This window comes from Styela clava, chromosome 1, assembly GCF_964204865.1.
Source record: "Styela clava chromosome 1, kaStyClav1.hap1.2, whole genome shotgun sequence".
Taxonomy (NCBI): domain Eukaryota; kingdom Metazoa; phylum Chordata; class Ascidiacea; order Stolidobranchia; family Styelidae; genus Styela; species Styela clava.
Window position 1 is genome coordinate 20,490,393 of NC_135250.1, and position 123,751 is coordinate 20,614,143.

The window sequence follows — 123,751 nt, forward strand, 5'->3', positions numbered from 1 at the left end:
TATTTTATTACTCGCATCTTCTTATACTGATTCTCTATAAATTCATGATGTTATTCTCTTAACGTAAATGTCCAACAATTTTAACATTGTCTGCAACAATATTGAAGTTTCGAAATTGAATTCTATTCGTATGTCTTCTGATCTTATTATTTTTCATACTAATATTCGCTCTCTCCATAAAAACCTTGACCAACTAACTTTCTTATTATCCTGTTTCTCATTACCGCCACACATAATAGCTATAAGTGAAACCAAACTAGTTGATAATTATTCTTCAAATATTAACATAGATGGGTATACTTTCATCCATGCACCATCTCTTACTAAAGCAGGAGGCGTAGGTGCGTATATTAGAAATGATGTTACCTATACTGTAACCATAGAAAATAGCATTCGGTACTCTAATTGTGAAAATTTATGGTTTGAAATTTCTTTAGAAAATTTTATAGATAACCTGGTAATCGGTATTATTTACAAATACCCACGCAATGACATCTACGACTTTACGAACTTACTCGAACAATCCCTGTCTAAATTGGCTAATAAAAAATTCCTCATTGTTGGTGATTTTAATATTAATTTATTTTCAGCAACTAACAGCACCCAAGTTGCAAATTACATTAATATGCTTGTGTCACACAATGATATTTCATTAATATCCGAAGCCACAAGAGTCACCCACACCTCAGCCACTCTTATTGACCACATGTACACCAATTTGACACATCTAGAAATTGACTCCTTTGTCGTGCATTCCGATATAACTGACCATTTCCCCATACTTTGTTGTTTAAGAGGCATTAGACCCACAAAAACGAATGAGTGTGTATTGTCAAGAGATATGTCACTGTTCTCAATTGATGCCTTTCGATCTGAGGTACATAACATTATGAATAATCGATTTTCCTCAATTAATATAACTGCTGAGAACTTTGACAACACATTTGACGAATTCATACAGTCATTCGTTAGTACCATCGACCGGCATGCCCCACTTCGACCTCTATCGCGTCGTCAAAAAAGGCTGAGGCTAAAGCCATGGCTAACCAAAGGGTTAATCACTTGTATGAAACACAGAAATAAGTTGTTTAAAACCCATTTTTTACGTGGAACCCCCTTGCAACGCTCATACTTCAAAAAGTATCGCAACACACTTACTTCCGTATTAGACAAAGCGAAGCAAATTCACTACCAAAATCTTATTTCCCAGACCAAGGGTAACCCCAGGTCTACGTGGCAAATCATTAATCAAATCACAACCACAAAAAATAATTCCAAGCATTCGATAGCTGAAGTATGTCTTGAAAATGGCAGTACAGTTAAAGACGGTTGCTTAATCGCAACCGAATTTAATAAGTACTTCTCAACTGCTGGATCTAGCTTGGCAGCCAAGTTTTCTAATGACATGTGTGAATTTAAGCCATTTCTTCGTAACCGTGTTAGTAAATCAGCTTTTATGACTTTGGTCACAGAATCCGAAATGATAGTGGAAATTCTAAACTTGAAGGAGAGAAAGGCAGTTGGGCCGGATAACATTCCTCCCCGCTTCCTGAAATTCGTTGCTGACCCGCTTGCGCCGCTTCTAGTTAAATTGTTCAACTGCTCGCTCTCGCTCGGAATTTTCCCCTCATCCCTCAAAGTTGCTCGTGTAATTCCTCTCTTTAAATCTGGCAATAAAAAACTTGTGTCAAATTACAGGCCAATTTCAATTCTTTCGTCAATTAATAAAATATTTGAACGTCTAATTCATAATAGGCTCAGTAATTTCTTTACAAAATATGACGTGATAAATAAACATCAATTTGGTTTCCAGAGTAATCACTCTACGTCTCATGCAATTTTAGACACCATCTCTTACATTTATGACAAATTAGAAAAAAAAGAATTTGTTAGTGCTATATTTTTAGATCTCAAAAAGGCATTTGATACCGTTAATCACAATATTCTAACCCAAAAGTTATGGCATTATGGTATCAGAGGTATACCAAATAAACTTCTCTACAGTTACTTGAGTGGCAGAACTCAATTCGTTCAAGTAGGAACCCACTGCTCCCCAGTCTTACCAGTGACTCACGGGGTCCCACAGGGTTCGACGTTGGGTCCATTATTATTCCTCGTCTATATAAATGACCTCACCCACTGTTCTTCTTTCTTCGCAAAACTATTCGCTGACGACACTATACTTCTAGATAGTGACAAATCTCTACCAGCTATACAGTCACGAGTGAACTCTGAAATTGTAAAAGTGGTTAATTGGATGAAGGCTAACAAATTGACATTAAATATCGATAAATCTAAGTCTATGCTTATTTCACCAAATAAACATAAAGCCAATCATAATTTATTAATCTGTATTGACAACATTACATTAGAAAAAGTCAATTCTTATAAATATCTGGGCATATATTTAGACAGTCAAATGAAATGGGATATTCATATAACTAACTTGGCTGCTAAGTTATCTAAGTCGGTGGGAATACTGTACAAACTCAGGCATTTTATACCAATTTCAACTTTACGTATGGTTTACCACTCGTTATTCCAAGCCCATATTCAATACGGTATTTCTGCATGGGGCTCCGCTGATAAAACTCTTTTACGCAAAATTGAAATAATGCAGAATAGGGCCATTCGTGCTGTGTCTGGCAGTGGACCTTATGCCCAACTTGATCCAATCTATTATAAACTTCGTATTATTAAAATGGTGGATATTTATAAATTAGAGATATTGAAATTGATGCACCAACATCACAACAAAAAACTCCCTGTTACATTCACTGATTATTTCTTGAAACAAAGCAGCGTGCATTCTTATAGAACACGATCCTCTGCCAGTAGTTCCTATTATGTAACTCATTTTTCAACCAAACGTACTCAAAATTCGATAAAATATACAGGCGTTAAATTATGGAATGCTTTATCCGATAAAATTCGAATTATGAATTACAATTCATTCAAACAAGCTTTGAAAAAATTTTACCTGGATTCCTATGTATCCTTTTAGTCTGCTTCAATAAGTGGTATAGATCCCTTATAAGTATAGTAGTGTACCGTATACAACCCATGTCCCCCACCTTTTGTGTGGCTCGATTTTTCTATAACTGGTCATTCGGTCCAGGATCTCTATTTTACCTAAACGATCGTGACTTTTTTCACCTCTTAATGCCATTGGCATTGTCACCATTTTTCTTTATTGTCCTCACAGAGCACGACCATTATCACTGAGTTTGCATCATTGGAATGAACTTTTCCCATCAAAACTGTTTTTCCTGTCTGAATTGTACTTATATATTTATTTATTTATATATTGCCGTATCAGTACCGATACTTAATCCAACCCGGCTTCCCCTGTTATGGTTGCTGGGAATTCCCCTTCAGTTGCTAAGTTTCTGCAGCGTCCTGCCAGTCAACAATTTCATATTGTGATTGCGATCACCCGAGCATGACGCTGCGAGACTGACATACTGATTTATCGTAAACGCGTTTTTTCTGACTTTTACTCGACACGATGGATATTTGTTCCCATTTAAACATTTCTCTCTCGATTCCCTTCACATTTCTTTTTAAACCATTCTCTTTTGACTTGCTCTCTCGATTCGATTTACGTTTTCTAAATTTCCCCTGAGCTAACTTAATTCTAGATTAATCATTTCTTCCCCGACTCTCTTGATTCCATTCATACTTTTTATTTAAACTTTTCTCATTTGGCTTACTCTCTCGATTCGATTTACGTTTTCCAAATTTTTGCCCTGATCATATATAACTCAACCTTAATCATTTGACGTTTTTTGACGTCATTCAGCTTTAATGGTGTCGCTGACACGATGACTTGATAGTCTTTCGCGGCTCCTCGTTAATTGCAGTCGAAACATTATGTGTCTGTTGTTTTCTTTTGCCTTGATTTACTATGCTTGTGTTGTTCATAATGTTTCTTGCACGACGAAAATAAATTATCTGAATCTGAAAAAAAAAAAAAAATCTCTGAATCACAACCTTTTGTTTAAAGAATATTATGAGATACGACTTAAGAGTCTAAACTTTTATTCGAGAGGGGTGTAACCCAAGCTAATGCAAATGGTATTCATGGTACCAAATGTATCACACACTTTACAGTAATTATAAATTATATTTGAAAATAAAGCACATCAAAAAATGTATTTTTAAAAAACAATTGGTTTTATCTGCAGATACTAGGTTGATATTGAGATTGACCATTTCAATGCTAAATTTTCTTTAGTCAAAAGGCACACTTGATTCGCAAAGATTTGTGAATGCGCACAGTACACCAATTTGTCTAATGTTTTGATTCCATAGGCAGGAGGTTGTGGATCGGTGCTGCTCAGGATGGGATATTTTTGCCTATAAATGCATATTACGTGTTTCACATGAATCTATCGTGCTCAGATTCGACTGTTTTCAAGGTCTGAAGGCTCCAACAGCCTAAATTTATCGGTACACAAGAGAATTTTCAGTGTGGTATGCATGGGTCAGTTGGAGTCACTGACCTCAAGATATCTATAAGCAAGGATAAGATAACCTGGAAGTAACATTCCATAATTTAGAGTAAAAAATGTATCTGCCTCCACAGCCCTTTCAATTGGAAGATATGATGCCTCGGGGGTAATTTCTATCAAATATTTTACAGTATTATGGTTCTAGTGAAAAGGGGTGTACGCGGCTTTTTTTAAAGTGTGGTAAGTCTAGTCGAAAGACACATTAAATGTTTATGCTAACAACTGCAAAGTAATATTGCAACGCATACAAATTAACAGAATTTGTTGAAATGGTCCTGCCTTTTGCCTTTCTTCAAAATCGCCCTTTTACCACCTATTCTCTTCCTCTCTGGAGATGGCGAAAATTCAAATATCGATGGGACATATAAGCAGCTGATAATGGGTTATCTTCCCTTTTTCTTGAAAATAAATTAAACACTAATCATCATTTGACAGTGCCAAGTTTAGTAATAAATTACCTGCTAACTAATAAAACAATCAGACAACACCTTCTGACCATTAATGAAGATTTCTTTCAATTTAAAACGCAACTATGCCTACCAATGGGAGTAGTTTTTAGGATAGAATTTATCTGTGGTTAGGGACAGATTGCAAGGTGCAACATGGTACGATTACCATTCTACGCGGGATTAGTTAGCCAGTTATTTGTTTTAGAAGCATGGACTTGATGGTGGGGGATGTCGTAATCGACCAGCGGTCGTGTGAATCATCCTCAGTGGGAGGAGAGCTGCAATCCCCTCGCACATAACTATCCCCGCATGGGATTGAAACCTGTGAAACTCCCAGGGGGATCAGAGATGCGGTGGCGAGCGTATTCTTAGATGGAGAATTCAAACTCTAGTTATCCATTCAACTTTTCACACTTACTAATAGATTACCTGCTAACTAGAGAAACAATACCTTATTGCAATTATTGATTACGGTAATACCTTACACGAGTCAAGTCTGCAAGTAGGCCTACCAATAACAGTAGTTTGTCATCTGCTTTCCATGGAAATGAGGGAGCTTATGAATATTTAAAAAAAATTGATAACGGCACATTATGACTCACCATCAACGAAGAGCTGTCCGCAAGCAGTGAAACACAAGTGAGATGGCTTCTGGACTTGACACCGAGCAGTCTTGCCAATAGATGATATCCACATTGCGCGACGTTCCGGATCTTTTGAAAACAGTGGAATATAACTGAAGATCCATTTCGTTGTCTATACTATACGTACAGCCAGCGGAACAATACGAAATAACCATTTTCAACAGCCAAACAAAACGGAAACGTATAATCCGACTTGCAACTGACAGGAGCCAAATGGACGTTTTTGTTTTATTGCCGTCCAGTAAACAAGGTCACGTGACCCGTGCAAGTCCTCTATAACAATATTGGTTATACCGTAAATATGTTATACCGGTGGTTCCGTTAGTCGTTGGGTGGTTTCCAACCTTTTATGGCTCGTGGCCCCCTTTCGATGGTTTTTTGCACTCGTGGCCCCTCTGTTCGCCATTCCAAAAAACTAGACATTTTGGATTGTAGTCTACTACAGACAAAAGAAAACCAAAGCTTTTTAGTGTAAAATCAATGGGAATATTGCGCTTGGGACTATCTGACGAGGTTTCCTCTATTAGGCATCGACTTTGATATAGCCTGACAAATTTCGCTGTCAACATCAAGACGGTTCCTAGATTTTCTTTCCTCCGACAGAAACCTGATCTCTGCCAATGTTGCTTACTTGTCAAATCTAACTCGCTTGGCAGCCAAGAAACCGATGTCAATGCCTTTTAACTGGGGATGATTTTTGTCGCGGTGGTTTTGGATTGAGATGGACGTAATCAGTGGTGGAATTCAGCCGTTTCGCACCGCTTCTATAGAACCTTCTCACAGAATTTTATGAGATCAGCGAACCGGTTAGTATTACATGTTAGTGTCAATGAGTTTTTGTAACAGAACCGACTGAAAAATATGACTTTTGTGATGGAACCGGCTGACAAAAAATTTGAATCCCACTACTGGACGTAATGATTCATTGCTCATTACATATATATATATATATATATATATACGAGCAATGCAAGCATTGAGCACATTCTTTCTAATCTCGATTTACTTTTTTAAAGTCAGCGTAACCGTCGTTCCATTTTTGTATTTTGGGCATTAGGACTTTACATATGGGTTTTTGCACCAATGCTACGATACTGGAGGTTGTCTCGCAGTCTAGCAAAACCGCCCCCTTGCAGTTTAGACGGCCTACCAGCGAACTATTTTGATCGGTAGATTTCAAATTCCATTATGATCAAACAATTTACGCATAGAATACACCCTGTGATTGCAAATAACCTATTCAGGTAATGAAACTGCGGTGAACGCCTAAACGGGGAATTTTTTTAAAAGTATGCAAACGAAGTCTCTTTATGATCAACTATTAGCCTTGGGTCGTGGCCTCCCTTGTACAGCTTCGTGGCCCCCTTGTGGTGCCCCCGGCCCCCGGTTGAGAACCACTGGACTGATATACTATTTTATTTATTCCCCTTGGGGTGCCCCCGGCCCCCGGTTGAGAACCACTGGACTGATATACCATTTTATTTATTACTTGTTTAAAAAAAAAACATTCACGCTTACAATTTTAGTCAGTCAAACTAAGTGGAATTACTGTGCAAAATTTTTCCCAAATTTTACCGGGGATTTTTTTTTTTGACCAGTAGAATTACCCTTATTGCCAACTTATTTAATCATCATTTGAACTCAAAATAGCATTCAGGATTCCTACAATGACTTTGCAGGGTTTTAAGTCATTATTTAATACGAAAACAATAAAACAGCCACAATAGAAAAGTAAAATCAAGAAGGTCAACTATCGTCTTCATAAATATCCGCATACCGGAATCAGAAATGATAATATTTTCAGCTTAAAATTGGGACAGTTAATTTTGAAACGGTGACAAGAAAGATCAAAGCCGAATTTAAAGATAAAAATCGGAATAAATCTCGATATTCGACAATTCGTTAAAATTTTTCGATTCGATGAACCCTTGCGATCTGTAACCACGCCAGTAATCTGGCGAAACGCGTGGTAGTCCAAACACTGATGGAATTTAATAAACCTTCATGAATTTAGTAAATAGCACTACTTCACGAAAGCGTGGTGGAATTGACGATTATTTTGAACACCAAACAGTTATCTTTTCCGGATAGTTTCTGCGGTCTGAAAAGTCGAATAAGCGTTTCGACATAGTAAATGCTATGATCTTTGCCATCAAATAATGCTCGGGACTTGCCTTGCACGAAATTCATAACGTGAAAAGATACGTCCAGCGGTGAAAATTGTTTATAACAATTTTAAACCTATTTAGTGTTTTAAGCGATAAGAATTATTTGTTGTAATGAAATACAGTTTGTTTGCCTCTTTCATTTCTTTCGCAAGTGCCGACAATAACACTATCGAATGATTTTGGCAATGGGAGAAACATATTAAATTGTAACAAAAATGAATTAGGTTGTGGAAAAGTGAGAATAATAATAAGGGCGTAACGTGGAACGGCAAACAAAACCGAAGCGCGTGATCCGCGGTGCGTTTGAAGACCACGTATTACCCGTGCGGCCGCACAACTTTTAAAATAATGTGAAGGCCTCCGAAGACGCTCTCCTTTACATTAATGTAAGAAAACAGTTGTAGTATCGGTGAATATTAACCATTTGTTCACGTTCGACTATCGCATTCTTTATGAGTAGAAAATGTTTGTGTTTTGTGAAAGGTTTGCCGCGAATATTTAAAGAGCTAAATAGTGTTCCGCGATATAAAAGTTTGGCAACCACTGCCCTAGATGCTCTAATATTTCTGCGTTGATATTACATAAAATAAATAGGCTACGTGATTTTATTGTCATGCAAGTTGTTTCAATTTTTTATAGAAGTTATACGCTTAGAAAATCCAAAATGAAACTTTTTCCAGATTGAATTAACTTCGTGGGAACAATTAATAGCAGCAGCTACGTTTAGCTTTCATTCTATATAGCGAGTGGTTCACATGCTGAAATATTTCAATTAAATTTGATGCTACGGTCCAGTACCAGTAGTAGGCTATACACCAATTGGTTTGCACCAGGGGTCGGAAACCTTTTGGCGCTCGCGGGCCAAAACTGAGGGGTCATTGGCGGGCCGCACATAATTTTAGAAAGATAAAACCCGAACAGATGATACTCCGAACAGATGATACTTTTCATAATAAAATCAAGCAGTGATACATCTCATAGAATTCCATTTGAATATTTTCAGTGCCATTGAACCCTTTGCACCGGTATGTTAGTCCAATGACATTAAACAACATGATAGGCAACTCTGACGTCACTCCATAAGACTACAGGCGAAACATTATATTTCATGATACGCTCCAATGCACATATTTCTCGTCGCCTTTCGCGTCCGTTTTCCGCTCGCTTTTGCTACTCGGCGTCTTTTTTACGTGTAGTACCTGCCTTTTTGCGCCTGTAACGAAACAAAATAATCTCTATATCTAAGAAGTTTTGCTTACTTGGAAAGCTGGAATAACAGGCAAGCTGTAAAGAGCAATTCTGGACATCATAGACGTTTTTTTTTATCAGAGAAGATTACAAACGCGATAGCGGAAAGATTTGTGTGGAACATTTTGCAGATAATGACAAAGTTCAAAGTTAGTAATTTTAATGTTTGCGCTTAATCATTGAAATTTCATTTAAAGAGGGTGTCATACAAAACTGTGCTGCGATACAATTCCATAACACAAAGTTTGCACCTATCGAACTTGCTTTTGTAGGTGAATTTATTAGACGTATTACATATTCAGTTAATCGTAGCTTACATTGCTGGTACATAATGCATCGTAGATAGGTTTGTTTAAATTTAGGAATTTAGCTCATAGCCCACTAATTAATATTATCTTCTATGCAGGAGGTTGCAGGGCTGAATTCAACTTGCAGCCTTACCGATCACCTGACGATGCTCATTTAGTTTGGCTCGAGCAAGTCTTCTTGAAATGCTTGTGTGGATGGAAACTACCTATATTTTTTGCCTTCCTCCGATTTTAGACAAATTTATTTTGAGGGATTTCGCATATAATTCTCACTGATTGTTGGCTGTTTATAATTCGTATTGATTGTGAATTCTGATTATAACAATGAGTTGAAAATTTTTTTACCTAATTTACTGGCACCTTTTTCTTGTCAATACTCCAAGCTGAGGTAATAAACATGACAATACATTTATGTCATCTGGAAGCAAAATATGCACACTAATTAATAGTTTGGCACATTGAGATAATACATCATGAAAGAAAATACAAGTTAAAGATATGTATGACCATCACATGGTAATTAAAATAAAAAAATTAATAGGGGCTGTGGAGTATGAAAAGTTCAAGACAAAGAAAAGAACAAATGTTCATAGCTCATGAACTCTCAATTTTGCCTCCATTGCTTTGTGAAGGCCAATATATTTCGAGTGGCTGAATTGGTTTACCTTTATGATAGCAACGATTTTGTATTTAATATAGCGAGATTATTTCAATTTAATTGAAGTGATATAATTTCCCAAAGCAATGCTTGAATCGTCTAGAATAGATCAGTGGTGTCAAACTCATGGGTTTTCGAGAGGCGCATTGCATTTTGAAAATTGTAAAAAGAGCCGCAAACAGTTTTTGATAATGTATACTTAAAAGATATTTTTAAGATAGTTTTAGTTTGTGACACATATTGTGATGCAACTAAACAGTTGGATTAAGTTTTATTATTTTCTTCAATTTCAAATGCAATTACATATTAATATTTGCATTCCACTATTATTGCAACATTTGCAAGTTACAGTATTTATTATAAAAAATCGTAAAATTCTATGTACAACCATCAAAATCATTTTTGAACAAGCTTTGATTAAGGAAAGAATAATACATACACTAAAAATAACTTAATCTAAATATATGAACCTAAAATTAACAAAAATACTACAGTATAAACTCAATGTTTTAATAATTACATTTGTCCTGGCGTTTGGCATCTTTTTTGTGTCACCAGCATACTAAGGCCAGTCTGAAATGATTTTATAGTACCAACTCTAACTAACGAGGCCACATGATCATGGGTTTATCTGGATCTGTACGAATGTTTAATTAATTCCAGTAATGCAAAAAAGTTACTTTTATCATTTCATGTATAGATCAGTAAAAAAACAAATGACAGATTTTTTCGACAAGACATTTCGCACTACATTGCGTGGCATAGGATTGCTTGAATTATTATTGATATTGATTTTTAGTAACTAAGTCGTTGTATAATTATATTAATATACAAACACATGGAAATTTTCTGTTCGAAGTTGGTCTTCGAATTTGTCATATTGACTGCTGGCTTATTGTGTTTTTTGATTGTATTGATGGAAATATGACAAATTAAACAATGTGCTTCAGAATTTTGTGAAGAGCAGAAATGTTACAACTCCAATTTTCTTCGAAAATGCCACCTTCTTCATGTACTTTGCGTTTAATTTAATTACTCAAGTGTTTTATTCAAGTATTCTTTTGCTAGCTTGATGTGTATTCTTAATTGGGCCAAAATGTGGACAAAAAAAATTAATATTCCAAAACTACTTTCAGTAAATTGTTTTCTGTGTGAATAATCAATTTCACTTTAGAAGGTTTGAAAAATCTATTACATTTAGATAAAAAAAAAACTTCCAAAATACTATTACAATTATTGTTAAGCGTTCGAGGGCCGCACTGGAAGTTCTCTGGGGCCGCGAGTTTGAGATCCCTGGTCTAGATTGAAGTTGTTCAAAAAATATATGATAGTATTTTATCATGAATGATGATTATACCCCTTCCGGAATTTCTTCTATAGTACTACCAAAAGTTGATGAACCAAATATAACACAGGTGCAGTGAGGTACCCGTAATCCTCATTTCCAAAGCTGTTTTAAGTATGTCTGGCGTGTTTTGTGCCTTTTTACAAATAAGACCGCTTATGCAATCTTACGCTTTGGAATTTTTAGTTATTTTCCTCAAGCCCTGCAGGATGTGGGGGCCATACACAACTCTACCGGAGGGTCAAATGTCTTTGCATGCCTCCATAGGTTGTTTTTCTATTGCAAACATTATATTTCTTGGAATCACACTGTCACTGATATGTCGCCAGACTTCTGATATCTCCCCGTCCGCTATAGTTGTCCTGTGAATAAATAATAGGAAATTGAGATTAGACGAATAGTTGAAAGTTTTGCTTTATGTCGGCTTAATTTCTTGATTGATATACTTACTATTTCTGCTATTGTCTCTTGTACTGCAAGAGTCTCACAATGCTTAGACAGGTTTGTCCACAACTTTCACATCTGAAGAAAGAGAGGAGATTTATTAATTTTCGTTAAGAATAAATAAAGCAGTCTATATGATTTAGAATGGAAAAGCTAATAAATCCAATATCTCATGTTTTATGTAAAAAATATTTTACTGAAGTTGGTATATAAACCAACTAATAAAAGGGTTTAGTCAGAAAATTACAAGCATTCGTGGCTCCAAATACTTGAGAAATCAGACTGTACAATATAGACCGGTATGAGTGAAATGTTAGGTGAACTTGTTAACACTTTGATTCAATACGCAAATAAAAGTGAATGCGCAATAGTATGTTACAATGAGCAGCAATCAACAATGAGTATATATTCTCACTGATTAAAAAAATCTAACTGGAGGTGCATGAACTATTTGAAACCATAAGGGGTAAGTAAATATGTAATTTCGGCAAATGGGCAACTACGTACCGTACTGAATTAATAACTTCGTAGTATTTGACAAAGGCTGGCTTTCCCACATGTACTTAACAGTGCGATGCCCGGGTGTGATATACAACAATAGTATTCACCTTACCTTCTACCGATTTCTTTTTACCCCAACTTTCAAAAATATCATTAAAATCGACAACAACTGTCAAAGCAGGCACCAACACCATTCGTGCTACGCCTTGAAAGCAGCACACATCCGCTCGTTTTCGTCTCGTCAAGTATGTGCATTGGAGCGTGCTATCGAATACGATCTTCGGACAAAAATGCCGGAGTTGCGCATCATGTTGTTTAATGTCATTGGTTAGTCGTTGCTTTGCACTTAGCATCAACTTTCCTGCGTTTTGTTGCCATTTGTCTAGTTATAATCTAAATATATGCTCCTTAAACGAGTAATTGTGAATTATATAGTCTACTTCTTAGGTTATAACACAATTTAGTCTAAAAATATAATCGTCAAAACGGCTGTTTTGTTACTATAATTCAGTGAAACGTCACGGGCCGGACTCCGTGGGCCGGATCCGGGTAGTGGGTTGCCGAATGCCGACCCCTGGTTTACACGATTGGTTTGTGTTGTCGATACGTGCAATAAAATTATATACCGGTACCGGTTCATGAAATATTGGACTACTGTCATTCGTGAATCGTGGATTAGTATAAAATGTTCTTTTACCATATTTTAGGCTATGTCTGTATGTAATACTGAAATATCTGAATATAATATGGGTCTCCTGTAGTTTCGTACCTAACGTACTTCTAGTACGGTAGGCGTAGCATAACAATTTTTTCGCGTGTCAATCCTGACCCCACCATCCAAAAATTACGTCACTACGACGTCACAGTGACGTAATAGAGCCCTTCAAATTATGCGAACTGTCATCCAAGACGCGCAGACGAGAACCCGAAATCGAACAGCCATTTCTCTCGTTTCCTCGTCGCAACGATCCCGATAGAAGAGAGATCGCTGACGTTAGTTACCGTAGTTCTTTATCGTCGGCGCCGATGCCATTTCGGGCGATCGTACGAGTATTTGGCAAGCTCTATGACGTGATTGTGACGTCGTAGTGACGTAATTTTTGGATGGCGTAGTCAGGTGAGGGTTGGGATTGGCATGTCAAAAAATTGTTATCGTATGCTACGCCTACTAGAAGTAAGGTAGGAAACTACACGAGACCCATATAATGTACCGGTACCGGTATAGGCTAGTCTGTTACCGGTACTGTATTATGATACCAAAGTTACCCCAGCCCACACTCGCTCAGCCCACACTCAGCCTGACGTCAAGGGGTTAACCAACTATTTTACCACTTTATAAACGTTAATACATAAAAACTTGGTGGCTATGACAATATAGAGACCATATTGGATATACACAGCGCAAATGCAATACCAAGCACGGACCAGTTACCCCTAGTATGGCCTGTCAAAAACGAGTGTGGGCTAGCGTCTCACGAGTGTGGGCTAGCGTCACACGAGTGTGGGCTGGCATCCTACGAGTGTGGGCTAGCGTCACACGAGTGTGGGCTGGCGTTCTGACAGTGTTATACGGTAAGTTAAGGCATCCTAAACGCTCACAGATTACTAAATTACATATATCCACGTTTACCTCAGCACCAGAACCTCTCAGAGTCCGGCAATTGATAGCACAAAATGGCCACAAATGCCGGGAAAATGATTCAAAATCAACTGAACAATAATATCTCTAACCAGTGTTACCAGATATGACGGTAAACAAGCCTGAAATTGACCGTCGAAACTCAAAAATAAGAAAATTGAAATTTAAGCTAAGTGTCTGTTCTTTTTATGAAAAAAAAATGTAGTTATGAATAAACCATAATTGATTTGCACAAATACATCTTGTATAATAAAAAATAAACATGATGAAAACATTTCACCAGCAGATACACATTGTCTCGAAGGCTTTTGATGTCGAAATTCAACAGTTCATCGAAAAGAAATCAACGAAATGTTTACCACGGAATTAAATTATCATAATATACAGTATATGATCTTACAAATTTCAAAAAATTTTACCGTAGAGAAAGACTTCAAATTTAAAATCAAAATTAGCACACTCGACCGTTATTAATATTTCGCGGTAATGGTGTTCAACGTCAAATTTCAATTGTAAATTGAAAATGATCCTATGGTTTGTTCCTTAAAAAATTGAATAGTCTCATTACATAGTATTTCATCTAAGATATATTGAAAAATAAAAAAATTTTACCGTCGGGAAAGACTTTAAAATTAAAGTCAAAATTAGCACACTCGACCGTTATCAATATTTCACGGTAATGGTGTTCTACGTCAAATTTCTATTGTAAATTGGAAATGATCCTATGGTTTGTTCCTCAAAAAATTGAATAGTCATATTACATTGTAATTCATCTCAAAAATATCAGAAAATAAAAAATTCTACCGTCGGGAAAGAATTTAAAATTAAAGTCAAAATTAGCACACTCAACCGTTATCAACATTCGCGGTAAAGGTGTTCCACGTCAAATTTTAATTGTAAATTGAAAATGATCCTATGGTTTGTTCCTCAAAAAATTTGATAGTCATATTACATAGTATTTCATTTAAAATATATTGAAAAATAAAAAAATTTTACCGTCGGGAAAGACTTTAAAATTAAAGTCAAAATTAGCATACTCGACCGTTATCAATATTTCACGGTAATGGTGTTCTACGTCAAATTCTAATTGTGAATTGAAAATGATCCTATTGTTTGTTCCTCAAAAAATTTAATAGTCATATTACATAGTATTTCATCTAAAAAATATTGAAAAATAAAAAAATTCTACCGTCGGGAAAGCCTTTCAAATTGAAGTCAAAATTAGCACACTCAACCATTATCAATATTTCGCGGTAATAGTGTTCCACGTTAAATTTTAATTGTAAATTGAAAAGGATCCTATGGTTTGTTCCTCAAAAAATTTAAGAGTCATATTACATAGTATTTCATCTAAAATATATTGAAAAATAAAAAAGTTTTACCGTCGGGAAAGACTTTAAAATTGAAGTCAAAATTAGCACACTCGACCGTTATAAATATTTCACGGTAATGGTGTTCTCCGTCAAATTTGAATTGTGAATTGAAAATGATCCTATGGTTTGTTCCTTAAAAAATTTATTAGTTATATTACATAGTATTTCATCTAAAAAATATTGAAAAATAAAAAAATTCTACCGTCGGGAAAGACTTTAAAATTAAAGTCAAAATTAGCACACTCAACCATTATCAATATTTCGCGGTAATAGTGTTCCACGTTAAATTTTGATTGTAAATTGATCCTATGGTTTGTTCCTCAAAAAATTTAATAGTCATATTACATTGTAATTCATCTCAAAAATATCAGAAAATAAAAAAATTTTACCGTCGGGAAAGAATTTAAAATTAAAGTCAAAATTAGCACACTCAACCGTTATCAACATTCGCGGTAAAGGTGTTCCACGTCAAATTTTAATTGTAAATTGAAAATGATCCTATGGTTTGTTCCTCAAAAAATTTGATAGTCATATTACATTGTAATTCATCTCAAAAATATCAGAAAATAAAAAAATTCTACCGTCGGGAAAGAATTTAAAATTAAAGTCAAAATTAGCATACTCGACCGTTATCAATATTTCACGGTAATGGTGTTCTCCGTCAAATTTGAATTGTGAATTGAAAATGATCCTATGGTTTGTTCCTTAAAAAATTTAATAGTTATATTACATAGTATTTCATCTAAAAAATATTGAAAAATAAGAAAATTCTACCGTTGGGAAAGACTTTAAAATTAAAGTCAAAATTAGCACACTCAACCATTATCAATATTTCGCGGTAATAGTGTTCCACGTTAAATTTTAATTGTAAATTGAAAATGATCCTATGATTTATTCCTCAAAAAATTTAAGAGTCATATTACATAGTATTTCATTTAAAATATATTGAAAAATAAAAAAGTTTTACCGTCGGGAAAGACTTTAAAATTAAAGTCAAAATTAGCACACTCGACCGTTATAAATATTTCACGGTAATGGTGTTCTCCGTCAAATTTGAATTGTGAATTGAAAATGATCCTATGGTTTGTTCCTTAAAAAATTTAATAGTTATATTACATAGTATTTCATCTAAAAAATATTGAAAAATAAGAATATTCTACCGTCGGGAAAGACTTTAAAATTAAAGTCAAAATTAGCACACTCAACCATTATCAATATTTCGCGGTAATAGTGTTCCACGTTAAATTTTATTTGTAAATTGAAAATGATGCTATGGTTTGTTCCTCAAAAAATTTAAGAGTCATATTACATAGTATTTCATCTAAAATATATTAAAAAATAAAAAAATTTTACCGTCGGGAAAGACTTTAAAATTAAAGTCAAAATTAGCACACTCGACCGTTATCAATATTTCACGGTAATGGTGTTTTACGTCAAATTTCAATTGTAAATTGGAAATGATCCTATGGTTTGTTCCTCAAAAAATTGAATAGTCATATTACATTGTAATTCATCTCAAAAATATCAGAAAATAAAAAAATTCTACCGTCGGGAAAGATTTAAAATTAAAGTCAAAATTAGCACACTCAACCGTTATCAACATTCGCGGTAAAGGTGTTCCACGTCAAATTTTAATTGTAAATTGAAAATGATCCTATGGTTTGTTCCTCAAAAAATTTGATAGTCATATTACATAGTATTTCATTTAAAATATATTGAAAAATAAAAAAATTTTACCGTCGGGAAAGACTTTAAAATTAAAGTCAAAATTAGCACACTCGACCGTTATCAATATTTCACGGTAATGGTGTTCTACGTCAAATTTTAATTGTAAATTAAAATTGATCCTATGGTTTGTTCCTCAAAAAATTTAATAGTCATATTACATAGTATTCCATCTAAAAAATATTGAAAAATAAAAAAATTCTACCGTCGGGAAAGCCTTTCAAATTAAAGTCAAAATTAGCACACTCAACCATTATCAATATTTCGCGGTAATAGTGTTCCACGTTAAATTTTAATTTTAAATCGATCCTATGGTTTGTTCCTCAAAGAATTTGAGAGTCATATTACATAGTATTCCATCTAAAATATATTGAAAAATAAAAAAGTTTTACCGTCGGGAAAGACTTTAAAATTAAAGTCAAAATTAGCACACTCGACCGTTATCAACATTTCACGGTAATGGTGTTCTACGTCAAATTTTAATTGTGAATTGAAAATGATCCTATGGTTTGTTCCTCAAAAAATTTAATAGTCATATTACATATTCTTTCATCTAAAAAATGTTGAAAAATAAAAAAATTTTACCGTCGGGAAAACCTTTAAAATTAAAGTCAAAATTAGCACACTCAACCATTATCAATATTTCGCGGTAATAGTGTTCCACGTCAAATTTTGATTGTAAATTGATCCTATGGTTTGTTCCTCAAAAAATTTAAGAGTCATATTACATAGTATTTCATTTAAAATATATTAAAAAATAAAAAAATTTTACCGTCGGGAAAGACTTTAAAATTAAAGTCAAAATTAGCACACTCGACCGTTATCAATATTTCACGGTAATGGTGTTCTACGTCAAATTTTAATTGTAAATTGAAATTGATCCTATGGTTTGTTCCTAAAAAAATTTAATAGTCATATTACATAGTATTCCATCTAAAAAATATTGAAAAATAAAAAAATTCTACCGTCGGGAAAGCCTTTCAAATTAAAGTCAAAATTAGCACACTCAACCATTATCAATATTTCGCGGTAATAGTGTTCCACGTTAAATTTTAATTTTAAATTGATCCTATGGTTTGTTCCTCAAAAAATTTGAGAGTCATATTACATAGTATTCCATCTAAAATATATTGAAAAATAAAAAAGTTTTACCGTCGGGAAAGACTTTAAAATTAAAGTCAAAATTAGCACACTCGACCGTTATCAACATTTCACGGTAATGGTGTTCTACGTCAAATTTTCATTGTGAATTGAAAATGATCCTATGGTTTGTTCCTCAAAAAATTTAAGAGTCATATTACATAGTATTTCATTTAAAATATATTAAAAAATAAAAAAAATTTACCGTCGGGAAAGACTTTAAAATTGAAGTCAAAATTAGCACACTCGACCGTTATCAATATTTCACGGTAATGGTGTTCTACGTCAAATTTCAATTGTAAATTGGAAATGATCCTATGGTTTGTTCCTCAAAAAATTGAATAGTCATATTACATTGTAAGTCATCTCAAAAATATCAGAAAATAAAAAAATTCTACCGTCGGGAAAGATTTAAAATTAAAGTTAAAATTAGCACACTCAACCGATATCAACATTCGCGGTAAAGGTGTTCCACGTCAAATTTTAATTGTAAATTGAAAATGATCCTATGGTTTGTTCCTCAAAAAATTTGATAGTCATATTACGTAGTATTTCATTTAAAATATATTAAAAAATAAAAAAATTTTACCGTCGGGAAAGACTTTAAAATTAAAGTCAAAATTAGCATACTCGACCGTTATCAATATTTCACGGTAATGGTGTTCTACGTCAAATTTTAATTGTGAATTGAAAATGATCCTATTGTTTGTTCCTCAAAAAATTTAATAGTCATATTACATAGTATTTCATGTAAAAAATATTGAAAAATAAAAAAAATTCTACCTTCGGGAAAGCCTTTCAAATCAAAGTCAAAATTAGCACACTCAACCATTATCAATATTTCGCGGTAATAGTGTTCCACGTTAAATTTTAATTGTAAATTGAAAATGATCCTATGGTTTGTTCCTCAAAAAATTTAAGAGTCATATTACATAGTATTTCATCTAAAATTTATTGAAAAATGAAAAAGTTTTACCGTCGGGAAAGACTTTAAAATTAAAGTCAAAATTAGCACACTCGACCGTTATAAATATTTCACGGTAATGGTGTACTCCGTCAAATTTGAATTGTGAATTGAAAATGATCCTATGGTTTGTTCCTCAAAAAATTTAATAATCATATTACATATTATTTCATCTAAAAAATGTTGAAAAATAAAAAAAATTTACCTTCGGGAAAACCTTTAAAATTAAAGTCAAAATTAGCACACTCAACCATTATCAATATTTCGCGGTAATAGTGTTCCACGTCAAATTTTGATTGTAAATTGATCCTATGGTTTGTTCCTCAAAAAATTTAAGAGTCATATCACATAGTATTTCATTTAAAATATATTAAAAAATAAAAAAATTTTGCTGTCGGGAAAGACTTTAAAATTAAAGTCAAAATTAGCACACTCGACCGTTATCAATATTTCACGGTAATGGTGTTCTACGTCAAATTTTAATTGTAAATTGAAATTGATCCTATGGTTTGTTCCTAAAAAAATTTAATAGTCATATTACATAGTATTCCATCTAAAAAATATTGAAAAATAAAAAAATTCTACCGTCGGGAAAGCCTTTCAAATTAAAGTCAAAATTAGCACACTCAACCATTATCAATATTTCGCGGTAATAGTGTTCCACGTTAAATTTTAATTTTAAATTGATCCTATGGTTTGTTCCTCAAAAAATTTGAGAGTCATATTACATAGTATTCCATCTAAAATATATTGAAAAATAAAAAAGTTTTACCGTCGGGAAAGACTTTAAAATTAAAGTCAAAATTAGCACACTCGACCGTTATCAACATTTCACGGTAATGGTGTTCTACGTCAAATTTTCATTGTGAATTGAAAATGATCCTATGGTTTGTTCCTCAAAAAATTTAAGAGTCATATTACATAGTATTTCATTTAAAATATAATAAAAAATAAAAAAATTTTACCGTCGGGAAAGACTTTAAAATTGAAGTCAAAATTAGCACACTCGACCGTTATCAATATTTCAGGGTAATGGTGTTCTACGTCAAATTTCAATTGTAAATTGGAAATGATCCTATGGTTTGTTCCTCAAAAAATTGAATAGTCATATTACATTGTAAGTCATCTCAAAAATATCAGAAAATAAAAAAATTCTACCGTCGGGAAAGATTTAAAATTAAAGTTAAAATTAGCACACTCAACCGATATCAACATTACCACGTCAAATTTTAATTGTAAATTGAAAATGATCCTATGGTTTGTTCCTCAAAAAATTTGATAGTCATATTACGTAGTATTTCATTTAAAATATATTAAAAAATAAAAAAAATTTACCGTCGGGAAAGACTTTAAAATTAAAGTCAAAATTAGCATACTCGACCGTTATCAATATTTCACGGTAATGGTGTTCTACGTCAAATTTTAATTGTGAATTGAAAATGATCCTATTGTTTGTTCCTCAAAAAATTTAATAGTCATATTACATAGTATTTCATGTAAAAAATATTGAAAAATAAAAAAATTTTACCGACCGTCGGGAAAGCCTTTCAAATCAAAGTCAAAATTAGCACACTCAACCATTATCAATATTTCGCGGTAATAGTGTTCCACGTTAAATTTTAATTGTAAATTGAAAATGATCCTATGGTTTGTTCCTCAAAAAATTTAAGAGTCATATTACATAGTATTTCATCTAAAATATATTGAAAAATAAAAAAGTTTTACCGTCGGGAAAGACTTCAAAATTAAAGTCAAAATTAGCACACTAGACCGTTATAAATATTTCACGGTAATGGTGTTCTCCGTCAAATTTGAATTGTGAATTGAAAATGATTTTATGGTTTGTTCCTTAAAAAATTTAATAGTTATATTACATAGTATTTCATCTAAAAAATATTGAAAAATGAAAAAATTCTACCGTCGGGAAGGACTTTAAAATTAAAGTCAAAATTAGCACACTCAACCATTATCAATATTTCGCGGTAATAGTGTTCCACGTTAAATTTTATTTGTAAATTGAAAATGATGCTATGGTTTGTTCCTCAAAAAATTTAAGAGTCATATTACATAGTATTTCATCTAAAATATATTAAAAAATAAAAAAATTTTACCGTCGGGAAAGACTTTAAAATTGAAGTCAAAATTAGCACACTCGACCGTTATCAATATTTCACGGTAATGGTGTTCTACGTCAAATTTCAATTGTAAATGATCCTATGGTTTGTTCCTCAAAAAATTGAATAGTCATATTACATTGTAATTCATCTCAAAAATATCAGAAAATAAAAAAATTCTACCGTCGGGAAAGATTTTAAAATTAAAGTCAAAATTAGCACACTCAACCGTTATCAACATTCACGGTAAAGGTGTTCCACGTCAAATTTTAATTATAAATTGAAAATGATCCTATGGTTTGTTCCTAAAAAAATTTGATAGTCATATTACATAGTATTTCATTTGAAATATATTGAAAAATAAAAAAATTTTACCGTTGGGAAAGACTTTAAAATTAAAGTCAAAATTAGCGTACTCGACCGTTATCAATATTTCACGGTAATGGTGTTCTACGTCAAATTTCAATTGTAAATTGGAAATGATCCTATGGTTTGTTCCTCAAAAAATTGAATAGTCATATTACGTACTAATTAATTTAAAAAATATTAAAAAATAAAAAAATTCTACCTTCAGAAAAGACTTTAAAATTAAAGTCAAAATGAGCACACTCGACCGTTATCAATATTTCACGGTAATAGTGTTCTACGTCAAATTTCAATTGTAAATTGGAAATGATCCTATGGTTTGTTCCTCAAAAAATTTAGGAGTCATATTACACAGTATTTCATCTAAAATATATCAGAAAATAAAAAAATTTTACCGTCGGGGAAAGACTTTAAAATTAAAGTCAAAATTAGCACACTCGGCCGTTATCAATATTCCGCGGTAATTGTGTTCCACGTCAAATTTCAATTGTAAATTGAAATTGATCCTATGGTTTGTTCCTCAAAAAATTACATACTCATATTACATAGTACCTCATCTAAAAATATCAAAAAATAAAAAAAAATTCTACCATCGGGAAAGACTCTAAAATAAAACCCGAAATTAGATCTCTCGAATGATATCAATATTTCACGAAAATGGTGTTTTACGTCGAATTGCAGTAGTCAATAAAATTATCTAATAAATTGTTTCCTATTAAATTAAATCCCAATAATATAGAATACTTTATTATCTAATTTTTATCAAATTTTTGTTGTAGTTTGATTCCTGGCAACCAGCTCGTCGTCAAACAATGCTGAAATGGCCTTATAATCTCTTTTTTTATAACGAATGCGGTACTGATATTGTTGTGGTGGGCTAGGTATTGAATATTTTGGCTGCTAGGTTTTATTGTCAAAGCTGATAATAATTATCGGTTAATCGTTATTATATGGATTATACGGACCCGTTTGACCTTTAGTGTGACTATTAGTGACTACTGATCTTATCCCGGCATGGCTACAAATTATTATTCACTGATCGAGATAGTTTCGTGGTCATTCATACTGCATGATATAGCGTGCTTCGGACTTACGGAGATATTTCAGTAAAACCGAGTTCCTTTAACCGTCTAAAATTTGTTAAAACCGGTTAACCATTTCTATGCCTAAATATTACTAAATGACTTACGTGAATAAATTACTCTGACTACTAGCAATGTAAATTAGTTACATATTTTTTATACTCATTGCCAAATATTCGATTAATTTTGCATGGCAGTGATGTGATAAAACGACCAGTTGATGGTTTTTAAGAAATGCAAATTCTGTGACAAGAATATTAGCAAACAAATATTTTCGACAATCAGTTTCGAACTCCTCGAATTTTTTCTCATAAGTTATATTCTATGTCCGGCTCGGTATCATAATACCTCCAAATATTCCATACGCTGTGGATCTATTGTTAGAATAGCGACTAGTTAACAGATCGTCAATTTCCAGTAACGCCAGGGCTATACCAAAAGTAATCAATTTGACTCTGAAAAAGTTCCTTCAAATAATGATAAGCTGACAGCTGCGGCCCGTCGCCGCATTATTGTGTCACTAAAACTCAATATCAGTCCGTTATATATCTCACACATTCCCCAGAATGAGAATGTCGAAATATTCGAAGCAATACGAGGACATATCATTGATATTAGAGCTAGCCTAGAGATATGAGTTTGGATGCTACATAACTACGATATGGGTAAGTGGGGGTAGTGAGGTATGGTCGACCAAACTAATTTATTTCAGCCTCCTCAGAACTCGAACAATCCTGGCAAAATTACTTACATTGGTCATGCAATTAAAAAATTAACATTTTCTCTCGTTCGTCGTTGGGATGGATGCTCATTTTATTTTTCATTATCCCAGCGTCAATTTGCCAGGCAATTGACAACCTCCCTTCGTGGTAAAATGCATTTTGATTGGTTGGCTGTTTCAATTTGAAACGAGAGTCTTGTACGAAATAAGAAAGAGTTCTAAGATCAAAGACATTTTCCGACATCAACTCATCTCTCAGCGCTTGGGTCGTTCCATTTGCACCTTGCCTGTTTCAGCGTATAGTTGCGGATACATTCGAACAGCTTTACGGAATACCTGACTTGACCAGTTAATCAATCTCGGATATATTTGAAGAAAACTTAACAATACCACGTATTCACTTACTACTTGACTTGTTGGAGAAATCGAGCTCAAATACTTTCGAAGACTCAGCAAATCACTGGTAACATAGGCGTAAAATTTTTAAATTGCTTTTAAGTTTTTAGGTCATCACTATGAGAGGATTTCGCACTCGGCCGATCACCTACAGGAGAGGAGTTTCTGGAAAGCAGACTGCGTACCTGAGAGCGGAACTTGATGGACGACCAAGACTCTTGCTGCTGTCTGACAGCAATTCACGAAATCTCGTGCTCCCCCGGGTAGGTCGTCTATAAATAAGTAGTAAATAAAATGGTATAACCTACCTACAAAAAATTGTAAACAATTAATGATAAAAGCCTAGTTCGATTGTCAGTCATTTACTTGTGTCTGTAACTTCACAGTATGGACAGCTGAAAAGATATATAAAGACGTTTAGCTTTCTAGCATCGCGTAATATTTCTCTATAAATGAAGCTAACGAAGCCATGTTGATCCGACTACTGGCCGTTTGGGGACATTGTTAGATCATAAACGACGTCAGTTGCATAGCACACTGCAAACGTATCCGTGTTCAGGTTTAAGATATGAAGCGCATTTGAAAATCCTCATTTGTTGCTTATTAATTTACAGGTAGTCGTTCCCTCTGTTTCCTGCCCGTTCTCATTTTCTGTCATCTGCTTGCCGGGTGGGACAATGAGACACGGTGTTGCGGAATTGAGGAATACTACGCCTTTCCCATCTGTTGATTACCTGGTAATCGCTCTTGGGACGAACGACGTCGCCAGCTACCAAGAAAGTGAGAAGAACTTTTCTTCTTACTTTCACGGGCGTGCCATAGAGATTATCGATGAGTGTAAACGTGTTTACCCGGGTTCCAAGGTAAGACGATTTTCATTATCAGCTATCAGCATTAGCCAAAATTGTTTTTAGTCTCGTTATAATTATTAAATTTGAAAGATTTTTGATTTCCTTCTCATAAGACCATGACATTGACATTGCTTAGTTGAATGATACATTGCTTTATGCGCGAAACGTATTTCTATCAAAAAAAAATGTAGTCTTAAGTGAAGTATTTCTAAGTGAATATTGATTATCAACCCAATTTGTAGACAAATTTGAGATGTCTGTTAGATGCTAGCATAGTTGCATAACTTATATATATATAAATATTTGTAGGTTAGGCCGTCTAAAAGACGGCATTCGAAAATTCTCTTATCGTGACTCAAAACTTTTTTTGCATTGCGTCTCCCTTCCCCCTTAAACTTTTAAAAACGAAATTTAAGGGAATTATCATATATTTTATATATATATAATATATATATATTACAATTTTATAGTTTTCGTAGATTATACCCGAATTCTTACATGTTTTTACAATTTATCATCCAATCTATCGCAACTTAATCGGGTATTTTCGCTAGCAGAATTCAATTGTTTTGAATAATACATTATTACAGTGAAATAAACAAAATATGTTATCATAATATCACAAACTCCTATGTATTCTAATCGAATAACGATACGTCTGCAGAAAAACCTATAATCCATGTAATAAAAGTGTTCGCCGCCCATCTTAGTATGTGACAAAGTTATAAAGCAATTGAAGGTGCAATTAATTACAATTTTTCAATAAACCTTCAGTAAAAATCAGGGCGCTCCCGAAGTATTCGTACCAAGATGACGCACAACCTGAACCCTAACCTGGTACACACATCGTATGTTTAAGTTGTGCGCATACTTCGGGAGCTCCGGAATAAGTGGGTCGACACGCCATCGACCCCCAATTATTTCAAATTATTTCCGACCGCGGATTAACATAGGCTTTCTAGTAGTTGCACACCAAAAAGTTTTCAAACCAGCTGTTAGGTCATTGTAACGTCATAGGCAGGTATCGGCTTTGCAATACTAAACGTATTGGAATTACTCGCGCGTACCAGACTAAAAAAATCGTTTCTCGGGCTGCACACCATTCAAAATTGGCACCTCTCCGCGGGCCACACAATTTTTTCTTGTGGGCCGCATTTGACTGGTATAAAGGTTAAAATACTGAAAATAAAACGAATAACACTCGTTTTAGGAAGGCCCGCAAAAGATTGAAAACGCTTTTTTTAGAAACTGCAAATCGCAAAATTTTGTGTGCCTGAAATCTAAACACAGCCAGTGCGCGCCTAATGTATTTTTTCATCCATTCAAAGACTACAAACGAAAACTAATGCGACTTCTCTCTGAATATGAATATACTAATATAAATTTCAGATTTTATCGCAGACTTAGAGATTTTGTAACGGTGATATTTTAAAAATGATATGAGAGACAGCATTGTGATAAAACAGAGTCAGTGTTGTAAGCATAGCTCAGACTTGTCGGTTTGTAAAATTGCAAAAATAGGGAAAAAAATATATATTCAACCACCCACCCGATCGCGGATGGCCATGGTATTTTGAGTTAGTAATTTTTGTTTTTGTCGACGCAACTTCAGATTTAAATAAAAGCAATTAAATAAATAAAGCAAGACATTTTAACTATGTCCGTATCGGTTATGGATTGGTCATTGCCGAAATTCACTACCGAAGTTATTCAAGCTATACAAGCACACGACTTCATCTATCTTGGTGGTACGAAGTGCCGGGTTATCAAAGACTCGCGTAGAGCAAGATAGTGTAGAAATAGACGTACGAGAGTTGCTTTAAATGTTAAATATAATTTTCGGGTAGGGAGATTCGTGGTATAGTTCCCGTTTCTGACTAAATTTTGCGCTTTATGTTATCTAATACAGCGTTACAGTACTATTTTTATTTGACACAGTGCCCCGAAACCTAACTTTTGTGCATTTTCTGATTTTATTAATCGGGTGTAGGATATCGTTTCAATTTGCAAATGAGTATCGCCGAAAGCGATCATTATGTACACGCCGTGTGCGATAATATTGTTCACTTTATTGCGGATTTAAGGAACATCCACAGTCGCCTATACATTGTCGTAATAACGCATTTTTTCTCACTGTATGCACTATTTTGCAAACAAATAAAAAAAGACTGAGCCACTGTTTATGATGTTGTCGAGTTAACTTCAAGTTTGCAATGTAAATGTACGTGGTGGATAGAAATTCACATGATTAGTTAGGTTTTGGCTTGAAGTGAAAACGCAATTGCTTTTTATTTAGATATATATATAAGATATATTTTTCTACTGTTTGTTTTTTAAATTATTGCATCAAAATATTGATGATAAATACATTTTATATTCAGATTCTGTTGGCGAAAATCTTGCCCCAGGCCGGACGTCACACTCGCGTCCAGGTGGCCAACGTTGTTCTCTCGGGAATAGCGTCTGATGCGATGTTACCACTGTTGGATCTTGACGTTGGCAAGGATCCGAATTGTTGGAACGGTCGACTTCATCTTTCAGACGTTGGACTTCAGCAGTATATGGAGACGCTCGAATCATCTGTATCAAATTTGGTGGGTGTATCTAATAACAAAGAAAAATTAATATCCTTTGGATCGTTTGTTACAGATCGTGGGGAGAGCGACGGAAATGGATGCACGACGTCACAAAAGGCCAGCGGAAGAAAGAGGAGACAGGAGAAAAGTAAGTTAACGGAGCAGGTAACAGTTTTTAGTAATAACGATGATTTGAGTTTTTCCAGGTTTTCGATGGAGTACGTGATTTCGTCGTCGGAGTCGTACAACGCATCGCGCGTTGTGCTATCAAGAAGAGAAAGAAGATCCTACGCGCCAAAGAGAAGAAAGGGTAAGGGTAACCACAGTTCACTTTTTAGCAGGACCAAAGAAGAACAGAAGAATGTGGCTGTGTCTGAATGCAAGCCGACCGAGGAACAGGTAAATAGGACTAGTGCTAAACCTGTTTTTGTGCCAACAGAAAAAAGTCCGCCATGTAAGAAGATGAGAAGAAAGAAGGAGAAGAAAGCAGAAAAGAAGTCGGCAGTTGAACTGGTAATTAGGCCTAGTGGGAAAGTAACAAACTGTGGTGTATCTAGAGTTTCCAGCATTGCAGCGTCAGATAGAAGCGGATCATTGGATGTACACGAGAACATTGAAAAGAAGACTGAGGACAAAGAGGAGAAGGCAAGAAGAAAAGAGCAGGAATCTTACGAAGAAATGTCAAGTGTAAACGTAAAAGTCATATGTAATAGACAGAATTCACATGTTAGAATTTTAAATTCAGGGATTCGTCAACCAGTGGCGACGGAAGAACAGCGAGCGGCAATAGATGTTTTTACGAAGCTGGATATTCCGACACTACCGATTTCACTAAAGAAAAGAGGAAGGGTTAATCACTTAACGTGCAGGTAATATAAAGCAAATACTGTGAAGTTCACGGAAATATTGTGTACTTAGCTATGGACAAAAGACAAATGTTGTAGTAGATGTAAATATTTAGTTAACATGAAATATATCTAAAGTTTATCATGTTTTATGTAACAGGAGAACAAACAGTATAGAAGGGGAAGTAAAGTCAAGCACTCCAGTCCGCTTGCTCGGAGGCGGTGGGACATACAAGAAAAATGTGTACACGGCAGAAAATTTTGCAGTATTGATGAATTCGATGGAAAAGTTTGATCCACATGATTACGATTGTTGGTATCGATTAGTTTCTACATTTTTCACCCCAAACATGTCCAAATATGAAACCAAGCGAAAAATATTGGAAGCAAAAAGATTTTGGCGAGAAAACAAAAAGGAAATACTAAAAATTTGCGACATGCGATCTTTTAATCGTGATACCAGCGCTAAATGCAATAATAATGCGGCCGAACAAAATATCAGAAAATCCAAGACCGGTCAATTCGCTTCTCCTGGCGAAAATTTAACTGGGCAATTTAAATGTAAATACGATTGTAAATATTCCAGATTGATTTGCCAAAAATATAAATACAGAAGTAAATATAAATACAAATATAGACCGCATAAACGCCCGGCGTCAAACCGTTCGCCGTCGGAAAAGGACTGCTCCCGCATTTCCGATAATTTTAATTACGATTCCGCCCGTCCCATTGGTGAATCCGAAAGTCCGCTGCTCGAAAAGCGCGTTCAAAAAGATAGCAAAACTTCTGATAACAACATTGAAAATGTCATCTCCATAGATCACAAGTTACACACCGTTCACGATGAATTTGAAAACCCAAATATTTCTCCCCAGCAAAATCATGAACCAGTTTTGGATGCAAGTTCCTGTCCAAATTATAAGCAATCGTCTCCTCAACGCGATGACGTTACATTCGATCTTGAAATGACCAAATCAAATGCCAATGACGAGCAAAAGCAAGAAAACGCACCCGAACATCCCGATTCTTCACAAGTCAAAGAACGGCATGTGGAATCTACAACTCAGGCATGGATACCCATTGAGGATTTGCCTAACAAGGCTGAGTTTATAGTTAAAGAAGATGACTGGAATGCCATTTTGTGCTCTGTCAAAAACAGAATAATTCTTTACAAAGACTGGGGGGATAAAATAAGAGATGGCATGAAATTAAGCAATCCTTATTGCTCATTTGCGTTTCGTCGCCATACTTTTAACAAACAACGACAGCGGTCGCGTGTATTTCACACTACTGGATATTGTCGTTTTCCTAATTGTGATAGGAAGTTTACGATAACTTCTTATCGTGTCAATTCTCGTTTGATGCATGTGTCTTATACCGGCAATGTAAAACACTCAACAATTGTATCTGCTATTTTAAAAGGCGCTCGTCGTGAAATGGTTAAAAAAGAGCTCAAAAACAAGATGCCTCGTGAATGTTACCTGGACTTTATTAAAGAGGTTCCTAGCAATATCTTTTGTTCTGGTAATCGAGACGATGCCCCATCTGTCAGTGTTTTAAAGAAGGCTAGATACGAGGCCCGAGGTATAGCGAAGTTAGACTCGGATCAGTGGGAATCGCTTGAGCGTTTGCGTTATCAGCAAAGAAAAAATAACAATGACCCATCAAGGAAGGTGTTGGGAACATTGCAGCAAATATCGCGTGTGCCTGCTAGTATTATGCTGTGGTCTCGTGATACCATAGATATTTTACAGGACGTCGCGAGAGAGGACATAATATATATAGACGCCACTGGTAGTATATTGCGAAGCTTTAAAGATAAAAGGCCATTTTATATATATGAAATTGTCGTCCGACATCCCATGGAAGGCAAACCCCCATTGGCTGTTGCGTCATACGTCACGAACGAACATAATTCGACCTCCATTTCCAATTTTATTGCACGATTCCGGAGAGATCATGCGTTGTGCTACACCAGACCGTCAGGACGTTTGATAATATGCGACGGCAGTGTCGCTCTTATAAATTCCGTGTTGATTTCATTCATGGGAGAAGGTTCCGTTGAATATATATCTCGTTGTTATAAAGTTGTAACGGGCATTGCCACAGATTGCATGTTCCAAAAACCGTTCTTGAGACTTTGCGCCAGCCACATTATGAAAAATTTCAGTAAACTGTTCTCGGCATTGAACTGGAAAAAGGAAGCCATGCATATCATGGGATTATTAATCGCTTCCGAAAATTACACCGAAATTAAGGATTTCATTTATAATATCTACGTTATTTTGATGTCAACGAATTTTCACTTGGCTGACAGAAGTTGGCAGTTTTTCAAAGGGAAAATTACCGACAATTCTGAAGATTCTCCCGTATCAGAAAATACTGATGATTTTGAAATAAACGACTGGTCCCCGAACTGTAACCCATTTGAAAATGACATTTCTGAAATAATTAGAAAAGCGGGCTCGGAAATAAAAAACGCCAAACTTGATAATGCCAATCCATTTTACAACCCGAATATAATGTTGACGCTTCGCAAGTATTATTTTCCCAAGATCGTGTTGTGGACTAGCCTTATGACGGGAGATTTGGGTCGCCATGGAAATTCTCCGCCGTATGAAAAACAAACTGAGCTCTACCAGAAATTACAAAAATTGGCCACTCAAAATTTAACTATACGAAATCGCACGCAAGGAATAATGGAGAAAAGTCAACAGGAACTCAAACGAACACGACTACGAAATAGAAAATTTTCCCGTCTGGACGAAATTGCGACGGTTTATGACGACTTGCATAATGCCTTGATTCGTGAATTTAATGACAATAGGATCGTTAAAAAATCGGTTAAACGCAAAAGAAAGACACAACAGAAGGCCGAGGACGTGGAAATCTGGGCAAAGAGAACAAAACAAGAGCATGGTAAAAACCCATCAATTGGAAAATATATGCAAAGTCCAAATAAGCCTCTAAAAGATATATCTGACATCAAGCCTACCACAAGCCCGATAACATGCTCTGAGAATAAGCAGCAGGATTTTGCACCTCTGCAGGAATCTACGCCGATCAACACGTATACTCATAAGAGCCTTCCTAAATATGAAGACTGTATTCGAATGCCAGATTCGAATTCTTTCGTGCCCGCTTTGACCACCCGGTTTACGAAAAATAAGCATGATTTCGAGCGCTTCAATTGTTATGGAAGAAATGAAAAAAGCGGATTAATAAATCCAAGAAAAAAAATCAACAACGATCAAATAGATAAATGTTCTCTGATACTTGCTGCTCAGTTTCCAGACATAGACGGACTCCAGAGCACCACAATATATGCTTTATCTGCAGGACCAGCCTATACACCAAATCTGCCTTTCATTCAAGTTTTACATGTTCACACAAGCACTAAAAACACCTGCCATTGGGTCACAGCATCAAACTTTTTTTGCTTAGACGAGCCCGACACCGTATATGTCTACGACAGTTTATTGCAGCCAGACGCATACGATGCAATTGATCGATACAATATTTCAAAATTGCTGCGGCCGAAAGGAGATGAAATTCGTATAAAATTCCCTAAAGTTCAATCCCAGTTACGAGGTCCTAATTGTGGAGCATTCGCGATTGCGTTTATGGTCGCTTTATGTCTTAAAACGAAACCCGAAACAATTGAGATAAATGAGTTAACATTGCGTAAGGATATCGCGTCGATGATTGATTGCAAGCGTTTTGCGTCGTTTTACGATATCACCGGATCGAACTACTTTCACCCGGCCATTTTGAATATTCCAGTTTTTTGCCACTGCAGACTCGCACATTTGAATAATAATTTGATGATTCAGTGTACGTCGTGCTTTGCGTGGTATCACGAAAATTGTGTTTCAGTTCAGATTCCCACTGAAGCAATAACAAATTTGGACAAATCTTGGAGGTGTGATAAATGTCCTTCGCTTCGCAAATTATTGATATAATTTAACCTTTTCGTCTTTTGTATTTCTAAAACAAATGAAACGTTTTACATAATTTTGAACGCATCAAATATTTAAAGTCATAACCTAGGCATAACACAATCACTTAGTCATACCATAATTAGCTAGTAATATAGATTCTTTAATCATAATCAGGCTGTGGAGTCGGAGTATTGAGTTGGAATCGTAGCTTGGTGTGATTTATTGCTATTGGAGTCAGAGCCCGAATCGCATTTATAGACTCGTAAAATGCCGTGATCGAAATCCTTAAGCTGGATTAGGGACCAGAATCGGAGTCGACAGTTTATAATATGAAAATTTTGGTTTCTTGTTGTTCGGGGCTGACGGCAAAATCGAAATTTTCATAAACTTGGAGACGAGATTCGAAGTCATGAAATGACAATTATGGAAGGCTTGTATACGCTAAAGTTTATGTTAATAAAATTTTGATTTTCTTGTTGTTCGGGGCTAAGGGCGAAATCAAAATTTCAATCTGTAGACGGGAGCCGGAATTGGAGTCATAAAATGACAATTAATGAAAGTTAACATACGCCAAAATTTAAGTTATTAAATTGCGGGTTTCTTGTGGTTCCCAGCTAACGACGAAATTGAATTTTTTCTAATCCGGAGTCGAGAGCCAGAATCGGAGTCAAAATTTCTTTATCCTGGTGTCGGAGTGATATTTTAAATATATCGATGAGGGGTGTTATTATTCCCCGACTCCACAGACCTGATTATAAATATTATTTTAAATTAATTATTTTTAATAACTCTTAGTCTATTGCTGTGATTTCCGTAGTCAAACTTACTTTTCACGTTCCGATTATATTCCGTTAACGATTCTGTCTAGCTACTGATATGGCGTTCAAGGCCATTGCTCTAACAATTCGAATCAGTCGAAAATACAAATTTGCCGTCTTTAACATGAACATCATAAGTTAATATCACTTCTTATTTCAATTATTCTATTAGAGACGTTTCTGTTCGTAGCACCGAGATGGGGTTTGGTGTTCACACAATTAATTACCCATTGACCAACTTTGAATGACCTACATAATGACCTTCCTATAAAATTGACCATCGTAACTGTCGAATACAACAACATTTTTGTCATTGTTCCCTTGTTACTTGGTATTACCTTGGCTCCACAGCTGCATACTTAAATGCATTTTGTCATTCCATATAATGTGCTTCCATTAAATATCCATGAAAATATTTTTCCCGTGGTGTGCAGATCAACAAATCAATTTCATTGCCAATACAGCTAATATCCAATAAAATTGAATAAAGAACAAAACAAGTAAATGTAGTCATTTGCAATAGGAATCCTTCACGTCGATTTAAAGTCCCGTGGTTCTGCAGAACTTATCTTTTAAAATTTTCATGTGCAAGCAAGGCAAGCAGCTCGAATTGTCAATTTTTGTTGTTCAGTTGTCAAATTATTTAAAATTCATCATCACTGTGGCGTCGGAGTTTGAAATATTGATATTGGTGTCGGATCCTGAATTGTTTTTTTTCCCAATTCCTCGGAATCGGGAAGATGTTTTTTAATTATTTATTAATTTAAAAAAGTTCGCAGTCGACCAATTGTTTGTTGTCATTGTTAGACAAGAAGTCGAAGTAAAATCTTTTTCAACCTGGTGTCCAGCTCCCGAGTCGGGGGTGAAAATCGGAATCGTTTGTTAATGGCGCGAATTTTGTAGTTAGAGTCGAAACCCCATTTTGTTAATTCCGGAGCCGGAGTTGCTTCTATACCGTTCTGATTCAGAATTTACATTCCGTTAATTCCGGAGTCGGGGTCAAATCCGGTGTTATTTCTATAATATTTGGAGTCAGATTCAGAGTCCACATTTTGTTAATTCCGGAGTCGGGGTCAAATCCGGTGTTGTTTCTATAATATTTGGAGTCAGATTCAGAGTCCACATTTCGTTAATTCAGGAGTCGGAGTCAAAGCCGGAGTTATTTTTATAAAATTTGGAGTCAGATTCAGAGTCAAAAATTTCGTTAATTCCGCAGTCGGGATCAAATCCGGTGTTGTTTTTATATTATTTGGAGTCAGATTCAGAGTCCACATTTCGTTAATATCGGAGTCAAAGCCGGCGTTATTTTTATAAAATTTGGAGTCAGATTCAGATTCAAAATTTTGTCAATTCCGGAGTCGGGGTCAAATCCGATGTTGTTTTTATAATATTTTGGAGTCAGATTCGGAATCCACATTTCGTTAATGTCGGAGTTAAAGCCGGAGTTATTTCTATAATATTTGGAATCAGATTCAGAGTCTACATTTCGTTAATTCTGGAGTCGGGATCAAATCCGGTGTTGTTTCTATATTATTTGGAGTCAGATTCGGAGTCCACATTTCGTTAATGTCGGAGTCAAAGCCGGAGTTATTTTTATAAAATTTGGAGTCAGATTCAGAGTCAAAATTTCGTTAATTCCGGAGTCGGGGTCAAATCCGATGTTGTTTCTATAATATTTTGGAGTCAGATTCGGAGTCCACATTTCGTTAATTCCGGTGTCGGAGTCAACGCCGGAGGGATTTCTATAATATTTGGAGTCCGAACCAGAGTCCACATTTCGTTAATTCCGGAGTCAGGGTCAGATTCAGAGTTCACATTTCGTTAATGTCGGAGTTAAAGCCGGAGTTATTTCTATAATTTTTGGAGTCAAATTCAGAGTCCAAATTTCGTTAATTCCGGAGTCGGGGTCAAATCCGGTGTTGTTTCTATAATACTTGGAGTCAGATTCGGAGTCAACATTTCGTTAATTCCGGAGTCGGAGTCAAAGCCGGAGTTGTTTCTATAAAATTTAGAGTCAGATTCAGAGTCCACATTTCGTTAATTCCGGAGTCGCGGTCAAATCCGGTGTTGTTTCTATAATATTTGGAGTCGGGGTCAAATCCGGTGTTGTTTCTTTAATATTTCGAGTCAGATTCCAAGTTCACATTTTGTTAATTCCGAAATCATGGTTGAAGCCGTAATTGTTTCTATAATATTTGGATTCAGACTCCAAGCTCACATTTTGGGAATTTCAGAATCGTGGCCAAATCCGAAGTCTTTTCTATAAAGACTCGGTGTATTAGTTGGAGTATTGAATCAGATTCCATTCATTTTCATAATGTCTCGGAGTTCGGATCCAGAGTCGATCGTAAAATTGTCCACAACCCTGACTATAATTCAAAACAATTTATTATATTTCGACGATTTTAAAAACGTAATTTGACATTTTCTAATCATGAAGAAGGCGCTAATTCAAATTTTAGTTTATTCGTTTCAAGTCTTGTTGAATTACTGAATTGGCATCCTAACCTAATAACATTGGGTTCCTACCCAAACTGTAAAAATAGAAACGATATTTTCGGAATTGGGATCTGGAATTTTTAGTGACTTGTCGTTTTTAGTTGGTTATGTTTAGATGCTTTATTTATTTACTTTTAACGCATTTGGTTTATTTTATTTATATGAGAAAATTATATTTATACAAATTTTTAATATGTATGATTTAGCAATCAATACACATAATATAATTTTGAATATTGATAAATTCACCTTTCTTTTCAAATTTCATTTTGAGACTATTTTTAAAATGAGAGTATGGCTATGTATATCTGAAACTGTAACTCCAAATAATTTTCTCGAACCAAAATCTGCATACCAAATTTCTGGAGATTGATACATGAAAATTGCAATAACGTTATAAATTTCTTTGCCCGGTGTGTTGGAGAGATTTGGTAAGAGTGGAGTTGGGTGATATCTTTGCTGTAATAACGCTATGATTGTTTAGTGATTTCTAATTTTTATAGATTTTCATATCAAGACAGTAAAACATATGTTACTGTGCGAAGCACAATTACATATGAAATTGTATAACTGAATTCACACCACCAATCTGGCGTTAATATGACTGTGGTTATGGAGTATAGCTTGATGTACATTTGGCATGATCAATTATTTTTGTTTCCAACATTGCGGTGTAAATAACTTTTATAGAAAAGATTTTTACTTACTATTCAAACTTGAACTCGGTCTGATGATGTGTCTTGATGAAAATGAAATTTGGATCAAAAATATTTCTTACGCTTTGATAATCGACTTTGGGTATTTGACTTATTGCATAATCTTTATATATATTGTAGCGTTATTGCATTGATATCTGCGCCAAATGAGGGCAATTAAATTTTGAGATTTTTTTTATAAGTATGATATTGTCTTTTTCTTATCGTGTTGCAATAAATACACTTAGTAAATATTGTTGTATTTGATTTGAATTTCTTTAACGCGGATGTCACAATTGTTTTGAGAGACTTAAAAAGATCATATGACCAATAGGACTCCTCCTTAAAACTGAATTAGCAAGCGTAATGGGTGCTGGAATAGAACCCTTGATTTCGATTATATCAACATTATGTATAGTAGTTTCGTGTTGAACTATGAGAGGTCATTAAAATATTTCAGTGTGAACAGCATTTGCGGTAGGTTTTAATTGTATGCGCAAATTTATCTGTCTGAATCAGATCAAGTTCGAGCAAATCACTAGAAGATGATCATGATAAGGCCTCGCGAATCCTACAATGTCGCATTCGTATCAAGCGCTACATTTTCATTGTTCGGTGACAACAACAAAATTTTGCATTTGGAAGACTGTAAAGTACGAAATCGCTTGAATGATTTCGAAATATTCGATTTGTTATGAATTGTTAAAAATTACCATCCACGTTGGCTCCCCGATATTGCCTCCTAAAATGACTATTTAAAAGATAATGATAGCAGGGGTGGTCAACCTTATTTCGACTGAAATCTTCAAGACAGATCGCGATCGATAATAAGGAAATACACATAAACGAATGAGAACTGAATAGGCAGAGAAAACTGCACACAGGTATTTGAAAAATTCACCGCTGTCAATAAGCTCATCTCCGTAGGCGCATTCTCAATGCAATCATCCAAAAAATTTGTATTTTTTATTTTTCATTAAATTTCTTAATTATGTAATTGTACCCTAAGTACATGTTTCATCATTTATTTAAATCATATAAGTCAGATCCAATGCTTGTCAATTTTAGTTGTAAGCGTTGAAAATTCTTTTAAAAAGATTATCAAGTATCTATCTATTACAGCGTTTTCCAACCTTTTTTGGTCGCGGACTATATTAATAACGGCCGGGTGTCCTAATTTTAACTTTAAAGTCTTTCCCGACGGTAGAATTGTATTATCCATATATTTTTTAGATGAAATGACATGTAATATGACTATTCAATTTTTTGAGGAACAAACCATAGGATCAATTTACAATTAAAATTTAACGTGGAACACTATTACCGCGAAATATTGATAATGGTTGAGTGTGCTAATTTTGACTTTGATTTGAAAGGCTTTCACGACGGTAGAATTTTTTTATTTTTCAATATTTTTTAGATGAAATACTATGTAATATGACTATTAAATTTTTTGAGGAACAAACCATAGGATCATTTTCAATTTACAATTAAAATTTGACGTGGAACACCTTTACCGCGAATGTTGATAACGGTTGAGTGTGCTAATTTTGACTTTAATTTTAAATTCTTTCCCGACGGTAGAATTTTTTTATTTTCTGATATTTTTGAGATGAATTACAATGTAATATGACTATTCAATTTTTTGAGGAACAAACCATAGGATCATTTCCAATTTACAATAGAAATTTGACGTAGAACACCATTACCGTGAAATATTGATAACGGTCGAGTGTGCTAATTTTGACTTTAATTTTAAAGTCTTTCCCGACGGTAAAATTTTTTTATTTTTCAATATATCTTAGATGAAATACTATGTAATGAGACTATTCAATTTTTTAAGGAACAAACCATAGGATCATTTTCAATTTACAATTGAAATTTGACGTTGAACACCATTACCGCGAAATATTAATAACGGTCGAGTGTGCTAATTTTGATTTTAAATTTGAAGTCTTTCTCTACGGTAAAATTTTTTGAAATTTGTAAGATCATATACTGTATATTATGATAATTTAATTCCGTGGTAAACATTTCGTTGATTTCTTTTCGATGAACTGTTGAATTTCGACATCAAAAGCCTTCGAGACAATGTGTATCTGCTGGTGAAATGTTTTCATCATGTTTATTTTTTATTATACAAGATGTATTTGTGCAAATCAATTATGGTTTATTCATAACTACATTTTTTTTTCATAAAAAGAACAGACACTTAGCTTAAATTTCAATTTTCCTATTTTTGAGTTTCGACGGTCAATTTCAGGCTTGTTTACCGTCATATCTGGTAACACTGGTTAGAGATATTATTGTTCAGTTGATTTTGAATCATTTTCCCGGCATTTGTGGCCATTTTGTGCTATCAATTGCGGGACTCTGAGAGGTTCTGGTGCTGAGGTAAACGTGGATATATGTAATTTAGTAATCTGTGAGCGTTTAGGATGCCTTAACTTACCGTATAACACTGTCAGAACGCCAGCCCACACTCGTGTGACGCTAGCCCACACTCGTAGGATGCCAGCCCACACTCGTGTGACGCTAGCCCACACTCGTGAGACGCTAGCCCACACTCGTTTTTGACAGGCCATACTAGGGGTAACTGGTCCGTGCTTGGTATTGCATTTGCGCTGTGTATATCCAATATGGTCTCTATATTGTCATAGCCACCAAGTTTTTATGTATTAACGTTTATAAAGTGGTAAAATAGTTGGTTAACCCCTTGACGTCAGGCTGAGTGTGGGCTGAGCGAGTGTGGGCTGGGGTAACTTTGGTTATTATGATTGATTCTGCTGTGATGCAATTGCTGTATTTTTATTGCATTTATGTCTGAATCAATCGTGTGATCAATACAGTAATCTAGTCGAGTGCAGTAGACCTACATTACTCTTATCAGGAGTGCTTGACATTTTGATTTTATCGACCTAGGCCTATTGCAGTATTGATTAGTTGTAAAACATATGTAGCCTATCTACAGATCTACTAAATAAAATGCTCCACAGATATAGCCTACTATTTTTTGAAATTTTGTAGCAGTGTGAGGAGACCATCTTTAAAAAAAATTGCAATCTTGCATCAGTTTCTCTTCAAGAATAATATTCTTTTAACTGTTTCAGCAAAATGACTAAGTAAAATAATAGTAAATAATCTGATATTACCATGGAGGCCGGGCTAGATGCTGGAGGTGACTCTGTAACACCTTACTCAAAATTTGTGGATCGTAGTAAACTTGCTAGCAACTGGAAAGCTCGACCGGCTTCACCATCTACTGTGACGAATGTTGCTGTTTTACCACTTGGACAAACGAAAAAAAACATTAAAACATTTTTAAGGGAAAGGCTGTTTGCGCCAAATCATGACATAAGGTCTGTTTTGTTTAAAAGTCTAGCCAAAAGAATTCCGCATAACACTTCAATGTTTTCAGAGCAAATGTATAAAGACTTTATACAAGAATGCTACCCCAAAGTTACTACATACAAAGATGCGCCGTTACCTAGTTTTGTACTAGAGGATGAAGATTTACCATCTTACTTACTCAATGACCAAGGAAAGCTGGAATTGCGGAAAATACTTGTTTGTATTAACCATCATTTTTCACATATAGTGTATTGTCCGATCTTGCCACCGATTGTTGCAATATTACTTCACTATGACGATTCTCCAAGTCAAGTTTTTGCTCATGTTTGTCATATATTATTTTGTAATGCTAGGCATATGCATTACATTGATCAGAATAAGGCAGATACAGAAGCATCCGCTAGAGTGGTCAAAGAGCTTGTGCGTCGTTTTGCGCCAACTTCACATAAAACGCTGGTGAACTTTACAACAAATCCTGATGATATATACAGCCAATGGTTACGAGTCATCTTCCATGGATTACCCTTTGCATATCTGGTGATTTTATTTGACATGTATCTCATTGAAGGTTACAAAGCACTCTTTCGAGCTGCGATTGCCGTTTTAAAATTTTACAAAAAGGTTGGCTTGTCTAATCCATCAGATATTCTAAGTGCTGTGTTTGGCTTTGTTCAATCAATTGATACAAAAGTCAGTACAAACTTGCTGTTCAGAAAAGCATATTCAATCAAGTTGCCGACAACGAAAGAGCTTAGAAAATTACACCAAAAGCAGCTTTCTGTGTTACGCCAGCTCCCAATTGCAGACACTAGTCGAAGATCATCCCAAGAGCGTACTCCTTGGAGATATATATTCTTTGTTCGAAATGTAAATTCTGATATCGTTGATGAAACCTTGTTCTCCAAATTATATTGTTGGCTCCCAGAAAGAATTTCAATTCTCAGGCCCACGCTTTTATTTTCTACCAACAAAGATGGGTATAGTTTGGAAGCATTCTTCCGAGCTTCTGACGAAAGAACACCATCAATACTTTTGATTAAAACTACAGAAGGCTCTGTCCTGGGCGCTTATCTAACAGCTGATTGGACTGAAAGGAAAACTGATCCAAATGCATATTTCGGCACCGGAGAAACATTTCTTTTCACTCTATCCCCAGAATATAAAAAATATAACTGGGTTGGATTGAGATCGGGAGAATCAAGTATTTCAAATTTACAAAGCTCGAATGGAAGAAATAGCTTATGTAGTTCTGTAGCTTCTGGAATGAAGTCGCTCCCACCAGATGCTGCCAGAAGCAGTAGAGGGATCACTTTGCCTCCTATACGTCATGATGGTGCTTCACCTTCTTTGGCCAGTGTAACCAAAGATAGCAGAGAAAGTTCTGTTGTTCTTCCACCTCTGGTCATCAGCCCCGTTTCACAAGAATCAATCCCTTCTTTTTCATCATCTACAATCAATGAATCATCAAGTCGGGCAAAAATTATGCAAAAAACATCAAACGAAAAGATGGCCAAAACGTCATCTGATCTGTTTATGTTTGCTGATAGCAGAGGAATAGTTGTGGGGGGAGGAAATGGCTATGGATTATTTATAGATTCTTCTTTTCTAAATTGTACAACAGAACCTTGTGATACTTTTGAAAACAAACCACTTGTCAAAGGAGGAAGTTTTCAGTGTTCCCATGTTGAGCTTTTTGGTTTTACAGATTAAATTCAGCCATTACCATTCATAATGCTGCCATAAATTGTTGCAATATTTACATAAGATTTATATAATACAAATTGCCACCCATCTCTAAGCAATATTTTAATAAGTGATTAGTTCTCAGTTTTGTACTATTTTATTGAATCCTATAAGATATATTGCATGTTGTTTTCTAATATTTTCTATGTTATATAATACAGTACGGTATATGAATTTCAAACAATTATTTTTGTGAATTGACATGGGTAAACTTGAGTATAGTTGCCAAGTCTTGATTCAATATAAACACAAATTTAGGTTCACACAAAGCTGATCCAATCGGTAAATCGTATTTGAGTATATAATGATAACCTTTTATTTCTCCACTACCATGGTGTAAAAACTCGTAATTTGTTTAATTCTCATGGGCCACTCTGGCTCTTTTTGCGCAGTTTGAATTGTTTATACTGAATAACCTGGCCTGCAAAATGAACTTTTAATCGAGTTTAATCTGTTATGTGCGAGTGATTCCAATTCCTTTGCATGAGAGTCCAATGTATTAGAATGCCCTGACAGCTAGCTACCTTGTGTGAAGCGAACAACGCATGTCGTAAGATCACTACTAGAAATAGAAACGAAGTAGAAATCAAGAAGTAGAAATGTTGGAGAAAAGATGCAGCCTGCGGTTTCGCCCAGGTTTCACCCAGTTATTTGTATATGGCCCTCCTGTATTAGAAAAGGTTGCACACCCCTGCACTAAATACCAATGGAACTGTTATATGATTAAAGTATATCTCACACAATAGTAATAATAATAGGTGATGTTTAAAGCCACCACTTTAACTTACTCCAATCAGGGAATCTAAACTATTTGTATATAATGTCACTAACCCTAGCATAAGTCATGACAACATTCTATAAAAATATATTTTATTTATCAAAAATGAATTTTATTATGTCCAAGGAAGGTAGTTGACATGCATGAAAGTTCCAACAATAATATATAGTAGAAAATAGAAATACACAAGTTTAGATTTCGCAGACAACACTGGAAAAATGTTAGAGTAGCCTAGTAAATTTTGCATAGATAGTGTGATATCTGCAGCTTTAGTATCCGCATAAATTAGAGAAGAAGCCACCCATATCGGTAATGGTGAACTTGAAAAGAGAAACCTTGTGATAACCTCAATATGCATGAAACATATTCCAAACAATAAAAGGAACAGAGAATGGCACACATACACAAATACATTAACCTTTGCAAACTCTAGTAATTTGTTGTGTTTGCTATTTGTGTAGTCTGTCAACAATCCTAATGAAACAATTTGTATCCTGTTTGCCCTCAGATAATGAAAAATTCCATATGCAACTAAGAGTGCACAAGGTAGTGCAAGAATAAAATTTGGAATCTTTCTGATTCTATAATACATGAATAATCCAACATCCCAATGTTGTTTTTGTACATGACTGTATATATTGGGAAATGAGGCTTCGCACCACTCTGGAACTCCATCCCTTTGGGAACAGAATTTACCATGTCCATAAGTAATGAAAGCTATAAAAGGCAGAAATATCAGTATGCAACTCGCAGCGGTACGAATAAGAATACCTATAATTTTAAAAGCTGTCCATTGTTGCAAAACTTTGTTTTCACTATTAGAAGCAACAGAGAAAATTTCCTTGATTGCATAGTATGCAACGAAGCCTGCATTTACAGTTCCATTAGATCTTGTTGCTGAAGCACCAACAAAAAAACTTGTTGCCAGAAAGTATGAACGTTTTTCCAAGTGAAACAAGCCATTGAAGACTGGAAACATATAATAGAATATCAGGTTTTCACCTCAGACATTGCTCCAACATTTAACTCAAAACAAACAATCCACTTACCACAAAATGAATACAAAGCTTCCGTATAGTTGGATGAAAAGAAAATGCTTGCTGGATTGAAGGAAAATAGTATTGAACATAAAATGGCAAACTTCCTATCCTGATAAATCGCCATTGTTAGGTAGAAAATTGCAACAGTTGCACCTGCAAAAATAAATTTCATATAAATTATCCTTTTGTCCGATATTTATAGAAAAGTGTCTGATATCAATGTCTACTGTGTGTGGTATATCTATATGCATCAGCCATAGGGAAGTTAGGTGCATACCGATATGGGTGACACCAACTTTTTTACTCGTCTCCTACTGAAACATACTGAAATTTTATTTTCAGTCAACTACTTCTTCAGTCAGGTCCCTGTGAATACGTTCTTATTTGCTGAAGAGTGTTTAAAACAATATCCAATCATAATTTTGATAACTAATTCTTCTTAGTAATTCACTTACCGACAAAAAACGCAGTATTAAGAATGAATCCTGCTAACAAAAGGCGAGAGTAGAAAGATAGCAAAGTATCTGGAAATGGAAGAATTGATGCGAATCCCCTCAACATAGCCGGAAACATTGGGAAAAAAGCAAACATCTTCTCTTCTTCATATCTAGCATGAAAGTGATAAATAGTACAAACCATATTTTATGCATTGCTCTTATAATTATGTTTGACATCCCCATGCAGGGGACCCCTGATGCCCCTAGTCAGTTATGCTGAAAACGTAGAGATTTAAGAAAAAAAAACATATCAGTGGCTGCTATCCCGCGGCCTTACTCGCAACAAAAATGTAAAAATAGTTTAAATTAGAGCCAGCAAAACAGAAAAGAAAAATAAACAGAGCAAATATAAAAACCCAATATTATTGATGAGGTTTAACATATTCAATTATATGTGTTATTGATACGCATACAATATTCGAGTATGACTTATCAACATTTATGACCAAACTTTTGAATTGACTCAATCGCAAAATTTACTTACCCATGTTCTGCAATATGTAAGAAATATTTTGCATCCCATTTGTGAAAGCCATCAAAAAGAACTTCCGGTATTTTATCCAGAATACCAAGCTCAACTTCATCAACTTTAGGTTTAAAGGCATCTGCAGCATGATCAGGGAAAATATTGAAAACTATCTGAAAAGAAAAAAGAAACTTTTAGCCTAATTATTGTCGAACAAAGCAAAAACAAGCATCACGACATAAGTGGTACTGTAGAACAGGGCTACTCAACTGGCGGACCGGGGTCCGAATCCGTACCTTTCGGGTATTCAATTCGGACCGCGCATAATTCTTCATTTTGGACCATTAGCCCCATATTTGAAGTTTCATTTATAAAATCACTTTTATAGATTTGAAAATATATATGAAAAGAACTATAACGCCATAACAAACAATTTTGATTAGCTAATATTCATTAGTCTGTTAGTCGACCAAGGAATTGCGTGTTTAAGGATGCCGAAATATAATTATGGAAAGTCCGGACCCAAATATTTTTAAAGTTTTGTATGCGGACCTTCGGTAAAAATAGTTGAGCACCCCTGCTGTAGAATATTACCTAAATACCTGATTCCAATGTTAAAATTACTGTACATTACAAGTACAGAATATGATGATGAATACGAACCTGTAATAAAAAAACAGCACCCCGCGAGACCAAAGCCGGAAAAGCCATCGAACTGGCGGAGCGGTGAAAATCCATGCACCTTTTTGTTTTTTGGTTCTCTATGTCAGAGCTGCCACATTTGAAGGTGAGAATTCATGCACCTTCTTTTTCTGTTTCTCTATGTCAGGGCTGCCGCATTTGCTTGGCTAAAAAAAATCTAGTTTAACCTCAAAAATGTCTAGATCGGAAAATGAAACGTCCAAAAATATATCTAAATATGAAGTTATAAAATTTAATTAAAACAAAACAAGAGCATACAAAAAGTTTATTATCTATATCATATTAGCCGAAGAATTTTAAGAAGCTAATAACAGATGGAAGTTAATGTCTAACTAAATGTTGTTGCTACATAGGGATTTTTATGTTTCAGCAGTAGGCCTACTTATTCCTGTATTCTTTGACACCCGAATCAGGTAGAAGGTAGACGTGCAACATTTTTTAAATAGGCCAAATTTAAAATGAATAGTACAGTATTGCATTCGAAAAATCATGTGGTTTGTTTATCGCACTGAAAATGTTTTTAACATCAGCATTTGAATTATGTAGCACCATTTCTTGCTTAGCAAAAAGACTCTCTCTAGAGGCATATTTCAGAATTCAAAATTTTCAACTTCAACCCAAACATTCTCTGTTTCTGTGCTATTGTTCAACTCCACAAGATTAATGTAATTATGAAGCTGACTTTTTGCCCTGCAAATACCTGAATACCGCAAAATAACGTTTTTAAGAGTAGCTAAATAAAATATTCCATGACTCCACTGCAACACAGTCTGACAGTATTTTCCCAAGTCGTTGAACGTTCAAATAGCATTTCACCGTAGCGTCAATGCTGTTAAGAAGCGTCAGTCGATAAATGTTTGATTATCATTTTTACAGTAACTTCAATGCTGTTCTATCAATCAATCTTTCAATCAATTTTATTTTGGCCACTCTGACGTAAAACAAAACAACAAAAAACAAAATGCAGAGGACCTGGAGGACGGGCATACTTATGAACAAAGTTACAAGAAGGTTAACTGTACAAGTACGCGCTCGTCCACCAAAAACGTCAGTCGTTAAATGTTTGAACAGAAGTTCACAGTAACTTCCATACTGTTTAAAAGCGAAATAGTTACCAGCAAGTAATGAAATTAAGGAGGGTGGAATGGAAATGTATTTAGTTAGTTTTCGACCACTACATTAAATCATCTAACACGGCGTTTCCCAAACTTTTTTGGCCACGGAACACTTGCACTTTTTATCTCGCCTCGCGGAACACCGAAAATTGAAAGAGTAAAATTGATAAAGTAAAACGGTGTAATGTAGAGGTTCCCAATCTCGTGGCGAGTTGCCAAATGCAACTATCAGAATTGTGTTAAACCAATGACATTAAACAACATGATAGGCAACTCTGACGTCACTCCATAAGACTACATGCGAAAGATTGTATTTCATGATACGCTCCAATGCACATATTTCTCGTCGCCTTTCGCGACCGTTTTCCGCTCGCTTTTGCTACTCGGCGTCTACTTTACGTGTAGTACCTGCCTTTTTGCGCCTGTAACGAAAGAAAATAATCTCTATATCTAAGAAGTTTTGCTCACTTGGGAAGCTGGAATGGCAGACAAGCTGTAAAGAGTAATTCTGGATATCATAGACGTTTTTTTTATCAGAGAAGATTACAAACGCGATAGCGTAAAGATTTGTGTAGAACATTTTGCAGATAATGACAAAGTTAGTAATTTTAATGTTTGCGCTTAAAACATTGAAATTTCATTTAAAGAGAGTGTCATGCAAAACTGTTTTTACTTCTCCTAACGGTGCTGTGATACAATTCCATAACACAAAGTTTGCACCTATCGAACATGCTTTAGTAGGTTAATTTATTAGACATATATATTACATATTTAGTTAACCGTAGGTAACATTGCTGGTACATAATGCCTCGTAGATAGGTTTGTGTCTAAATTTAGTTCATAGCCCACTAATTAATATTATCTTCTATGTAGGAGGTTGCAGGGCTGATTCAACTTGCAGACTTACCGATCATCTGACGATGCTCATTTAGTTTGGCTCGAGCAAGTCTTCTTGAAAGACTTGTATGAATGGAAACTACCTATATGTTTTGCCTTCCTCCGATTTTAGAAGACAAATTTATTCTGAGGGATTTGGCATATAATTCTCATTGATTGTTGGCTGTTTATGATTCCTATTAATTGTGAATTCTGATTATAACAAAGAGTTAAAAAAATTTTTACGTAATTTACGGGCACCTTTTTCTTGTCAATACTCCAAGCTGAGGTAATAAACAAGACAATACTGTACATTTATGTCATCTGGAAGCAAAATATGCACACTAATTAAAAGTTTGACACATTGAGATAATACATCATGACAGAAAATACAAGTTAAAGATATGTATGACCATCACATGGTAATTAAAATTAAAAAAAAATTAATAGGGGCTGTGGAGTATATAAAGTTCAAGACAAAGAAAAGAACATAAGTTCATAGCTCATGAACTCTCAATTTTGCCTCCATTGCTTTGTGAAGGCCAATATATTCCGAGTGGCTGAATTGGTTTACCTTTATGATAGCAACGATTTTGTATTCAATATAGCGAGATTTTTTTCAATTTAATTGCAGTGATATTATTTCCCAAAGAAATGCTTGAATCGTCTAGAATAGATCAGTGGTGTCAAACTCAAGGGTTTTTGAGAGCCGCATTGCATTTTGGAAATTGTAAAAAGGGCCAAAAACACTTTTTGATAATGTATACTTGAAAGATATTTTTCAGATAGTTTTAGTTTGTGACATATATTGTGATGCAACTAAACAGTTGGATTAAGTTTTATTATTTTCTTTAATTTCAAATGCAATTACATATTAATATTTGCATTCCACTATTATTGCAAGTTACTGTATTTATTACAAAAAATCATAAAATTCTTTATACAACCATCAAAATCATTTTTGAACAAGCTTTGGATAAGGAAAGAATAATACATACACTAAAAATGACTTAATCTAAATACATGGACTTGAAATTAACAAAAATACTACAGTATAAACTCAATGTTTTTTTAATTACATTTGTCCTGACGTTTGGCATCTTTTTTGTGTCACCAGCATACTAAGGCAAGGCTGAAATGATTTTATAGTACCAACTCTAACTAACGAGGTCACATGATCATGGGTTAATCTGGATCTTTGCGAATGTTTAATTAATTCCAGTAATGCAAAAAAGTTTCTTTTATCATTTCATGTATAGATCAGTAAAAAAACAAATGACAGATATTTTCGACACGACATTTCGCGCCACATTGCATGGCATAGGATTGCTTGAATTATTATTGATATTAATTTTTAGTAACTAATTCGTTGTATATTTATATTAATATACAAACACATGGTAATTTTCTGTTCGAAGTTGGTCTTCGAAATTGTCATATTGACTGCTGAGCTTATTGTGTTTTTTTATTGTACTGATGAAAATATGACAAATTGAACAATGTGCTTCAAAATTTTGTGAAATGCAGAAATATTGCAACTCCCATTTTCTTCGAAAATGCCACCTTCTTCATGTACTTTGCGTTCAATTTATTCACTCAAGTGTTTTATTCAAGTATTCTTTTGCTAGCTTGATGTGTATTCTTAATTGGGTCAAAATGTGAACAAAAAAATTAATTTTCCAAAACTACTTTCAGTAAATTGCTTTCTGTGTGAATATTCAATTTCACTTTAAAAGGGTTGAAAAATCTATTACACTTAGATAAAAAAACTCCAAAATACAATTACAATTATTGTTAAGCGTTCGAGGGCCGCACTGGAAGTTCTCCGGGGCCGCGAGTTTGATATCCCTGGTCTAGATTGAAGTTGTTCTAAATATAAAACAGTATTTTATCATGAATCATGATTATACCCTTTCCTGAATTTCTTCTTTAGTAGGCCTACTACCAAAAGTTGATGAATCAAATATAACACAGGTGTAGTGAGTGACCCATAATCCTCATTTTCCAAAGCTGTTTTAAGTATGTCTGGCATGTTTTGTGCCTTTTTACGAATAAGACCGCTTATGCAATCTTACGCTTTGGAATTTTTAGTTATTTTCCTCAAGCCCTGCAGGATGTAGGGGCCATACACAACTCTACCGGAGGGTCAAATGTCTTTGCATGTCTCCATAGGTTGTTCTTCTATTGCAAACATTTATGGAGTATTCTGATTGTATTTCATGGAATCACACTGTCACTGATATGTCGCCAGACTTCTGATATCTCCCCTTCTGCTACAGTTGTCCTGTGAATAAATAATAGGAAATTGAGGTTGGACGAATAGTTGAAAGTTTTGCTTTATGTCGGCTTAATTACTTGATTGATATACTTTCTATTTTTGCTATTGCCTCTTGTGCTGCAGGTCCCACAATGCTTAGACAGGTTTTCCCACAACTTTTACATCTAAAGAAAGAGAGGAGATTTAATAATGTTCGTTAAGAATAAATAAAGCAGTCTATATGATTTAGATTGGAAAAGCTAATAAATCCAATATCTCGTGTTTTATGTAAAAAATGTTTTACTGAATTTGGTATATAAACCAACTAATAAAGGGGTTTAGTCAGAAAATTACTATACAATATAGACCGGTATGAGTGAAATGTTAGGTGAACTTGTTAACCCTTTGATTCAATACGCAAATAAAAGTGAATGAGCAATAGTATGTTACAGCAATGAGTATATATCCTCACTGATTAAAAATAATCTAATTGGAGGTGCATGAACTATTTGAAACCGTAAGGGGTATGCAATTTCGGCAAATGGACAACTACGTACCGTACTGATTTAATAACTTCGTAGTATTTGACAAAAGCTGGCTTTCCCACATGTACTTAACAGTGCAATGCCCGGGTGTGATATACAACAATAGTATTTACCTTACTTTTTTCCGATTTCTTTTTACCTTCAATTTTCCAATATATCATTAAAATCGACAACAACTGTCAAAGCAGGAACGAACACCATTCGTGCTATGCCTTGAAAGCAGCACACATCCGCTCGTTTTCGTCTCGTCAAGTATGTGCATTGGAGCGTACTATCGGATACGATCTTCGGCCAAAAATGCCTGAGTTGCGCATCATGTTGTTTAATGTCATTGGTTAAACATACCGAAAAAATGATTGAATATTTTGCATATTGCATTTAATATAAATGTTTTATTGTTTATTAGTCTAAATGCTGTGTATATAAACCAATTCATCCATTTTACCATTCTATGTCGTTTACTTTCCCTAACTTAGTGTTTGCCTCTAATGTTACGTCTAATGAAGATAGAGGTACTTGCAGCAGTTTATTTGTCTACTAAATAGAGTTCAGCAAAATTGAGAAATTTTTTAGCATTTCAAGGTAAAACCAGGCAAAAGTGGACTAGGAATAGCGACGGTTATCGAAAATTCCACTACCACACCCTAATTAGTCCACTTTAGGCCGACGGTGACCGCGATATCGAAAGGTCAGTTGGGCGACCACTTCACGTTCCATAGATCGTCATGGCGACTATTTTGGACTTATTTTTGATTCTTTTTCCACGGAACACTTCGAAGACGCTCGCGCGGAACACAGTTTGGGAAACGCTGATCTTAACACATTGGTTCACAACCGCCGGTGCCGGTCCGCTAAGCTTTTTTGTCGGTCCGCGGAAAATTTCATTTTGTTGTTTTTCTACCGTCTCAATCGCTTTACCGAAGCCGAAAAGACAAAGTTACGTTGGTTTATTACGCAATTTCTCTTCCGCCGTCATATTGTCGTATGATACGTGCGGGATGGCCCGGCGATTCCGTTCTGCATGCTTTTTTTGATTATTAAGTCGTATTTACGTTGGTTTATTACGTAATTTTTTTCCGCCGTCAGCGATATTAATGGCCCGGCGACGTCTTGGCGCCAGGTAATCACACTTTTAGCTTTTTCAGTTCCGTTTCATCGCGAAAGCGCTCCGTCAAATCTCATAAGATTCAGAAACCTGGAAATCAGCATGCGTGCTTTTTCCGCTCTGCATGCTTTTCTTGATTAATATTACCATCCGAATAAAAGGTTATGAATATTTCTTTGGTTAAACCAGAAAACTGTCAATACCAGTATAATATTCCAGAGCTTCACCATGACACCCAGCGAGATATGAACTTGTTGCGACCCTGTAGGTTTCCGGGTGATGTACAGCAGGATTTTGAGCCTAGTGTTTTGCTGAGGGATTGATATGATGAACCCGGTGAAACCTCTACTTTACAGTCCAGATTTATAATCGCTGAGTAACCGAGCAATCAAACAGTTTTCCGAATTTTCAACCATTTACTTCTGGCTTTAATTAAAACGAAGCAAATAAATTGACTGTGGGCCTAGCTTTTTAGTATACAACTAATGGGTATCTTGCGCTTTGGATTGTCTGACGAGGTTCCTCATTCTAGGGACCGTCATTGATATAGCCAGACGAATGTCACTGTCAAACTTGAGACGGTTTTGATGCTAACAAGATCAGAAAAACCAGATTCGCACAAATAGGTTGTGACAAAGTTATTCACATGCGTATGATTTTTGTCACTCCACTTTTGGAGTTTGGGTGGACGTAATGATTCACTGCTCATTACATACGATTAATGCAGGCTTTAAACACATTATCTATCATCTCGAGTTACTTTGGTAAAGCCAACGTATTTGCCGTGCCTTTTCGTATTTTAGGCATTATGAATTTACATATGGGATATTGCGTCTATAATGCGACAGCGAAATTTATCTCGCAGTCTAGTGAAACTGCCCTGGCCTACCAGCGAACTATTTGGATTTGGTGGATTTCAAATTCCATTATGATCAAACAATTCACGCACGAGAAAGTGAATACACCCAGTGATCGCAAATAACCTAAATAAATAACCAAATAACCCAAATAATGAAAATTCGGTGAACGCCAAAACAGGCGTTCAGGCCCCCCCCCCCCCAAAACAGGCCCCCCCCCCCCCCCCCCCATGGAGAGACACCGACCCCCGGTTGAGAATCACTATGCCATAATGATTGCCCGACATCACGCAAATATATGGTTTTATTTTCTGTTCCACTCATTTCAATTGTTGCCGGTCCGTGAGTGATTTTTCTGGTTAGCGTAGCTTCAACTAAATAAGCGTTGGAAAAAATAAACTTCCACAACTTGCATTCATACGGTCCGAGGAGCAGACTTGTAGTGACGAATCCCCATATACCCATTTTTGCGTCGTTGTATTTAAGCAACTTTTATATAAAATGTGAGAACGAGCTGGAATGTGTACAGTATGATCATTTTCTTATAAAACCAAGAATTTTTTAGTTTCCACATATGCGCTACGAAACTCAATTTCTAGGCGTTTTTCATAGCCTTGTCTGGCGGCACACTACTTCAATTGTTCTGGCCCATTCGGCGTAATCTATGCCAGTGGTTTTGTTCCCGATCTTTTAGCACTGACAGATCGGTGAAGTGCACTCGCGGTGCACACGTGACAATAAAAACTTCCGCCCGCTAAAGTTAAACTGAGTAAACAGACCTCAGATACAACTACCCATATATTTTTATCATGCCCCACATACCTTAGAATTCATAATGACGTTCAGGTATTTCTACAAGCAATAACGGGCCGAAATTTGAACGTATCACGAGTGGATGTCATCGACAACACGTACCACTGTCCTAACATGTTAGTCGTGCTCAAAATATTCTGTATATTATATTCGGAATTTATTAGAACCAAAGTTAAACTGGATAGGGAAAATAGATATGTAAATGATTTTGACATAACTGCGATACAACACGAGGTAATAAAGAGCTTTACTCATCACATAGACATGTGTGCTTCCACCCACAATTCAAATATATGAGCTTCAGCAGGACTGAAAGGAACTATTATGCCAAACTAGATCATAAATCTGGCAAAATTTAACACCTCCTCTCACCCGCTACCCATAAATGGTAGCATACTTTCAAGAAATACCGTGAAACGTCCCAACGGAAATGATGAACGGAAGCTTCAGGGCTGGGAGCTGACATAGCAGTACGTATGTATGAATATCTCAATACTGCGTATGCAGCAATATACTCATGAAGCGTAATGCCGCAGTGCCTCGGGCGTGACGTATTGTTATGATTCTGATCCGAGACAGATCGCTTTCTGATCCGTAAAAAAAAAACTCGCTGACCGATAACAAAATGTTGGAACGAACTGATTTATTTGCCTATCATAATTCAATATTTAGGCACAGACTATACATCTATAACAAAAACTAACAAAGCATCAAAGAATAGTTCAACAACAGACTATCAACTCGATTCTCGTGGAATTGTAAAGTATACAGAAGATGATCATGGCTTCAAAATTACCTTTCATGAGAATTTCTGGTTCTATTATCTTTGCATCCCCGTACATTTGCACCTGCATGCCTTTGTACCCACTGATTTTAGAACCCGCGGACATTTACATGGACGTTTATACCTATGGGCATTTGCACGCGAGTACAACAATTGCACCAACGGACATTTGCATAAAAAAAATATAACAACATATAACCAATATGACCAAACAATACAAATAGCAGAAAGGACAAGTGTCATAAACATGGGCATAGATAACGTGAAACACAAATAAGCTTCGGCTTGTATTTTTTCTGATTAACGCCATGCTTGGCCTTGATTTTACTCGATCAAGAATAAAACGTAAAAGCGGTCGTCAATTTCGTTGTAATGACGTACATTGACTTGCTCGCGTATTGTTGCGCCTATTTTCGTCGAAATAATTACATTCCTTCATTTTAAAGCTTTTGCTCAGTAAGTAAGTATTAGGGCGTGACGTAATCATAATCGGCAGTGAAGCTGAATTTGTTGGTAACGATTTTACCTATAATAATGGTTGTAGTAGTGTTTTGATGCGAACTCACACAATAAAACCTTGAACTAAAAGATGATACTTAAAAATTTTCTACCAGTAAATGAAAAAACGCAAACCAATTTGTTTAATATATATTTCATATGACATTTAGTTTTCGTTACAAATCTGCCTTTTGACTAAGTCTATTCGCGCTTCATGCAACTTGCAGATAATACTCGGCCTCGGAAAAGATTCGAAAACGTCGTTTTGAATAGCTTTATATTCAACAACAACAGTTTGTCTCATTGTCACATAAAACCCGCTTTGGAAACGAAGTGGACCAATGTATCGTTTAGCAAACTGTATTTAATGGGTATATGTCGGCGTTCTGGATTTTCGGAACAAATACTTTTACATTTAGTTGACGTGCTGATGGCCACATTTTTCATTCCATCTTCGAACTCATTTAATATTTGTCTATTGACATATTGTGCATTTGAGCTTGTCCATTGTCGACCGAGAGGAAAGCTGAGGCTTTCGAAAACAATCCAAAATGTTTCGATCTTACGATCAGAATGAATAAACTAACTGTATGCCCATTCAATTTTTTAAACAACACTGAAAGTAATTTTGATGTAGTGGGTCAAAATTGACAGCAAAATATTGCACAAACAAGATCAAATCGGAAACGTAAACATCCATTGCCCTCCGGGTGATATCACTCATTGATGGGACAGGTTATTAATTTATACCTGATTGGATTAAATCGTGTAACATTTGATCGATGGTTTCAATATTGTCTGGAATGTTCTGACCTGCTTGTTCACTACCTATCCATGCCAGGACTGACTATGCCCAGTACGCTAGAATACCTTGGGCTATTGTTATAAAAACATTCACCAACGCACAAAACGTGTAGCGCGCTAATTTATCCATCCAGCCATAACCTGTGAGATATTTATCATTGGACATACATATTTGTCATATACGTAGGCGGAATTTTTCAGAGAAATCCAAAATAGACATAATCTTGAGAAACTGGTAATGGGACCTGTAAAATATATTGAGGTTTCGTTAAAGAGATAATCTGTCGCTGAAATTCTTTGAATTTTCCAGTAACTTATTTTTCTAGACTTGCTTAACCCTAATTTTTACTGAAATTAACTTATTCACACTAAATTAGCCAAAACAAGCTAATAATTAGACGTTCACTCTTTATCTTGACCGGAGGCATATTGAAAATAATAGAGATCTGGGAATAAATTGAGAAAATGTCAGGAGATATTGTAACGTGGTACGAGTATATATATAAATGCGCAATTTGTAGGATACGTGATATTGTGATACAGAGAATGCAAAGATGGGACGAGGCTACTACAGTTGTGTGATTCTGTTCGGTTTCCTAGGATTAATGCAATATGTTCGTGGAGATAACGAAAGATTATGCCTTACAAAGGAAGTTAACTGTCAGGGTAAAGAATACTTCCCAAGATTCGATGGAGCTTGCAACAATCTTAAACATCCAACCTGGGGCGCAACGGACACCCCCTTACCACGAATGCTTCCGTCAGAATATTCGGATCTATACGGCAAACCTCGCACGAGTCAATCTGGACAAGTTTTACCTTCCACAAGAAAAGTTTCAAATCTTCTTAAAGAGTCGAGAAAAAATATTTCGCCTGATATTTCTCACATGCATGTATTGTTTGGCCAGCTCTTAGCACACGACATAGTGCACACACCAGCTATCAAGAAAATTGATGGCACAAAGCTAGACTGCGACTGCGGTATGCCACACAAAGACTGCTTCAATATTGATATTCCGAAAGAAGACGAACAATACAGGACAAGCGGAAAAAAATGTATGGAATTTTCCCGATCTAAACCTGCTGTAGGTATTGGGGGCTGCAGATTTTCCAAGCGTCAGCAATTAACGACGATGTCAAGCTTCATTGATTTGACCTTCTTATACGGAAAATCTGAAAAAGAATGCAACGAGCTTCGCGATCCGTTGATTCCAGGTGCGATGAGGATGCAAGCTGATCCAGCTGGAGGACATCATGGAGTTTTACCTAACCAGTGGCAATTGCATGGAATGAATATTTCAGATTCCATGGATTGCCCCATGAAAGTCCATGAGCCCTTGAATTCGCCATGTTTTGTAGCTGGTGATGTTAGAGTGAACGAAAATCCGGGATTAGTATCGATACAAACTATCTTCACACGGTATCATAATCACGTGGCACGAGAGCTAAGGTCGAACAACCCTTTTTGGACAAGTAATACAATTTTCAATACGGCGCGAAGGATCATGACAGGAATAATGCAATCAATTACTTACAGAGAATACGTTGCTCCATTGTTAGGTCCCGTGTGGACCAAGCGCTTTGATTTGAAACTTTTAGATCACGGATATTGGGAAGGTTACGACTCTGACTACAATCCATCAATTAGCAATGAGTTCACAACTGCAGCTTTCCGCTTTGGACATAGCCAGGTTGCTGAAATATTGAGCCGACCGGATGTGCTGTTCCGGCAACAAAAGCACAGAGACGTTAAATCCGCCGGCACATTTTTTAGTAGCGTTCCTTTGCTGGAACGTAATGGAGGTGGTCCAGGTTCTTTTATGCGAGGTTTCATGATGGACAATGCCGAAAAAACTGACGCAACGTTAGTCGATGCTTTGAGAAACCAACTATTTACAGAAGTCGGGAAAAGATATGGTGACGACTTATTTGCAATCAATGCACAGCGTGGCCGGGATCATGGATTACCAGGTTATAATAAATATAGGACACTTTGTGGAATGACAAAAGCCACCCGCTTTTCGGACCTTTCAAATGAAATACCATGGAATACGATTCAAAAATTACAAGCAGCGTACAAAAGTGTTGATGATATTGATTTATATGTTGGTGGACTTGCAGAAAACAATGTACCTGGAGGACAGGTCGGGCCAACATTTGCTTGTATTCTTGGATACGCATTCCGTGCCCTGAGGAAAGGAGACCGGTTTTGGCACGAAGACGGAAACTCAGAACAAAAGTTCACTGCACTTCAACTTCGTGCAATAAGAGACACAACCTTCGCGAGATTATTGTGCGACACATCGGAGGACATGCATTATGTAGTCCAGTATCCGATGCTCATGAATCAAGGAAATCACGGTAACATCATTCCTTGTTCAAATATCCCAAAATTAGATATTTCTGCGTGGATGTCGACCACTGCGAAGAATAGATTTGAGTACGTTTACCCAGGCGGTGTTGAATGGACTGCTTGGTTCATAACAAATGAGCACAGCGTGTGGAGACTAGACGAACATGCATTCAAGCATCGCATGACAATGGAAAGACCTCATCAAATTTGTAACAAATATCTGGAAACGCAAACTAGGTATGTTAGAGGAGACTCACATTTACAGATCCGGTATTCCTGTTATCCTGGCACAATTGGACTCACCGACTTTCCACATGAACTTTCAGACAAATACTACTGGACGCAATGGATTTACAGCCAAACCGTGGAAAGTAATAATTTTGGGTGTGAGAACCTCGTCGCTATACAGGCAAAGACACAATTTGGGAACAAGTTTGCCAGCGAAACTGGAGATGTGTTCGAGCATTTTGGGCCAAATGCCGGATTTACATGCAAAGATAAGCACCAATTGAATGGAAAATGCAATAATTACAAGGTCAGAGGCTTATGCCAACGGGTACAAAAGAATTATGGATCGATGGATTCTTCCTTCAAGTCGTTAAAGAAAGAAAATGCTCTAGACCCAAATAAAATGGGTGTGCCTTTATCTGTATTGCACACAAAGTCTGCCTTCTGCGAACTATTTGGGATATGTTGTGATAATGTCCGGAGTAAACACGTTAAAAACGTCGTTCCATCGTCGGTACTTCTATCTGCCCAGTATATGTGCAAGGAATACAGACAATGTTGTGATGTATAACATATATAGGTGATAACCACTGAAATATTGAGGCAACTGAATTTTGCTACATTAGACAATCATGCTTTTATTGCCAACTCAAACAAATCACTAGAAATAACACCAAAAAAGCGGTTGATTGTTATTATCCGAGACACCCTGTGTCGCAATGTATATATAAAAATAATTTTTTATTGTATTTTTAATAAAATTGCATGTATCTGAGTGATTTCTCAGTTTATGTCTTATAATTAAACGCCATTAGCAAAATGTTTTTACTATTTATTCAATTTTTTAAATGAGTGCTTCAAATGCAACATGGGATAAACAATCTCAGTGATAGAAGAATGCAGATAAAATCCAAGATAATATTGAACTAGCGTTCCGCAATATTCATCCTTGGTTTCTAGAAAGGATTAGCTCAGGTTTCGAATGATTTCTATCATTCATAAAAATATATTTCAGAGTAAGAAAACATAATAACAAAATTTACAAGCTTCAGTAAACAGATGTCATTTGTATAAAGTCCTATTTGCGAGTACGCGGGAATTTGCTTGTGCGAAATTTAAAAAGTTGGACATTGACTATTTTACAGAGTATATTTTAAAAAAATATATGGTGTATTATCTCATAATAGCTTCATATGGAATATAATATTTTGCGACAGCGAAACAACAAAAAAAAATGTACTTACCTATTCACTCTATATTATGATAAATCAAAAATTTGAAGGCAAGCTGAAAGTACTTCAGATTTACCTGTTATCAAAAATGTTAGAAACGAAAGTAGGAAATACTTATTATTATACTATATTTTAGAAATAAATCACCACTGACGAGTTACGTATGGGTTCATATTTGGTACTGAACTAGCAATTCAAAACTGTCAGAGAAAAAGTAAAATAGCAAGGAATTACACACTCACGGCGCACTTGTACGAAAAAAAAGGCTGCATTTAAATGAAACTCAATTTTATTATATGCCTTTCAAAGTTTGTAAACATTTAGGCCTATAGAACAAAGGCAAAAGGTCAACTATTCTTCCTCATCTCTGCCTGATTTTCCTATAAAATTGTAAACTAATCACTCATGTTCGCTAAACCCGGTCCAACAGATAAATAAACTGCAGCAAAGAGTGTCTCTCTGCATTGTTATGTAACAATACAGGCAGACCCTACCTAACAGAAAGTAAACGACATAGAAACGTGGAATGAATTTATTGATTCATATACACAGCATTTAAAATATGAAACAATAAAAAATTGATAATAAATACAATTTGTGAAATATTCAATCATATTTTAGTTGTTTTTAAACACAATTCTGTTATTTTTCGCGGCGAACTTAGCAACTCGGCGCGGCGCACCGTTTGGGAACCGCTGTCATAGAGGATTTAGGCATATTCTGCATCCAAGAATAATCAAATTTGATGGAGAGACTGATGCCATTCAATGCTACTTAGGCCTAAGTTGCACTGAAAAAATTTTCAGGGATGTAAGTTTCGAATATTTTATTTTCGAATATATATATATATATATATAATTTGTAATGGTAATTCTGATTCTGTATAACACCGCCCCCCCATCTACACTGATAAATATGCCATAGTCGTTATATTTAAATACAATTATAATTGAGTTAGGAATTACGGAATAACAGCGTGGAATCGCACCTCAAAATTAGGGGGGGGGGGTGTTTGAAATTTTAGGGGGGGTGTTCACCCCCTATAGGGGGTGTAGGGATATCACTGGATCATATGTGTACACATCTGGATTAGTCGAATAACATTGAGCAAAACCATATGTACAACCCATGATGGTTGCGGTTTATCAAAAGCTGTAAATGGTAAGGAAAATATACACAAAGGGCTGAGGTATTCGATTTTGCAGAAACCCCAATGCGTCGTGCTATCACTTCATATAATCTTCATGAATAATTTTTTCTTTTTCAAATAGTACCACGACGTATTTTTTGAAATTTCTCCGAATTTATGTTTATTCATATCCTTATGTAAAATGATGTATTCAAACCCTGTGTCTCTCAGAACACGGATGATTAATCTTAATGTTAGCTCATGCCCTAGATATATATATTTATTGTCAATACTGTATCTTTAATGGATTTTTCCAGAATCGTGAGAATTTTGAGACATTTTAAGCAAACCGAAATAATTTGATCGTCAATGAAATATTTGGGTGAATCTATCAATCACCAACTATCGGCGCGGTGGTGTGGCTCAACGGGCTAAGCGTTAGGAATACGCTCGCCACCGCACCTCTAATTACTCTGCGTGGGTTCGCAGGTTCGAACCCCATGCAGGGATGGTTATGTGCGAGAGGATTGCTGGACTCCTCGCCATCGTTGGGTGGTTCACGTAACCGCTGGTCGGTTACGGCTTCCTCCACCACCAAGTCCATGCTTCCGAAAAAAACAAACAATACAGTAAAAAACTAATCCCATACCCGACTTGGAATGGTAACCGGACGAGAGGCCGTGGTTCGCCATATGGATAAGCCGTCTTATCGGCTTTCCTCTCCCCCGGGATAAATATGTAAATCCTATCCTATCCTATTTCCCAACAGTATCCAGTGCCGGATTCATCATTATGCAAGGTAGGCTGAAGCCTAGGTGCCTCGACATGCAATTTTGCAGGCTTGTTTAAAAATTTTACCGGTTTGAATATTTTTTGATTTGAATATTAATGGGTTGATAATTCTTGTCATCATTTTTTTCCCGTTATCAAATAAAAATTAAAGGGAAGTAGGATAGGATTTACATATTTATCCCGGGGGAGAGGAAAGCCGATAAGACGGCTTATACATATGTATAACTGTATTGTTTGTTTTCGGAAGCATGGACTTGGTGATAGAGGAAGCCGTAACCGACCAGCGGTTACGTGAACCACCCAACGACGGCGAGGAGTCCAGCAATCCTCTCGCACATAACCATCCCTGCATGGGATTCGAACCTGCGAACCCACGCAGAGTAATTAGAGGTGCGGTAATTAGAGTCCTGAAGTATGCGTACCAAGGTGGCGGACACCGGAACGTAGAATGTGTACCAGGTTAGGGTTGGGCCACAATTTTATTCCAATTTTCCTTATATTAGTTCTGTTACGAGTACGAGTTACTTTTGTCGGTACAGTCGATAACCGAACCGGTCGATGGGCGAGCGTCGATGTAACCCGACGCTATCGATTTTCTCGCTTTACTTGTAAAAATTAAAATTTGTCATTACTCACGTGACTAAATCCTTTTGCTTTGCCAGATTTTTCATGAAAGTTTTTTTCGACTTGTCATCTATTGTACTCCTTTCTGTCAGCCAATTGAACGGTATTCGCTAAACACCGGCACAAAAAATATAATAGTTTTCAACTACATTTTAATTGAAACAATGGTTTGTACTATAATATTATTTTGGAAATTTGCAGTGGCAAAGGAGACATTCGAGTTGACAACACACACACGCACAAGTGAAGATGAACAATTATCTAAAGACTCTATATTAGAAGAAACACATTCTTGCACTTGCTAAAACTGTATTTTAGACAATAAACACTGTGGTTTTACTTTACGGTCGAATTTGATAGATCTTGACTTTCTTAGTAAATAAATGACGGTAATCAAATAGAAAAAAACTGGCAACGTCAATTCAACGAATAAGCGTGTCGTACTGTCGTCGCTGATTTCTTTCGCTTTCCCGCTTTTCTGCTTTCAGACGATTTATCCGTCTGTCCTTGGTCGACTCTTCAAGCTTATTTGTGGAACAGGATTTACTTATTTATGGCGTCTTCTAATTCTCGTAAGTGAATTATTTTATGTCATTTTCTTATTCAACATTTGGAAACTGTCTTTATTTTTAAGCAGTTTTTATGAAATAATAATCTAGTAACTAAGCGCTCCGTTCACTCAGACTGCTGGACTGTCTGACTGTAGGTAGGCTATAACCCCGACATCAAAAGACATCAATTATAAGAGTGATTGCAAATCCTCCTTTACGAGACAGTCTGGGCCTCCATATTGACTCAAAACCGCAATATTTTTTTTCCAAGCATTACTAGGTAAATATGAATAACATAACCAGCGATAAATAAAAACAATCATCGTTGCAAGTGAGTCCTGTTAAATGAATTTATCGAAAGCAATTTAAATTAGGGCCGTCAAATTGGCATTTTCAGATTTTAGAGTAATTTATGCACGAATTTAAATCTGTCAATTTGATAATAGGACCGGCCACATGCATGCTACAGTGCTAGATAATATTTATCGGGTGACTATATACAGATATACAATGTGGGGAAAAAAAGGCTTTCGGAACAATATCGTTATCAATCGTCCTTCGCATATTATAGGTGTCATGACAAATTATTCACTGTATTTCAGCCTAAATTTTGATCCACTTTTTTCATTTTTTTTGTTATTTTTCTATATCAGATAATGACAAAGTGACAGTAAAATAGTTGGTCCAAAGTTATAAGACGACATTTAATCCAAAATAATCTTGAAAGGGCTGCACTGAAAATCCTACGGTTGTAATGAGCATCATTATCAATATCATCATCATTCAGTCATTTGAGTTTAAAAGAATCCAAACATATTTGCACTGACAGTAGGCTTTAAAAATATTCAAATAATCAAGTTTGAAATTAAATTTGTAATTTGTACTTTCCAGAATATGGATCCTCCGGTGGATATGGACAGCCATCTTATGGTGCATCTGGTGGACAGGGATATGGACAATCTAATTACTCTCAAAGCGGGGGTGGCACTCAAGGTTATGGTCAGCAGGTAAATTGTATTTGAACAGTTTTAAAATTTTAAGATTGAATTTACGTTAGTAAGACATCAAAATTATAATAATGTTAAATACATTAGCCTATAATAATATTTATACCTGAATTTAGAAAAGAGTTTTATTTATTACGATATTCAATCAATAGTGAACCATCGTTGCTTCTGGCAATCCCCGTTTTGCATAATCATTGGTCCCTACAAAATGTTAAAAAATTTTATTTTTTGTTCAGGGCTATGGATCAGCTGGTGGGCAACAAAGCGGAGGCGCAGGCGGAGTGACTAGTGCCCAAGGATATGGTTCAAGCTATCAGCAACAGGGTGGTTATGGCAGCTATGGATCGAACAACCAATCTGGAGGTATGTGGTAGCAATATAATTATGACTGAGACAGTGAGTCAGAGTTTGACATGCTTTTATTGATATAAAGTCGGAGTCCTAATAGAAATAGAAGTCTGACTTCCAAACATTTGCTTGGAGTCAAAATCACAGATGGAAACTAAAATGTATTGGGTTTATTGGGCGTTTTCCAAGTCTTGATATAAAATGAAATAAGGCTTGAATACATCAACAAATTATCTTTCGTAGCTGGAATTCTGAGTTGAAATTGCTTCAATCCGATATCATATGCCAAATTTTTATTAATCAGGAATCGGACGCATGGTACAGCAGTCATTTTTGAAATAGCTCAGATTTGATAATCTCGTTTAAATCCCCCTTAACTCAGCCCTGGTTAAATCGTATGTATTTGATTGGTCATATCCTGTACTACATATCAATTTTCCAGGCCAGGGTTATGGACAACAGCAGACTGGAGCTGCACCTGCTGCTGCTGCTTCTGCTGGTGGTAGTACTAGTTATGGTGGTCAGAAAAACAATAGCGGCTACCAACAAGGTGGAGCCAGTGGACAGCAATCTGGACAACAGCAAGGTGGTGGCTATGGTGGTCAGCAACAACAGAGTGGTTACAGTGGACAGCAAGGTGGTTATGGTGGACCACAACAAAGTGGTTATGGTGGTCAGCAGCAAGGTGGCTATGGTGGACAGCAGCAAGGAGGATATGGGGGAGGTCATCGTGGTGGACAACAGCAGTCTCAGCAATCGTATGGATCCGGTGGAAATTCAGGTGGCAGTGGGAGCTACGGCCAGGTGAATTGAAATTTTGTTTTGGGTGAATTTGAAAATGAACTGTTTTTATAATGTTTGTTTTCTTGCAGTCTGGCGGAGGTAGCAGAAATCAATCATACGGCCAACGGGACAGTGGTTCCGGGGGAGGTTCACAGTCTTATGGTCAGCAAGGTGGTGGGGGAGGAGGCGGCTACAGAAATGATCAGTCTGGTAAGCTGGACTATACTCGTTTAGTTTCAAACAATATATATATATATATATATGATTAATTTATATTGCTTGATACATAAGTTTAAATAATTATAAATTAATATTCCCATTTCTAACTTACTTATTCTTATGGCATGCTAGGTGGTGGAAACTACGGTGGAGACCAGGGTCCCAATAACTATAATCAAAGTCAACAGGGGCCCATGGGGCAATATGGAAATAAGAACCAGGGTTATCAAGATAGAGGGTATGGTTCTGGTGAGTAACTTAGCCATCTGTTTGATGGTTAGAGTGTGAAATTAGCAATATCATTTAAAAAATATTTTCCTGCTCAAGTAGGAATATAATTCAATCACTGTCTGTGTTTTTTAAATTTTTCGCTGAGGTGAATTTATGTTACTGACCTGTAAATGATTGGCTATTTCAGGTGGCGGAGGTGGTAGAGGATATGACAGTAGGGGGGGTGGACGAGGAAGCAGATTTGATCAAGGTGGTGGAAGAGATGGTGGTGGTCGTGGTAGAGGTGGTGGTGATCGTGACAGAGATAGCAGTGGATATGGTGGTCGAGGTGGCTCGCGTTCTTCAGATTATGGAAATGAATCACGGTACGTATTGTTATTTGTTTGAAATGACCTATTTCACATAATACCAATGTTACAAAATATGTGTGTTACAAAATATGAAAAAAGGGGAATTTAGAGGAATTGATGGAGGTATTTCCTTAGAGGAATATGTGTATGTCTTCCAATGATATGAACAAAATTGTTACTTGACCAATTATTATCAACGTTATATGGGAATTTGTTGTGGGATTGTGAAAATGGGGCTCATGGAAACATAGTTGTTTTTTGTTTAACCATTTTTCAACAAAGAAGGTTATTTATTGGTGATGGAAACTTCTACTTGCGTTTTGAAAAACAAGAAGATATTGGCAATATATTTTGGAGACAGGTATTATAATGTTATGCATCTGTGAGAGTTTAACAATATTATTTATAACGGCTTATCTTTAAGAGTCATATACCAATGTGCAGGCAAATATGGGCCTAATAACAGGATATAAGATATAGAGGTATGGACATTGGAATTTGATAATATGAAACACAATAGAAATGAATGTTTGCTATAGGGCTTATATCGAGGAATTCGTTCTGTGTTAGCATTGTTTGTTTTTTATATTATCTATTGAGTTGGGATGAAATCTTGAAGTGTTATGATGTTGTACTTGTATTCTACAATTTTTAATATAATGAAGCTTTGTTTCAGGTTTAGCTTATCTTTGCACATAAATCAGTTGTATTAGTTTGAATACATTTATACGCAAGGGCACTCATTCTACGCCACACATTATAGTGTGCCAACTTTTACACATGGACACGAACACATACACACAAAAATGACTTTGTGTGGGTTTGTACACATTGGGGCAAACTCAATGCTACACAACAGGCTAATTACAGCTACCACATAATTGCATTCTGAATCCTGATGTGAAATTTTGATTACACATGAAGTACCGTATTTTGAATGAAAATGATTGTCTACCAATGGATAGGCAATGTTTTCCTGTCTGTTTTTGGTATGTGAACGACCATAATATCTGGATCAAGAAGTGGGTTTTTATCTTTATTATTTCATCATAGTAAAGATGTAATGAAGAGCGGGTTGGTTGGCATTGGTTTATAGTAAATGCAAAAATAAAAAGGCAGATTCACACTCATTATATTTATCCTCCAAAAAGTGATAAGATTTCATTTACAATTTCATCCTGATTTCAACCTACAAAGTGTTTTAGTAGCAGAACTGCTGTTCAGTTATTGAACCAGAGTAGGGCTGCTAGTACAGAGCCTTGTTCGAAGTGAATGATGTATAAAAATGGGGTTGCCCTCATTTTTAGGTACCAAACAATGGCTCGTTCATACATATATGCCGTAATTGCCTGTTTCATGCCTTTAATGACAATCTTGTTTTTATGAAGGATTCTGCTGATTGTGATATATCCCCAATTCATTATTTGAAAATTGTTTCATAAGCTATTGATTAGCTGTGAAATGAGTGTCTTGATATGAAAAGCCTACTGCATATTTATTTTGTCAGTCCAGAAGGTTTTGACAAATAATAATTATTAAACCTTGGTGGAATACCTGGGGTATCGGTGGGAACCAACAAGTACATCAAACAAAAGAATATAAAAGAAAAATTTTATTTTATGAATTCAGTGGACGAGGAGGTGGCGGCGGACAAAGTGACTACAAACCTCGTGGTGGAGGTGCCGGTAAGTCCCTCCCATTTTAGAAGGATGTGTATATCTTGAAATTAAAAAATCGTTTCTCAGGTTGGCAAAGTAAGTATCTGTATATGCAAGGTTTCGAAAACGGATTAAATAACTGTCTGAAAGAAGCTGAAGCCACTGGTGGTATTTTTCGGTTTTTCTGAATATGTCCCAAATATATTGGTAATTTGTTGAATAAAATGGAACATTTTTTACCCATTGTATTTTTAAAGTTGAAATATATTGAAGTATGTTCCAAACAAAATGGTACTGTTGACAGCGGTGGTCCCAATCTTTTGTGGCTCGGGGCCCCCTTATGGAGGCTTTTAGCGCTCATCCCCCCGTTCGTCATTCCAGTGGTATTTATAGTGTTGTTTTGATTGGTAGATTCCAAATCCCATTATTTTCCAACAATTCATGCTCAATAAAACGAAAACACCCTGTGAAATAACGTTATCAATTAATGAAACTAGGAAGAATTGGAAATTTCCTTGTTAAGGGAAATGTAAAATCAGCCCCTCTCCAATCAGTGATGGTTGAACAGCTGGTCCGAAGGAATCTGAAGTTGGGGATGATACAGTTTTATCTTTTATAAATTATTATAATATCCCCGAAGTATGTTGGTTTTCTGGGATGATATGATGGATTTCAAATGTCAAGGAGAATTTTTAAGGTTGTACAAGGTCAAGAATATACAAAATCGTGTAATACTTGAGTTTCTGATAGTGGTATAGATTATTTTTAATCAACATGCCTCAAATGTGGCATCCATTTATACCTATATACTAGTCAAATGGCAATTTTTTTTGTAGGATTTTTTTTTATCAAGTATCTGGAAGTATAATGTGAAGTTTTATTATGATAATAAAAAATATTAATATCACCCTAAAGAAACTATAAAGTTATCCGAATATTATGTTTTTTTGGCCTAAAATGCCGATTTCCCAAATAGCACATTTTTAAGTAATGTTTGAAAGTGTATTTTTAAACTTCTAATATGACATGTTAGGAAAAAGTGGTTGCTGGGTCTTCTCTATTCATGGAGAGGTACAGATCCCAATTTCCAAATTTGGATATTCCAATACAAGAGGAAACTTTTTCATGAGACAGTTGTTTTACAAACTAAATAGCCCATTTTTCTTATGGTAGTCATGTCAATACTATGTTGCGTGGCGTAAAAACAATGCAGTTGTGTGATACAGCAGTGCGCAAATTGCGTTTTTTACATCATACAATGACTGGAAATTTTGGAGGTTTTCACAAAAATAATAACAATGGCACGTTATTGTTTAATGCTATGCTGGAAGAAATAACCAGTGAATGAGCAAGGTTATTTCCAAATGTAGTAAATGCCTTGAATCTGTCTTCTACTTCTATTCCCAAATCTAAAACAAAGATTTAAACCTGGACGTTCAGCTCTCATATACGATACTTGAGATTTGTTCAAAGTGTTGGTGCCTTTAAGATATTGCTTGAAATCAATGTTTTCCACGGACTTGCTATTTGCAAGCGTGCTTCTTACATATTGTGAAATGTTCTTAGAACTTGAACCTTCTATAGGTTGGTGTCATTCCGATATCAAATATTAGGTAGATTTTTTGAATATTTATCATAGCAAGGGGTTTGAAAAACATCACTATATTCTCCTATTTTATTTACATCATGCTCTTACTTGATGTTTAAGATTTATTTTCATTATGAATGAAATGACACGAAATATAGACGATAATATCATCAGGGTGATGATAAATTTTAAAGTAAAATATATATAATAGGGAGCTGAAAATAGGCATAGAAAACGAGAAGTAACCTCGCCTTGTAGAATTCTGTACGAAGAAACCTGCAATTTTTACCAATATTTTAGGAATTGTTAGGAATCTGCAACTGTAGGGAATCTGGAATTACTTTTATATGACAGTATTTGTCAGCTAAGAGTCTCCATTGTCATTGCTTTTCTTTAGATGATACCTGGTACAGGGAGGCATTGATAAAAATTTCTTTGCTTCAGGATCATATTTCCTCCAATAATAGTGTACGGAAATAAGCTTTTCTATTTCTTCAGCCATTTTTTATGCAAAACAAGATCAATACTTTTATTGTATTAAAAATTTGAATGCTTTCTGAACAGAGAGGGGTGGATATTCTATCCCAAAAACATATGTTATAGGTTGCATGAGCTCTTGCTCGCCTAACACAGCGATGAGCATCATTAGGAAAAATTTTGACTCAATCGAACAGAAAAATAAGTGTTTTAGATTTGAAAACATAGCAGCAGTTTACATCATTTGATGTCAAATTTGAGTTAGGATAATCCTGGTTGACACAGGTTTGTCACAGTGCTTATTAGAAGATATTGCACTAGAATGGAATGCTCAAGCAAAACTAAAAAGACATCTTATCTTCTATGCACTCTCTTTAGTTTAAAAATTGAATAATAATTAAGAAAATAACAAACTATCATACAATACAGTTGACAACCTTTGAGAGAATAGAGGTCGACTTTGCAGCTAATCCAGTTTTATATATTTTAGTGATGCTGGCATTTGACACAAATTCGGTTTTGGAATATTTTTGATTTTGTACTATCTCATGTTCCCCATCTCGTGGCGTAATAAATTGGGTAGGCAATGCTAGTATGCAATGCCTTGTTTAGAGCACAAGGCGGGAATAATCGTTCATAAAAAATATGTAAAGCAGGCAGCATGTGATTAAAAAAATTTGAATACTTTGACAGCGGTTTACTATTTTGTCATGACATGTTGTTATTTTTTCATATTATATTCTAAAATAATATGATATAGTGTAGTATAATATACTAATATATTAACCGACAGAGCTAAAAATATGATGGGGAGGTTGTGAGACAATTTTTCATTTTAATCTTTTCTGCATATAAGAAACTATATGAAGGTGGATGTAATCCGAGGTCTTTATCTTCCAGAATCCCCGATCATCACTACATTGTCTTGATCATATCTTTAATTGTTGCGGTACAGTTCACATTTTTAAGAACTGAAAGATAGGAAGTGTCGATGCCTAGATGCATATTATACATTAGTGCTAATGTTAGCAACGTAATTTTACTCTCCTGCTCTAAATTCATTTTTATCAGATGTTTTACATGAATATACTATCGTTTAAGTTGTTTCTTCCGGTCCATATTTTTTTTGTCTTATCAGATTTGTGACAACAATTTTGTGACATGTGACAAATGTTGGTAATAGTATTGAACTATGTCTGAAAAGAGATTTATATTTTGCTCTAGAGATTTTAGAATTTTTTTTGCATTTTTTACTTGATTTGTACGGGTTGTTTTGTGCATATTTTCACATAAAAAAGTTCTTAAGCAAAGATAAATCACATGAAATTGTGGATTCCGAAAAAGCTGGGTTGATTGGATATGGGTTTCACGTAACATAAGGTTACTGTGATAGTTTCTGCGTTTACAGCTATTAATCATGCTTAAGAGATCTTAAGACATTAGATATGTCATCTAGTACGGTATATACTGTATCAAAAATAGCATATTTGACATAATCCATCTTTTCATTATTCCAGAAAGTGTGTTTCAAATTTGTTGTCTATCCATTCTGAATTGTTTAACATTTCAAAGAATATGATACCATATCATAATATTATTGATTTAAACGTGAATTTATTACATATTCTAACTAAGTCTGTGGTATCGGGGAAATTATAATCAACTTAAGAGTGGAAAAAATTTAGACTCGACTTCAGCTCTCTCCCAAGAAAATGGAATTTTTGATAATGAGTCAGAAATTTGGCTCCCAAGACTATAGGGAATTCAAAAATTGTCACTGTTGTTCTAGGGGTGTTAAAAAATATGGCCAGACTTCAGTAAAAACATTCCCTACTCTATTCCCATAGCCCCGATTGTAACTCATAAATGAATTTCAGGAGGTGGATATCAACCAAGATCTGAGGAAGCTGGTCCTGAAAGTGACACAGTTTTTGTATCTGGCCTTCCAGATGGTGCTGACAAGATGAAGATTGCAGAATATTTTGGCCAAATTGGCATCGTAAAGGTAGGAATGTCATGTAGTCATTTCACATTGGTAATTCAACATGTCTACTCATTTCTGAATAAGGAATCAGAGTTTCAATATATTATTGAAGTATTCAATATATCTACACCAGTTTGTTTGCCAAAAATGAAAAAAAGTAGTCAAAGCAAAGCTCATGCATGTCCTTGTGGTGATAAAAATTCATCAAATATCACTGCAAAAATGCCTCAAGGGCAGTTAACTGGTGTTTTGGTGTTCATGGCAACCAACTTGTCATGGGCTACTGGATATATTGCATATCTTTACTTATTTCCATTGTTATTGTTCAAATTTTCCTAATTCTGTGAATGTAGCCCACTGATTTTTGTTGGATGTGATAATGAAGTATAATCTGTTCCTTATATTTAAAACATTTTATTTTAGTAGGGTATCACATAATTCAAATATTATTTTGATGGGTGCATAAAAATTGTCGTTCTGTCATTATTTATGTTTGTAATTACAGAAAGACAGACGGACTGGAGAGCCCAAAATTTATGTTTATATGGACAAAGAAACGGGAGCTCCGAAGGGTGAATGTACTGTCACATATGATGATCCACCATCAGCTAAGGCAGCCATAAACTGGTTCAACGGTAAGTTGCATTTGAATGGAAATTATGATATGGATTAGTTAATGTCATGTGTGAAAATAATATGCAAGTATAGCTCCACCAAATTGTAAATTTTAAGCACTATGGTGTCGCAGGCCACAACCCGGTCTGTCAAGCATTTATCATGTCAATACTCAGATTTTTTCCATCAAGCATAAAATCTGAATCTGACAGTTTATGTTTAAAAAGTGCTCTTTTCGCTGAGTCAAATCTTTCGTCGTTTATTACTGCAAGGTTGAGCAATAGCCGCATTCTCGCTTCTTGCATTACCCACATAGAATACCTGAATTTTTTGTGTGGCCCGGCTAGATGTCTGAAGTTGGTTGTATGACCCGCTGACAAAATATGTTGCACTATCATAAACAAACTAGAATCAACACCGTCTATTTCGACTATTTTTAAAACAAGCTATTGGATTTTTGATTTGTTTATAAAATGTTACTTGAAGTGGTAACTCTCATTTCACCGAAATTTTTTATTTCTGCTCTCTAACTGACTCACAAATCAAGTCTTGCTGGCATTACCTAATCATTTTGTTTAGATGACCTGGGTCACTCAAAGTCTTTGAGAAAGGTGGTTTAACAATTTAATTTCTAAACAGTTTTGATATAGATTCTAGATTCTGTGATTTCTAAAAAAAAGAATTTTTTTCTGTGATGCACTTTGTAATTGGTATTTTTTTTTGCAGGCAAAGACTGGTTGGGTGGCACTCTCAGTGTAAGCTTCGCACAACAAAGACAAGGTGGATTTGGTGGTAAGAATCGAAACATTTTTACATTTGAAATTTTACTTTTTTTTTTCCATTACAGCAACACTTTTTTTGTTTAACAGGCGGAAGAGGTTTCGGAGGTGGAGGCGGAGGCGGAGGAAGAGGCAGAGGAGGTGGTGGCTTCAGAGGTTTGTGATATTTCATTTTGTTATTGGATGTTTGCTCTGAATGAAGCGTAAGCAAGCAGGTGGACGATCAAATATCATGGTTTTATAGACTGGTAACCAGACTAAAGGCAGTGGTTCACCTTACGATCAAGTCGTCTATTCGGCTATCCTCTCCCTTCTGGTAAATATTAAATTCCTATTCTCGATTGAAACGATAAGATTATCGTTGGGGTATAATCAACAAATCGGACTGTAAATTGTGTTTAACTCAAAAGTTATTGTTGTAAAAAAAATTCAGCTCTGAATTTTGAAAAGTTTAAAATTTTGAATATTCCTTCTCAGGTCGAGGTGGAGACAGAAGAGGGGGTTTTGGAGATCGAGGAGGAGGTAAAATTTGATGTCCTTTTTTGATCAAATGCAAGCATATACAATTTTTATCGTATACTGAACTCCGCAACCAATTCCAATCCAAATTTTGCTATATTTGCCCCACATCTTAACATTATGCCTAGCTTGACCACCATCTTTTTACAAAACCAGTGCTCGGCTAAGGAATTACATTTGCATTCATATATTTGAGCATTGCTTTCTTCCGTGCTGTTTAAACTTGAGGCAATAATTTGTTCAGGTGGGCGATATGGAGGCGGAGACAGATATGGGGATAGAGGTGGAAGAGGTGACAGTGGCTATGGAGGTATGGACTGATATAAAGCAATTTAACACAGACTTCGCAGTAGTGATGAGTATACTCAAACAACCTGCATAGTCATAATCAAATTTCCTAGCTTTCAGTGTGACTTTTGATCTTGGGAATCCAATTGGCTTGGCATAGACTTGAGATTAAGGGGCTGCAAGTTGATAAGTGGCAAATAACTCAACATAAATAGAAAATGACAGTACTTGACTTGGGACTCTGTGTTTGATCAATTTATTTTCTGGTATATTATAATACACTGACTTATACGCTTTCTCTTCTTGCTCATTAGTTCATCTCGTTATATGGATGTAATCACTCACTCGGGTTTATGGTCAAGAATTGAAATTTGTGAATATCGCAACGTCTTATATTGAATGTCCCGACTTATATTGTTCTGATATACCATTGCCATCATAGGACAATCAAAAATGAGACTTGTCACAAATTCGAATTTATATTTTTGATTTTTTTCTGATGTTTGAAATGGCATTTTGTATGTGATTATGCATCGGATCATCCCCAGTTCTAATTTTCTCTTTTCCGGTATTTTTTTCGATTCATGTATATGTATCTTGCTAAGATGTACATTTGACCCTATTTAGGTAAATGGTAACACTTCCTATATATAATTCTCAGGTGGACGAGGTGGTGGGTACGGTGACAGAGGTGGAAGAGGACGAGGTGGTGATAGGGGCGGTGGAAAATGGTATGTACAGTTCTACCCATGTCAAAGCGTGTATTGGCTAGTGTGGATCTATGTTAAATTCTGCCTCAAAACTTTGCAACATGCAGAACTATCCACTTTAAATAACATATTTAGTGTCATGGATAGAACCTTTTTCCATGACTTGTTTTGTATTGTCAATTTGAGCAGCCAATTCTATACAGAAAGCTAGTTACTTATCGATCTTAAGATCGGTAAGTATGTTGATGGGTATTTGTCTGTTTGTTTGTTTGTCTGTCTGTCAGAGGCACGCAATATCTCACGAAAGCGAGGTTGAATCTGCTCCAAATTTCGCATGTGCATTCATCATAGCTCGGATCAGAAGCCCATTACTTTCGATGAATTATGTTGTATAATAGGCGAGTTATTAATTAAGTAGTGATGGGACACACAGTGTCACTATGGAGTAAGAGCGCTGTTTTGGGGGATCCCCTAACCTTCGATCGATAAGTCTTCGGTGTCCGACCGATATTCTCGTTTGACTATTGTGATTGTGACTATCATATTATGGTCTACCCAATTATCACATTCTTTATGATGTATTATGGACATAGTTTTCCAACTAGTTTGTAATATATATGTATTAGTTTTGTTCATAATATTATTAACTTATGTAATTATGTTGCCTCCAAATTGCCTTGCCACTTTTAAGATTTATTGTAATTCTAAGATTACATTATATACATTGTCTTCTAATTTTCATCTTTCGTTATGTAGGAGAGGACCACCACGAGGGGGAAGATCAGACCCATATTGATTCTTGGCATTTGACAAAACTCAATGAAACCTTACCACAGCCGCACTCCAATACCAGTTTATACATTCAGTGAACAAAGTGCGCGAGTGTTTTGCTGTTTTCTATCTTATGTATTTTGCTTTTTATAATGGACTTACTCCCATACTATTTTGTATAAAGTGTACAGACGTCTTTTATCGCTTCACATTCAGTTTCACTGCCTGATTTATTAACGGTAATATCAGCTGTATGATGACATTTTAGAAGTTGAACGTCGTACGACCATGGGTTATCCCTGGTCCATTCGGTATAAAGGTTATGCTCAGATTTGATGAGGAAAAAGACTAGCCGAAAAAGGAAGTACTTGGGAGTGAGATAAAATGTTTCTTACCCCTTTTTTCGAAGGATGACCAAATCAAATAATGTTTCAATTTTCTCTATTTCAACTAGTCTTTGTAAGCAAACAGGTAATTGTAGACTGTTAATAAATTAATACAGGTTTTTATAAATAAAATGGTGTGTTTGTTCCGAAACATTGGAGCCCTGTGAAAATGTTATTAGGTAGGCTTACCATATGTTCCGCTTTAGGCGGGACAGTCCCGCTTTTCAGCGTTTGTCCCGCCGTCCCGATAAGTCAGCCAAAAGTCCCGCTTTTCCAGCATAATACCCAAACATGATCTCGTTTATGTTGTTTCTGTGTAGCGCAGCGCTGGCCTACTTACCGAAGGGGAATGCGTTCGTTTTCAGCTGATTCCCATTGATGGCAGACGTATCGCATGTAAAACCAATACTAATTAGTCTAAATTCGAATTATCTGTATCGTTAACGTCAATTCCTCCCTATTTTTCGAACTGCACTCGATATTTGGACAGAGAATATGCGCATGAAATTTCGATACCAATATGGTCAATAAAGACAGCCGAGACAGCTTTGAATGTAGGCCTATGTAGTAAAATCGGAAATTGTGATGTTACAAAATCCCAGCTGAGGGGTAGTTGTCTTTAGGCGTCCCGATTTGAAGTCACAAAAATATGGTGACCCTATTATTCGGTGTTCTCTGTATCCTTGCGACGCACGGTGACAACGATCCACCATGACAGACGTTTCAAACCTTGGGCCCGACGTTTTTTGTTATAAATTATCGTGTTTTACGGGCCGTGAGGCGCACTTTGAATCCCTTTTTTTCTCAAAAATCGATCGTGCGCCTTGTAAACCGATGCGCATGATGTATGGGCAAGGTAGTGCTTTATTGCCTACACTCAAAACCGGTACTACTATTTCACGAAATAAAAACCCGTCGTTTGAGCAATAATCTACGGTAAAGGCAATTGTAATGATCGTTGAGAATATATTCCAGTGTCTTGTGTATCTCGCCTCACTTTGTCAGTTGTCGTTCCGAGGGTACCTAGCGTGTCCAATTTTAAACATCTACTAATCGTAGGCTGTCCTCGTATTCGATGGTATCTAGGCCAGCATGGTTTGTATACCCAGAATATATTTAACCGCTTAGAGTTTAAAAGTACTGTGATACTGAAATTATTAACCAGACACGACAAATAACTGTTTCGTAGATGTTATTGTCACGTAATGATAATGCCACAATTCAACTAATAATATTTTGATCTCTGATACCGGGACCGAGTAGTCCTGCGAAACCTGTTTGCTATTCACGCCCGCTGGTTAAACATGCAAACTTAGTAGACTAACTACCCAGGTTGCATACCGTCACGCTAATAACCAAATTGCTTAATTCATATTTACTCCTAATAATATTGTCAGCCCTTGAGAGAAAATAATTTCCCGTGGTTCAATTTTATGATGTAGGCACGTGACGTCATAATGGCGCACTGTGACTTACGCAGAAATGTGCCTATGACTTGAAATTCCACTTGATGTGTTTTGGATTTCAATAAAAGAAGAATATAAGCACATTTCCACTGCAGTTAACAATGCCGTAAGATTGATAACAGAAAGAAAATATTTTTTGTGCTCACAACCTATGAAGCCCTTCGTAGGTAGAAAATCCCGTAAGTAAGGACGCATTTTACCTGTAAATGCCCTAATCCGTTCCAATCTCCCGCAAAACTTGAACATAATATTTGTATAATGGCTAAAACCCGTAACAAATTCATGTTAGAAATAGAGCACTGCATAATAAATAGATAATATATACATGGAAAAAAGGAAGAACAAAGAAATACCGCATAAAATCTACAAACGGCATGTTCGTTTACTCTCGTCGTTGGCCGACTAAGGTAGGCTAAACGAAGACCGCGGAAGGTGGGAGGACGGGCCGGGGGAGGTGGCAAAAGTTGACAGCTGATCGAGAACCTAATGTAGGGGTAGGTGGGGCACGTTGGGACATGGGACACAGTGGAAAATCAGCTCTCACATTAATACTATATTCGGAATCCGGTCCGCGGTTTGATATTTCAATCCGCCCTTCGATGAGTTACAACGTCCCTGCAAACGGAAAGCGGACGGGTAGAGCGACGCAAGCTATGAGGTGAAATTGGTTTTGGGGGTTGAAACTAAAATTTCACCGTACCAGTTTTTTCTTTTTTCTAACTTAGCCTTTTCAACGTGACAAACCACCGTCTGATATCTTTCAGCTATAGTCCACTGTGAAATATTTATAACGTTGGCGAGTGGATGGGCCTTCCGAATTTCGCCGTTGGATGATCTGAAGATATTTGTTGATTATGGGGAACAATGGACCGGAGTTCAGTGGGACATGCCCTACATGGCACAATCCGACAGTGTTTGATACAACAAGTGCTTAGAGACCTAGAGATGCGTTATATTTTTATGTAACATTATGGTATCTTTCAACTCATGGTCCAATATGAAATATATTCGAGAATCAAAAATATTTCCAGATTTAGATTCGGATTAGAAAATAATTTAATTTGTAAGCGAATTTTTTGGTGAAATATCTGAAATATTTCGGTTGAACATTGATTTTAAAAATCTTAAATCTTCAAATTTGAAGTCTCCCTGTCCTTTAGACGATTATGCTGATTGACTGCTTATTTTTAAGGGCATACTTCGTTGAATTTTAACAGAATGACCCATTGTGCCCCAGGGTCTGTCCGAATGTGCCCCACAAGTGGGGTGGGGTACAATGGGACACTTGACAAATGTTTTTCAAAGCATTCTGGTGGTAAGATGTGTGTCGAAAGTGAATTTCTTAGTCGCTGAATAAAAACTACATTTACCCCTCTCTGCATTCATCCCGCAAAGTCATATGGATGTGCAGAATAAAGGGCTCGAAATATGAAAAAGAAAAAAAGTGTCCCAACCTTCCCCACTTTCCCCTACAAAATGAGCACACACACATGTAATTCAAATTTTTTAAATGTCTTTTCAATTCATTTTTCTTTGTGTTAACTGTTACGCGTATCATCGTGTTCGCACTGAATTTCGCTAGCAATACATTGTACGTACCCTCGGGAAACAAACGAACGGAATGGCAGATAATCATTTATTAAACCAAAAGTGAACGGCGGCGCTAGGCTATCTGCGCCATATTCGGTATTCTTATAAACACAAAAAACGATATTCGAAGGTGTCTTTATTATAATATTAAATTCGAATTGGACATCCCTTCTTCAAGCACAGCATTAAATTAACCTAAACAAATATCACTGAACGCGTTGTTCGGATTTTCGACCTTCGGTATGAGAAAAATCTTACGATAGCCGATACAATGAATTTTCTTATTCAGAGCCTTTCGTATAGGTAGAGTTGATGTGCGGCCCGCGGCTTCACCCAGTTACTTGTATTTTGTCCTCCTGTAATAAAGTTGCACACCTCTGATTTACATCGTTGGGCTGTTCCAATTTCTTTCCTAATCCGATTTGTATATTTGGACAAAAACCGACAGAAAGATGAAAAAGTCTATCGAAAGCCAGTTCGTAATAATTTACTACAAAAATTGTGAATTAATGCATTACTACTGAAACATAATTTTGTTAGTTCGGAAGAAGTGATTTGTAGTCGTGCAATTCAATACAGAAACATATAAATGCACTATAACAATCAATTAATATCATCATGCTGTCCCAATATATTTCAATTAAAGAAATGTCACTGGTCTCTTTTCAATCCAAGCGGCAATCTTGGGAAGACTTTTCACTTTTTCGTATATTTTCTGCATCTCAGGAACACTAGAAAATATGTCGTTGCAAACCGGCAACACAAAATCTCCAAACGTGAACAAATAGAGATCGGCGAGTGTAAACTGTGAATACACATACACATCAAGGAATTTATCAAAATATATTTGAATATCAAAATATATTATCACTCTATTTTCCAATGTTGCACAAGCAACAGTAACATTTTTTAGATTATATTTTTAAGAAATACCGACTTCTGTCAGCTTGAGTGCGAATAGAATTCTACATACTGCTTAGTTAGAGTTATTAAGACTGGAAAATATGAATCATCAACATTGTAAGTTTGATGAAACCTCTTTTCACACAAACCTGCAGAAAAGCTGCAAATATCTGAGTTGCTGAGTAGAACTGGCCTACTAATATAAGTCGTCACAACATAACAAATGTAGCCGATTTGGTTTTAAAGCAAATTATACTTAAAAGAAATTACTGAAACTAACAAGTTTACGCAAAACTTATTTGGGTCGGAAGTGTTAAACACTCAATGAAAAATTTCCTCTGATAATGGGATTCGTTATGGTTGATGGATTGAGAATTAGAAATTACCCTTTAATAAATTCTACGTAATGAATTCACTATGGATTTTGTCACTCAATTTTGGTATACATATATATGTCTATATCATACATACCGTTCCAAATATCCACTCTCCCTCATGAGGACATTTCTCAATCATTTTCTGAAGTCTAGACAAGGATTCAGGAGTCGTTTTTTTAAATTCCTCGGCTCGAGCTGCCTGTAATATTGTGAAAATTTATAAACGTATTTAGTTAAACTCGTAACTTACGAGTAGTAAATTGCTTCAGCATTTCAAAATCAGGAATAATACTCCGGAGTCCCCTGGATTTAATTAGGATGACGTCCCATTTCACATGACACCATGGACCTACTGCTCTCTCCAAATAATTGGCAGAATTTTGGAATGTCGCTATACTACAACAAAAGCACTATTCTGTAGTGATAAATATATTTGTAAATTTAAATTACCTTCTTTTTTTCGTCTTCCTCCATAAAGGGATATTTCCATACAATTTCCATTATTGAGTCACAAAACATTTCGATGTAATATGCATCTTTGCTCGTTTTTCCCATTAACCCAAATTCCCTTGCCATGTAACGATTCAGCGTTGCAGATTGGCAAAGTTTGACTCCGTCGACTTCCAAGACTGGAAGCTGTCTTAGAGGCATATCTGAAAACGAGTATAACATTTGCAATGTGCGACTTTTAAAAAAGATTGTAAAACTTTATAAACGTATTTAGTTAAACTCGTAAATTACGAGAAATTGCTCAGCTTTTTAAAATCAGGTATACTACTCTGGAGTCCCCTGGATTTTATTTGGATGACGTCACATTTCACATGACGCCATGGACCTAATGCTCACTCTAAAAAATTAATAGAGCGGGTTCCGCCTACTTAGAAGTAAAGATAATTGATCTCTGAGAAAAACTGGCTTCCACTAAAATACCAAAAAATACTGAAACATTAATTGTATCGAAAATTACGGTTTTTAGAATCAGTATTGATTCTTGGAGAAACGAGAAAGTATTAGTGGTTTAATACAGCACTTCTGAAACGGTGGTATGCAACCCACTGGTTGGCATCTCGTGGTGGGCGGCGAACTCGTTGCCAAATTATTCGTATTTTTCTATATATTTTATGATAGAATTTGAATTAATTCTAAATAGGATAGCAATACTTTCTAACGAGGATACGGTGGTGGTATTTGAGAATAGCAAGGTTTTTATTTTCCCGTAAATATGAAAATACGAATAACAAATTAATAATAATTGAGCAGTTTACCACACATTTTATGTCCACATATTTCCGGGGAGTTTTAGGTAAGCTTTTATTTTTTCGTAAGTCAGCGTAATCACGAGTTAGTTACTTTGAACACGATTGAATTAATATACGGTTTAAAAAGCTGGTATAGGTTATGGATTTGAATATTTCACGCAACAGAAAATCATCTTTATAAAAGTCGATACTTATAACTATCATTATCAAAATTATATGACAAAAAGTGGGAAAAAGTATTTTCAAGTATATCTTAACAAATGCGGCATTACATAATTTTCACTATTTCGACGTATTGGAAATAAAACGGGAAGCCTTGCAATGGAATGGCGGTAATACGCGCAACGCAACCGTGCAAAATTGTCGCAACGATATGCGCTACGCACGCACAGCAGACAACAAACAATCAAAGTGGTGATTCTGTTTTATCGCCATTACAATACGTGTAAAAACACAGAAAATCATTAGAAGATTTTCAGGCTTGTCCATGGGACACTTTTTTCTGTCCAATCCCATAGCAATTTATGCCTTTCCCATTCCATCCTATTCAATGGGATTCCCATCGGGATACAATCCAATAAATAAAAATTTAGGTTTAGCGTGTACGTGGTTACACATACGAAGAGACACGCAAAACAACAAAATTTGCTGACTTTGTTAACTTTAAATTCAGATTTAATATACATGTGTCTATCTCCCGCTTCACTAGGTATATTGTTAATGCTAGATATATTTTGCACTTAACAACTAACAAGAGAGCTATCCTCAAATATTTGAACACGAAGTCTATAACGAAAGTTTTTACCATCAATTCCCCCAAAATCATACGGTATTTCGTGTCCCATGGGTAATACAAATGCGTACTGCCCATCCCATAAGACGTTTCCTATGGGAATCCCATTTTAAATGAACAAGCCTGAAGATTTCCCTCGAATACAAAACACCGGGCTGACGAACTAAAGTGATTCTTATTCGGAATTATTCGAAAATTTGCCGAAAATATATTCGAATACTTCGAAATTGCTTTGGTATATATTTGAATCTATTCAAATATTCGATTTGTATTGGACAACCTTGTTTTGACTTCTTTTGGCCGCTGAAAAAAAATAAAGGTGGGCCGCGAAGTAAAACTCTTCGTAAAAGGATGAGAAGTACTGGTTTAATATGTATAATAAAGTACCTGATTTATGCCTAGGCCATTCTTCCCTTGGTATTCTCACATCTTCATATTTAACATCCGAATATGCAAATATCAGACGTATAATTTCAGCATTGCCACGAGCATCAAAATAATATAACTTATACTGCACCATGTTGTTCTTACCGAAATCTTCTGTGTTCAATAGTAAAGTAAAATTGGGCTCTACTACAATAAAATCAAACGGTTATCACACTACTGTACTTATAGCACATCAACGAATGGTGTGTCTACACGTTGGAAAGTTATAATGTAGGCTCTACTACAAGAAAACCAAACGGTTATCACACCATTGTACTTATATTGATTCAACGAATGGTGTTATGAGGGGGGAAGTAGTGCGGTCTTAGAGATAAAGACTGTTCACCCTAATATTCAAAGTTCGATTCCCACGTTATTAATTTCACGTGTTATGGAATGTGACTCCAATCTGGATTCCCTCAGACGATAATAAGCACACGATGATGATTGTCGAATTTTTGTATATTATTGAAAAGATGCACGATCCAAATTCCAAATACAGTTAAATTGTATACACTTAATTCCTAATGCAGTAAGATTACGGTCAGATCACAAGTCATAAATCGAGTGAAACAAGAAACACAATATTATAGAGCATTCTCGGCAAACCGGAAACGATACGTTATCAAATTGGTCGAAACGAGAAAGGCAATACATGGAGCGAATGCATTATCGCTGTTGCATAATGTGGCCTATTTTGTGAAATATTACATGCTATTAATATGAAAGGGTTAAATACATTATAATCCATAGTTACACAATGCACATTCGCTACAGTGTGTTTGCACAGTGGAAAGTTATATCATTAAAAATATTCGCTCATTGATACGAATACAACTCCGTGCGCTACGCTGATCTACACTACTCCAGGGTTGCCAGAACCAACGGTAAAAAAAAAGCCAAACCAAGACATTAAAAAAGCCAGAAAAAGCCACCAAGTACAAAAGCCCCATGATTTGTCAGATTTTAAGCCCTTGGCACAATACTGATGCTAATGTAGAGCCATCAGTTCATTTAGTGAGCCACACAAATGTCTTTTCACATTGAAAGTTGTATTTTCGGTTGCTATCATGGCGATTTCCACTTCATCGGGATGAAGGGTTTAAAAGTAAAAAGGATTAATTGAATGACAGCAGCACCAGAATCTACATCCAACACAATACAGTCAATCTGACATCTATATGAAACAGTTTAAAAGAATCAAAAAACCAAATAGAAAGAAATATCAAGCGGACAGCATTATTTTACCATTCAATATATACAATACAGGGTGCTGCTTGAGTATATGATATACCTACATGTATCTACCTAAACTTGTGATATACCTTAAAAAAATTCTCCCTATATCGTACTTTAATTTTAAAACCATCAATTTTATTAAAAAATTATCTAACCACGTGCCGCTTACAGGTGAACGAACTACTGATAGCTAATTCAGTAATTTTAGCGTAGTTAATCACATCGTTCGTGAGACTAAATTTTGAAATAGGCATAATGAAAATAAAGTTTAGTACCGGCAATAGGCTATTGTTACGCACTAAATATTGTATTTCCTATGATTTTATCAATAGACACTAAAATAGACTAGAATAAATAAAAAACGCCAAAAAGCCAAACGAAAATTCAGACGCCAAAAGTGTTTGAAAAAAGCCAAAAATGGCAAATTTGTCGTTAAAAAATCCAATATGGCAACCCTGCACTACTCCAGCACACGATATTCGTTTGGCACGCTTGACTGCCTAAGTAGGATTGACAAATGATTTACCTAATTCATTCATTCACTGATCCCTTGGGTAGGTAAGGGAATGGTGGATTGTGTGCAATCTATATAAATAGTTTCGGCGCTTTCGCTAAATTTTAGCATATAAAAGAATAACACCTAGTATACCAATCTGATGAGTAATGCGATCGAGGTGTACAAATATGACATCATATCAATGTGAAAACACCGCAATTTTAGTAGGTTGTTCCAATAGCGCAACAATTGTTTGCGCCAAATCAGAATAAGGGTGACCTATCGCACAACATATAAAAGGTAATTCTGATGACGCGGAAATCGTCTGCGTGTGTCAGTATTACATCAGCATACTGGCGAAATATCCCATTCTCTGGCGTGCCAATGTGCTATCATCATAATGGTGAAATCGTATCGAGGATTTATTTAAAACTTAAAGTAAAGATGGTTTTAAACCAATTTGCATAATCATATTGTTATATATATGAAATCACAATGCGACATTCTGACTCAAAAGACTGTTCTTTTGACATGTATTATTTTCGTCTTATGTACAACACAGGATCTGTAAACTATCGCGACTTGCAAATGACATATGGACTTGACAGCTTCTGCTTACTCGAATTCGGAAAGTTTGGTCGTATAAAACAAGTCAACTATATTAATTCTTACTCCTTATAGTGTTTTAGCTTTGTAAAACGGCCTCTTTTTTACAAACTAACTGTCTGATATAGCTGAAAGCCTACGAGTTATCCGGTAGGATAGGATTTACAAACCTGTACATTTTATTCCGAAAACTCAACTTCCGAGCCTCCAAATCAAATTAGATGGCGAATCTTGGGTGTCGCTGCTCGATAACCAAATTTGGTTTCCCGCGGCTTCCCTTCCCCAGTAAAAATTTGTGTTAAATTTTATATATTTTTCAATTTACTATGTTATAATAGTTGCTGGTTGGAAAAAATAAAATTGACTATGACTATGAAAGCCAATGACTATCTGCTATACAATTGTATGGTGTATATTTGGAGCTCCCGAAGTTCGGGAGCACTGTAGATTTTGGTTGAATATTTATAACCTTTCCGTAAACCTTGTTCAAACTACGTTGAAGTGAGATTGTATAGATTGAAAATCAAAAACAAGTTTTTATGGATGATGTTCTTGTTCTATCATAGAAAAGTGAATTCACTTTTCCGTGTAAGATATATAGATTTATACTATTTATTATACTATAGCAGAGGTACTCAACTTTCCAAGTAAAAGGGCCGCATTTCAACCACAAAAGATGCGACGGGCCACAGAATATTATTGTCATGTATTTATTCGACTATTTAATTATTTATTAGTCCGATACTGATGCTCCTTGTATTTATTTTTATGCATGCTAAAACATAGGTAATGAATAGCATTTGTAAGTTTGCAGTTGCAACTTCTCCGTTAGCGAGAGCTATTACAAAATTTGACAACATGGGAAAAATATAATTACACTCAACAATAACAATGTTTTACAATTTTTTTATTCTGTTGTAAAGCGCATTTTCGAAGGTAGATAGTGGATGCGTTGATCAAGCAAAGTAACTCAGTTTTTACCTAACAATACGTAATTCATCTATTTTCTGTGATGACACAATCCATAGTGTTATCGTGCGCTGTAATGGATGAGAAGAATGATACCGTAGATTCGTTACGCCGCAGATATCGTGATATATGTTTGGATTCATCAAAGATCTTTGCGGGCCGCAAAATATGCATCGACGGGCCGCGGGTTAAGAAGCCCTGTACTATAGTATAGTGTTACTGTGATTTGGCCTTGTTTATGACGTTTAGTTGAGTGCTTTTCTTGACAAAATTAAATCGTTATTTACGGCGTCAAAAATCAAAAAAGGGTGATGAATTATTTGTCATGATAAATTACATAGAGGTAATCTTCGCGCATGAAATTGCATTTAAATTTCAATTTACATCTAAAATGACGCTCGTGAAAAGATAACCCATGTTTGATACGCTATATAGTATATAGAAGAAGTAGTAATTTAGCTATATCAAATGGGAGTAGGTATCTGTCACTCTGGTACTTCTCAAACTTCATGACGTATCTTTGGTTTCGAAGTGACGTGGCATATTATTGATCCAGAATTCTATGTCTTCTTCATTTAAATTTTTGTCAGTGGAAAATGGGGAGTCCACAACAAGATGTACTCCTTTTGGTTTATAGCGAGGCCATTTTGTATCTACTCGTAAATATATACTACTACTAGATGTCCAACTCTGCTCGCCGTATAATAAACAAACAAAAGCGATGTTGCACCTCCAAGTGGCGGGCGTCACGGTTGGTTTTGTTCAGACAAGATTTCTTAACGACGACGACGCTCCTGCATCACAGCTCGAAAACTAGCCATGTTCATTGATGACTGATCATAATATTTGCTGAAGGACGAAGAAATTTAATAAAAATGAACAAATAATTGTGAAAATTAAGACACAGTCTGTCTTGCAAATGACCAGGATGATGTGACAACTTCCTTGTCGAAAGAAAGCAAGGCATCAAAAATGCGATGCATTGCAAAAAATGTCAGTCAGATCAATGACATTAACAACATGATGGCAACTCCGGCATTTTTGGCCGAAGATCGTATCCGATAGCACGCTCCAATTCACATACTTGGCGAGACGAAAACGAGCGGATGTGTGCTGCTTTCAAGGCATAGCACGAATGGTGTTCGTGCATGATTTGACAGTTGTTGTCGATTTTATTGATATTTCGGAAAGTAGAGGTAAAAAGAAATCGGAAAAGGTAAGGTAAATACTATTGTTGTATATCACACCCGGGCATCGCACTGTTAAGTACATGTGGGAAAGCCAGCCTTTGTCAAATACTACGAAGTTATTAATTCAGTACGGTACGTAAGTTGCCCATTTGCCGAAATTGCTTATTTACTTACCCCTTATGGTTTCAAATAGTTCATGCACCTCCATTTAGATTTTTTTAATCAGTTCGATATATACTCAACTCATTGCTGATCATTGTAACATACTATTGCGCATTCACTTTTATTTGCGTATTGAATCAAAGTGTTAACAAGTTCACCTAACATTTCATTCATACCGGTCTATATTGTATAGTCTGATCTCTCAAGTATTTGGAGCCACGAATGCTTGTAATTTTCTGACTGAACCCTTTTATTAGTTGGTTTATATACCAAATTCAGTAAAACATTTTTTACCTAAAACATGACATATTGGATTTATTAGCTTTTCCATTCTAAATCATATAGACTGCTTTATTTATTCCTAACGAAAATTAATAAATCTCCTCTCTTTCTTCAGATGTGAAAGTTGTGGACAAACCTGTCTAAGCATTGTGAGACTCCTGCAGCACAAAAGGCAATAGCAAAAATAGTAAGTATATCAATCAAGAAATTAAGCCGACATAAAGCAAAACTTTCAACTATTCGTCTAATCTCAATTTCCTATAATTTATTCACAGGACAACTATAGCGGAAGGGGAGATATCAGAAGTTTGGCGACATATCAGTGACAGTGTGATTCCAAGAAATATAATTAGAGTACTCCATAAATGTTTGCAATAGAAAAACAACCTATGGAGGCATGCAAAGACATTTGACACGCCGGTAGAGTTGTGTATGGCCCCCACGCCCCACATCCTGCAGGGCTTGAGGAAAATAACTGAAAATTCCAAAGCGTGAGATTGCATAAGCGGTCTTATTTGTAAAAAGGCACAAAACACGCCGGACATACTTAAAACAGTTTTAGAAAATGAGGATTACGGGTAACTCACTCCACCTGTGTTATATTTGGTTCATCAACTTTTGGTAGTACTATAGAAGAAATTCCGGAAAGGGTATAATCATCATTCATGATAAAATACTGTTATATATATTTTGGACAACTTCAATCTAGACCAGGGTTGTCAAACTCGCGGCCCCAGAGAACTTCCAGTGCGGCCCTCGAACGCTTTACAATAATTGTAATAGTATTTTGGAAGTTTTTATTTTTTATCTAAATGTAATTAATTTTTCAAACCTTTTAAAGTGAAATTGATTATTCACACAGAAAACAATTTACTGAAAGTAGTTTTGGAATATTAATTTTTTTTTTGTCCCCATTTTGACCCAATTAAGAATACACATCAAGCTAGCAAAAGAATACTTGAATAAAGCACTTGAGTGATTAAATTAATAGCAAAGTACATGAAGAAGGTGGCATTTTCGAAGAAAATGGGAGTTGCAATATTTCTACATTTCACAAAATTCTGAAGCACATTGTTTAATTTGTCATATTTCCATCAATACAATGAAAGACACAATAAGCTCAGCAGTCAATATGACAAATTCGAAGACTAACTTCGAACAGAAAATTTCCATGTGTTTGTGTATTAATATAATTATACAACGACTTAGTTACTAAAAATCAATATCAATAATAATTCAAGCAATCCTATGCCACGCAATGTGCTGCGAAATGTCTTGTCGAAAAAATCTGTCATTTGTTTTTTTACTGATCTATGCATGAAATGATAAAAGTAACTTTTTTGCATTACTGGAATTAATTAAACATTCGCAAAGATCCAGATTAACCCATGATCATGTGACCTCGATAGTTAGAGTTGGTACTATAAAATCATTTCAGCCTGGCCTTAGTATGCTGGTGACACAAAAAAGATGCCAAACGTCAGGATAAATGTAATTAAAAAAAACATTGAGTATATACTGTAGTATTTTTGTTAATTTTAGGTTCATATATTTAGATTAAGTCATTTTTAGTGTATTTATTATTCTTTCCTTATCCAAAGCTTGTTCAAAAATGATTTTGATGGTTGTACATAGAATTTTATGATTTTTTATAATAAATACAGTAACTTGAAAATGTTGCAATAATAGTGGAATGCAAATATTAATATGTAATTGCATTTGAAATTGAAGAATATAATAAAACTTAATCCAACTGTTTAGTTGCATCACAATATATGTCACAAACTAAAACTATCTTAAAAATATCTTTCAAGTATACATTACCAAAAACTGTTTGCGGCCTTTTTACAATTTCCAAAATGCAATGCGGCTCTCGAAAACCCATGAGTTTGACACCACTGATCTATTCTAGACAAAGCATTGCTTTGGGAAATAATATCACTTCAATTAAATTGAAAAAAATCTCGCTATATTAAATACCAAATCGTTGCTATAATAAAGGTAAACCAATTCAGCCACTCGAAATATATTGGCCTTCACAAAGCAATGGAGGCAAAATTGAGAGTTCATGAACTATGAACATTTGTTATTTTCTTTGTCTTGAACTTTTCATACTCCACAGCCCCTATTATTTTTTTTTTAATTCTAATTACCATGTGATGGTCATACATATCTTTAACTTGTATTTTCTGTCATGATGTATTATCTCAATGTGTCAAACTATTAATTAGTGTGCATATTTTGCTTCCAGATGACATAAATGTATTGTCTTGTTTATTACCTCAGCTTGGAGTATTGACAAGAAAAAGGTGCCAGTAAATTAGGTAAAAAAATTTTTAACTCTTTGTTATAATCAGAATTCACAATTAATAGGAATTATAAACAGCCAACAATCAATGAGAATTATATGCGAAATCCTCAGAATAAATTTGTCTAAAATCGGAGGAAGGCAAACATATAGGTAGTTTCCATCCATTAATATTATCTTATATGCAGGAAGTTGCAGGGCTGCATTCAACTTGCAGTCTTACCGATCACCTGACGATGCTCATTTAGTTTGGCTCGAGCAAATCTTCTTGAAATTATTTATCAATCTCAATCCTACATAAGCAGTCAAGCGTGCCAAACAAATATCGTGTGCTGGTCTGCTGGAGTAGTGCAGGGTTGCCACATTGGATTATTGACGCCAAATTTGCCATTTTGGGCTCGGAAGTTAAGTTTTCAGAATAAAATGTACAGGTTTGTGAATCCTATTCTACCGGTTAACTCGTAGGCTTTCAGGTAAAAAAAGAGGCCGTTTTACAAAGTTAAAAACACTATAAGGATTAGAATTAATATAGTTGACTTGTCTTATACGACCAAACTTTCCGAATTCGAGGAAGCAGAAGCTCTCAAGTCCATATGTCATTTGCAAGTCGCGATAGTTTACAGATCCTATGTTGTACATAAGACGAAAATAATACATGTCAAAAGAACATTCTGTCTTTTGAGTCAGAATGTCGTATTGTGATTTTAAATAAATAACAATATGATTATGCAAATTGTTTTAAAACCATCTTTACCTTAAGTTTTAAATAAATCCTCGATGCGATTTCACCATTATGATGATAGCACATTGGCACGCCAGAGAATGGGATATTTCGCCAGTATGCTGATGTAATACTGATACACGTAGACCATTTCCGCGTCATCAGAATTACCTTTTATATGTTGTGCGATAGGTCACCCTTATTCTGATTTGGCTCAAACAATTGTTGCGCTATTGGAATAACCTACTAAAATTGCGGTGTTTTCACATTGATATGATGTCATATTTGTACACCTCGATCGCATTACTCATCAGATTGGTATACTAGGTGTTATTCTTCTATATGCTAAAATTTAGCGAAAGCGCCGAAACTATTCATATAGATTGCACACAATCCACCATTCCCTTACCTACCCAAGGGATCAGTGAATGAATGAATTAGGTAAATCATTTGTCAATCCTACTTAGGCAGTCAAGCGTGCCAAACGAATATCGTGTGCTGGAGTAGTGCAGGGTTGCCATATTGGATTTTTTAACGACAAATTTGCCATTTTTGGCTTTTTTCAAACACTTTTGGCGTCTGAATTTTCGTTTGGCTTTTTGGCGTTTTTTTTTTATTCTAGTCTATTCTAGTGTCTATTAATAAAATCATAGGAAATACAATATTTAGTGCGTAACAATAGCCTATTACCGGTACTAAACTTTATTTTCATTATGCCTATTTCAAAATTTAGTCTCACGAACGATGTGATTAACTACGCTAAAATTACTGAATTAGCTATCAGTAGTTCACCTGTAAGCGGCACGTGGTTAAATAATTTTTTAATAAAATTGATGGTTTTAAAATTAAAGTACCATATAGGGAGATTTTTTTTTAAGGTATACACAAGTTTAGGTAGATACATGTAGGTATATCATATACTCAAGCAGCACCCTGTATTGTATATATTGAATGGTAAAATAATGCTGTCCGCTTGATATTTCTTTCTATTTGGTTTTTTGATTCTTTTAAACTGTTTCATATAGATGTCAGATTGACTGTATTGTGTTGGATGTAGATTCTGGTGCTGCTGTCATTCAATTAATCCTTTTTACTTTTAAACCCTTCATCCCGATGAAGTGGAAATCGCCATGATAGCAACCGAAAATACAACTTTCAATGTGAAAAGACATTTGTGTGGCTCACTAAATGAACTGATGGCTCTACATTAGCATCAGTATTGTGCCAAGGGCTTAAAATCTGACAAATCATGGGGCTTTTGTACTTGGTGGCTTTTCCTGGCTTTTTTAATGTCTTGATTTGGCTTTTTTTTTACCGTTGGTTCTGGCAACCCTGAGGTAGTGTAGATCAGCGTAGCGCACGGCGTTGTATTCGTATCAATGAGCAAATATTTTTAATGATATAACTTTCCACTGTGCAAACACACCATTCGTTGAATCAATATAAGTACAATGGTGTGATAACCATTTGGTTTTTTTGTAGTAGAGCCCACATTATAACTTTCCAATGTGTAGACACACCATTCGTTGATGTGCTATAAGTACAGTAGTGTGATAACCGTTTGATTTTATTGTAGTAGAGCCCAATTTTACTTTACTATTGAACACAGAAGATTTCGGTAAGAACAACATGGTGCAGTATAAGTTATATTATTTTGATGCTCGTGGCAATGCTGAAATTATACGTCTGATATTTGCATATTCGGATGTTAAATATGAAGATGTGAGAATACCAAGGGAAGAATGGCCTAAGCATAAATCAGGTACTTTATTATACATACTAAACCAGTACTTCTCATCCTTTTACGAAGAGTTTTACTTCGCGGCCCACCTTTATTTTTTTTCAGCGGCCAAAAGAAGTCAAAACAAGGTTGTCCAATACAAATCGAATATTTGAATAGATTCAAATATATACCAAAGCAATTTCGAAGTATTCGAATATATTTTCGGCAAATTTTCGAATAATTCCGAATAAGAATCACTTTTGTTCGTCAGCCCGGTGTTTTGTATTCGAGGGAAATCTTCAGTCTTGTTCGTTTAAAATGGGATTCCCATAGGAAACGTCTTATGGGATGGGCAGTGCGATTCCACACTGAGGGGTTCTAAACCGCAGTCTGCGGGCCAATTACGGCCTGCGTGACCCATTAAAATGGCCCGCCGAACTTGAGTGAAATAGTTCAACCCTTCATGTGGTACCTTTTGAGTTTTAGATATCGTCTATTGTTACATCATTATCACAGTTTAAGCACGTTTATTTCGTAACAATTGAATTATTCCGGTATCTTATGTATAGGTATAAGTATAATGATTACACACTGCAGTATTTTAGATATCAGCCGTATATTAAGAAAGCTTAAAGATGTCACAAAACGAAAACTAGGCACTGAAAACAGACGTTTTTTAGATGAATGACAGCGTTTTTATTTCTTTATTGAAAAGAATCAAACTTCAGCGATTTGTCTTCTTACCAACAAAATATTTCAGTTCTGAAGGAATACAACATTATGGTCAGTTGACGAGCGTATTTCAAAATTTAATTCATACAAAAGTCAAACAAACATGTTCGAAAAAATTAGAAATGTGTAACAAAACTAGCCATAAGTAGCCATTCATACAATGACAGATGAGCAAGTAACTTCATTAGTCACTATCATTTGCAAATTACTTGTTGAAACGTAGTAGTATATATTTACGGTTGAAAGCCGTGCTTGTTATCTATTCCCCGGGAATTCTATCAGCTAAATATTATAATTATTGATTTTATTACATAACAAACTGCGATGCTAGGTGTATCTAAAATCAAGCTTAGAGCCTATTTTGGTGCCTATTTCTCAAATTTTTCTCAGGCCGCTTAAGCGCGCCCTGAACCCCAGCCGTGTCGTCCCGCACTTTTCTTCGCTCCCCTTTTCTGGCCCTACAGTTTCATTCTGCTGTGGATTTTGACTCGCCGTCAATCAACTTGGGGGGGCCCCATGTACATCGTCTCTTAAATACATACCATTTTTTTAAGAATACAAATAGCCTAGTTTTATCTCTGATAGCAAATTATTTACCACCCCCTAAATTTTGAAATACCCCAGTACGCATTTGTATTACCCATGGGACACGAAATACCGCATAGTTTTGGGGGAATTGACGGTAAAAACTTTCGTTATAGACTTCGTGTTCAAATATTTGAGGATAGCTCTCTTGTTAGTTGTTAAGTGCAAAATATATCTAGCATTAACAATATACCTAGTGAAGCGGGAGATAGACACATGTATAATAAATCTGAATTTAAAGTTAACAAAGTCAGCAAATTTTGTTGTTTTGCATGTCTCTTCGTACATGTAACCACGTACACGCTTAACCTAAATTTTTATTTATTGGATTGTATCCCGATGGGAATCCCATTGAATAGGATGGAATGGGAAAGGCATAAATTGCTATGGGATAGGACAGAAAAAAGTGTCCCATGGACAAGTCTGAAAATCTTCTAATGATTTTCTGTGTTTTTACACGTATTGTAATGGCGATAAAACAGAATCACCACTTTGATTGTTTGTTATCTGCCGTGCGAGCGTCGCGCATATCGTTGCGACAATTTTGCACGGTTGCGTTGCGCGTATTGCCGCCATTCCATTGCAAGGCTTCCTGTTTTATTTCCAATACGTCGAAGTAGTGAGAATTATGTAAAGCCGCAATTGTTAAGATATACTTGAAAATAGTTTTTACTTTTTCCCACTTTTTGTCATATAATTTTGATAATGATAGTTATAAGTATCGACTTTTATAAAGATGATTTTCTGTTGCGTGAAATATTCAAATCCATAACCTATACCAGCTTTTTAAACCGTATATTAATTCAATCGTGTTCAAAGTAACTAACTCATAGATGCGCTGACTTACGAAAAAATAAAAGCTTACCTAAAACTCCCCGGAAATATGTGGACATAAAATGTGTGGTAAACTGCTCAATTATTATTAATTTGTTATTCGTATTTTCATATTTACGGAAAATTAACAACCTTGCTATTCTCAAATACCACCACCGTATCCTCGTTAGAAAGTATTGCTATCCTATATAGAATTAATTCAAATCCTAACATAAAATATATAGAAAAATACGAATATTTTGGCAACGAGTTCGCCGCCCACCATGAGATGCTTGGCGGCCAACCAGTGGGTTGCATACCACCGTTTAAGAAGTGCTGTATTAAACCACTAATACTTTCTCGTTTCTTCAAGAATCTATAACTGATTCTAAAAACTGTAATTTCGATACGATTAATGTTTCAGTAATTTTGGTATTTCAGTAGCTCAGAGGAGATGAATTATCTTTACTTCTAAGTGGGCGGATCCCGCTCTATTAATTATTTGGAGTGAGAATTAGGTCCATGGCGTCATGTGAAATGTGACGTCATCCAAATAAAATCCAAGGGACTTCAGAGTAGTTTTCCTGATTTTGAAAAGCTGAGCAATTTCTCGTAATTTACGAGTTTAACTAAATACGTTTATAAATTTCTCCAATCTTTTTTAAAAATTGCACATTGCAAATGTTATACTCGTTTTCAGATATGCCTCTTAGACAGCTTCCAGTCTTGGAAGTCGACGGAGTCAAACTTTGCCAATCTGCAACGCTGAATCGTTATATGGCAAGGGAATTTGGGTTAATGGGAAAAACGAGCAAGGATGCATATTACATCGAAATGTTTTGTGACTCAATAATGGAAATTGTATGGAAATATCCCTTTATGGAGGAAGACGAAAAAAAGAAGGTAATTTAAATTTTCAAATATATTTATCACTACAGAATAGTGCTTTTGTTGTAGTATAGTAACATTCCGAAATTCTGCCAATTATTTGGAGAGAGCATTAGGTCCATGGTGTCATGTGAAATGGGACGTCATCGTAATAAAATCCAGGGGACTCCGGAGTATTATTCCCGATTTTAAAAAAGCTGAAGCACTCTCGTAACTAACGAGTTTAACTAAATACGTTTATAAATTTTCACAATATTACAGGCAGCTCGAGCCGAGGAATTTAAAAAAACGACTCCTGAATCCTTGTCTAGACTTCAGAAAATGATTGCGAAATGTTCTCATGAGGGAGAGTGGATATTTGGAACGGTATGTATGATATAGACATATATATGTATACCAAAATTAAGTGAAGAAATCCATAGTGACTTCATTACGTAGAATTTATTAAAAGGTAATTTCTAATTCTCAATCCATCGACCATAACGAATCCCATTTTTAGCGGAAATTTTAGCGGAGTGTTTAACACTTCCGACCCAAATAAGTTTTGCGTAAACTTGTTAGTTTCAGTAATTTCTTTTAAGTATTAATTTGCTTTAAAACCAAATTGGCTACATTTGTTATGTTGTGACGACTTGTATTAGTAGGCCAGTTCTACTCAGCAACTCAGATATTCGCAGCTTTTCTGCAGGTTTGTGTGAAAAGAGGTTTCATCAAACTTACAATGTTGATGATTCATATTTTCCAGTCTTAATGACTCTAACTAAGCAGTTTTAACAATTGTGAACCCAAATGTAGAATTCTATTCGCACTCAAGCTGACAGAAGTCGGTATTTCTTGAAAATATAATCTAAAAAATGTTACTGTTGCTTGTGCAACATTGGAAAATAGAGTGGTAATATATTTTAATATTCAAATATATTTTGTTAAATTCCTTGATGTATATGTGTATTCACAGTTTACACTCGCCGATCTCTATTTGTTCACGTTTGGAGATTTTGTGTTGCCGGTTTGCAACGACATATTTTCTAGTGTTCCTGAGATGCAGAAAATATACGAAAAAGTGAAAAGTCTTCCCAAGATTGCCGCTTGGATTGAAAAAAGACCAGTGACATTTCTTTAATTGAAATATATTGGGACAGCATGCATTCATGTGTTTATGTATTGAATTGCACGACTACAAATCACTTCTTCCGAACAAACAAAATAATGTTTCAGTAGTAATGCATTAATTCACAATTTTTGTAGTAAAATATTACGAACTGGCTTTCGATAGACTTTTTCATCTTTCTGTTGGTTTTTGTCCAAATTTACAAATCAGATTAGGAAAGAAATTGGAACAGCCCAACGATGTAAATCAGAGGTGTGCAACTTTATTACAGGAGGACAAAATACAAGTAACTGGGTGAAGCCGCGGGCCGCACATCAACTCTACCTATACGAAAGGCTCTGAATACGAAAATTCATTGCATCGGCTATCGTAAGATTTTTTTTCATACGGAAGGCCGAAAATCCGAACAATGCTTGAAGAAGGGATGTCCAATTCGAATTTAATATTATAATAAAGACACCTTCGAATATCGTTTTTGGTGTTGATAAGAATACCGAATATGGCGCACATAACCTAGCGCCGCCGTTCACTTTTAGTTTAATAAATGAATATCTGCCATCCCGTTCGTTCGTTTGTTTCCCGAGGGTACGTACAATGTATTGCTAGCGAAATTCAGTGCGAACACGATGATACGCGTAACAGTTAACACAGAGGGAAATGAATTGGAAAGACATTTAAACAATTTGAATTACATGTGTGTGTGCTTATTTTGTACATTAGTTTCTCGATCAGCTGTCAACTTTTGCCACCTCCCCCGGCCCGTCCTCCCACTCTCCGCGGTCTTCGCTTAGCCTACCATAGTCGGCCAACGACGAGGGTAAACGAACATACCGTTTGTAGATTTTATGCGGTATTTCTTTGTTCTTCCTTCTTTCCATGTATATATTATCTATTTTCTATTTATTATGCAGTGCTCTATTTCTAACATGAATTTGTTACGGGTTTTAGCCATTATACAAATATTATGTTCAAGTTTTGCGGGAGATTGGAACGGATTATTAGGGCATTTACAGGTAAAATGCGTCCCTACTTACGGAATTTTCTACCTACGAAGGGCTTCATAAGTTGTGAGCACAAAAAATAGTTTCTTTCTGTTATCGATCTTACGGCATTGTTAACTTTAAGGTGTCTTGTAGAAAAGTTGAGTTGAAATGAAAAAAATTTCTAAAGAAAACTGCTATTCAAATTTATTGTCACACAAACTACAAATTTAGTTAGAAACACGTTTTTTGTAACATTGTGTATTTTGCTAGCTAGGTTCACTAATATGACAGTGGCACCCAGGTATAAGCTTTGCGACGCAAAGAGATTGAAATTGCTCGCACATACCAGATTACCGAAAAAAACTCGTTTCGCGGACACACCATTTAAAATTGACACTTCTCCACGGGCAGCACACGATTTCTTTGCGGAAACATACATTTTGATTTGCTTCTGATTTCAGACTTATGCGTGAAAAGAACCCCAAGTAAGCCTTATCTACTGTGGTTTGGATTCATTGCAACATACCAACCAATATTATTGATTGAATTGTTCCAGATTTTCTCTGTTTTATGAAATTTTATTGACGAGAATGCCTAGGTATTCGCCACAAGCACAATTCAATGCACAAAACCATATGAAATTCTTCTTATTTCTGTATAAGAGCATAGTACTGTCATACAGCTACAAATATTACTCGTTTAATATTATTTATTCAAATAGTTCATTGGCCTCCCCTCAGTTTCCCACTGGAACTCCCAAACTCCATCAAATTCATGTTCTGTAACGTAGAAGGTTCGACTACCAGGTTTGAATTGCAAATTACTGGGTTTTGAAAATGGACATTTGATTCTGGCTTCTAAAACTCCAGTTGCTGAAAAAACTTCAATGTGACTGCTTCCATGATGTGTTACCAGCAGTCGTCCACGATTATCAAATTCCATCCGGTCCGCCAATTTTCATAGGATTATTGTATACAGCTGAAAAATGATGCTGGCAATAAATTGAAATTAATGAGGACAATGTATAATGAAAATGTTTTTGAAAAACCATTCCTTGGCATTTGCAGTGAGACAAACTCGCGCATACTTTTTTTTGTTTAATACTATTTGCTCTATTCGTTTGCGGGAGCTTTTATTGCTTGTTCGGAATTAACCTAGTGTGCACAAAGCGATCAAAATCATCATTGCGTTACCAGCAACAACGGTTCGGGCAGACGATCTTTTCATGCATGAAACGGGCCACGAAACTGTTGCGTTCAACAAGGACTTCGAGCCTTTCAGGTTTGTGTGTTATTCATTGCGATCGTGAAAGAATCAACGACGGAAGGAACAATCGTACAGTATAGTTACTAGCTTATCTGGTGGGAAGCGAAGAATGAACTTATATAGATGATGCCGCCACTTTCAGTCCGATTAATATTATATTCATGTATTTTATTTTTTGAATACACATTTGAATTAGATTTATATTAAGCACGGTGGAGGTTTATAGTTGTTAAATTTGCTGGATGACGATATCGCTGCTAGTTTAAATACCCACCTAGCGGATAAAGCAGCGTGAAACTTAACTGTTTCGGCATTGCAGATTACACGTTTAGAGTTCAAATCAAATACCCCCCTCACCGAGGGTGAAAATACATTGGGTAGGCAATGACGAACCGCAATGATTACAATCTATTCAAGTAAATAGTATAGCTTCTTTCGTATAGTCAGATATCAGTGACTCTTCCACCTGGCCTTGGTCGGAACAAGTTGCCCCCGTACCTCGCTCAAAAAGGTTCAGCTGGCAACGTCATTGAACGATACATACATATTACCTTTTGGCAAAGTAGCCCAAACTCGTCTATTGGCCAGTTCTCCTTTTGATACGATGTCAAATGCTATAATGCGCCTCTTCATTGTTTCGGCCACCAATAGTAAATCATCCTTTATAGCAATTCCGTTCACAAATTGGAATGATTCATTCATCGCTTTTGGAGTCGAGTGACCTTGTTCAAGGAAATATAAATTTCCGCCAATTATCTGTTGTAGTAAAAAGTTAATTGCAAAAGTTCAATTTTGAAAGCGAATACATTTATAAAAATACAACTAATTTTGTAAATCATCTTTCATAATTTTTTGCTAGTGGTTTGCATGCATAGTGCAAGAGTGAGTTTAACAAAGTTGCTACATACATTTGGCAATGTACACGCAATCGCTTTTCTTGTTGTGGATGAATTATGTTGGCCTGGGAACGTCTGACTTTAGTCAGAAGAAACGTCACAGAAATTTATTTGTGTTAGTACGAGCAAGTCTCTTGATTCACTTGAAATAGTTATTACTTATCGATCTTAAGATCGGTAATTATATTGATAGGTATTTGTCTGTATGTATGTCTGTATGTATGTGTGTATGTCTGTCTGTTAGATGCATGCGATATCTCACGAAGGCGTGGTTGAATCTGCTCCAAATTTTGCATGTGCATTCATCATATCTCGGACCGGAAGCCTATTGATTTTGGATGAATTATGTCGTATAATTAGCGAGTTATTAATTAATTAGTGATTAAGAGATATGGATTTTCACAAATCGAGAGATTTTCGAGACACGCTGAATGTGTGTGTGCGTATCAGATGCGCAAGTTTTCACGCTAGTGAGTCAGAGCGAAGGATACACACCGCTAGATCGTATCTCGTGATTAATCTTTGAGCCTTGTCTATATCTCTCTTGTAACTTTGACGTCGTCGCGATGCGCAAGTTTCCTTCGAGAAATTTTCCACACTATTGAGTTAGAGCGAAGGATACACGCCGCGAGATCGTATCTCGTTACTTATAATTACTCCTTAAAGTTTAAGCAATGTCCATATCCCTAAATCAGGTTCGGGGTTGCAGAATTCCTCACCAAAATATCGCTAGGCTGTGTTTGAATAGCCGTCGCAACCTGGGTTAGCGCCGTTGTATTTAACACAAACTATAGGATTGGTAAATACAGAAATAGGCTATTGGCTGGAAACTAATCGAAACAATCCAGTTCGGATTTGCAGAATTCTTCATAAAAGTATTTCGACGACATGGGGAGTTGGCTATTGTTTCCTACATTTCTGATATTGGCTGAAAACTAATCAAAACAATCCAGTTCGGGTTTGCAGAATTTTTCGAATCGAAACCGCAGTTTCTGTTTTGGGGGATCCCCTAACTTTCGATCGATAAGTCTTCGGTCTCTGACCGATATTCTCGTCTTCATATTGCTACATCCTCCTTGCATTACGGATCCACCAGAGCAAAAGCATGTACGAAGGATAAATATGCGCAAAATCCGGAATCGCTTTTCTTGTTATATAGTTTGACAATGTTGTCTGACGAAGACGTTTGAGAAGTTGTATAAATGTGTAACAAGAGTGTTTAGTCATTTTAGTAAACTTAAGTTAAACGTATTTACCGTAAATGTCGGTGCTTCTTCCCCTTGTGCTGGAGCTACCTCCGAACCGGGTGCCGTGATCCATAAATTACCATTTTTATCGAAAACAAGATCGCTACAGCCATGAAGAAGGTTTCCATCATCGTCCTTGTTGCTCACCTACAATGCAAAAGATTGTGCAAGGCTGTGGATGGATGTCCTATGACATAAAAAATCATTCAGGAATTTGGGGTAAGTTTAGAAATTTGAATAGTGCATGTCAAGTGTCAATTAATATGGAGTTGTGTGTGCCACACAATATACATATACTGCCATTTGAGTGATGTACATACAAAATTCAATCTCATGTGCCTATACAGCTAATTTAGTATAATATATATATAATATATATATATCAATTTAAGTAATGTACATACACAGCTAATGTTCTATGCATATACATAGTCAACTCAATATACATATATAGCCATTAAAGTGATTTACATATAAAAATCAATGTCATATGCATATACATGCAATATAATATACATATACAGCCATACAAATAATTTTCATACAAAATCAATGTAATATGCTTCCATAGACAACTCAAAATACATACAGAGCCATTTCAGTGATGTACATACAAAATCCGGACCTCCAACTGAACTCAGGTTGTGTACCAGGTTAGGGTTCAGGTTGTGCGACATCTTGGTGCGCATACTTCAGGAGTACCCAAAATCCAATGTCATATGCATTTACATACAAAAGTCGTATGCGTATACAGCTAACTCAACACATATACGGCCATTTAATGATGCAAATATAAAATTCAATGTCATAAACATGTAGTCACCTCAACATATATTTAGTCATTCAAGTATTGTACACACACAGCCAATGTCAAGTTATTATATAAAAGATTCAATATATAGATATATACAGCGATTTAAGTGATGTTCTTATAAAATCTAATATCATATTCATATGACATTGAATTTTGCTCTTGAACAGTGCTGTTATTTTGATGTAAATCGTCGCAACCACGAGTTTTTTTGGATACAAATAATATGGCATGACATTTTAAACGTTCGTTTTGGTCATTGCTTGAAAATTTTGCGCATCTTAATTTTTTTTTTGCTGAGAGGGTCGGCTTTTTCAACCGGTGTCGTGCGTATTCGTGCCGACTGCTTCACATGCAGTTTCCAATGCGCTGAATCTGTATTTTTGAATCCCGCTTTCGAAAATCCCGGCTGTATCCCCGTACTCGTATACAACCAAAAAGATAACAGTTCTAATCTGTGATTACATTCTGTGTATACATATAAGACTAAGACGGTGATGAAAAATTTTATAAAATGCGACACGAAAAAAAGAGAGTAATTGCAATACCAGTTGACAATCGTTACTTCCAGGTGAATACTTGAGAAGTCCTAGTCTAAAATCCGCAATCCAAATGTTGTCGAATTTATCTGATTGGCATCTTGCAGGTCTTCCACCAAATCCGTTTACTAAAGCAGTGCACATGTCAGTTTTTTCGCCAGTTTACAAGTTTATTTTATGTAGTTTTTCTGCCCATTCATTCCGAAACTGAGATTCGTCTACACTTCTATAACGCAAAGATAAGTTTAGCATTTTACACGCATTCTAGATCAGCGCCTATTGCAATTAACGGACTCGAAGTGTTTGATTTCAAATTGTCAGTACTAAAAGATACAAAAAGTCGCTAAACGCAATTTTTGTGGGGCCCGATGTTTCACCAAAATTTGCAATTCTCGTGCCCATTGCACCTGGTATTTGGAAGTACTTGGTTGGAAGTTTTAATTTCACTACTAAAGTCGCCATTGCTAGTCTGTTTTATGACATAAACTTTAGCGTTAAATAATATCCTTTGCTAGTATTGCTCAGTTAGCATTGGTGTGAAACAGCGTAAAAATTACCCTTTGTATCAAAAACTGGACCTTCCGATGCTGGCAACCCATCACAAACTTTTCGAAATACTGGTTCAATAATTCTTACACTGGGTTGTTGTTGAGCGTCCGAGTTTAGTTCACGTTCATTGCTGATGATTTTTCCACCAATTCCAAAACTCACAAAAAGTGTTTTGAGAATAGCAGAAAGAACCGACATTCTGTTCAAGATATTTTTGATTGCCCTAAATTAATATGATTTCAAACATATCAATTTAATTTCGCAAATATGCATATCCTGCAAAATGGTATAAGAAATCAATGAAATTAAAAGTTTAGCAATATCAAAGCTAATAAAGGAGAAAATGAACTCCATTTCAGTGCATTATGGGTATTTATTCTCGAATATTTTGGACAAATTTTTTACAGTTGACCGTTTAAATTATAGATATAGATGGATAGTTTATTTTGAAAACTATTTAATACACTTAAATTAATAATGAGGAATTCTGGAGAGCGAGTGAAACCGCTGCAGAAGTGTGAAACATGAAAAATATCAGGTGCCCGCTCACTAGCACGCACTTATGAAAAAATCACAAAAACAAACACCCTTTTAAACGAAGTTTACGCACTTATGAAAAAATCACAAAAACAAACACCCTTTTAAACGAAGTTTGGACCAGAAACAAATACACAAAAATACGCCAATGTATTGAGGTTATTGTAGGCTATTTTTAAAAACAACACTTTAGCTAATAATGGTCGATTCAATCTATTAGAAAGACAAACATAGCTTTTGGTATGCAATGTCATGAAGCCATGAAACACTACATTGATTGGGCATTGCTGAAAGTGGTTTAACATACATATACAAACTCAAACCAAAACTATGCTGGTATATTCTGTGCACGGAAACTAATAATGAAAAAATTTATCAGGAAAACCCCAAATCACGCATGAACGGGTTTGCAATTTATGAGACCGATATTCTTAAAACAGTATGCACATAATGCACGAAATAAAAACAATAATACGCCATTAAGTTGATGTTTAAAAACGAACGTCAATCATTGGCATGTTCTAACAAATCGTATATATTACATTACAACCTATTTATGCATATATAGTATTAAAACTATAGTTTTAATTCTCATTTATCATTTAATTTGAATTTGTAGTAATAGTATTTGCATTATCTTCTGACAGTTCAATGCTCTTTTTCATATTCCTGATTCATTATTTTTTGATTCTGTCATGTTGCCTTAAAGTCATTTCCATCTTACGTCGTCTGACTGTAGGCTTCTCGTTGGTATTATTTCTGTCCTAGTTCATTGTTATAATTTGAGTCCTTCTGTATCGCCTAAAACGGGACCAGGCCTGACGACTGCCAACACGACTTTCCTGCATCAACAATTAAACTTCGTGTGTGAATAGAACTGAAGTAGACCGGGTACTAGTACCGTAATACTGTTACCACGCCTTACTAGAAAATTCTAACGCATATCCTTCTCTCTATACTCTCTACATTATCAACACAACGGGATTTCTTTCAGAACAGCAAACCGTTAAGATATTTTAACGCAGTGGTTCCCAATCTCTTTTGTTAAATTTCCCCTTTCTATCTGTAACCCTATGCTCTCACAAAACCCGTACTTCATTTGATCATTTTTAATGGATTCTTAGCTAATGTTATGCACAAGTCGCACTCCCGTCGCTTTTGTACAGTAAAAGCAGTTCATGAGTGTGGAACTAAAGATTTTTAGTAATTCTCCAGCAAATACAAAGCAAAATTCCTCCCTTTATTGCGTTTTCATAAAAAACTCATTTTATATATATACAACAAACTTGATTTCATACTTGTGTCAATCCGCATAGGGACAAACTGTAATTAAGTCTTGTATACGCCACAGTAAAACATGCCATACCAGTTTCCAATGACGTTTCATTCTGTTGAGTTGCATTCTGATAAACATGAGTATCAAACGGTTATTTAACAAAAACGCCACGGGCATAATAAAACTTCATAAAATATTACTGTCCACGCTGTAAATATCTAGAAGGTCATTGCAAATAGCTTAACTTGTGGTTTTGATTACGCCGTGGTGAAACATGTCATACCAGATCCCAGCGTCATTAATCATTCAGTCATATTCTTATGAACGCAAGGACAAACAATAATTAATCTAATAACGTCACAGTAATAATAAGATTTTAAAATATGGTAATAGTTTCGGCGCAAATATTCGTGGTGGCAATTGCAAGCAGCTAAATTTGTTGTTCTAATTGTATTGCAACTTGCAAGGGGTATGCAATGCGCTGCCTTTGATCTTACGCGCTACAAAACATACCAAGCCAGGCATTGAAACATTTATCAGGTATTTGGCAATGTTGGTCTTTCTCAGGGACAGACGTCGCCCAATGGCACAATGTTTTAATGAGGTGAATCAACAATAAATGAATCTACTAGGGCTTGGGTAGAAAAATAATAGTCCTCAGCATATATACATGGTGTCCGAATAAAATGGTTCCATTACATTTGAACCCACGTACATTTGAACCCATGACAATTGCACCTGTATGCTATTGCACCTATGGAATTTTTTTTGTTTCACGGATAGTTAAACCCATACTAACCCTAACCCATGAGTTTTAGCACCCGCATATAGATTGAACCCGTGGATATACGCATGGGTTCAAATGTACATGGGTTGAAATGTACGGTCACCGAATAAAATATATACGCATGTATTGTATTCATGTATACACATTAAATATAACTTTAAACATGGTGTTTATTTCAAACTCACGCTCATCTTGATCAGGACACTACTGACAACGCAAAGCAATAGAACCGCACACATTATGAAACAATTAATTCCCTCGGTATTTGGCTGATTCCCACTACTGCGTAGTGCAGCTATTGAAATATTGCTCCAGATTTGCACAAATTATATGTGCGAACAAAGTTTCTCCTCTTTATTACTGATCAAAAACGATAAACGATCCTGCATACAAAATGTTGACGGCGAACTTCGAGTTGCTCTTTCACGTATTGATCCTAATATAGATAGAGCGATTGTGCTCATTAAAACAACCACAAATCTCTCATTGAAATATGAACATTTTGTTTTTTTCGTTTGTTCTGGTGTGCCGTCGAATTTGGCAAGTTTTACAGGTGTGCCGCAAGTTAAAAAGGTTGCGGAGCACTGAGCTGGAATCTATGATGCGAAAACTCGAAAAATACTCCGCCGATGTTAATTTGCCTTTGTGACGTCAAAATGATCGTGTGGGATTTATTATGACGGAACAATTGCAACAATGTACTTGTTGCATACATCTCCATTTTTATGCGATTCGGAATCCTTATGATAAATCTGAATTAACTGACAGGTGCGCAGCATTACATAAATAACTATTGTATAAAAAAAAGACTCAAAACCGCCAAAAAGTGACTTACGCGAATTTCAATGAATGCTACGAGATTAATTTCCCAAATGACGAAGATGAACGACGCTGCAGCTCGAGAGTGAGTTAGGTGTGGGATATCGAATAACACGTTTGTGCCGCTGGCGTTTTAATCATTTTTGTGGATACTTTCGCAGCATTTTTTGTCACTTTGGATGGTATAGGCCAGGGGTGGACACAATTCTTTGGTATAAGAGCCGCATGCTGCAAGTCAGAACTTTAAAAGAGCCGCAGAATTTGTGATTTTCTTAATATTATCAAAATACCATGAACAGAAAAGAAATCCACACAAAGAGTCTAATAACAATAAATAGATAAACAAGGCAGCTATGCTCAAATATATGCACAATTTGAGCTCATTTAATTTGTGTTCCCCTATAGCTGATTTACGAGGGTAGTCTCGTAAGAAGTTTCCATGATTCGTTTCATGGTGCCGTTTAACATTGCTGACTTTATTCTGACCAATGACATTAAACAACATGATAGGCAACTCTGACGTCACTCCATAAGACTACATGCGAAAGATTGTATTTCATGATACGCTCCAATGCACATATTTCTCGTCGCCTTTCGCGACCGTTTTCCGCTTGCTTTTGCTAATCGGCGTCCTCTTTACATTTAGTACCTGCCTTTTTGCGCCTGTAACGTAAGAAAATAATCTCTATATCTAAGAAGTTTTGCTCACTTGGAAAGCTGGAATGACATACAAGCTGTAAAGAGTAAAATGGACATCATAGATTTTTTTTTATCAGAGAAGATTACAAACGCGTTAGCGTAAAGATTTGTGTGGGACATTTTGCAGATAATAACAAAGTTCAAAGGTAGTAATTTTACTGTTTGCGCTTAAACATTGAAATTTCATTTAAAGAGGGTGTCATACAAAACAGCAAAACTGTTTTTACTTCTCTTAACGGTGCTGTGATACAATTCCATAACACAAAGTTTGCACCTATCGAACTTGCTTTTGTAGGTGAATTTATTAGACATATTACATATTCAGTTAATCGTAGGTAACATTGCTGGTACATAATGCATCGTAGATAGGTTTGTTTAAATTTAGGAATTTAGCTCATAGCCCACTAATTAATATTGTCTTCTATGCAGGAGGTTGCAGGGCTGAATTCAACTTGCAGCCTTACCGATCACCTGACGATGCTCATTTAGTTTGGCTCGAGCAAGTCTTCTTGAAATGCTTGTGTGGATGGAAACTACCTATATTTTTTGCCTTCCACCGATTTTAGACAAATTTATTCTGAGGGATTTCGCATATAATTCTCACTGATTGTTGGCTGTTTATAATTCCTATTGATTGTGAATTCTGATTATAACAATGAGTTGAAAATTTTTTTACCTAATTTACTGGCACCTTTTTCTTGTCAATACTCCAAGCTGAGGTAATAAACATGACAATACATTTATGTCATCTGGAAGCAAAATATGCACACTAATTAATAGTTTGGCACATTGAGATAATACATCATGACAGAAAATACAAGTTAAAGATATGTATGACCAACACATGGTAATTAAAATTAAAAAAAATTAATAGGGGCTGTGGAGTATGGAAAGTTCAAGACAAAGAAAAGAGCAAATGTTCATAGCTCATGAACTCTCAATTTTGCCTCCATTGCTTTGTGAAGGCCAGTATATTTCGAGTGGCTGAATTGGTTTACCTTTATGATAGCAACGATTTTGTATTTAATATAGCGAGATTATTTCAATTTAATTGAAGTGATATAATTTCCCAAAGCAATGCTTGAATCGTCTAGAATAGATCAGTGGTGTCAAACTCATGGGTTTTCGAGAGCCGCATTGCATTTTGAAAATTGTAAAAAGAGCCGCAAACAGTTTTTGATAATGTATACTTAAAAGATATTTTTAAGATAGTTTTAGTTTGTGACATATATTGTGATGCAACTAAACAGTTGGATTAAGTTTTATTATTTTCTTCAATTTCAAATGCAATTACATATTAATATTTGCATTCCACTATTATTGCAACATTTGCAAGTTACAGTATTTATTATAAAAAATCGTAAAATTCTATGTACAACCATCAAAATCATTTTTGAACAAGCTTTGAATAAGGAAAGAATAATACATACACTAAAAATAACTTAATCTAAATATATGAACCTAAAATTAACAAAAATACTACAGTATAAACTCAATGTTTTAATAATTACATTTGTCCTGGCGTTTGGCATCTTTTTTGTGTCACCAGCATACTAAGGCCAGTCTGAAATGATTTTATAGTACCAACTCTAACTAACGAGGCCACATGATCATGGGTTTATCTGGATCTTTACGAATGTTTAATTAATTCCAGTAATGCAAAAAAGTTACTTTTATCATTTCATGTATAGATCAGTAAAAAAACAAATGACAGATTTTTTCGACAAGACATTTCGCACTACATTGCGTGGCATAGGATTGCTTGAATTATTATTGATATTGATTTTTAGTAACTAAGTCGTTGTATAATTATATTAATATACAAACACATGGAAATTTTCTGTTCGAAGTTGGTCTTCGAATTTGTCATATTGACTGCTGAGCTTATTGTGTTTTTTGATTGTATTGATGGAAATATGACAAATTAAACAATGTGCTTCAGAATTTTGTGAAGAGCAGAAATGTTACAACTCCCATTTTCTTCGAAAATGCCACCTTCTTCATGTACTTTGCGTTTAATTTAATTAGTCAAGTGTTTTATTCAAGTATTCTTTTGCTAGCTTGATGTGTATTCTTAATTGGGTCAAAATGTGGACAAAAAAAATCAATATTCCAAAACTACTTTCAGTAAATTGTTTTCTGTGTGAATAATCAATTTCACTTTAGAAGGTTTGAAAAATCTATTACATTTAGATAAAAAAAAAAAAACTTCCAAAATACTATTACAATTATTGTTAAACGTTCGAGGGCCGCACTGGAAGTTCTCTGGGGCCGCGAGTTTGAGATCCCTGGTCTAGATTGAAGTTGTTCAAAAAATATATGATAGTATTTTATCATGAATGATGATTATACCCCTTCCGGAATTTCTTATATAGTACTACCAAAAGTTGATGAACCAAATATAACACAGGTGCAGTGAGGTACCCGTAATCCTCATTTCCAAAGCTGTTTTAAGTATGTCTGGCGTGTTTTGTGCCTTTTTACAAATAAGACCGCTTATGCAATCTTACGCTTTGGAATTTTTAGTTATTTTCCTCAAGCCCTGCAGGATGTGGGTGCCATACACAACTCTACCGGAGGGTCAAATGTCTTTGCATGCCTCCATAGGTTGTTTTTCTATTGCAATTTTCTATTTTCAAATGCATTATATTTCTTGGAATCACACTGTCACTGATATGTCGCCAGACTTCTGATATCTCCCCGTCTGCTATAGTTGTCCTGTGAATAAATAATAGGAAATTGAGATTAGACGAATAGTTGAAAGTTTTGCTTTATGTCGGCTTAATTTCTTGATTGATATACTTACTATTTCTGCTATTGCCTCTTGTGCTGCAAGAGTCTCACAATGCTTAGACAGGTTTGTCCACAACTTTCACATCTGAAGAAAGAGAGGAGATTTATTAATTTTCGTTAAGAATAAATAAAGCAGTCTATATGATTCAGAATGGAAAAGCTACTAAATCCAATATCTCATGTTTTATTTAAAAAATATTTTACTGAATTTGGTATATAAACCAACTAATAAAAGGCTTTAGTCAGAAAATTACAAGCATTCGTGGCTCCAAATACTTGAGAAATCAGACTATACAATATAGACCGGTATGAGTGAAATGTTAGGTGAACTTGTTAACACTTTGATTCAATACGCAAATAAAAGTGAATGCGTAATAGTATGTTACAATGAGCAGCAATCAACAATGAGTATATATCCTCACTGGTTAAAAAAATCTAACTGGAGGTGCATGAACTATTTGAAACCATAAGGGGTAAGTAAATATGTAATTTCGGCAAATGGGCAACTACGTACCGTACTGAATTAATAACTTCGTAGTATTTGACAAAGGCTGGCTTTCACACATGTACTTAACAGTGCGATGCCCGGGTGTGATATACAACAATAGTATTCACCTTACTTTTTACCGATTTCTTTTTACCCCAACTTTCAAAAATATTATTAAAATCGACAACAACTGTCAAAGCAGGCACGAACACCATTCGTGCTACGCCTTGAAAGCAGCACACATCCGCTCGTTTTCGTCTCGTCAAGTATGTGCATTGGAGCGTGCTATCGAATACGATCTTCGGACAAAAATGCCGGAGTTGCGCATCATGTTGTTTAATGTCATTGTTCTGACTTAGTAGCTTATGGCAGATTAAGCACAAAGGTTTATTCTCCTGACTGGTAAATGCGTATTCTTCTTTCCATTCTGACCTAACAACTCTGTTTTTATCTTCGTACTTTCGTTTTTTAATTGAGGACATATCGCAAAGTAACTTAGACTAACTAACCGCAATCAAGCTGCAATACCGCCAAAGCATCAATAAACATTGACGAAAGATTTGCTGACTTGACTGACTTAAATTCAAAATTCAACGCTACAGCGATTTTCATGCTAAAACATAATTTGTCTTAATCATTGACAAAAACTTCTTTACGACTTTTTATAAATTAAAAGAGTTTACATTAAAGTTTTTCTCTTAGTTAAAATTTGGAGAATTATTTATGTTAGCGAGAAGAGCCGCGAGTCGCGGTGTGCCCACCCCTGGTATAGGCTTATAAATAACTTTGCAGACCGGTGAGACCAGTTATAGTAAAGACTAGGGCCCGACCGATATATCGGCCGGCCGATATATCGGCCTTGTTTTTCACAAATTTTGAACTATCGGTATCGGCTAATTTTACCGATAGTTATCGGCTAATCACGTGACTGCCAAAGTGTCAAAATTGCGCCGAGAAAGCAGTTTTATCGCTTGTTTAATTCGAGAGCGGTTCTGCGTGAAACTCTTTTTCTTCACTATTTCTATTTCTCTCTTATCAAAAGCGGTTTCACGGACGATTGCGACACGGGATTTCACACTTTGCAAGCAAGTTTGCAGCGTGGTGGCTTACAAATCGAAGCGATAGAACACGTGAACGGCTTATTTGTGTTAAATAATATACGCTAGATTAAATAGAGAATTTTCGCGTAGTTTACACGGCGCTTGATTTCCCTTGCGCTTTAATTGTTGAAGGTTGCCGGGAAAGCAGTTTTATCGCTTGTTTAATTCGAGAGCGGTTCTGCGTGAAACTCTTTTTCTTCACTATTTCTATTTCTCTCTTATCAAAAGCGGTTTCACGGACGATTGCGACACGGGATTTCACACTTTGCAAGCAAGTTTGCAGCGTGGTGGCTTACAAATCGAAGCAATAGAACACGTGAACGGCTTATTTGTGTCAAATAATATACGCTAGATAGAGAATTTTCGCGTAGTTTACACGGCGCTTGATTTCCCTTGCGCTTTAGTCGTTGAAGGTATTATTTAACTTCTTGTATTGGTATGTTATAGATGGCTGGTTCTAGCGGTAAGAGCAAAGTATGGGAATACTTTGCATGCCACAGTGATGGTGTACTTTGTAAAATATGCTCATCATTGTTAAGTCAAGGTTCCGCCGATTCCAAAAAGAAAAACACCAGTAATTTGTGGAGTCATCTCAGATCGAAACACAAGAGAAAGTATGATGAGATTTCGCAGACGCAGTTAACGCGAAAAAGGCCAGCTGAAGCTTCCCAGTTTAATCGGCAACCTTCATGGAAACACATAATGGATAAATTTAATAAATGGCATGGAAATGACGCAAGAACGAAATCACTTGATAAAATAATAATGGAGATGATAGCCACTGACAACAGGCCATTTGCATTAGTGCAAGATGATGGATTCCGCAGGCTAATAGAAACCATTGAACCTCGCTACGCCCTAAAGACTGAGAAGTATTTCAGAACAGAAATGCTGCCACAAATATATGTGAAAAAACATCGGTATCGTTATCGGCTTATCGGCCTAGTTTTGGAAAACTAGCAGTATCGGTATCGGTTCAAAAAGGCAGTATCGGTCGGGCCCTAGTAAAGACAATCAATTTATGTGTCCAATATATAAATACAGGACAGACAGAGAACTAATGCTTACTGTAGAGAATTGTAATGGTTTTAAAACAGCCTGGGTGATACAGCTAACCTTGTAACCTTCACTTGAAAAAAGTGAGCGATTGCGCGAACGTACCATAAGTACACGTTGACACATATTGATCATTAAGCTTTAATAAAGTAATGTAGTTTTGAGCGACAGCAACTCTAATAAGATGAAATGAATGAAATAAAACTATAGCTATAGGATATACATTGTATATGCAAAATCCGTACTAGAAAAATTGGGTGATGTGGACAAAAAAATGTATAAAAGGATTAACGTTCATAGTAGTAGCGTAGGATGACTCGACTCGATTCACTTTCAAAAAGAAATGACTCCGCTAACCGCTAGAGAGACCTGGCTCGACACTAAAAAAATATGAGCGATTCTTCGATATAGTTAAATAAAATATTTGACGAGGAAGTGCCGAGATGAATCTTGTCAGCACATGGTTAAATTCTAGTTTCATATTTATACACAATAACTTTGATTTAACGCAACATGAAACTTCAAGTCTACCGCCTCGTCATTGTTTTTAAAATTTATTGTGGATAGAATTTGACCTGTGATTTGAAACAGTAGTGACTTGACTTGTAATATGGGAGTGCGGTAACTTGACTGGAGGGACGTATGACTCATACCTTTACGGACTTGTAACCTTCTACGCCAAGGGTGTGCAACCTTTATCACAGGAGGGCCAGATACAATGAACTAGGTGAAGACTCGGGCCGCACTTTTATTTGAGATAGCCTTTCTAGTAGCCTATATAGCTGCAGGCACAAAATATTGTTTCTTTATGTTATTAATCCTACGGCATTGTTAAGGGCCATTGCAGAAATGGCGAGTTAGAACGCATAAATTTCTATAAAATTTCTATTTTCCTTGCGGGTCGCATTTGGCCCGCGGGCCGCAGTTTGCACACCCCTGCTCTACGCAGTCGACAATTCAGGTGTGAAATCGTAAAAGATTTTTTTGGGAACACCCATACATTAATGTTTATATCATAGACTACAATTTTAGCTAGGCTTTCAATCTTGTCCCACCTACAAAAATCACAGGTAATTTATACTGGTATGATACGTAAACTTTTTATACGTTTATCTGTTGCTATTCTGTTGATAATAATACTGTGTGCTTGGGAATTACCACTATGGAAATTGAAGTCAAGCGGATATAGGAAAAGGAGTTCAAGTGAAAACTACAACAACGAAATGAAATTAGCAATGCAAGAAATGTCTAAAAGTAATTTTACACATTTCATACCGATTCAAAACTTACGATTAAAGAATATATTTTATAATCGAATCGAAAAATGTGGGAGCAGATCTCTCGTAAGCGTTGTGTGTAATTTGAAGAGGGCAAACAAATTTCAAGTCGAGAAGTCCAAGGTCTATACTAACAGACGGCTAACAGGTGAAGATTTAAAAAAAGAAAAGGAATTATTAATTGGACTGACTCCTCCAACGTTTTACGAAAGACACATTTTCCATATCAATTTTGAAGAATATAATGATAAGAAGCCGATTCTAATTAACATGGTGAGAGATCCGATTGAGCGATTTGTATCACATTTTTCTTATGAAAAATATGGGGATGTAGCCATGAAAATTAGTCCATCATTTCCAGACAGGGAAGACATTAATGACTGCATTTCCAAAGAAATTGGAGTTTGCCAAAAAGAAAATACCATGATGTTTAATATTGGTCTGTATTTTTGTGGAATGAGTGAAGATTGCCTTAATGTCTTTTCAAATAAAAGGGTTGAAATAGCAAAACGGAACATTGATGAAAGATACTCTTTTATCGGAAGTGCGGAAGAATTCGGGACGAGTTTGCAACTTCTCGAAAAAATGTTTCCAGAATTTTTTAGAAAATCGCTCCATATGTGGAAAGGCCATCACCGTGCTTTAAATTTAACAGCTACAAAAAAGAAAGACTTTTTAACTGATGAATCGTGGCGAAAATTGAGATATGAACTTATGATGCATGAATATGAAGTTTATCACCATGCATTAAGAAAATTTATAAATTTGAAAGGACAATTTGGCATTGAGTAAAACAGCAGAATTTGTTCTATCCATTAACAAAAGTTATTGCATCACGTTTAGTTAGAGTTGATGTCTTATGCGCAAAGACTTTGTAGGGCCGTCATTGCGAAAATGATTCTTGCGAGAACGTAGTTTTGCGAGGTTCCATAGCTTTGCAGGGTTTCATAGCTTTGCAGGCTCAGTCTTTTGTGAAAATGTAGCAGCATGCCCAGTATTCATTATAATTTTCCTAAAATATGTATATATGTTGCTGCGTGCTGCCGTAACGCTGACCCAGTAACTGAATTATGCCTAAAAGGGCAAATATTATCAATTTACTAACAAATCCTAGAATTATATTTTTTGTTATAGTATACGTCCTCATAACGGGTCGAAGCATTTAAACACCTAACGCGTAATATCATAGTCCTGGTGCACAAAACTCAGCCAGTTATAAGCAACAATAAAATAATAATAAGAATTCACCAGATCTCATTGAAGAACTCTATATTTAAACGTTTAAGTTTCACAATACTATTCTCATGTGTACGTTTGCACAAAAGTCAGTTCTCACAAAATTTAATTCCCGCAAAACCCGGACCAAAACTCCGGTTTGATTCCTCCGTATATTAAGCTGTTCTTGTAAAATGTTTCCAGTTTAGCTGGCATATCACGCGATAGAACCATTTGAAGCCCAGTTGTCGCTTTCAAAAACACTGTAGACTAACTACGTCGATTTTATATATAAATATATATTTATGTATTAAACTCTGCCTGCTCTAACGAAGTGAGAATAAATGAGAATTGCAATAAGCAGTGTATGTATTTGGACAGATGGGTAAAGTCAGCCTTTTTTAATTTTGCTGGGTTTTTTTTTTTTTGTGAAAATTTGGCGGCACACGAACAATAAGTTTTGAAACCCCTGCTCTAGGGTATATTACCCGTGTATACATTTATGCATTCGATGTTGATTGCACAAATTGAAATCCATTCAATAATAACGCTTCATTACTGTAGTAAGAACCGTGCCACAATAAAAAGCAGCTCATTTCGAAAATACCTGCAAAAATACTGAATGCTCATTTTACAATGATAAAACAGTAATAAAATAATGCTCAATATATATAGAAATTGCTAAGTCTTCACGTGCTGTGCAAAAAATAAATAGACCTAATATTTAGCCAAGAACTGTATTAGTCTTGACTGAGTAAAACAGTCTTATTATCAAAAAAGGCTTCAAAGCTATCAGTTTAATACAGCAATAATTCTGGCTGGTGCGCCCGTCCCTCCTCCATTCTTGCTTGGCAAGGCAATAACTTTGAACCCCTTATTAGCGGCAGCTAGTTTGCCCAGATTTCCAACGTTCTCCAATGCAGGAATCTCATGTTTAGCGAGAAACTGATGTACTCTAAAAACAAATCCTTTTATGACGGAAAAATGAACGAGGATAAAAATGATCGAAAAACATTTCTTTTTGAAACCAAGGTCAATAGTCTCAATCAAATATGGAAAAATCTCAAAGATAGCCTTGTGAAAGTGCGATACCAAAATATGAGCCGGTGGCAGTCATAAAAGCAGAATTATTTCTTGGGACAACTTACAAAAAATCCTTTGATCTGGCCTGGTCAATGCTGGCTGTATCGATTCCAATTGCACCAATACATCTATTTGTAACGAGCCATTCCGCCGCCTTTGGGTCAAGTCCCGGGAAATGCAGAAGTGGGACAGCCTCGTCTCCAGTTGCGTTTGTTCCGTAATATTGAGATCTATCATAGTATACATCACTATATCCGGTGTATAATAATACGATGCTTCCGGAATGTATTCTCTTATCTGTGTGGTATAAGATTTAGGAATATATATATAAATGCGATTTAGTTGATAACCATATTCGAAGACATACGGTTTTGTCTGCGATAAATAGCATTTTCAAGCTTCAAGCTGGATGTGTCATATACGTCTAAGCAAGTACAATCTTGGATAAGCACAAATAACAATAACGTTTTGTATAAATAGCATAATTTAACACCGGGACATATATGTAGGATTAGCGTACGTCCCGGTTTAGCCGGCACAGTCGCGATTTTGACAAGCTGTCCCGACGTCCCACTCGATAGAGTTAAATGTCCCGGTCATGCAGTATGGCAGTTATGAATATTTTTTCATTTGCTATCAATACAATTTTTTTGTTAATGAAGGCAGTCCATTTATCACTGATTTGCGACTCACTTAACTAGTTCGGTGAGAGCAATGACTCATTAGTGAGAGACTACTGTATTGCTATGTCATAATAATTAGTATATATTATGCTAATCCGTCAATTTAGCATCTAACATTAGCTGTACTGCAGTTGAATTACTAAAAATTCGTTTTTCAATGATTTGAATGTCACTAATATTCATAAGAGTTGAATTTTACTACTACTGGCTCGGCGGTGTGGCGTATCGTGCTAAGCGTCAGGAATACGCTCGCCACCGCACCTCGGATAACCATGCGTGGGTTCGCAAGTTAATTATCCCGTTGGTTTCCGCTTCCTCTATCATCAATCCATGCATCTGAAACGAAAACTGGCCGACTTATCCCATACCCGACATGGACAGGTAATCGGACAGTAAGCCGCGGTTCGTTATATGATTAAGCCGTCTTAGCATCGTTCCTTTCCACCGGGATAAATATGTAAATCATAGGTCTCGGAATCGAGCCACGGTTCGACCAATCCGCAATTGTCTCGGTTTTTGTTTCATGTATATGGTAAGCCTACATATACGGCAAATATAATATATGCAAAAAAGATGTTTTCTCTCATTACAACATTCCCATTGATTTTAATTAGTACTTTTCTATAACATAAAACGCTTTTACCTAAACAATATTTATTTTAATTCTGCATTTAAATTTGCGACATACCGTGCACTCGCTCCCATTCAAGAAAATGATCAACGGTTATGAATGAATCTTTTCCAAACAGGGTTCCGTTTTTCTTCGGATTTATGAGAACTCCAGGTCCTATCAACTTGTACAAGCTAACTTCATCTGCCTACGAAAAATGATTATCAATGAGAAGCAAATCAAAATGTATAGCAAACTACTTACAGTTCTGCAGTTTTACGTGCGTCTATTGGATACCCATTTCAGATTATGTACTTAGTGACATACCCCAAGACCTCCTTTGAAAAAGTGGTTGGGAGCATCCATGTGTGTTCCTAAATGTTCCGGTTGACTGAACATATAGGTTGAATAAAAAAATCTTGTTGTTGTTTCCACAAATCCTGGAAATAATAACATTATAATTATTACAAATTCGGATGCTGATACATTTGAGTATCATTATTGTATTTCATTGCAAAATGTTTCGCTGCTGAATTGGACAAAGTCATGTTACGTCCTTGATTAAAAAGTTTTAAATTTCACAAAACGCTTAAACAAAAGGCAGAGCCTCGGTCGGTGGATTTGGTAATTATTTCCTCCGACCCACCCAGTACCAAATTCTAACAAAAATATACCTTTGAAAATCTCCACCATTTCAAAACCTGATGGATTATTTGGCCAATATGCAGATCTCTCGTCTGTAACATGGGTTAGGTCGATAATATTGTCCTTTCTTATACGAATGCTAAGGTTTGATCTTGCTCTTCGACATCCTACAACGTGGTAAAATTGAATAAACAATTCGACGACATTTTTCTATGAATTAATTATCCACAGAATTTGGTTGCAAATAAAACACGGACGAAATGACAAGGAATTAGCGGGAGATAATGGGTCTTTAATGCATAGTTGAAATCAGAATACCTAATTCATATGATGATACGTAGGCTACTCACCCCGTTCTTTTTGAGATGGTGCTGCATGCGCAGAGCATATCATAACCACAAGTAGAAAATATGGTGTTGAACGCATTCCCATTCAAATAAACTCAACGTCTTTCGCGTAATAATATACTTCTGATAACGTAGGTTCATTTAAACATTTGGTTTACGACGGAAACGTGTGATTCACATCATATTGTTACTGCGGTAAATCCACCACGGTATTATTGCGAGAGAGACTCAATGTTTGCTTGCAACATATGTATTAGTTAATTAATACACGAAGAGGCGCATCGTGGTCATGTTTATGAATTAATAACGATGTAAGTTCAACCTGAGATATACTCTAAAGCAGAGCGCTCAACATAACCTACAAGTATTCCCGAACGCTACTACCGTGTGCGTACAATCAGAATACTGCAAACAATGCCTGCTAGCTGCCACCACTCGCTAATTTCCAAGGAATTGTTTAACTAAATCGATAGTGCTTTCTGCGAGGCCTACGACTCACTCGTAGATTAATCCATGGATTTCATCAACTACCGACTCCGCTCGTAAACAAACGCCTTGAATATAACAAAGTTGTCTTTGTCTCCTTGATTGCTCTACCACAAATATATAGGCCTCTTCTTTTCTACCGTTACTCAAGTCTTTAAAAAATCCCCAACTGAAGCGATGCGGAACGTCCGTTTAAATACATCTGGCCCTATTTCGCCTATCTGGTTTGGCGTTTCTGATATTGATCACTCAAGCAATTATGAACGGAAGTCTCGAGCATTCAACACATATTGCATTTTGAAACTACATTAATAAAAAGAAATCACATTCCAACGGATATTTTCCTGCAGTTCTTCACTAGAAGTCAATAAAGAATATAATTGATATTACTTCGTTTAAAAACGCTACGTGGTTTATTATGCTGTTCACCAAACCGATAAAAACAATTGAAAATCAAACATTTTATGATTTATCTGACCAGAACCAATCTATTACAATGACCGCAACAACGAAAAAAAAGTTGAATCGAAGTAAACGACATTCGCCCAAGGCAAACCATACTGGATATAAAATTACAAAACCGTGTCTTATAAATTATGAACATCTATCCTCACGTGAACTTCTTAAAAAAAAGAATGTAGGTTGAAGCGTGACCCCAATACAACCGTGCTCTCTTTTTAGCAACACAATTGTCCGACCAAGTTAGAAATTCAAAGAACTCAAAACCAAATCAACAGATTGACTAAAACTATAGGCAACCAACTTCAAATCAACCATAAAATGACGCAGAATCGCGATGGGCTCAAATTAAAAGCATTTTCTGTGCACAATGGAAGGCCCCGATTCATCGTATTCAGGCTTCGATATCCACATCTGTTGGAACGTTGACAGAGAAGCGAGTATCGAACCGCCAATCCATACGGAATATTTCCGCTCTGGGGGAGCAATAATTTTGATTTTCATCGTACTAGGTGCAAGAGAAGTTATTTCTTTTTGCATTCGATCCCCGATACCTGAACATAACAAAAAGCCAGATACGATTAAAAAGATTGATGATTCCCATTTTGTTTTTCTAACTAACTGTGATTATACTAACCGGGAAACATGGTAGATCCACCAGATAAAACTGTATTTGAGTAGAGATCTTTACGTATATCGACGTCACATTTCATGATAGAGTTGTAAGTAGTTTCATGAATTCCCGACGATTCCATACCAAGAAGTGAAGGTTGGAACATAGCTTCTGGACAACGGAAGCGCTCGTTTCCAATAGTAATCACCTGTTTGGCACAAAAAAATTGGGGGAAATGAAATTTATTCATGTATCTTTGATCATATGAAGATGAACGGATCCATAGGAATAGCGTCCATGGATCTGAATTCTATTGAATTTTTGTAAATTTGGCCTATAGAACGTCAGAACATTATATATATATATATTGCAAAATTCAGGCTTATTGGAGGAAACGTTTAGAACATTTATTATTAACTAATTGCTTAAGGCAAGGCTATGGGAACTTGTTTGACCCAAAGTAAATCCGAATTATTGAATCACGATTGATTACAAAAATCGAAACGGAAAGTGTTTTGAGGGATTAAATTATTTGGTGCATATCCATCACCTACCGTCGAAAAACATAATTATCTATAAATAAGGCATAATTGTCCAAAAAAGCCGTTATTCAATAAAAAGACGCCCATATTGATATTATAAAATTTTACCTATAACTTCTTGCACCTAATCGCAACTCAGAATAATGCAAATGAAATATGCCGTTTTTACTTCGTAAAATTGGACATTAATCATGACTGGGATTACAAAAAAAAACGATTATGGGATTAAGAAAAATGCAGTATAACTCAACTCATCAAATTCCAAACACTGAATTCATGACCCTTGAAAAATAATAAAACAAAAATAGAATAAATATACCTGCCCATCTGGCATTTCATAACATTTTTCCAAAGAACTACTGGTTGCAGCTGTAGCTAACTCTTGATCAAAATCAAGTGCAATGTAACAAAGTTTTTCTTTCATGTCACGAACAATTTCGCGTTCGGCTACAAACGATACAAACTTTTCATAATTAAAATCATCAAAAAATATATTTTGTAAAATAATTATGAAAACTGAAAGGAGCTTAGCTCAAACCATGATTTATGATTAATAATTACAAATGGTATCAACTGAATTTTCAGCACCAAAGAAGATCTTAAATATAATGATCTTTGCGCTATCTGTCGTTTTGGAAAGAACATAATTTTGTTTAGGCAATCAGTGTGGATGATCATTAGAGATGCGGCTACTGAAGAGACTCCAATAAGCTTTGTAGAAAAATCGATAATTTCGAAAGAAAATAAGTATGAGACCTGTTGTTGTGAAAGAATATCCTCTTTCAGTCAAAATTTTCATCATGTAATCGGTGAGATCTCTCCCAGCTAAATCTTGTCTTAAAATAGCATGTGGAAGAGCATATCCTTCATAGATTGGAACTGTGTGCGATACGCCGTCTCCGCTGTCCAGTACGATCCCTAAAATAATGGCTATGAGGTCAATAAAATGTCGAAAATATGTATGTATGTGAATATGCTGGTTACAAAAAATAAACGTTGTTGCACGCTGAAACATTGAACAATGGCCAAATTTTATGTACTCCCGTTGTGTGTGTACCAGGTTAGGCTATGATTTTATTCCGATTTTCCTTATTTTAGTTCTATTACGAGTTCGGGGACTGTCTGTGTTGGCCAAGGGAATATACCCCCTGCCCATAGGCATTCAGTCCCTTCACTCAATTTGATGTAAACTAGGCGAATAAAATTAGTTACCGCAATATTTGTAGTTTTCTACACACACACTTCTGGAGCGCCTTTTTATGTTTAGATATTCTATTTGGACAATAAGGGGTAAAATAAAGATTTAACAATAACCTGTTGTTCGCCCAGATGCATATAAGGACAGTACTGCTTGGATAGCAACATACATTGCCGGGGTGTTGAACGTTTCAAACATAATTTGCGTCATTTTCTCACGATTTGCCTGTTAAAATAAAACGCTTGGATTGTTGTATAATTTCATAAAATAAACTATGTTATATTGAGTCCGCCTGGCATCACTTTTTCATCGTTAAAAATCGTATAAATTAATTCACCACGGTCCAGGAAAGATATATACTAATAATATATATAGATATATACTAATATCTATAACTTTGCCCTGTTATGAATGATGACTATGCTGAAGTTTTTTCCGGCTTAAGTTTTCTTGAAAAAATTTACCTTCGGGTTTAACGGAGCCTCTGTCAAAAGTACTGGGTGTTCTTCGGGAGCAACGCGAAGTTCGTTGTAAAATGTATGGTGCCAAATCTTTTCCATGTCATCCCAGTTGCTAACTATGCCATGTTCAATTGGGTACTTCAAAGTTAAAATCCCGCGCTTGCTTTGAGCCTCGTCTCCAACGTAGCTATCTTTTTGGCCCATACCAACCATCACTCCCTGTAATTTATTTAATATATTTGAGGAAATTTTTAAAACAGACCAACTGCGCTTCTCTATACCATTCTTAAGTGTTTTTTTTATCAGACCAGATTTCATCATTGGGGAAATTAATGCAATTAACTCCATACAGCTATCTTAACATCATAGGATGTCGGACTAACTATACTGCAAAATCATTCTGCTTTGGAAATAAAATACGATTTCGTAGTAGCTACATTGATGAGTTGGAGTCCTGCAGTATGCTTTTGACTATGAGAATATTGACGGTAACTCTGTCAAATTACCATAGCCTAGCATGCATACCGGAGCCATGTATGGTAAGTTAAGGGTTAAGTTAACATCCTAAATTCATGAATGCAATTGCCCTCCAGCTCACTGCCTACTAGTCTACGTTAACACAATTAGCTATTCTAGGTATAAGTTGGCCTAATGAAATTTGAGGGGGGAAAGTGAGCAGAAAGACGGCAAGTAAATTCATTTCGCTATTCACATAAAAAACAATCACGCGCACATAACAGCAATGCAACAATCCAACAGATAGACTAAATAACCAAGAAAACAAAATTTTCAAGCAAGATTCAAACAGAAAAAATCAAAGGACTCAATGCAGGAAAGGCATACTCGGAAAATATCGGGCACATTAAATCGGAGGCGCAGTTCTTACCACTTCATGGCAGCTCCTGCCACGAACGAACCGCGGCAGCTCTTGCCATGGTTTTATAGCCCTATTGAGTAATCAGTATTAACGGTATATTCACAAATTAATGTACCAGACTTTAATTGATCATGTGGAATTATATCTACTTAAACCCTAACCCTAACCCCAAATCAATCAAAACTGTATCCATAAGAAAAACGTTCCAACTTACCCAATATTTGTCACCATAATAGACAGCCTTGTCTTTACGGCCCACCTGCCGCGGTTACGGCAGCAAAATTTTACCTGCCATTGGTTCAATTTGCTGCCGCGGTAACGGCAGCTCGACATTGGTTTGTGGCAGCTAAAAAGTCAGTTACCATGAGTTTGGCCGTAGCGGCCATGGTATGGAAATACCGACATGGTTTCGCGGCAGCTGCCACAGAATACTTAAAACTGCACTTGTTAAATCGAGTTATATACAAGACATTAATGTTGGGCAAGGTCTGCTGTGGTTAACGTTACGGTAGCTTACCTGATGTCTTGGCCTTCCAACAATGGATGGAAACACAGCTCTTGGGGCATCGTCACCAGCAAATCCTGCTTTACACATTCCAGACCCATTATCAATTACAAGAGCAGCGATATCGTCATCCATATTTTTCAAATATAGGCTAGGCTACTGGGATGGAGGACAGCGGGATTACAGTTGTAAAAGGAACGGCACAGACAGCTTTTCCCGCCTTACATTCGAGCAACGTGTTCATGCCCTTATTTGGCAATGAAAGCCGAAGTTGGTGCATCAATTTTGACGTCACAATATACACAATTTACGTATTGTAGACCGATGCCAGTGTTTAAATGAGAAATCTTTTTTAAACTAATAAATTTTGACGCGTCGAGAACAAGGGCATAAACGTTATATGACAACATGTTGGTATGCAAGGTCTCCGGACATAGGAAAAGTAGTAGACCAGAGACCCACTGGCCACTAGACCAGTTGTATATATATGGTTTGATGCAATGGCGTAGCCAGCCCAAAATTTTGGGGGGGGGGCCAAATTTGAAAATTTTAGAAATTATATTGGGTTTAAAACACCGTTCTTCAAGCGCAAAACATTTTTTTTTCTTATTACTTGTGTCGCTACAATATTTCATGCACGACGGAAATAAAATATCTGAATCTGAACAACAACAGTTGGTCACCAAGCAAACTGATTCAATTACTCAGCTGGATTTTTGTGAATACAAAATCCATTAATAAACAATTTTTTATTTGAAACAACAAATATTAACAACGCAATTTGAATAAGTAAAATACATCGCCCCAATTAAAAGTCCATCCTTCGCTTCCCGCCAACTATGCTCGACACAACTCGATTAATTTTCTCCTCGGTGACCATTTCACGGTGACAGTGAAGCACACACAAATCAGAAAGGCGATTGGACGTCATTGATGAGCGCAGCCATGTCTTTACCCGTTTCATGCATGAGAAAGACCGCTCAGCCTCAACGGTGGTTGCTGGTAGCGTCATAACGATCTGTATTGCGGTGTACACGCTTGACGAGACAAGATGCCACAAAACTGGTGGATTAGGAATGGAATTCTTGAAAATTTTGGGGGGGGGCCATGGCCCCTCTGCCCCCCCCCCCCCCCCCCCTGGCTACGCCTATGGTTTGATGTGACCCAACGACGGCGAGGAGTCTAACAATAAATCTATTCGCATAAACGGCAATTATCCGCACGGTATTGTAATCAGAGATTCAATGGCGAACGTAAACCTAACGCTTAGCACAATTCGTCCACCATCGAAAATAATCTGCTAGTATTTAATGTATATGCGCCGTTAAAATTTCCCATTATCGCCTAATTCAGGCCTAGGTTCTTTTATATATTGTCCTCTCAAAACTGAGATGCAATTCCCATTCAACATGCTTGCAATTCGAAGCTCCAGAAATATGTGCACTAAGGTGGCGCACAACATGAACATAGTATGTGTACCAGGCTAGGGTTCAGGTTGTGCGCCATCTTGATGCACATACTTCACGAGCGCCTGCAATTCTCGGTTACACAACAAAACTAGTTTAAGTAGTTAGTTAAAACTAGTTTAACAGGCTGAGTGTGTTCTATTGTCTCAACTTTTTCACAACATCTCCCTCTTGCAGTACTTTACACATCATCATCGCCCTCTCGGCAACACGATGAAACGTAAAGTTACAGACAAATCAGTTAATTAAACAAGTAGACTAACGTGATCACAGCACATGGTGTTTTTAATGAGGTGGGTGCGCTTCAATGCACTTTTTCAATATTTGGAGACATTTTGGTCAAGTACAATCTCAAATCATCACGTTTTGCTGATCATAGGGCGATTCCTTCGATTTGAAAGTATATTATATACTATAGCGTCGAAGCTAAAATACCCTCTTCTACCATTGAATAAGATGTTAGATATAAAAGAATAATCGGTTTTACTTCGTCTAAAATGAGCAGATGACTTTCACAACACTACCGTTGTTTCCCCGAAAATAAGACAGTGTCTTATTTTAATTTTCTCTCAAAAAATACCACTAGGGCTTATTTTTGGGGGATGTCTTATAATTTTATTTATCAAAAACAAAATTAGAAAGTACAGAATTAGAAGATTTTCAGATATAAAAAATATTAAAATCGATATCCATGTACTTAAATGACACGTTTTCCTCTCTCACACGTTTTAGATTAATCATTTAAAACGTATGGAAAAAGATTCCAGCAAGTTGTTAAACTGCCTTAGGACTTCCCCCGCCTAATATGGGAGATTTATAACCGAAAATGTTACACGCCAATCGCCATTAATGAACATGCTCATGTTCCAATTAGAATAGGTGCTGCTAGGATAAGTGGGTACGCATAACGCATGTCACACGTCTAA

The 123,751-nt window shown here is 35.8% G+C and overlaps 9 protein-coding genes, 4 long non-coding RNA genes and 1 pseudogene across 18 annotated transcripts; 7 read left to right on the top strand and 7 right to left on the bottom strand.

The window, feature by feature from the left end:
- Positions 1–653: 653 nt before the first annotated feature.
- LOC144421903 (uncharacterized) lies at positions 654–3,232 on the bottom strand. The gene is made up of 3 exons (XR_013475024.1): positions 2,981–3,232; positions 2,064–2,231; positions 654–1,667 (listed from the first exon to the last, which is right to left on the bottom strand). It is a non-coding gene; the product is annotated as an uncharacterized LOC144421903 (long non-coding RNA).
- Positions 3,233–10,452: 7,220 nt separating this feature from the next.
- LOC144425193 (uncharacterized) lies at positions 10,453–12,603 on the bottom strand. Its single transcript, XR_013477378.1, has 3 exons — positions 12,392–12,603; positions 11,785–11,856; positions 10,453–11,696 (listed from the first exon to the last, which is right to left on the bottom strand). It is a non-coding gene; the product is annotated as an uncharacterized LOC144425193 (long non-coding RNA).
- Positions 12,604–39,108: 26,505 nt separating this feature from the next.
- On the top strand, positions 39,109–41,551 carry LOC120343638 (TBC1 domain family member 24-like). Its single transcript, XM_039412805.2, has one exon. It carries the CDS (start codon positions 39,178–39,180, stop codon positions 41,083–41,085), a length of 1,908 nt encoding a protein of 635 aa, XP_039268739.2. The 5' UTR covers positions 39,109–39,177; the 3' UTR covers positions 41,086–41,551.
- A 420-nt stretch (positions 41,552–41,971) lies between these two features.
- Positions 41,972–44,898, bottom strand: LOC120343654 (GPI alpha-1,6-mannosyltransferase 2-like). 2 transcript variants are annotated; one of them, XM_039412807.2, is made up of 5 exons: positions 44,563–44,898; positions 43,918–44,068; positions 43,392–43,543; positions 42,946–43,089; positions 41,972–42,865 (listed from the first exon to the last, which is right to left on the bottom strand). In XM_039412807.2, exons 3-5 carry the CDS (start codon positions 43,525–43,527, stop codon positions 42,012–42,014), a joined length of 1,134 nt encoding a protein of 377 aa, XP_039268741.2. In that variant the 5' UTR covers positions 43,528–43,543; positions 43,918–44,068; positions 44,563–44,898; the 3' UTR covers positions 41,972–42,011. The 2 variants fall into 2 exon arrangements, with proteins under 2 accessions (XP_039268741.2, XP_039268740.2); XM_039412806.2 differs by having other exon boundaries at positions 43,918–44,072; positions 44,563–44,896.
- A 1,074-nt stretch (positions 44,899–45,972) lies between these two features.
- Positions 45,973–46,842, top strand: LOC144430144 (uncharacterized). Its single transcript, XR_013479360.1, has 2 exons — positions 45,973–46,314; positions 46,590–46,842. It is a non-coding gene; the product is annotated as an uncharacterized LOC144430144 (long non-coding RNA).
- A 7,933-nt stretch (positions 46,843–54,775) lies between these two features.
- LOC120348311 (salivary peroxidase/catechol oxidase-like) lies at positions 54,776–57,660 on the top strand. Its single transcript, XM_039418430.2, has one exon. It carries the CDS (start codon positions 54,810–54,812, stop codon positions 57,405–57,407), a length of 2,598 nt encoding a protein of 865 aa, XP_039274364.2. The 5' UTR covers positions 54,776–54,809; the 3' UTR covers positions 57,408–57,660.
- Positions 57,661–61,027: 3,367 nt separating this feature from the next.
- On the top strand, positions 61,028–74,009 carry LOC120345481 (uncharacterized). 3 transcript variants are annotated; one of them, XM_039414943.2, is made up of 16 exons: positions 61,028–61,185; positions 62,056–62,171; positions 62,408–62,534; positions 62,962–63,323; positions 63,392–63,512; positions 63,654–63,770; positions 63,940–64,117; positions 65,732–65,787; positions 69,703–69,830; positions 70,315–70,444; positions 71,151–71,216; positions 71,294–71,359; positions 71,681–71,725; positions 71,967–72,032; positions 72,672–72,741; positions 73,477–74,009. In XM_039414943.2, the coding sequence occupies exons 1-16, from the start codon at positions 61,167–61,169 to the stop codon at positions 73,514–73,516; spliced, it is 1,707 nt and encodes a 568-aa protein (XP_039270877.2). In that variant the 5' UTR covers positions 61,028–61,166; the 3' UTR covers positions 73,517–74,009. The 3 variants fall into 3 exon arrangements, with proteins under 3 accessions (XP_039270877.2, XP_039270885.2, XP_039270894.2); XM_039414951.2 differs by lacking the exon at positions 63,654–63,770; XM_039414960.2 differs by lacking the exons at positions 61,028–61,185; positions 65,732–65,787.
- Positions 74,010–77,051: 3,042 nt separating this feature from the next.
- Positions 77,052–81,266, bottom strand: LOC120348555 (hematopoietic prostaglandin D synthase-like). Its single transcript, XM_039418714.2, has 4 exons — positions 80,653–81,266; positions 78,664–78,866; positions 78,308–78,412; positions 77,052–77,738 (listed from the first exon to the last, which is right to left on the bottom strand). Exons 1-4 carry the CDS (start codon positions 80,783–80,785, stop codon positions 77,574–77,576), a joined length of 606 nt encoding a protein of 201 aa, XP_039274648.2. The 5' UTR covers positions 80,786–81,266; the 3' UTR covers positions 77,052–77,573.
- A 3,195-nt stretch (positions 81,267–84,461) lies between these two features.
- Positions 84,462–88,065, top strand: LOC144421919 (uncharacterized). Its single transcript, XR_013475038.1, has 3 exons — positions 84,462–85,217; positions 85,751–85,822; positions 85,911–88,065. It is a non-coding gene; the product is annotated as an uncharacterized LOC144421919 (long non-coding RNA).
- A 2,030-nt stretch (positions 88,066–90,095) lies between these two features.
- Positions 90,096–94,980, top strand: LOC120343575 (S-crystallin SL11-like). Of its 2 annotated transcripts, none has more exons than XM_078111484.1 (4): positions 90,096–90,426; positions 93,218–93,420; positions 93,667–93,771; positions 94,785–94,980. In XM_078111484.1, the coding sequence occupies exons 1-4, from the start codon at positions 90,294–90,296 to the stop codon at positions 94,809–94,811; spliced, it is 468 nt and encodes a 155-aa protein (XP_077967610.1). In that variant the 5' UTR covers positions 90,096–90,293; the 3' UTR covers positions 94,812–94,980. The 2 variants fall into 2 exon arrangements, with proteins under 2 accessions (XP_077967610.1, XP_039268735.2); XM_039412801.2 differs by lacking the exon at positions 94,785–94,980 and adding an exon at positions 94,361–94,669 and having other exon boundaries at positions 90,109–90,426.
- A 361-nt stretch (positions 94,981–95,341) lies between these two features.
- Positions 95,342–101,052, bottom strand: LOC120347991 (diisopropyl-fluorophosphatase-like; annotated as a pseudogene). Its single transcript, XR_013475030.1, has 5 exons — positions 100,892–101,052; positions 100,265–100,481; positions 98,915–99,052; positions 97,314–97,518; positions 95,342–96,474 (listed from the first exon to the last, which is right to left on the bottom strand). The product of XR_013475030.1 is annotated as a diisopropyl-fluorophosphatase-like (transcript).
- Positions 101,053–110,432: 9,380 nt separating this feature from the next.
- On the top strand, positions 110,433–112,746 carry LOC120348687 (uronyl 2-sulfotransferase-like). Its single transcript, XM_039418891.2, has one exon. The coding sequence runs from the start codon at positions 111,444–111,446 to the stop codon at positions 112,425–112,427; it is 984 nt and encodes a 327-aa protein (XP_039274825.2). The 5' UTR covers positions 110,433–111,443; the 3' UTR covers positions 112,428–112,746.
- A 637-nt stretch (positions 112,747–113,383) lies between these two features.
- On the bottom strand, positions 113,384–116,937 carry LOC120348688 (isatin hydrolase-like). The gene is made up of 6 exons (XM_039418892.2): positions 116,222–116,937; positions 115,901–116,038; positions 115,554–115,666; positions 115,305–115,434; positions 113,999–114,230; positions 113,384–113,805 (listed from the first exon to the last, which is right to left on the bottom strand). The coding sequence occupies exons 1-6, from the start codon at positions 116,301–116,303 to the stop codon at positions 113,643–113,645; spliced, it is 858 nt and encodes a 285-aa protein (XP_039274826.2). The 5' UTR covers positions 116,304–116,937; the 3' UTR covers positions 113,384–113,642.
- Positions 116,938–117,084: 147 nt separating this feature from the next.
- Positions 117,085–121,546, bottom strand: LOC120348686 (actin, cytoplasmic). Its single transcript, XM_039418889.2, has 7 exons — positions 121,372–121,546; positions 119,981–120,196; positions 119,633–119,741; positions 119,075–119,236; positions 118,638–118,765; positions 117,801–117,984; positions 117,085–117,717 (listed from the first exon to the last, which is right to left on the bottom strand). Exons 1-7 carry the CDS (start codon positions 121,492–121,494, stop codon positions 117,512–117,514), a joined length of 1,128 nt encoding a protein of 375 aa, XP_039274823.1. The 5' UTR covers positions 121,495–121,546; the 3' UTR covers positions 117,085–117,511.
- Between the last annotated feature and the right edge of the window lie 2,205 nt (positions 121,547–123,751).

Excerpts from the sequence above, each read along its gene's own strand:
- LOC120343638 (XM_039412805.2), top strand. The coding sequence starts at position 39,178 with ATGGAGGCCGGGCTAGATGCTGGAGGTGACTCTGTAACACCTTACTCA.
- LOC120343654 (XM_039412806.2), bottom strand. The coding sequence starts at position 44,637 with ATGGATTTTCACCGCTCCGCCAGTTCGATGGCTTTTCCGGCTTTGGTC. Across the intron at positions 44,073-44,562 it reads GTGCTGTTTTTTTATTACAG|ATAGTTTTCAATATTTTCCC; the intron begins GTTCGTATTCAT and ends TTTTCTTTTCAG. Across the intron at positions 43,090-43,391 it reads TAATACTGCGTTTTTTGTCG|GTGCAACTGTTGCAATTTTC; the intron begins GTAAGTGAATTA and ends TTATTTTTGCAG.
- LOC120348311 (XM_039418430.2), top strand. The coding sequence starts at position 54,810 with ATGGGACGAGGCTACTACAGTTGTGTGATTCTGTTCGGTTTCCTAGGA.
- LOC120345481 (XM_039414943.2), top strand. Across the intron at positions 64,118-65,731 it reads GATTATGGAAATGAATCACG|TGGACGAGGAGGTGGCGGCG; the intron begins GTACGTATTGTT and ends TTATGAATTCAG. Across the intron at positions 71,217-71,293 it reads AAGACAAGGTGGATTTGGTG|GCGGAAGAGGTTTCGGAGGT; the intron begins GTAAGAATCGAA and ends TTTGTTTAACAG.
- LOC120348555 (XM_039418714.2), bottom strand. The coding sequence starts at position 80,785 with ATGGTGCAGTATAAGTTATATTATTTTGATGCTCGTGGCAATGCTGAA. Across the intron at positions 78,413-78,663 it reads AGGAAGACGAAAAAAAGAAG|GCAGCTCGAGCCGAGGAATT; the intron begins GTAATTTAAATT and ends ACAATATTACAG. Across the intron at positions 77,739-78,307 it reads GAGAGTGGATATTTGGAACG|TTTACACTCGCCGATCTCTA; the intron begins GTATGTATGATA and ends GTGTATTCACAG.
- LOC120343575 (XM_039412801.2), top strand. The coding sequence starts at position 90,294 with ATGGTGCAGTATAAGTTATATTATTTTGATGCTCGTGGCAATGCTGAA. Across the intron at positions 90,427-93,217 it reads ATGGCCTAAGCATAAATCAG|ATATGCCTCTTAGACAGCTT; the intron begins GTACTTTATTAT and ends ACTCGTTTTCAG. Across the intron at positions 93,772-94,360 it reads GAGAGTGGATATTTGGAACG|TTTACACTCGCCGATCTCTA; the intron begins GTATGTATGATA and ends GTGTATTCACAG.
- LOC120348687 (XM_039418891.2), top strand. The coding sequence starts at position 111,444 with ATGATACGTAAACTTTTTATACGTTTATCTGTTGCTATTCTGTTGATA.
- LOC120348688 (XM_039418892.2), bottom strand. The coding sequence starts at position 116,303 with ATGGGAATGCGTTCAACACCATATTTTCTACTTGTGGTTATGATATGC. Across the intron at positions 116,039-116,221 it reads ACCATCTCAAAAAGAACGGG|GATGTCGAAGAGCAAGATCA; the intron begins GTGAGTAGCCTA and ends ACCACGTTGTAG. Across the intron at positions 114,231-115,304 it reads TGAATGGGAGCGAGTGCACG|ATAAGAGAATACATTCCGGA; the intron begins GTATGTCGCAAA and ends TATACCACACAG.
- LOC120348686 (XM_039418889.2), bottom strand. The coding sequence starts at position 121,494 with ATGGATGACGATATCGCTGCTCTTGTAATTGATAATGGGTCTGGAATG. Across the intron at positions 120,197-121,371 it reads TTGGAAGGCCAAGACATCAG|GGAGTGATGGTTGGTATGGG; the intron begins GTAAGCTACCGT and ends AATAAATTACAG. Across the intron at positions 119,237-119,632 it reads TGCATCTGGGCGAACAACAG|GGATCGTACTGGACAGCGGA; the intron begins GTTATTGTTAAA and ends CCATTATTTTAG.